Below are 124,442 nucleotides of genomic sequence, written 5' to 3' on the forward strand. Positions count from 1 at the left end.
TGGACCATTTCACCTTCACTCCTTTTTTGCCTCCCTTCTTCCCTCCTCCCCCCCCTCCCTCCCCCCTTTTCTCCCCCCCTCCCCTCCCCCCCCCCTCTTCCTTCTACCCGCCCCCCCCACTTTTCTCGTCACTCAACATCACGATTTCACCCATCACGAGGTTTTTCTTTTTTCCCCCCCTTCCCTTCCTTAATTCAAGAGATACCCCTATCTAATTGATAAATTATTATAATATCATTTATCCAGAGCCGGCGTTTACCAATCCCCCATGTTCACCGTGGGGGGACTTTGTGGATCTCCTTGCCTGCAGCCTGTTCCTTGAAGTAGGGTGAGCTGATCTCCTCTTTAAACATATGGGGAATTTGTATATGTAAAATCAATAACATTATGATAACTGTATTGCTTATATCTCTACATGTGTGTATTATTTAATGATTGTGATACTTTTATATAGATATCCTCCTGAAGAAGCGGGCCTTTTCCCGCGAAACTAGTCGAGGAAACTTATTGTGCACTCTCTACGGTTGAATGTTCCCTATGGAGAACCCGTCAGGAATACCTCAACTGTGATGTGCATATTATTGTACTCCAAGTGATATTTCATTATTGTTTTGTTTTATATCTTTATTAAACATTATATTGATTTTAAATCTTATTAGTGTTTTTCTATTACCAAGTACCGGTATAGTCCAATCTATTATATGGCTGAATGGAACTACATATGGGGTTGGTGTGAACGACTACCCGATATTTCCATTTAAGCCCCTTTTCCTTTAAAAACTACAAATTCTGGATGATGGTACGTTATATAATATTTATAATGATTTAGACCAGAGGCGATACTCATAATATGTGACTTAGGATAGGGTGGATAATACACCCATTTGTTCATTCACCTAATTGGGGAATTTAATTGGTGATTGACTGTTGGAGTGCCTCTATTATTTACTATATTTTCATGATAATTATTGTACTCTTTCTCTTTTTTCTGGGGGATTATATCTCCTGGTTATATACATACATATCTCTGTATACCAAAAATGATGTATATTATGTTATATTTTATGGATATGTTTTTTGTTCCCCATGTTATAATTTCCCTTATGTGTGGGGAGATATGCTTTAATCCCTAGAATTGAGGGACAATGTTTTGTGGGTAGTATGGAGTTTCCTTTAATTTCTTCCCCCCGGTGGACATGTGTTCCCCCTGGTCTGGACGATCTATTCGCCCGACTTGCAAGGGTTAACCTTTGGATCATCGATCCATTAGTGTTGCTTCCCTTGCGCACTGGCGCAGTAACAGTACAGTACTGCACCTGCGCAGTGTGGGGCAACAGACCACATGACGTTCGGACGCCGCCGGGACTTGGCGTACGTCTGACGTGGTGGTTGCTAGGCAATCTGTTCTGGCGCTCTACCAGACCGCCGAACAGACGCACCTGCGCAGTAGCGACTGATCAGTGCGCCTGCGCGGTGCGGAGAGGTAGACCACATGACGTCGGACGCCGCCGATTTCCGGCGGACGTCAGACGCTATGTGTGTTGGGGAGCCTATTTAACGGTCTGATTGACCGCTGAATGGACAGGTTCGCACGGGCTCCATCAGGGCTGTACTAGGATATTGTCCCCGCTGACAGGTAACCACCATATATGATGCTATTTATTTATGAATTTACCCAATTTTTCCCTTGACGCTTTGGCTTTATAATGCCTGTCGGCTTTTTACCCTTTCTATATTCAAATGCCTTATATACCTTTTTGCAGTATTGATGGCCATTAAGCTATTTAACAGTGGATCTGGTATCTGATACTCAGCGAATGGTACAATATCCTTACAAGCTTATTTAACCATCTCAACCTTGGTGTCCTGTTTTTATACGATTTCCTGATTGGCTTTTTGGTAAGCCGACTCGTTCTTATTGTAACCCCCTTTGGAATTAAGGATCCTTATTTGGGTGAAGGGTTTTTCTCTCTTTTTCTCTTTTCACATTGATTAATCCATATGGATACACTTGATTATTCACGTTTGGATTGCTAATAATTTTCACATATATGTATATTAAATATTATGGTTTAATCACCTCTTGACCTTATACCTTCCGAATTATATGTAGTCACTTGGACCATTTCACCTTCACTCCTTTTTTCCCTCCCTTCTTCCCTCCTCCCCCCCCTCCCTCCCCCCTTTTCTCCCCCCCTCCCCTCCCCCCCCCCTCTTCCTTCTACCCCCCCCCCCCCCACTTTTCTCGTCACTCAACATCACGATTTCACCCATCACGAGGTTTTTCTTTTTTCCCCCCCTTCCCTTCCTTAATTCAAGAGATACCCCTATCTAATTGATAAATTATTATAATATCATTTATCCAGAGCCGGCGTTTACCAATCCCCCATGTTCACCGTGGGGGGACTTTGTGGATCTCCTTGCCTGCAGCCTGTTCCTTGAAGTAGGGTGAGCTGATCTCCTCTTTAAACATATGGGGAATTTGTATATGTAAAATCAATAACATTATGATAACTGTATTGCTTATATCTCTACATGTGTGTATTATTTAATGATTGTGATACTTTTATATAGATATCCTCCTGAAGAAGCGGGCCTTTTCCCGCGAAACTAGTCGAGGAAACTTATTGTGCACTCTCTACGGTTGAATGTTCCCTATGGAGAACCCGTCAGGAATACCTCAACTGTGATGTGCATATTATTGTACTCCAAGTGATATTTCATTATTGTTTTGTTTTATATCTTTATTAAACATTATATTGATTTTAAATCTTATTAGTGTTTTTCTATTACCAAGTACCGGTATAGTCCAATCTATTATATGGCTGAATGGAACTACATATGGGGTTGGTGTGAGCGACTACCCGATATTTCCATTTAAGCCCCCTTTCCCTTTAAAAACTACAAATTCTGGATGATGGTACGTTATATAATATTTATAATGATTTAGACCAGAGGCGATACTCATAATATGTGACTCTTGCCTTTCTGAGGATCACTTTATTTAATGGGAAATTCACTAGGCAATGTACAATTTCTCTAGGCAGATCATTCTCACGGCCCCTTGGTCTAAGCACTCTGTGGATTCGTTACATCTCTATGAGGGAATCTGCAGGCCTGTCTAGCAAGTCATTAAACATTCCAGCAACTGTCTGTTCAATGTGCTGTTGTTCAACAGACTCTGGGATCCCTCTGATCCAAATGTTGCGACGGCGGCTCCGGTTATCAAGGTCCTCCAGATGTTTGTGGGTTCCTAGAATATGTGACAAGTTAGTGTCCGATAATCTTTGTACTTGCCTGATGGCGTCCATATGGCGGGTAACTGACTGTTCCATCACTCCGATCCGGGCAGCTATGGACTGAATGACAGTTTTTAGCTCAGTAATTGCCGCTGATAGTGCAGCCTTTATATCTGATGGTACCGCCTACATATCGGTAAGGCATAAGGGGTTTGTAGCAGCTGTGGATGAACTCCCGTTTGCACATTATGCTGACGAGTGGCTGGTGGCAGAGCAGGACTGCTCCATCTCGGAGGCCGCGTGGTCTTCTCCCGCAGCCATATGAAACATTCCTGTTTCCAGTGGATTGTGAGAGCAAGTCTTTGAGACTGTGGGATTCTGAGGGTTTATGGTCGGTTTTCCCCATATCTGCGGTGTCTCTGGTGCTTGTCTGGTCCTTGTAGTGCAAAATTACAGCTCTGGTTTGCAGGAGAGCTCTAATCAAGCGGCCATCACAGAGCAGAGCCAGACCACACCCCTGCCTCATTTCTTAGACATCCAACATCATCTAGTCCCTTTCCTTCCTGATCTGGCAGTCTCTGGCCTGCCCCCTTTCATGAATTGGATTTTGGTTCTTTCAATCATGGAGGCTTAGCATCACATGCAGGCTTTATCTATGCAAATGCTGCTTGCCTGGGAATGCCCGCTTCTCTGGGCTGACACCCTCTGTTTAGACATTTGCACAGCTCCTTCCAAGACCCATTCTATTGCTTGCATCAGGACCGAGTTCTTTTGAGAGAAGTACCAAGACAGGGTGCTGTGATGTTTTTAGGGAGCTTGTTGGTGGGTGCAGTTAGCTTGTCTGCCAGAGGATGGCCCCGCTGCCATTATGGCATGGTAAGGGGAAAGTTATAAGCAGGTGCTGGCTCCCCTTTTGGAGAAATCTTGGCTCTAGTTATGTGGCAGGTGGAGTTAATTCCCACATTGATGCCAGCTGTGGGTAGTGCCCATTGACTTTGGGATATGGGAACAGGACACCCTAGAGCTGCCAAGATGTAATGCTGTACTGAGATGATCTAAAGGGTCCTTTGTAGGGCTGAATTTCCTAGGTGGTACTGATTGTCTGAGGACTACCTGGAATGACCTTGTCTACCCCTGACCTGCCTCTGCAGGTCCTGTAGTGGGATCCGTATATTGTTTTTGGGACCTGTTTGAGTAATAGCTGGATCTTGAAAATAGACTGGCCTACTAATGGAGGAACCTTGTCTCCCCTGAACTTCCTCTGCAGGTCCTGCGACTCGGTGATGGATAGCCTAAGGCAGTGGACTTAGTATACTGTACATAGGGAAGTGGTTTCCGTTCCTTTATTCTGAACATTAAGGTCTTTGCCTGGCGATGTTGTGATCCGGCCTTTGGCCAGGAGACGTGTCCAAGAGGGTGGTTACAAAGGTAGATAGGTGAGTGCTCGATCCAAGAAGAAGTGGGGACAGGTACATTCTGACGTCAACATCTGACTATTCACAAGGCCCCTAACAAACTATGTACAACACCATGCCAACCACTCCAACCAGCTATGATTTTCCTGCATGGCATAAAGAAACACACATACCCAGTGATGACATCACCTGGTCTAAAATAAGAAATGTGGTGAAAACAGAAAGATATTTTTTATGATGTCATTGGCATGTTAATAAGGGGGGAGAGGGGACCCAGGGAAGGTAAAATATAAGCAGAATACACTTCACCTTTAAAGTAATATCCATATAAATCTAAGAATAAAACTGAAACTAAAACTTCCAACTTCCTCTCAATTTGACTCGGGTAACATGTTTGTATGATGCCGGTTCCAGTAAAATGATTTCTATCTATGAATTACTCAAGATCTTCCTTCCTCTTTAGTGCTCTTTACTGATAAGTGGAAACGTGTGCTCTGTGCTGTACACTTCATGAGGACCAGAGATGTTTTCTGATAGAGGCTTCTGATGAGGAGAGATTACCCCACACCACTTTGACCTTCTGAACTCCAACTGCAAACCAGATATGAAAGAAAGTCGACTTTTCTAACACGATAGACAGGAAAAATTGGTGCTTCAAGATTTCATTAATGGGCCAGTCCATTAAAAAGTGAGACTTTAAGTGGAGCCTGGCTGACTTCAATCCTCCAGCAGCGATATCTCTTTTTAATAATCCACAGCTCTGTTTTCACCCACCTAGGAGTTTTAAATATCCGCCACCGCCTTTGTGTGTTCCAGCTATACCTGTTACTTTCCCCATTGTATGGAATTAATAACAATTTTGGTGTACAGACCCAGGAACTCCGACGGGGTGTTGAGAACTCCTCATAATGGGCACATCAGGTGTACAGACCCAGGAACACAGCACAGAGATGGTAGGAACCCCTCATAATGGGCACAGCAGGTGTACAGACCTGGAAACTCAGGACAGAGATGATGGGAACCTCACATAAAGGGCACAGCAGGTGTACAGACCTGGGAACTCAGCACAGGGATGGTGGGAACCCCTCATAATGGGCACAGCAGGTGTACAGACCTGGGAACTCAGCACAGGGATGGTGGGAACCCCTCATAATGGGCACAGCAGTGTACAGACCTGGAAACTCAGTACAGAGATGATGGGAACCTCATATAAAGGGCACAGCAGGTGTAAAGACCCATAAACTAAGCAAATGGATGGTCAGAGCCCCTCATAATGGGCACAGCAGATGTATAGACTCATGAACTCAACACGGTGGTGACAGGAACCCCTCATAATGGGCACATCAGATATGTAGACACAGGAATTAAGCACAGGGAGAGAGGGAACCCCCCATAATTGGCAGAGCAGGTGGACAGACCCAAGAACTAAGCAAAGGGATAGAGGGAACCCCTCATAATGGGCACAACAGGTATACAGACCCATGAAATAAACACAGGGGTGTCAGAATCCCCTCATAAATGGGCACATCAGATATGTAGACACCGGAATTAAGCACAAGGATGGTGATAATCCCTCATAATGGGCACAGTAGGTGCACAGAGCTGGGGACCCAGAGTAATGATGGTCCTCATAAAGGCACTAAAAATGTATAATATTGCTATATGAGTATAGAGTAAATGTATTTCTATTTGAAGGAGAGGTTTGAATTAAGTCAAAGCAGGTGAGATTGATTTGCCCACACATACAGTAAATGTTTACTAATAATTATAATTATAATGCACTGGGATCTTATATTATCTATAGCCACTGATTGACTTCAATTATGGAAACCTGTTGTCTCCCAGTTACTAGATTGCTGGATCAGCACTGGAGGAAATTATGACATTACAGGGATACCCCCAAGCCTGTCTGTGGTCATCTGTCAGAGGAATCCACATCTCTTCCTCTAATCTGTGGTTAACCATCCTCATTAGTTATGTCAGAGTCCTGGCCATTTGCCATGATACTTCTATCTACTGCAATTGTGGAAGTATACCATTTAAATAGAATTGCATTAGAAGCCTGACAGAAAAAACAACATGTGATACATGCAGAATAAAGATCTGGGGCCCCGTGCATGTACAGACATTTTATGGCAGTTCAGCATCGCAGAGTGTTGGGCATTGTATATTATTGGTACAGATAGTAGTAGTTGGTCACATTCAACTGGACTTCTGTAATTTTGAAAACCTTTTGTGGCTTCTTCATGTCACTTCTTCAGTTCTAATGAGTATCAGGAAGATACCCCATTTATATGCACACATGTAGCATCAACATCTTTATCCAATCACCATGGAATGTGTAGATGTTGATTGCCCAAGAACATGATAGAAGAGGGGGCGTGGCTTGGACTCCGACGGGAATGGACGCTGCTTAGCTGAGCTCCGCCGGACCGTGACACAAGCTTCCCCTTCCAGCCACACCGAATGTGCGATGGGCAGACGAGACAGACTGCCTGATTGTCCCGGTTCACAGAGCTCCTACTCTACCCCCGGGGCTCGCCGTATAGCGGACATTTTCGATCTCCAGGCACAGAGGACCAGGGGCCGCTCTGCTAGCAAGATGGCGCTGAGAAGCCACGAGGCAGAGCATAGCGAGGACTCCATGTCGGCTTCAGAGAACAGGGTAAGGGAGCAGGACTGCTCAGATCACCCCCTCAAGCTTTAGGAAATGACAAAAATAGCAGCAGACATTAAAAGCACTTTGTTTTCTGCAATCACTGATTTGAAAGCTGATTTCATGGCTCTGTCGGATCGGCTGTCACACACAGAAAGAGCAGAGGCCAAAAGGGATAGAGCGGTGGAGAGGCTGTCTTCCACTGTCTCATCCCACACCACCCATCTTATTCAGATGAATAGGCACCTCGAGGACCTCGATAATCGGGGCCGCAGACAGAACATTAGAGTGAGGGGGATACCCGAGAAGATTGAACCTGCTCAGATTAAACAAGCTTTGCAGACAGTGTTTAATGGAGTGCTGGAGAGACATAAGGATACTGACATTGAGTTTATAAGAGCGCACAGAGCGTTGGCACCAAAGCCAAGTGATACAGCTCCTCCAAGGGATATCATATGTTGCCTGCAAAGCTTCCCATTGAAGGAAGAGATACTGGGGAAAGCAAGGAAGAATGACCAGATCCTTTTTAATGAGCATGCTGTGGCACTGTATCAGGATCTTTCCCATATCACATTACAGAACAGGCGAGCTCTGCGACCCATGACTAACGCTCTGAGAGAGAGGGGTATCCCTTATCGCTGGCGCTTTGCCTTTGCGCTGAACGCCACGTTTATGGGAAAACAATATCACCTGCGTATGCCTGAGGACATACCAAGCTTTTGTGCACAGCTACAAATCCCATTGATTGATGTGCCGAAATGGTACAGGGAATTTCGTTGTCCCCCGCTGGGGACCTCCCCACCACATACCCCACAGTCGTCCCCATTGAAGCCATCAGCCAACAAGAAATCTCGCCCGGACAGACTCCAGAGCTTGGACAGGGGCAGATCCCCACATCCTGTGACTGAGTACTGGCCACAGTCGCACGCTTCTTGAGTCTAGTGTGGGAGTCTGTCTTCCTCGGTTCCATTTTCTTTTGGGCCGGATAGCAACCGGCTTCACTTATTTCACACCTGGACACGGATATGCTGGACAGCCACTTTCCCAACTGATGATACCTGCTCGGGGTCTGCCGAGCTGTTTCTAGAGTCCCCCCCCTAAGAAAGCAATTCTGGTGGAAAGACACCCCCCTTTTTTTTTTTTTTTTTCATACTGACCTCATTGCAACTGAACATGTTTCTACCAGGGGAATAACCTTGGCGGCACAAGGACACACTGTTTTCTGCACATGCAATGATGGGGGATGGGGGCCGGGGGGTATTATTATTCTTATTATTGTTGTTATTGTTGTGTTTATACACTGGAGGGGGAGCGGGTACCTGGCCCTTTGTTGTGCGGGTGGGCGGGCGGGGAGTGGATGGGCCGGCCTCCCGTGTGGCCTAGACAGATGGGTCATGCGGGGGGTCGGCCCAGAGGGGGTCCCGGCCTCGTGCCAAATGGTGCAGGGTCGGGACATAGCTGTGATCCGATTGTTCACTCTTAGAGACTGCCACCCAGGGAGCGGTTCACAGACCGCCATAAGGGGATTGCGTGGGTGTCAAGTGCGGCAGCTGGGGGCATGTTGAGCTCCTGGACCTGCCAGAGTTATCCTGGGTGGTATGGCAGTTGCTGACTACAGCAGTTTTCATTTTAGTTGTTGTTTATTAGATGCGCCCATCGCGCAGTAGTAAAGCAATTTTCATGTTCATATTTTTGTTCATGATCTCATCCTTCTGGCTGGAAGGGTATATATGTGGCTTTAATATGTGTTTGATTTCTGAGTCACGGAAGGCTTGGAGCAGTTTTCTTTATATTCATTTAAATCGTAAAAGATAATCAACCGTTTTTGTACTTTGGGCTTTTTTTTTTTTTCTCCTTTTCCCGAAGGAAGGTCCTCCCACTGCTCCCACCTGTGCATCGCTGTCTGGCTTTAACCAGACGGGGATTCACAACGTTTTTTTTTTCTCCTCTCCTACAGTTGATAGGAGGAGACATTTTACCTATTCACTCCATTCGGGTGTCTATCCACCTAAGTGACTGATCTTTCCCTCCTGTTCTCTTCTAGTCTTTCTTTACCCCCCCCCCCCTTTTTCCCTTAGTCTGACAGCTCAGGTGCTCGTAATCAAGGTGCGAGGGTGGTGGCGAATAGTAGCTATTGTACTTACTATGGCGTACTCTATGTTAGATGAACATGCTTTCGTGATCTCCCATAATGTTAGGGGTCTAAATACGCCGGAGAAGCGAACGGCGTTACTTAGGGAACTCCACAAGCAGAAACCGGCAGTGGTGTTTCTTCAGGAGACCCACTTCCGGACTGGCAGGATTCCTAAATTGCATGATAAACATTACCCACATGCTTTCCACGCAACGAATCCCGAGGCCAAATCTAAGGGGGTGACCATCTTGCTACATAAAAATGCTGACTTCACTTTACAACAGCAGTTGGCGGACATTAACGGAAGGTATTTATTTTTGAAAGGGCTCTGGGCGGGAACCCCGGTTACCTTGGCTAACGTTTACCTCCCCAACACTGCACAGGTCACTTTTTGTCAACATGTGGTAGATGAATTGAAGGGCTTTGCATCTGGCTGTGTGGTGCTGGGGGGAGATTTCAATTTAGCGCTAAATCCTCTGCAGGATACATCGGATGGCAGGTCCAGCATCCCCTATAAAAAGCTGCGTAAAATCAAGACACTTTTAGCTTCCCTCACTTTAGTAGATACTTGGCATTTGACAAACCCTTCAGGTAGGGACTACACTTACTTTTCTTCCTTGCATAACAAATTTACACGCATAGATTACATTTTTGTCACTCAAAGGGATATATCCCGTATAAAATCTGCCAAAATAGGTGTGCAGACCCTCTCCGATCATGCCCCTATATCGCTGCAATTCCACAGAACGAACACACACCGTCGCCCCCACTCGTGGAGACTGAATCCCTCCCTACTTACGGACAAGGACAACATTGACAAAATAGCGGACGCAATTAAACTGTATTTCACAGAAAATGTCACCGAGGAATTGTCGCCTCTTACAATTTGGGCGGCCCATAAATGCGTGGTTCGGGGGGAGCTCATACGGTTGGGGGCGGCGAGAAAAAGGGTTGCGGAGAGGGAGACCAACGACCTTATACAGACCATTAGAGACCTAGAGGGGAAGCACAAACAATCCTTAGCAACTGATACAGCAGCAGTTTTATTAGATTTGAGGAAAAAACTACAAGCTCACCTGAACCTTAAAGCCCAGAAGATCCTTTTCTTTCGGAAGGGGTTCTTCTACGAACACAGTGATAAAACAGGCAAATTTTTAGCGAAGGCCCTTAAAGAAACACTTTTATCGACGAACATTGCTGCAATTAAAACAAGAACATGATAGAAAGCATGAAGGTGGGACAACCATCCTCCTCTAGTTACAGAATCTCATCCTTTGTGTCAGGAATAGGGGTGAGCCAAATATTCCTGGGTTTGGTTAACATTATTTCTTCTATACCAGGCCCTTATCCTAGATGAGGGTCTACTATAGATATTAATGAGGGACCCCTCACAGACAAAAGAAGGGAAAATGGAATCCAAAAGGATCAAAAGATCCAAGGGACCTCTAAAGAGGCAGGAGGAAAAAAAAATCAGACATGGAGTGTCCACCAGAGTCTGCTATATGACTGACTAAAGTCTTGCGGATGCGGTTGCAAGCAAAGAACATCCTCAGTTGTGTAGTAATGTTCGGCACACCCTTACCACCTTTGATGTGTTGCTTGAACATGACTGCCCACTTTACCCTGTCCACCTTGAAGCCCCAGGTGAAGTTCAACACCGCTCAGGCAGGGCTGGGACAATAAGTAGGCAGGAGGGGCGGCTGCCCTGGGCACTGTGGTATCATGCGAGGTGGGAGGGCACTGTTAGGAGTTTGAAAGGGAGGTTTTGGGGGCGGGGGCAGCAGGGGGTAAGAATTGTCCTAGGAGGGGAAATTAGGGTGTGTGTGTGCTAGGAGTGCTAATTCAGGGGGATATGTTTTGGGAAGGGGGATGGGGAAAGAGGATTTGTGCTCAGAGGGGGAATGGGGGGATTTTATGCTAGAAGAGGTGATATGGTGGAGGGGGGGTGGAATTGTGCAAGGAGGGGAAATTTTTTTCAGGGGGAGGATTTGTGCTAGTAGGGATGATTGTGGAGAATTTCTGCTAGGAGGGGGGATTTAAAGGAATTTGTGGGGGGATAGGAGTACTTGGAGGGGAAATTTTAGGGTTAGAGCATTTGTGCTAGGAGGGGTGTTTTTTTTTTGGGGGGGGGGATTTGTGCTGGGGGATTTGGAGGATTGAGGGCAAAGATTTGTACTGGGAGGGGAAATTTCAGCAGGGGGGTGGATTTCTACTGGGATGAGGGGAATTTGTGATTAGGGGCTAATCATGCAGAATCATGCTCAGTTTTGAGCAATTGTGGATTTTTGCTGACACATGTTCATGCATCTTGGGGGGGGGGCAGTTTGGCATGTTTGCCCTGGGCTCTGGGTGACCTTGTCTCGGCACTGGCACAGACATTGTCACAGGGGAGCCAGGCCTGGGCAAGGTGCTGCAACAGAGGGAGGATCTTGCTGCTGAGTACCAGTGTCTGTCCTTCAAAGGTGAGTTTTCTGAGTGCCTTGAATTCTGCCTCCCGATTGTCTCCATTTATGGCGAACCATGGTTTCCAACCTTCCATGTTGCCTGACTCATTTGTTCCGCAGAGTATTCCTGCGTTAGAGGAGCATCTCCGTGGTCTTCGTTCCACTTGGGCACAAGTCCAGGAGGCTTTGCATCATGCTTATGATAGGTACAGACTCCATGCTGACCACAGACGCCTAAATGCGCCTTCCTACTAGGTTGGGGACAGGGTTTGGCTGTCATCTCGCAACCTCCGGCTTCGTGTTCCCTCACTGAAGTTTGCACCTCGGTTTATTGGGCCTTTCTGTATCCTTCGCAGGATTAACCCAGTAGCTTATGTGTTGGACCTTCCTCCTAGTATGCGCATCTCAAATGTGTTTCATGTCTCCTTATTGAAACCGTTGGTCTGTAACCGATTTACCACCTCAGTGCCATGTCCTCACCCTATTTTGGTTGAGAACCATGAGGAGTATGAGATACAATCCATTGTTGACTCCCGTAGGTTCCCTGGGCGCATACAGTACCTGGTGCATTGGAAGGGGTAAGGTCCGGAGGAACGCTCCTGGGTTTCATCCTCTGACGTACATGCCCCTGTCCTCCTCTGCGAGTTCCATAGATGGTTTCCCCTCAAGCCCGGTGGCCCTCCGAGGAAGAGGGGTCATTGAGGGGGAGTACTGTCAGGACTGGCTTAGCCCTTCCTCCTCTGGGCTGGCCACTCAGCTGTCTGCTAATTGACAGCTCTCTTCTCTTTCCACAGTTACCAGCTGTTTCCGATGATGCTCGCCTGACCTGCCTATTTAAAGCCTTCCAGCTCACTTTTTCCTTTGCCTTCACGTTGGTCACATCACAAGGAACCATCTCCTGCTGTTTGTTTCAAGACCGGCTTGCTGACATCCCTCCTGGCTTCTTATCCTGCTTGCAGTTGCTCTCCTTGGATCCCTGACTTCTGGCCTGGCTGATTACCCGATGTGGTTAATGAACTTTGGACTGGCTGTCTACCCGATCTGGCTACTGGACTCTGGCTATGCTTGACTACGCTTTTTTCTTTTTACCTTTTTATTTTTATTAATAAACAAGTGTGATTTGATTGTACTTCTGTCTCAGTCTGTTTCATGGTTTCTGTCACTCTGCCCCTCCTAACAGGTGCTGTCAGTTCGGCTGTAACCTGTTCTCTACAAGCTGTTGGGACCCATGACTGTTCCCGGTTGGGCCCTCTTCCCACCCGGTTTATTGTGAACTCCCTTTGCATTGTCTCAATACAAATTCTTTTCATCGCACTTAAGACTGTGTGTGTTATTACCGTGGCACCATGCTGCACCCCATCTACATAATCAGTCCTGTATAAGCAGCAGCTAGTAAACCCCTGATGCTGATTTCACTGATTAAGTGCTTTCTGAATCTGGAATCTCTGAAAGACTGCCTAGGCTGCCTAGCTTTGTGGGTGTTAATGCCATCTGGAAGAATTTTTTTGGTGTAGATTTTATGGGCACAATTAACACCCAAGGACCAGTTTTTCCACACCTGTTTGATAGGTGCATGCCATTTAAATTTTTGACAGCAAGGCCAATTATTCATCTATAAGGGTTACCGTGTGAAGACACCACCAACACACCCATTGTTCCCTACCTGTTACTTCTATCCAAAGTCAGCAAAAGAGAAACCAGACTTAATCCAAAAAATCTCTAATCTTGTTCCGAGTGTACTACATTGTGGCCTCATCATACAGACTGGCTCCCCAAGCCGTTTCTTATAAAATAAAGAAAGCTAGCAGGTACAATTTAATTTTTTGGGCTTTATAAATGTCATTATTGCTGCAGCAGGATCTATACACGGTACAGATGTGCCACTTTACAGGCAGACTAAGGGGACTCCCCAGACACTATATTTAAAGGAATTTTGAATTTTTTTTTGATATTTCTCATTTTTGTGGTTTCACTTTAAGCCATAGAAAGTCACTGCTCATTTAAAAATTATGCTTTTTACAAACTTTGTGTTCATTGATACATGTCCCTCAGGACTTCAATGAGGTTCAGTATCCTGTTCCAAACTTTTTCGATGTTAGAAAGTTCTGCCGCAAACCAAATCGGGGGTCGTTTTCAGCCCATGTCTATACTGTGTTAAACAAGCTAAAATGCACTGAAATTTACTGCAGTAAACCTACAATAACGCGCTGATATAAACTGTGGTAAACGTGATATATATATATATATATATATATATATATATATATATATATATATATACATACACACAGTATATATATATTAGCAGAGACCCTAAAGAATAAAATGGTGGTTGTTGTAATTTGTTATGTCACATAGTGTTTGCGCAGCAATTTTCATTCACAATTAAAAAAAAACCACTTTAAATGCAATAAAAACACAATATTACTATTATTATTATTATACAGGAGTGTAGCCAATATGGAAACCAATTTTTGGTAAAATATAAAAGATGATGTGACGCTGAGTAAATAGATACGTAACATGTCACACTCGTGGTATGGTGACAAACTACCGTACTTAAAAATCCCCACAGGCTATGGTTTACAATTTCTTACAGGTTACATGTTTCGCAGTACAGAAGAGGTCTAGTGGTAGAATTATTGCTCTCATTCTAAAGTTCATGGCGATACCTCACATATGTGTGGTGCGAACGCCGTTTACATATGCAGCTGCAAACTACATATGTATTCGCTTCTGCATTCAAGCACAAGGGGACCGGGGTGCTTTATTTATATTTTTTGTTATTATTTATTTTATTTCTATGTTTTTCTTTTTATACTGTCCCTTTATTAAATTTTTTTATCACTTTTATTCCTATTACAAGAAATGTAAACATCCCTTGTAATATGAATAAGGCGGGACATATTCTCTTTATGGAGAAGTGGCAACATAACGTGTTTGGGACGCCACATTTCTGGTGAGTTTAACCCCAAAGAGGCGAGTTTCTTCTGATGCGGTGACAAGCCTGGGTGTGTGGTGCACAAATATAAGGAACTTTTATCACCTATAAGGAATTTGATTCACTCACATAAACTACTTCATTGGACTTTTTTTTCACTTATATGAGGAATTATATAAACGCGTGTCATATGTTGATGGATTGACATGAGCGCTACCTATTTTAGTATGACATTGTTCCCCTGTAGAACGAAAATAAAAAAAAGAGAAATATAACCAATAAAAAGGGGAAGGAAAGAGGGAAGAAATCATATTCTATATCAGTGTCACATGTTGTTATGTTTGTCAGAATTCTATTTCTTGCGGTAATCTCTGAACTTCCACAATTGAAGGTTTTAGAAGTATCACGGCAAAGTGCCAGAGCTCTGACATAACTGGCGAGGATGGTTAACCGCAGACCCAAGAAAGAGATGTGGCTTCTGCTGACCGAAGTCTACAGATGGGCTGGGTTTCCATAATGGAAGTCAATCATTGGCTGTTATTGGAAAGAATAATATAAGATCCTAATAAATTACTATCGTAATTAACTATTTACTGTATGTGCTGGAGATTCAATCTTATCTGCTTTGACTTGATAGAAACTTCTCCCAAAATGAATAATAATTATATAGCAATATTATACATTGTGTTCCCGGGTCTGTACACCTGCTGTGCCCATTATGAGAGTCCCCATCATCCCTGTGCTGAGTTTCTGGGCTTGCAAATCCCTTGTGCCCATTATGAGGGATTCATTTTGTTTATTGAAAAATCTTACAAACAACAACTTATATACAATAAAACCATAATAAATAAAACAAATTTACAAAATACTGTACAAAACAAAAAAAAAACAAAAAAAAAAACAAGAACGTAATAAATGGTGCGTACGACATAATCCCTGCGGGAGAGCCAGACTAAGGAACATCACCATCACCATGCATGTAGCCTTTTATCAACAATATATTTGATCTGAAAATCTAGGAGAGTGAAACTAGAATAGAAAGAAAGCCCACACACCCCGAGATCAACAGGTAGCAGCTACAGAGTCCTGATATTCCTCAACGCCCTTATCCAGGCCTCCTGCTGCCACCTGTCTTTCTCAGGACCCTGAATCTTCCCAACCTCACCTAGAATGTCCTGCATCACCACTTCGACAGGGAGGATTTTACTCTGTAAGGATACCTAACACCGTGCACTCCACGTAAAAAATTACTGACTACTAGACTAACTAAAGAAAGTGTTTCCAAATCATAATCCTGGAATGCCCCATACACCCACTCTGCATAACTCTCCACCCTCTCGTACACCTCTATTTTTAAAGGGCACGAAAGTAGAAACTGATCCATGGACTCCACCACTCCTCTACACTCCAGTCTCGGGCAGCCCTGATCACTCATACAAAGAAACTTCAAGTTACTGTCAGAAACCATCAATCAGACTGAGACAGAAGTACAGTTAAATCACACTTGTTTAATAATAATTAAAAAAAAGGTAAACAGAGTAAACTTAGTCACAACATAGCCAGAGTTCAGGAACTGGAACGGATAGTCAGACAAGCAAAAACATCAGGGAGCCAGAGATGAGCGTAGTAGAACAGCAAGCAGGATCTGGAGCCAGAAGGAATGTCAAACAAGAAAGTCTTTAACAGGAACACAGGAGAGTGTCTCTAGAGATGTGACCAAGGTGAAGGCAGAGATCATCTGGACTGGACGACTTGAGTAGGCAGGACTGACGAGCAGGATATCATCAACAGGTCAGTCAATGTGGAGAGATAGGAGCTGGCAATTAGCCAACAGCTGAGTGGCCGGCTTTGAGAAGGAAGGGCTGAGCCCAGCCCTGACAGTCCCCCCTCAGAGGACCACTAGACTTGAAGGGAAAACGTTTATGAAAATCATGGTGGAGGACAGGGGCATGTACGTCTGAGGATGAGACCCAAGAGCGTTCCTCCGGACCCTACCCTTTCTAATGCACCAGGTACTGCATGTATCCACAGAACCTACGAAAGTCAACAATGGACCGTACTTCATAATCCTCATGGTTCTCAACCTGTACAGGGTGAGGACGAGGCACTGAGGTGGTAAAGCAGTTGCAGACAAAAGATTTTAATAAGGAGACATGAAATACATTTAGAAATATGCATATTAGAAGGAAGGTCTAATGTGTAAGCCACTGGGTTAATCCTGCAAAGAATACGGAAAGGCCCAATAAACCGAGGTGCGAACTTCAGTGAGGGAACACAAAGTCGGAGGTTGCGAGATGACAGCCAGACCCTGTCCCCAACCTGGTAGGAAGGCGCAGGCAGGCGTCTGCGGTCAGCATGGAGTCTGTACCTATCATTAGCATGTTGCAAAGCCTCCTGAACTTGTGCCCAAGTGGAATTAAGACCACGGAGTAGCTCCTCTAACGCAGGAATACTGTGCGGAACAAATGAGTCAGGCAATATGGAAGGTTCGAAACCATGGTTCGCCATAAACGGGGACAATCGGGAAGCAGAATTCAAGGCACTATTGTGAGAAAACTCCTCCCATGGTAAGAGGTCTGACGAGTTGTTATGATGGTCAGAAATGTAGCAAGGTAGGAATTGCTCCAAGGACTGATTGGCTCGTACTGAGGCCCCATTAGACTGCGGGTGATACGCAGAGGAGAAAGCAAGCTGAATTCACAACTGTGAAAAAAAGACTCACCAGAACCCGGACACAAACTGACTATCCCTCTCCGAGGCAATCACCTTGGGTAGCCCATGTAAGTGAAAGATCTCCAGAGCAAAAATGGAAGCCAGTTCCTTAGAAGTGAGCAACTTCTTTTTTTTTGTTTCACAAAGGAGCAACTTCTTAAGTGGAATACAATGGGACATTTTTGAGAAAAGGTCAACCACCATAAGGATAACTGTGTTGCCCTGGGAGTTGGGTAACTCCATAATGAAATCCATAGACAGCTGGGTCAAGGGTCTCTCTCCATCGGGTATGAGTTGTAGGAGGCCCACTGGAAGGTGTCTTGGAGTCTTACTCTGAGCACACACGGAACAGGCAGCTACAAAGGCGATGACATCAGCACGTAGACTAGGCCACCAGAATTGATGGAAAATGGCCCAAAAGAGTTGATTCTTCCCAGGGTGACCAGAAGCCTTGGGAGAATGGTAGGTCTGAAGCACGGCAGTACGGAGACTCTCTGGGACAAAGCAGCAGTCCCAAGGTTTCTCAGGAGGAGCATGGACCTGAGCAACAAGAATTTTGTCACCCAAAGGAGAAGTGAGACTGGTGCGAACCATAGCCAGAATACGATCAGGGGGAATCACAGGAATGGGAACCCACTCCATCTTGGAAGTGGAGGAAAATTGTTGTGACAAAGCATCAGCCCTTATATTCTTAGTACCAGGTAAGAATGAGACAATGTAATTTAAATTAGACAAGAAAAGAGCCCATCGTTCCCTTCTGGGAGAGAGGCATTCTTATGGACAGTAAGAATGAGAACCAACACAGTGGTACCTTTGAGCAGATGTCTCCATTCTTCAGGGCTAAAATGATCACTAACAGCTCTCCATCACCAATCTCGTAATTACACTCTGCAGCTGACAATTTCTTGGAAAAGTAGCCACAAGGATGCATAGCGCTCTCAGAGGTAGGACGTTGAGACAGAAGGGTGCCAACTCCAATCTCAGAAGCAAGGATAAAAGTAGGATCAGCATGTGCCAAGACAGGAGCAGAAACAAAGGCCTCTCAAAGGCCTCCTGAGACCAACTCTGTGGGTTACCGGCCTTTCTGGTCATATCAGTCAGGGGCTTGCCCAGAGACAAGACATTACAAATAAACTTCCAATAATAGTTGGCAAAGATAACAAAACGCTACAGAGGACGTAAACCCATGGGTTGGGGCCACTGTTGGACTGCTGAAAGTTTCTCTGGGTCCATCGAAAAACCATCAGTGGAAATTACATAACCCTGGAATTTAACCTGTTCACGATGGAATTCACACTTCTCCAATTTACAATAGAGATTGCTCTCTCTTAGTTTCTGAAGCACATGACAGACATCTGTGTGGTGGCAAGGGACTTGGAAAATATGAGGATATCGTTGAGATAAACCACCACACATAACTGCAACAAATCTCGGAGGACATCGTTAATAAATTCCTGGAAAACTGACCGGGCGTTACAAAAGCCCTAAAGGCATTACGAGGTACTCATAATGGCCTGTTCTGGTATTAAATGCAGTTTTCCACTCGTCACCCTCCTTATTTCTCACGAGATTGTATGCCCCTCTCAAATCAAGCTTTGTGAAAACCATTGCTCCCTTGAGGCGGTCAAATAACTCTGTAATCAACAGAATCGGATAGGCATTCTTAAATGTGAAATGATCGAGTCCCCTATAATCAATACAAGGTCTCAGTTCACCACTCCTCTTTTTCACAAAGAAGAAACCAGCTCCAGCAGGAGACGAGGATTTGCGCATGAAACCGAGAAAGTGCGTTTGCAACATACTCCTCCATGGCCTTATCCTCCAAAACCGACAAAGGGTAAACCCGGCCACGAGGGGGTATGGCAACAGGTTGAAGGTCAATTGCGCAAACATACAACTGGTGTGGAGGCAAACGACCGCCTTGACCTTTGTCAAAGACATTACTAACATTGCGGTACTCCTCCAGCAGGGAGGAGAGTGAAGAGGTGCTCAGGACCTTGGCTAGCTTCTTGAAGAATGTCTTACTGCATCGTGGTGACCAGGAGAGAACCTCAGCATGGAGCCAATGAAAAGAGGGATTGTGCCTCTGTAACCAAGGATAACCAATAACCAGCAAAAACTTAGGTGAGGAAATAACTTGGAATTAGATTATGTCATGCTGAAGAGTCCCTATGGCTATGGACAATGGAACCGTCTCATGAGTCACATGGGCAGGCTGTAGAGGTCTTCCGTCAAGAACCTCAATGGCAAGTGGAGTGTCATGCAGCTGCAGCAGAATTGAGTGCTTCAATACAAAGGCAGCTTCAATGAACATGCCTTGGGCCCCAGAGTTGATTAAAGCCTGTATCTCGATGGATGACTCAGCCCTTATGGGTAGGACAAGTCTTTAAAAAGTGACCTGCCTGGTACACAATAAAGACACAATCTCTCCCTCCTCCTAAGGGTTCTCTTATCCGCAGAGAGACATGTGAAGCCCAAGTGCATTGGTTCATCTTCACAGACCGACTCGGTACCAGGAGGCATGGGAGGTGAGGGAGGCAAGGGTGGGACTGCAAAGTTCAGAAACAAATGTGCAGGAGGCTTCCACATGTGTCCTTAAAAGGGAGTCTTTCTCTGAGTCTGGAGTCAATGAGGATGGCAAACGTGATCAACCTCTTCAGCTCAGTGGGAATATCTCAGTCTGCTATCTCATCCTTGAAGGTATCCGAGAGACCTTGAGAAAAAGCAGCCACAAGAGTCTCATTGTTCCAAGCAACCTCTGCTGCCAGAATATGGAATTCAATGGTGTAATCAGCAACCGTTCTCATACTCTGATGGACATGAGGCACTTGGCAGCAAAAGCGGAGCATGTGGGAATGTCAAATACCCTTTTAAAAGAAGTCACAAACTCAGAGTAACTCAAGACAACAGGTTTTTGTGTCTCCCATAGAGGGTTTGCCCAGGCCAAGGCTCTCTCAGAAAGCAAAGATATTATGAAACCTACTTTGCTTCTATCCATGAGAAACACCTGGGGAACCATCTCAAAAAATATCTCAACCTGGTTGAGAATCCCTCATTGGACTGGATCACCCCCAAATTGCTGGGGGAGCGGAGCTGAACAAAACATACCTCTTATAGAGTTAATACTCGAGGCGGGAGCCTGCACAGAGACTGGAGCAGCAGCAGGGATGACCTGCAACTCAGATTGTACCAGAGCAGCCATAGTGGAAGATTCCAGGTGAGCCGCACAACTCAGGAGTGTTTGTAACGCCATGGCAAACTGATCCATGCAGTGATCCTGCTCATCCAATCTGGAAAAAATATTACCAACAAGTGGATTGACTAAATCTTCTGAATTCATGGCCTTTGCCTACTGTCAGAAGCCCTGAATCAGACTGAGACAGAAGTGCAATTAAATCACACTTGTTTAATAATAATAAAAAAAAGTTAAACAGAATAAATATAGTCAAAAGACAGCCAGAGTTCAAGAACCGGAACGGATAGTTAGACAAGCCAACATGTCAGGGAGCCAGAGATGAGCATAGTTGAAAAGCGAGCAGGATCTGGAGCCAAAAGGAATGTCAGCCAAGCAAGCCTTTAACAGGAACACAGGAAAGCGTTTCTAGAGACTTTGAGCCTGACTCCTCCTGTTCTCACTTTCAGGGGATTCTGGAATTTAGGGAAGCCCTCTCTCCATTGGCCTGTAGCACCAAGTACGTGATACCCACACTGCACTCCATAGGCTTAAAACGTGACAAACTACCGGTCACATGACCCACACTGTGCTACATAGGTAGAAAATATGACAGTCCACTGGTCACAAAAAAGGAACACCCAAGATCAGAGCAGATTAACAGCCAAACATCATATAAATAAACAAATTATACTAAAAGATAAAGCAAAAAAAAAAACTCCAGAAACAGCTTCATGAGTGTTTGGCTATAATTAAAGAACAGTAAGGCCTCATGCACACGGACGTTTTTACAGCCGCTTTTTTGAGCTTTTTTTGCAGCTTAAAAAGGCCTGTCCATGTTAGTCTATGGCTTCATGCCCACCTAGGCGTTTTTGAGCTGCAAATGGCATAGGCGTTTTTAAGCTGTAAAAAAAACCCAGGACCAGTGCGTTCCGTGGCGTGGAGCTAGAGCTGTAAAAACGCGAATCGCGGGAAAACGCGCAAAAGCGCGCACAAACGCGCAAAAACGCGCATAAACGCGCAACATATTTTCTTTGTTTTCTGAGTCCTATAGCCAAGAGATGTGTTTCTTAAAAACAGCTACTTAACGCTAACGCTAAAAAACGCGCAAAAACGCGCAAAAACGCCAATGCAAAACGCGGTAAAAATCATGTTTTTAACAACGATTTTTCCAGGCATCAGAGCTAGCTTTGCAGCCAGTTTTTTAAAACGTCCGTGTGCATGAGCACTTATAAACAATGAATTGTTTGAAGGCAGTGCCATCTTCTGGGGATATTGCAGACTGTAGAAAAATCAACTTTGCACCCGCATGTATCATTCAGTACATATAATTACATTAAAAACAGGAAGTTCATTAGAAACCACAAATTACATAAATAATAACTAATAACATAAAAAAAAAACACATAAAAGAAAAAAGAAAAGAATAGGAAAGAAGGAAAAATATATAAGTTTATTACTCATTGTTCAGGAAACAGTTCATGTCTTATTCGATATTCATGCCAACTGGGACATAAGTTTTGAGGTCATAAATCCAGCAGCTTTACAGCCCCCAAATTTCCCACCTGACATGACTCCCTCTCCAATGTGGAGAAAATGTATCTATCCTCAAAAAAAGGGAGCCCCCAGGATTCTTGCTATGGCAATGTGCATTAGATATGTGCATGATTAAAAAAAAAATGGTTTAGTTTTGTTTAGATTCGGTAATCCATTTTCGTTAAATTCAGTTGATTCGTTCAATTCGTATTCAGGCTTCATATTTGTATATCGTATTTGGAATTTGTCTTTTTTTTTAGTTTTCTTCGAATTTACCAATTTTTTTCGATTCAAAACTTTCAAATTGATACATTTTGAATTGGTCAAATTGAAATTTTTTTTTTTTTTTCAATTAGAATGCGGCAAAGTGAACAAGCAAAAGAAAAATCTTTATCAAATGATTCCAATGACTATTTAAAACACCTTTGGATTAAGAAAAACAGCGTTATTTCAAAATTGTACTCAAATAACACACACAGTCTTTGATTTCAGAAATATGTTTACACTTCAAATTTGAATGGAGTGCAATGTAAAATTCTATTAAAATTTCAATTTGAATCTTGGAAATTCAGACAAATTTGGTTTTGGTATTCAGATCATTTGCTAATCTTCATTTATGCTGTAATTTAGGTATTTGAATATATCCAAATCCGAATCCGAATAACAAAGAAAATGAAACAAAGAGGCGCCTCCAGGTTATTATTTTTTTTTATAATTTAAATTTTATTGTATTTTTTAAAAAAAATATCTCATACAATACAATACACATATATTCAACTTTAATCACTTTCAGCTTTTGTCCTAATTACCCTTCTATTTTCTTTTTACCCCTAACCTCCCTCCCCTCCTCCCCATAATCTGTTGGCCCTTTTTGAATCCATTCCCTATAATTCCGCTAGTGCCTTAATGAAATATTCCGTCTTTTTGAATGATCTCCACTTTTCCCAGATTACCCAGTATCTGTTCATTTTGTTTTCCTCCATTTTACTTAAATATTCCATATTATTAATGTATTCAATTCTCTGTATCCATTCTCTGATAGGGGACTTTTTGACTTGTAACCAGTTTTTAGGTATCAGGGCTTTAGCCGCGTTAAGCAAAAAAGGTACCAACGTATTTTTTAATTTTTTAAGTTGGTTACCAGTTTTTTATTTTACCCCATAGAACAGACACACCCAGGGACAGCATGGTATTCTTTCCCCAGTTATTATTTCTATGTAGGCTATTATGTTGTGCCAGTATTGTTTTATCTCTGGGCATTCCCACCATATATGGAATGTTGTTCTGGGTAATTTACATTCTCTCCAGCACTGTATGGATTTGGAGGGGTCTATTCTGTGTAATCTATCTGGTGTCAAATGCCATCTCATCAGGCACTTATAATTGGCTTCAATTGACATTGTATCCGATACATAACTGTGCACCGCGTTAATCATCTGAGTCTTGTCTACTTTAATACCCATATCCTGTTCCCATTTTGCTATAGCTGGTATGGCCCCTTGCCCCTCTATTTCTGAAAGGATATCATATACCCGTGACACACTATGTTTTACTGTTATTTTTACGTTACAAAGCTTTTCCATTGGTGTTAATGTATTTTCGTCCCTTATTGGTTTTGGGATTGAGTTAACAAAATGTTGAATCTGTAGGTATTCCCATTCCTTTAAAGTTTGCCAACTATGCTTCTTTATTAGATCTTGTTTTAACATTAACTCACCGCCCGACGTGATATCTTTTAATTGTAAATTTATCATTTGTTTCCCTAATTGCGTGCCATTTCATGGAATAAAAAAATTTGTGCCCTCAAGTGGAATTAATGGCGAATTGTATACCCATTTATTTCTCCGGTGTACTGCATCCCATATTTTAAGTGTCGTTAAGGTGATTTTGTGAACCCTATCACTGACTACTCTAAATTTTGGTGGGATCCAAATATTTTTTTTGTAATTGTGATCCAATAAGTGACTCCTCCATTTTTACCCATTTCTTCTTTGTGCCTAAATTTGTCCACTCCACCAATCTCGCCAAAGTAATTGCAATATAATATCTATAAGTGTCTGGCAATGCCATTCCCCCTCTATTTTTTTTTTTTTTTTTTTTTATAGTTAATATATTATAATTTATCCTTGATTTTTTATTTTGCCATATAGATTTTAAGAAAAGTGTTTTTATTACTTTAAAAAAACTATTTGGGATGTTGATCAGAAGCATTTGGAGTTTATAGGTAATTTATGGTAAGACCACCATCTTCAACATATTAATTCTACCCATCCATGTAATTGGTCCTTTTTTTATATTCTTTAATAGGGATGAGCTTTGTGTTCGAGTCTGTATGGTTAGTTTTTATTAATTTATTTACACAATTACTGATTTTTTTGGCACAAGTATTTATTGAGTATTAGCGCACTAATAATTTATATAGTTTTTTTACATTTGTACTAGTGAGGGATCACTGACATTTTGGTGCAGCTTTTATTATTATTTTTATTATAAATGTTTTGAGTATTTCTTACCACACCAGCACTTGAGTACTTTGCACTTTAATATATAGAGAGAGTCATGAGGAAAGACTCTTTGATCCTTGGCGCTGCTCCCGAGCCACAGTACATAACAGCTATTCCAGGATTGATTTTTTCCTCACAGATATGTATACTTTACAAAATGTGGTAAAATCTGACGTCCATAATATCACTTGGTCGGACCACGCTCCAGTGATAATTGAGATTAGGGACATCAACAAATCCTCCTGTAGACCTCTATGGCGTAACAACACTTTCCTCCTATCCCACCCCCACATTAGGAATCAAATAGAAGGGAAACTGAAAGAATTCTTTCACTTCAATGCTGATGGAGATTGTTCCCCAACAACGACATGGTGCGCTCCCAAGCGTTTGCTAGAGGGACCCTTGTTCAGATAGCCTCGAGAGAATGTAGGAAAAAAAAACACCGCATAACACAGCTCCATAAACCATTGCTAAGCTAGAGACCCAACACAAAAACCCAGGTACCTCCTCTCCTAGCATCCTAAAGCATCTTACTCAATGTCGGGAAGAAATGCGACAAGAGATTAAGGCAGACCACGACGTATATTTTGAAAAGGATGAAACTATCCTTCTATTCTCAAAATAATAGGGCGAGTAAACTTTTGGCCTACCAACTTAAAAAAAGGCAAGCTAAAACCAATCTTACCCACATCCAGCACCACAGCTCCCATACTGTATTCCACAACCTCAAGGACATAGCGAACACCTTCAAGGACTACTATGAATCCCTTTTCCAACCTTAGCAATGACTCAGCTACCCATCAACCCTCAGAAGAGGAAATTTACACGTTCCTCCAAGGTGTAAATCTACCTAAGGTAGATTCATCTACCCTGCACAAGCTAAACTCCCCCATCACCTGTGAGAAAGTGATTGCAGTCATTAAGTCCCTACCCATGCACAAATCACCGGGGGCAGACGGCTTCTCGGCCAAATATTATAAGGCAGTGATGGCGAACCTTGGCACCCCAGATGTTTTGGAACTACATTTCCCATGATGCTCAGCTACACTGCAGAGTGCACGAGGATCATGGGAAATGTAGTTCCAAAACATCTGGGGTGCCAAGGTTCGCCATCACTGTTATAAGGCCTTTACCACATTACTAGCTCCAAAACTGGTAGAGATCTTCAACTCGGCAACTGCTCCTTCCCAAAAGAAATGTTGCAGGCTATTATAGTTACAATCCCAAAACCAGGTAAAGACAGTACACATCCCCAGAATTTTAGGTCAATTTCACGATTGAATTTGTATCTAAAAATTTACGCTAAGGTGCTCACTAATAGATTAATGGAAGTCACCCCCTTCCTCATAGGATTGGGCCAAGTGGGCTTTGTAAAAGGCAGACAGGCACCGGATGGGACTAGAAGGATGCTTAATCTTTTACGGTACACTGAACTTAAACTCCCTAGTGCTTTCTTAGCATTGGATGCAGAGAAAGCTTTTGATAGGGTGCACTGGACTTACTTCTCCAAGACCCTGTGCAAATTTGGACTAACAGGCCATACGGCTATAATGTCTCTTTACTCCCAACCCTCAGCCAGAGTCTACCCCTCCAGTTTACTCTCTGACCCCTTCCAACTCACGGCCAATGGCACGCATCAAGGCTGCCCTCTATCCCCAATAATATTTTCACCCCTAGCAGAAAGCATCAGAACCTCTGAATTAATACATGGCATCAAGACAGGATCAGAGACCCATAAAATAGGACTATTTGCTGACGATGTAATCCTAACCATCACCAACCCAGAATCCTCAATCACATCCATACAAAAATTATTACATGACTTTGGGAAAGTGTCTTTCTACAAAGTCAACACCAATAAATGCTACGTACTAGCGCTTAACATACCATCCAGTATCCAAAACAAAATTGAACACATATTCCCATGAAATTGGAATCCCCCCTCCATCACCTATCTTGGGGTGCAGCTCTCCCCCTCCTGTGCTAACACTTATCTCCACAATTACCCTCCTCTATTGAATAGACTTGAAGAGGAAATGAACCACATAGCCAAAGTGCAACTATCGTGGGTGGGGAGGATAACTGCATACCAAATGCAGATACTACCTAAACTACTGTACCATTTTAGGACATTGCCTATACCGGTGCCCCAAAAAAATTTCAATCAACTAGCTAAAATGTTGAACGCTTTTATATGGGCAGGAAGAAAGCCTAGAATAGCCTTAGCACAACTATACAAACCCAAGCACTTAGGTGTGATGGGTCTCCCTAACGCACAGATATACTACCGAGCAGCAGTACTGGACCAAATGAAGTGCTGGTTCTCGCGCCAATCCGAAAATCGATGGTCAGACTAAGCCCTTGTACACACGGTCGGAGATTCCGACGGAATGTGTCCGATCGGACCGTGTTGTCGGACATTCCGACTGTGTGTGGTCTCCATCGGACTGTTTCCGTCGGAATATCCAACGGACCAAGTTTTCCAACTTGTTGGTAAAATTTTCAGACAAAATGCTCCGATCGGACATACTCCGATCATGTGTAGAGAATTCCGATCGGACAAAGTGCCACGCATGCTCAGATCAAATCCCTACACCAAAGCTATTGGCTACTAGCGTGAACGTAGTCCCGTCGTAACGAAATAACTGTATCACGTTCTGAACGATCGGATTTTCCGACAACTTTGTCCGACCGTGTGCATGCAACAGTTTTGGACAAAATACGTCAGACAAAATCCAACTGATAAAACCCGACCGATTTGGTTGTCGGAATGTCTGACCGTGTGTACAAGGGCTTAGAGTGCGCGTCACCCCGTTCTGAACGATTGGATTTTCCGACAACTTTGTCCGACCGTGTGTATGCAACAGTTTCGGACAAAATCCGTCGGACAAAATCCGACGGATTTGGTTGTCGGAATGTCCGACCGTGTGTACAAGGGCTTAGAGTGTGCATCACCCCCGGACACGACCTTCCAGCACTAGCTATGGCAGCCAGTATTCATCACAAACCAGAAATCCCACCATAGCCTACAGTACAAGCCACAATTACTGCATGGTCAGACCTAACACACCAGAAATTTACCGTCACACCTACGTGCACTTTACAAATCCCGCTAGCAACCTATCAATACCTAATACCTAACATATCGACCTAAACCTGGAAACAAAGAGGTACTCACTTCCTTATGTCCCTACTGGAGGACCAGGAGATGTCAGACACCTACAAACTTTCAGATAAAACACTATACCTTGGCCAACACACCTAGACCAGTGGCAGTACCTCAAGCACTATGGGACTTCTTTCTCAATAAAACACCCTAAAAATAAGAAAGTGATCTCCTTATTCCATAAACTTACTAACTCTCTCTACATGAATTCCAAACTATCTGGCATGATAAAGTGGGAGCAAGAATTAAAAAGAGAATACCCACTAAGTCAGTGGCATCTAGCAGTAAAATATAACAGTAAATCCTCAGCTTGCATAGACCACTGGGATAATGACCAAAAAATCCTGCACAGGTGGTAACCAACACCTCTACGCCTTCATAAAATGAATCCAAACATGACCCCACTCTGTTGGAGGAACTGCCAAAGCAATGGTGGCTTACTCCACACCTTGCGGAGCGGCAGGATAATAGAACTATACTGGAAAGAAGTATCATCCATAATTAAAGAAGTCACGCATACCACATCTACTCTCAATCAAGCATTAGCACTACTCAGCATTGGTATTGAACAGTTCCCCCTTGTATTGAGGAAAATTGTAGTGCATATCTTATTTGCTTCCCGCATCTCCCTGGCAAAAGAATGGCGCTCACCATCGCCTCCTCTCATAGAAATAGTAATATCCAGAGTTAACAACCAATTCCTCATGGAAAAACTTCCAGCACATAAAGAAAGAAGAGCCCTCATTTTCCACAAATATTGGGAAAAATGGAGAACTTCTAAATATGCCTCAACAACACTTGTGACCTCTAATTTCCTGATTTATGACTCATTGTTGAAATCTATTGATAACTGCCATATGTACCCATATGTCCATTAGGCGGAGTGAATAACAACAATCATAGAGGTGGTTGCACCAGTACGGTAACTCCCAGAATGTATAATGGCTACAACCATTTCTATACTAACTCATGTGTATTACCAAGCATTGAACACATAACATTGTTTATGGTATTAGTTTACAAATTTAAAAACCACGTATTGGTTATGTATGGAACGTGCCTAACGTATTATCTCCCGAGACCCTCAATAAGGTCTAAGGGAAGCTACTTTCAAACAACGTCTGACCTGAGCCTGCTCACAGTGTGTACCCAAAATGGGTGACCGGCTTTGCCTCCTGAGAGGCCAATTCCTTTTATACTTTAAGTAGCTCACCTATGAGCCTTGTTTCCAAGATTGCCACTCCAATGTTTGTTAATCAAGATATGTGCCTAACTGATAAATGCATTGTCTTCTTTATCACATGTAAAATGCACAACTCAATAAAGATCTATGGTTAAAAAATATATATAGAGAGAGAGAGAATCTTTAAAATAAAAATAAAAGTTTTTTGAGGATCGTGATCTTTATTCTAAGCAAAAGAATCGTTATTCTCATTTTTCCCAGAATCGTGCAGCTCTAGTGGGAGCCCCTCACAATGGGCAGAGCAGGTGTGCAGACCCAGGAACTAAGCAGAGGAATGGTGAGAACCCCTCGTAATGGGCACAGTGAATGTGCAGGCCCAGAAACTCAGCACAGGGATGATGGGGTCTCTCATAATGGGCACAACAGGTGTACAGACCTGGAAACTCAGCACAGGGATGGTGAGAATCCCTCATAATGGGCACAACGAATGTGCAGGCCCAGAAACTCAGCACAGGGATGATGGGGGGCACTCATAATGGGCACAGCGGGTGTACAGACCTGGAAACTCAGCACATGGATGATGAGAACCCCTCATAATGGGCACAGAAGGTGTATAGATATGGGAACTCAGCGCAGGGATGGTGGGAACCCCTCATAATGGGCACAGCAAGTGTACAAACCCGGGAACTCAGCACAGGGATGGTGGGAACCCCTCATAATGGGCACAGCAGGTGTACAGACCCGGGAACTCAGCACAGGGATGGTGGGAACCCCTCATAATGGGCACATCAGGTGTACAGACCCGGGAACTCAGCACATGGATGATGAGAACCCCTCATAATGGGCACAGCAGGTGTACAGACCCGGGAACACAATGTCTAATATTGCTATGTAATTATTATTCATTTTGGGAGAAGTTTCCATCAAGTCAAAGCAGATAAGATTGAATCTCCAGCACAGTAAATAGTTAATTATGATAGTAATTTATTAGGATCTTATATTATTCTTTCCAATAACAGCCAATGGTTGACTTCCATTATGGAAACCCAGCCCATCTGTAGACATCTGTCAGCAGAAGCCACATCTCTTTCTTGGGTCTGCGGTTAACCATCCTCGGCAGTTATGTCAGAGCTCTGGCACTTTGCCGTGATATTTCTACAACCTTCAATTGTGGAAGTTCAGAGATTACCGCAAGAAATAGAATTCTGACAAACATAACAACATGTGACACTGATATAGAATATGATTTCCTTCCCCTTTTTTTCTCTTTCCTTTCCCTTTTCATTGGTAATATTTCTCTTCTTTTTTTTTTTTGGTTCTTTAGGGGAACAATGTCATACTAAAATGGGTAGCGCTCAAGTCAATTCATCAACATATAACACACGTTTATATAATTCCTCATATAAGTGAAAAAAGTCCAATGAAGTGGTTTATGTGAGTGAATCAAATTCCTTATAGGTGATAAAGGTTCCTTATATTCGTGTACCACACACCCAGGCTTGTCACCGTGTGAGCAGAAATTCGCCCCTTTGGGGTTAAACTCAGCAATAATCTGAAAAAATCAAGCGTCACAAACACATCTTATGTCGCCACTTCTCCATAAAGAGAATATGTCACGCCTTATTCCTATTACAAGGGATGTTTATATTTCTTGTAATAGGAATAAAAGTGATACAAATTTTAAATAAATAAAGGGACAGTATAAAAAGAAAAACATACAAATAAAAAAAATAATAAAATAAATAAAAATAAAGCACCCCCGTCCCCTTGCGCTTGAATACAGAAGCAAACACATATGTAGTTTGCGGCTACATATGTAAACGGCGTTCGCACCACACATATGTGAGGTATCGACATGAACTTTTGAATGAGAGCAATAATTCTACTACTAGACCTCCTCTGTAATGCGAAACATGTAAACTGTAAGAAATTGTAAACCATAGCCTGTGGGGATTTTTAAGTACTGTAGTTTGTCACCATACAACGAGTGTGACATGTTAGGTATCTATTTACTCAGCGTCACATCATCTTTTATATTTTACCAAAAATTGGTTTACATATTGGCTACATTCCTCTATAATAATAATAATAATATTAATAATAATAATAATAATAATAATAATAACAATAGTAATATTGTGTTTTTAATGCATTTGAAGTGTTTTTTTTTAATTGCGATTGAAAAATTGCTGCGCAAACACTATGCGACATTACAAATTACAACAACCACCATTTTATTCTTTAGGGTCTCTGCTAATATATATATATATATATATATATATATATATATATATATATATATATATAGCACGTTTACCGCAGTTTATATCATTGCGTTATTGTAGGTTTACTGCAGTAAATTTCAGTGCATTTTTGCATGTTTAACACAGTACAGACATGGGCTGGACGACCCCCGGTTTGGTTTGCAGCAGAACATTCTAACATCAAGAAAGTTTGGAACAGGATACTGAACCCCATTGAAGTCCTGAGGGACATGTATCAATGAACACAAAGTTTGTAAAAAACATAATTTTTAAATGAGCAGTGATTTACTATGGCTTAAAGTGAAACCACAAAAATTAGAAATATCAATAAAAATGAAAAATTCCTTTAACCACTTGGGATCCGCGCTATTGCCAAATGACGGCATTAGCGCGGACCTACTTTTCCGGGACTACGTCTATTGACGTCATCCCGTGCACGAGCGGCCTGCGCAGCGCGCTCTGTGATCGGCGAGTCCATGAGACTCGCCTGATCCCCGATCCGTGCAAGGGGTCGATCCCGACCCCTTATCACGTGATCAGCTGTCAGGCAATGACAGCTGATCATGTGATAGAACGGAGCCAGTAATCGGCTATTATTCCTCCTCGCGCTGACAGCGCGAGGAGAAAAAAAAAAAGCAGATCACCGGTGGCCGTGATCGGGACATCAGTCCCGATCACGGCCAGCAATACAAGCGACCACCTGCCCCCTGCCAGTGCCCACCTGCCCCCTGCAGTGCCATCCTGAATAAAAGTAAGTGCCCCCCGTCAGTGCCACCCAGCAGTGCCCACAGTGCCACCCACAGTGCCACCCACAGTGCCACCCACAGTGCCCACAATCTGCCTCAAAGGTGCTGCATCCCAGTGCTGCCCATCAGTGCCCAGCAGTGCTGCCCATCAGTGCCCAGCAGTGCCACCTATCAGAGCCACCTATCAGTGCCACCTATCAGTGCCACCTATCAGTGCCCATCAGTCCCATCTATCAGTGGTACCTATCAGTGCCCATCCGTGCCACCCATCCGTGCCACTTATCCGTGCCACCCATCCGTGCCATCTTATCTGTGCCCATCTTTGCCCATCAGTGCCGCCTTATCTGTGCCCATCGGTGCCGCCTTATCTGTGCCTATTAGTGCCGCCTTAACTATGCCTATCAGTGCCCACCAGTGCAGCCTATCAGTGCCCACCAGTGCAGCCTATCAGTGCCCACCAATGCAGCCTATCAGTGCCCACCAATGCAGCCTATCAGTGCCGCCTAATCAGCGCACTTCAATGAAGGAGAAAAATTACCCGTTTGCAAAATTTTATAACAAACTATTAAAACATGTTTTTTTTTTTTTTTGCATCTTTTTTTGTTTGTTTAGCAAAAAATAAAACTCCGAGCTGTAACTAAATACCACCAAAAGAAAGCTCTATTTGTGGGAAAAAAATGATAAAAATTTCATTTGGGTACAGTGTTGTATGCCCGCGCAATTGTCATTCAAAGTGCATCAGCGCTGAAAGCTGAAAATTGGTCTGGGACTGAGGGGGGTTTAAGTGCCCAGTAAGCAAGTGGTTAACCACTTTCAGACCGGACCATTTTGCTGGTAAATGACCAGAGGTCTTTTTACACTTTGGCACTGCGCTGCTTTAACTGGTAATTGCGCGGTCATGCAATGTTGTACCCAAACAAAATTTGCGTCCTTTTCTTCCCACAAATGGAGCTTTCTTTTGATGGTATTTGATTGCCTCTGCGATTTTTATTTTTTGCGATATAAACGTAAAAAGACCGCAAATTTTGAAAAAAAATGATATTTTCTACTTTTTGTTATTAGAAAAATCCAATAAACTCAATTTTAGTCATACATTTAGGCCAAAATGTATTCAGCCACATGTCTTTGGTAAAAAAAAAGTCAATAATTGTATATTTATTGGTTTGCGCAAAAGTTGTCACATCTACAAACTAAGGTACGTTTTCTGGAATTTACGCAGCTTTTAGTTTACGACTGCCTATCTCATTTCTTGAGGTGCTAAAATGGCAGGGCAGTACAAAACCCCCCCAAATGACCCCATTTTGGAAAGTAGACCCCCTAAGGAAATTGATAAGAGGCATGTTGAGCCCATTGAATATTTTATTTTTTTGCCTCAAGCGATTGAATAATGACAAAAAAAAAAATTTTTTTTTTTTTTTACACAAAGTTGTCACTAAATGATATATTGCTCACACATGCTATGGGCGTATGTGAAATGACACCCCAAAATAAATTCTGCTGCTTCTCCTGAGTATGGGGATACCACATATGTGGGACTTTTTGGGAGCCTAGCCGCGTACGGGGCCCCGAAAACCAAGCACCGCCTTCAGGCTTTCTAAGGGCGTAAATTTTTGAGTTCACTTCTCACTACCTATTACAGTTTTGAAGGCCATAAAATGCCAAGATGGCACAAAACCCCCACAAATGACCCCATTTTAGAAAGTAGACACCCCAAGCTATTTGCTGAGAGGCATGTTGAGTTCATGGAATATTTTATATTTTGCCACAAGTTGCGGGAAAATTACAAACTTTTTTTTTTTTTTTTTTTTTTAACAAAGTTGTCACTAAATGATATATTGCTCATGCATGCCATGGGCATATGTGAAATGACACCCCAAAATAAATTCTGCTGCTTCTCCTGAGTACGGGGATACCACATATGTGGGACTTTTTGGGAGCCTAGCCGCGTACGGGGCCCCGAAAACCAAGCACCGCCTTCAGGCTTTCTAAGGGCGTAATTTTTTGATTTCACTCCTCACTACCTATTACAGTTTTGAAGGCCATAAAATGCCAAGATGGCACAAAACCCCCACAAATGACCCCATTTTAGAAAGTAGACACCCCAAGCTATTTGCTGAGAGGCATGTTGAGTCCATGGAATATTTTATATTTTGCCACAAGTTGCGGGAAAATTACAAACTTTTTTTTTTTTTTTTTTTTTTTCACAAAGTTGTCACTAAATGATATATTGCTCACGCATGCCATGGGCATATGTGAAATGACACCCCAAAATAAATTCTGCTGCTTCTCCTGAGTATGGGGATACCACATATGTGGGACTTTTTGGGAGCCTAGCCGCGTACGGGGCCCCGAAAACCAAGCACCGCCTTCAGGCTTTCTAAGGGCGTTACAGTTTTGAAGGCCATAAAATGCCAAGATGGCACAAACCCCCCCCAAATGACCCCATTTTGGAAAGTAGACACCCCTAAATTTAGGGGTACACTAGTGAGACTAGGTAATAAATGGCGGGTGCCCTGAAACTATAAAAAAATAACTAACCAACCAGCGTCACCTGTAACAGTTATATGGTGATCACTGGTGAAAGGGTTAACTAGGGGGCAATTAGGGGGCTTTATGCGGTAGTATATGGGGGTCCCTGGCGCTATAAAAAGCTGCAGCGAACCTAAATACCTACCTGCCTAACTAGCGTCACCTGTGACACTAATACAGCGATCAGAAAAACGATCGCTTATTAGGCTGGGTTCACACTGGAGCGATGCGGGAACGCCACGAATGCGCGGCGGGTTCCCGCATCGCATGCCTCCCGGCGGCAGTTCACACTGCCCTATGCGAACTGCTGGGAGTGTCAGTGAAATGTTACTGACACCCCCAGATCAGTTCGCATATCGCAGTGCGATCTGCAAACTCGGATCGCATGGTGTGAACACCCATGCGATCCGATTCTGCTGCGGGCCAAAAAAAGGGTCCCGTGCGAATTTGCGGCGGGTGCGGCGGGTGCGGCGAATGGCTGAACTCGAATCGCACAGAGATCGGATGTGATTTGCACTGCAGTGCGGTGCGAATCACATCCGTTCTCATAAACCGCTGCAATGTGAACCCAGCCTTAGTGACACTGGCGACGGGGGGTGATCACGGGGTTAAACCTTTATTGGGGGGGTTAGGGGGGTACCTTAGAACTAAAGGGGGCTAACCCTAACTGCCCTAACAGTTATTAGTCACAAATGACACCCGCCGGGTGATCAGGGGGTTAAACCTTTATTAGGTAATAAATGGCGGGTGCCCTGAAACTATAAAAAAATAACTAACCAACCAGCGTCACCTGTAACAGTTATATGGTGATCACTGGTGAAAGGGTTAACTAGGGGGCAATCAGGGGGCTTTATGCGGTAGTATATGGGGGTCCCTGGCGCTATAAAAAGCTGCGGCGAACCTAAATACCTACCTGCCTAACTAGCGTCACCTGTGACACTAATACGGCGATCAGAAAAATGATCGCTTATTAGGCTGGGTTCACACTGGAGCGATGCGGAAACGCCGCGAATCCGCGGCGGGTTCCCGCATCGCATGCCTCCCGGCGGCAGTTCACACTGCCCTATGCGAACTGCTGGGAGTGTCAGTGAAATGTTACTGACACCCCCAGATCAGTTCGCATATCGCAGTGCGATCTGCAAACTCGGATCGCATGGTGTGAACACCCATGCGATCCGATTCTGCTGCGGGCCAAAAAAAGGGTCCCGTGCGAATTTGCGGCGGGTGCGGCGGGTGTGGCGGGTGCGGCGAATGGCTGAACTCGAATCGCACAGAGATCGGATGTGATTTGCACTGCAGTGCGGTGCGAATCACATTCGTTCTCATAAACCGCTGCAATGTGAACCCAGCCTTAGTGACACTGGCGACGGGGGGTGATCACGGGGTTAAACCTTTATTGGGGGGGTTAGGGGGGTACATTAGAACTAAAGGGGGCTAACTCTAACTGCCCTAACAGTTATTACAGTCACAAATGACACCAATGCAAAAAAAAAAAAAAAAAAAAAAAAAATGACATTGGTGTCATTGTGACTGGGGGGCAGGGGTAATTGGGGGGGTGATCGGGGGGTAAAGGGGGGGTGTGAGTGTGCCTGGCATGTTCTACTGTGTGTGTGAGTGTTGGTGCAACTTACTGATCCGCTCTCCTCCGTGTCGGAACGAAAAATACCGACACGGAGGAGAGAATACATCACTTCCTCTCCTGTGTTTACATTACAGGAGAGGAAGTGATGTCACCGGGGATTTCTATTCGTCGGGAGCGATCGCGAGGGGGTGGCCATGAATGAATGGCCGTCCCCTCGTCCGGGATCGCTCCCGCACGAATACCGACCGCCGCAGGCACCGGGCGGGGGCCCGATCGGGCCCCCGACCCGCGGGAGGCAAGGGACGTACATGTATGTCCTTATGCCTGCCCGTGCCATTGTACCGACGTACATCGGCGTGCGGCGGTCGGCAACTGGTTAAATATAGTGTCTTGGGAGTCCCCTTAGTCTGCCTGTACAGTGGCACATCTGTACCGTGTATGGAACCTGCTGCAGCAATAATGACATTTATAAAGGCAAAAAAATGAAATTGTACTTGCCAGCTTTCTTTATGTTATAAGAAACAGGTTGGGGAGCCAGTCTGTATGATGAGGCCACAATGTAGTACACTCGGGAACAAGATTAGAGATTTTTTGGATTAAGTCTGGTGTCTCTTTTGCTGACTTTGGATAGAAGTAACAGGTAGGGAACAATGGGTGTGTTGGTGGTGCCTTCACACAGTAACCCTACAGAGGTACTCTTAATGAATAATTTACCTTGCTGTCATAAATTTAAATGACATGCACCTATCAAACAGGTGTGGAAAAATTGGTCCTTGGGTGTTAATTGTGCCCATAAAACCTACACCAAAAAAATTCTTCCAGGTGGCATTAACACCCACAAAGCTAGGCAGCCTAGGCAGTCTTTCAGAGATTCCAGATTCAGAAAGCACTTAATCAGTGTAATCGGCATCAGGGGTTTACTAGCTGCTGCTAATACCAGACTGAATGATTTTGATAAATGTCAGCTGGACCACAGAGTCTGTGGACAGACGAGAGCTCTCTTACCTGTCACAAAACCTCCAGCAGCACTGAATGCCTATTTGGAAAGCACGCTTGATGCAGGGCCTAGCCTAGCAGCATACTGGGCACGTTCTGACCAGTGGTCTATTCTCATGACCCAGTAACCCAGTGGATCATCAACTGGAAAGCTCTCCATGTCTGTTTTTGACCCTAAATAATCTCCCACCATATGATGCAGATGCTGCCGATGGGATGTGGAAGCTCACAGTGATGCATTTCAATTTTTTTAGTCCTCAACATCCAGGGCTGAGGCGGTCTCCTCTCTTGACCAACAGAAGCCTCAAAACTATGTTTTTCCACGAGACTGTAACCTACCAGAGTTTGGAAAGGTGTTACATAAGCTCCTCTTTAAATCTGGTGCAGCTGTGCATGGTAGCCAATCAGCTTCTAATGTTGGCTTGTTCAATTAAGCTTTGACAATAAAACCTAGAAGCAGAGATACATCAGATTTTGCACATCAGTTTTAGTAAATCAATCCCAGTGAGCCTTGTACTAGGGTGAGCACGCGTCTAGTTTGATCATCATGCCATGCCGTAAAGACGATGGACTCAGTGGTGAAAAAGTATTCTTGTTACATTTTCCAATATTACTAAATTTGTTACCTTTATCTGTATGTAGATGGGGTGCAGTATGGTGCCACGGTAATAACACACACAGTCTTAAGTGCGATGAAAAGAATTTGTATTGAGACAATGCAGAGACAGTTCACAATAAACCCGGTGGGAAGATGGCGCAACCGGGAACAGTCATGGGTCCCAACAGCTTGTAGAGAGCAGGTTACAGCCTTACTAACAGAACTTGTTAGGAGGGGCAGAGCCTCATGCCCAAGTGGGAAGATGTCCAGAGAAGTTGCGAGCCCCTACACTTTCCCTCCTCGCCTGGAACTTTTCCCTGCCGCTAGTTCTGTCCCTAACCTGTCCCATTGCTATCCACTCTCAAATGCACGCCAAACCTGGGAGTTGGAGCCTAAAATAGGCTCTGCCTGACCCATGATGGCTGCTGGAGTCACATAGGGCAGCAGCATCCAATCGGGTAGCTTCCCCAGTGACCCAGGAAACCATAGAGTAACCATGTCCCTCTTGACTTCCTCTCTAGCTGCAATGCCACTGCGGGGGAGCGCCACCTGCAGAGGAGAAAATAGACTGCTGCACCTGCCCACATTTACTGCGGTTCACAATAGTAAACACTGAATAAACAGATTTCATTTACAAAAAATGGTTGTTTATAACAGTAATATTCACTGTTATAAGCAATCATAGTGTGCTACGATCAGCTCCCAGAGTAGTATAATGTTACTATGGTAACACTGGGTTGTTCTGGTCACAGTATGTGTTGCTTTAACTGACAATTGTGCGGTCATGCGATGTTGTATTCAAACAAAGTTGACGTCCTTTTTTTCTCACAAATAGAGCTTTCTTTTGGTGGTATTTGATTGCCTCTGCGTTTTTTATTTTTTGCGCTATAAACAAAAAAAATAGCGTTAATTTAGAGAAAAAGGCATTATTTTTTACTTTTTGCAATAATAAATATCCCCCAAAAATATATAAAAACATATTTTTTTTTTCCTCAGTTTAGGCCGATATGTATTATTCTACATATTTTTGGTAAAATCAATAAGCATTTATTGATTGGTTTGCACAAAAGTTATAGCGTCTACAAAATAGGGGATAGATTTATAGCATTTTTATTTTATTTTATTTTATTTTTTATTTTTTACTAGTAATGGTGGCGATCTGCAATTTTTATCATGACTGCAACTTTATGGCAGACACATCGGACAGTTGTGATACATTTTTGGAACCATTGGCATTAATACAGCTATCAGTGCGTTTAAAAATGTATTGATTACTAAAAATGTCACTGGCAGCGGAGGGGTTAACTGTGTTCCCTGGGGGGTGATTCTAACTGAAGGGGGAGGGACTAACTACAGGAAGTGATGGATCGTGGTTCCTAGCTAATAGGAACACACGATCTGTCACTCCTCTCAGAAAAGAACACAGAAGTGTTTGTTTACATACACTTGTCCCTGTTCTGTGTCTCCTGGTCATGATCGCTCGTGGCCAGTGGTCATCTCTACTCTCGGCCACGAGCATTGGCACCCCCGCTGTGCAGTAGGTGCGCACATGCTCCTGCTGCCCGGTCCCCACGAGATCACGTACAGTAACGTAGTTTCACGCAGGGGAGCCAACTTAGCAATAAAACTGCTGTGGCTGGTCCGGAAATGGTTACGTTTTTATTTATTTTTTTACATACTTTCAACAGTCGGTGTCCCTGCTCACCGCCACTCCCGTTATATGATGTACTATTATACTGTAAAAAGTATATAAAAATAAAAATATTTTTTTTTTATATATATCTTCATTTTCCCAACAATTGTGATAAATTACAACTTCAAAAAACTTGCCATGCCTTTTACTAAATACCTTGGACTGTCTACTTTTCAAAAAGGGGTCCATTTGGGGGGTATTTGTAATGTCTTGAGGTTTTCGTGCCTCAAGAAATGCGATAGGCCGTCAGTACATCAGGATTGAACAATTTTCAGATTATATATATATATATTTTTTTTTATATATAAATATATATATGCCATAGTTTGCATAACTTACCTATAGACTAAATAATATACACTGATTTGGGTTATTTTCACCAAAGAAATGGAGCAGAATACATTTTGGCCTAAATTTATGAAAAACGATTATTTATTTGCAAAGTTTTATAACTGCAATGAAGAAAAACACATTATTTTCCAAAGTTTTCCATCTTTTTTTGTTTATTTAGCAAAAAGTAGAAAACCCAGTGGGGATAAAATACCCCCAAAAGAAAGCTTTATTTATGTGAAAAAAAAAAGATAAAAAGTTCATATGGGTACAGTGTTGCATAATCAAGCAATTGTCATTCAAAGTGTGCCAGCGCTGAAAGCTGAAAATTGGCCTGAGCAGGAAGGGGGTAAAGTGGCCGGTATTGAAGTGGATAAAGGCCTTGTCCCCTCTGGCAAGATAACCCCCCCATGTTGATAACATGTGAAGTCTCAAAAAGGTTGGTGACTCACGCGTTTGCATGCAGATCACCCTAGATAACACCCACATGTGATGCTGAGCCTCCATGTTTGAAAAAACTGAGATTCATTGAATGACTTATGGTGGGTCAGGGACACTCAGGCTGGGGAGGAGAGACCTAGGTGACACTGGACCTCCTCCAACCAAGAAATCAGGCAGGGCTCTATCTGACTCTTTGTAGCTTTTAATGCACATTGTGAGAAGCTCATAGCATGTGGTGAAATACAAGACCCTATACAACTGTGCAAGACTAAAGAAAAGGTTGGAGTTCAACTTGAAAACAGCAGATTGGACGCTCTGAGATACTCCAATTCTAGGAGAACAAGTCCCAGCATATCCTGCAGCATTATTTTATACAGTAGTAGATTCTATATGTCTATAGTATAATGGAGGAGTAGCAAAGATACAGTAGATAGAGATATCAGGTGTCCTCTGGTGTCCTTTAGTCCATATCAGAAGGTCATCTTCTTCTCACAGATGTAGTTTATGTTTTCAGAACAGTGGCGATCATTCCAGTCATATGTTTTCCTTAACGTAGCACAATCTTCCCCGTCTTCCCCTCCTTTGAAACCATGATCCTTCCAATCATCGGGCTGAGTCTCCCCCCAGAACCTGAAGGACAGAAGTGACAATAAGGGTTTAGACCAATACAGGAACTGAGCAGAACTGGGACCTCAGAAATGCTATAAAATGAGATTTAAAAGGTGTGAGCCCAACAACTGTGATCGGCTGCAAGAGAATTGACCACACATTACAATTTAATGGTACAATCTACTAAGGATAGATCAGTGGTGGCCAACCCCATACATACATAGCCCCTAGCTATGTGATGTGTTCTTCCTCCCACCTCTTTCCCCTTCTTCTTCCCCTTCATGCCTTTAACAATTGGTCTATGTGAGGAGTTCTTTACCTCATCTCCTTCCTACATTGTGAGGAGTAGGGATGAGCCAATGGTTTGGCTTAAACCTAGGCTGTTAGGGTGTTTGGAAGAAAGTAAGCCTGGAGCAAAGAAGAGACAGCATAGGCGCAGGGCGGCATGACAGGATTAACAAGGGACGTTCAGGAATCTGGAGAGGGCGGTACTGTCATATTACTGGGAGGGGAGGATCAGAGTTAATGTGCTGAGGGGGCGGCTCCTCCCCTCCGCAATCTGCTGATCTGGAGCGAGCTTGGTGGTCATAATGGCGGCGGTGGAGGAACTTTTTGCCAGGCTTAAAGCTGAATCGGCATCCAGGGGCCCTCGATGGCTGGAAGCTCGGCTGGCAGCGGCACTGGGTGAGTCTACCCCAGCGGCTGAGCGGACCGGGCGGGAGACGGCGCGAGCGCGGTGCTCGAGGCCGCCGGATCGGTTTTCGCCGGACCCCCCTTTATCCCCCCTCCTGGGACTAGCAGCACACGTGGCTAACAGACCCCCATCAGGCCCGCCCGCGAAGCGAGCGGTGGGGCCTTCGGCGGGGGGGCTCCAACAAGCAGCCTTATGGATCCAGCAGGGCGGTGGGGGGTGCTTGCAAGGCCAGGACTGGTACTGTGAGGGCTGGGAGGCCACAGGCTGTGTGGGAGGCCCCAGCTCCAGGCATGGCGGCGGCAGGCGATCGTGGCCGCGGAACCGGCGGCGCCTGCCACTTTGGTGGTGGGGTTGGCTGAACAGGGGGTGGATAATACGCCCGCGGGGGGGGGGGAGACCACTGTGCCCGCAAAAAAACAGGATTTGGTTCGCTTAGCGGATGCGGCAAAGTGTGAGGTTTATGTCTGCTTCGAGGGGCCCCTAGGGGCCCATCTGAAGCCAGACGTTAGGGAGAAGATATGGAAAGGCGACTACGTGGAGATTTTCGCACTCCTACCATTGGAGAAGTTTAATCTCAATAGGGTGAGGCCGGAGGACCACAAGAAGGAGGACGAGGAGAAGAGGAGATATATATTCCTCAGACATTTACAAATTGCTTACAGACGTTCGCCATCTTGGCTAGCGTGATAGGGGAGAGGAACCTGGAACACTGTTTGGCGCTGTTTTGCTACCTTGACGCCGTGGGAGAGGCCTACAGAGTCTATGGGGAAACGTCTTGGTTGCGTTATGACGAGCAATTTTGTCAGCGGAGGGCTATTCGCCCGTCCTTGAAATGGGATCATAAGGACATCAGCTTATGGATGCGCCTTATGACCTTGGCGAGGTCACCTAGCCAGTTTTTTCACGGGGGGGGGGGCGGTGGGTCCACTAACCCCGGACAATCGGCCACAAGAAAAAAAGGGGTGTGCTGGCAGTTTAACGAGGGCTCCTGCAAGTTCGGAGGGTCGTGCAAGTACAAGCATGAGTGCTCTGGATGTGGTGGGGGGGGGCACCCCTTGTCCCGCTGCTTTAAGCAGGGAAAGGGCAAGCCCGGCGATGCTGTTGGAAAGGGGGACCACGCCGGTGAGAGTGGAAAAGATGCTGCTTTTCCTCGCTAGGTATCCAGATCGGGAAGCTGCGCAGTTGTTGGCCCAGGGTATTGTAGAGGGCTTTTGGATTCCGGCGCAGCTGGGTGAAGCGCCCCCCTTGGCACGCAATCTGCGGTCGGCGCTACAACGCGCCGGGGTGGTATCGGACAAGTTGAAAAAAGAGGTGTGTCTGGTTTAATCGAAGGAGCACTCTAGCAGAGTGCACTTGGGTTAAATTGAGACCAGTGGTAAAAATGGTCGGTATGAAAACCTTCTCATGGGATTTGAGATGTGTTCTTTGTGTCTGTGGATGTTTGTTGGTTTGTAGGTACCAAGCGTAATGAGCTTTTTGCCTTCAAATGACTATGCGCATTAGAGAAGCGAAGTCCACATACAGTGGTGTGAAAAAGTGTTTGCCCCCTTCCTCATTTCCTGTTCCTTTGCATGTTTGTCACACTTAAGTGTTTCGGAACATCAAACCAATTTAAACAATAGTCAAGGACAACACAAGTAAACACAAAATGCAATTTGTAAATGAAGGTGTTTATTGAAAAAAAATCCAAACCATCATGGCCCTGTGTGAAAAAGTGATTGCCCCCTAAACCTAATAACTGGTTGGGCCACCCTTAGCAGCAACAACTGCAACCAAGCATTTGCGATAACGTGCAATGAGGCTTTTACAGCGTCCTGGAGGAATTTTGGCCCACTCATCTTTGCAGAATTGTCCTAATTCAGTTACATTAGAGGGTTTTCGAGCATGAACGGCCTTTTTAAGGTCATACCACAACATCTCAATAGGATTCAGGTCAGGACTTTGGCTAGGCCACTCCAAAGTCTTCATTTTGTTTTTCTTCAGCCATTTGGTGGTGGACTTGCTGGTGTGTTTAGGATCATTGTCCTGCTGCAGAACCCAAGTTCGTTTCAGCTTGAGTACACGAACAGATGGTCGGACATTCTCCTTCAGGATCTCTTGGTAGACAGCAGAATTCATAGTTCCTTTTATCACGGCAAGTCTTCCAGGTCCTGAAGCAGCAAAGCAGCCCCAGACCATCACACTACCACCACCATATTTTACTGTTGGTATAATGTTCTTTTTATGAAATGCAGTGTTCCTTCTACGCCAGATATACTTGGACACACACCTTCCAAAGAGTTCCACTTTTGTCTCATTGGTCCACAGAATGTTGTCCCAAAAGTCTTGGGGATCATCAAGATGTGTTGTGGAGAAATTGAGACGAGCTTTGATGTTCTTTTTGCTCAGCAGTGGTTTTCTCCTTGGAACTCTGCCATGCAGGCCATTTTTGCCTAGTCTTTTCCTGATGGTGGAGGCATGAACGCTGACCTTAACTGAGGCAAGTGAGGCCTGCAGTTCCTTGGACGTTGTTGTGGGGTCTTTTGTGACCTCTTGGATGAGTCGTCGCTGCGCTCTTGGGGTAATTTTGGGCGGCCGGCCACTCCTGGGAAGGTTCACCACTGTTCCATGTCTTCGCCATTTGTGGATAATGGCTCTCACTGTGGTTCGCTGGATTCCCAAAGCTTTGGAAATGGCTTTATAACCCTTTCCAGACTGATAGATCTCAATTACTTTCTTTCTCAATTGTTCCTGAATTTCTTTGGGTCTCGGCATGATGTGTAGCTTTAAAGGATCTTCTGGTGGACCTTACTGTGTCAAGCAGCTCCTATTTAAGTGATGCCTTGATTGTGAACAGGTGTGGCAATAATCAGGCCTGGGTGTGGCTATAGAAATTGAGCTCAGGTGTGGACAACCACAGTTATAGTATGTTTTAACAAGGGGGGCAATCACTTTTTCACACAGGGCCATGATGGTTTGGATTTTTTTTCACCTTTAATAATAAACACCTTCATTTAGAAATTGCATTTTGTGTTTACTTGTGTTGTCCTTGACTATTGTTTAAATTGGTTTGATGTTCCAAAACACTTAAGTGTGACAAACATGCAAAGGAACAGGAAATGAGGAAGGGGGCAAACACTTTTTCACACCACTGTAACGAGATAAACATATTATTTTATCTCTGTGTGGCTATGTTATCCCTTTTGGATACATATCTGCTTTAATAAGAGGACATTGGTATCTGCCTTGTTAATATACTCGTACCGTATATTTCCAACACCAGTAGCAATGTCCCCGCAGATTGTCTCAAGCCTGTAAGAACCAGTAGAATATTGTTTACTTTGAAACAGTATCTGCTGGGCTGCATGCTGACTAAAAGGGGGCATGTGCACTTCCTCTTGTGAGTGCCCTCCCCTTTAATGTATGTCATTTCCTGTGATGTCATTTTCTGTACTGAGGAAGTGCTTGCCTGTTGTGGGCAAAAACTTCCTGTTTGTCATTCTTTTGTGTCCAATTAATAAAAAGCCCAAGGATCTGGACCCCAAGGACAGATGCTCGAGATTCCAGCTTGAAGCAGCAATGTTCCTGATTCTACCTGGTGCTATGAAGTACTTCAATTTCCTTGTACCAAAGAGCTTGATACACATACGCTTTTAAGCGCGAAGGAATCGTTTTGTGCTTTGTGTGCATTTAGACCCTGGAAGTGCACATTTTGGCAAAGTGTGGATTTGCGTACATAGCCCAAGGGAATTTTCTACGACACCCTGTGCGATGGGAGCTGAGCATCATCTATAGAGGTGGTATTTCTACTGCTTCTATATATAGCAGCTTCCTGCTGTCAGTGGTTCCTACAGAAGCAGCAAGTGCTGGTGCCCGCTGCATCCCTAGCAACCATCTCTGGCACATTACTCACATGGGTAGGAATCTACAGTTACATTGGCAAAGGGACAGGGATAACAGCAACTGTCACTGGCCATATTTGGTCAATGATGTCACTACTTTCCCCTCCCCTTCCCTTATATAGCTGATGACTGCTCATGGAGCTGTCATTAAGCGAGCAGTACCATTGGGAATAGCCATGTACATGAGGTCAACCCAGTTTTTAATTCCTTTTTTATTTGTTTTTAAGCCCTTAAAACGGGCATGGACTTCACAAAAAACGCATCTACCACTGGGTCTAATCACTCCATGTCACAGAACATTACTGTTTTCTGGGTGACAAAGTATTGTACAGCACTGAGTGGAGTGAGTTAAAGTCTTAACAATGTGCTCAAGGATCCATCGGTGTGCCACCTTTTCAGATCATTTTGCCAGATCTTAGAGCTATGTGAGAAGGATTCCGGTATTTGAGGTTTCTGTGTCTTACTTTGGAGTTATGTCATAAGACGTTCCATCCACCCATCTCCAGGTTCCATCCTCCTCTGTTAGACCGATCCAAAAGGTTTGTTCGTTTGCAATCCCATGCAGAAATTTCTTAAAGACAAAATATAGAAGTTGTTAGAAGATGAATTATACACACAAAGGCTGATTAGGTCACATGACAGTTGCACTACCTTTATATTTTAGGGTTTGGGTAGGAAACTGGGGAACCAGGAGGAATTCCTCTAAAATGATGAGAACACGTCACACCCGAATACAAATGTGATCTTCCCCCGGAGACAAAGACATGGCACAACTTATCTCCAGGCTCGTGACACCCCTGAGGTCAGCCTTAGAAAATGGACAGCAAAGTCAAAGTTGAAAGAATTGAGGAGAGAGGAAATGTATTCTATAATAGCAATGTTTTGGCCGTGTGTCATTTCCTGTCATCGCGTTTGGAGAATCTACCTCTGAAACCACTATGTCCAGTACATGCTGTTTTAATCTTCTTTTCATGTAAATGCATTACCTTTATTAAATCCTGGTGAAAAAGGTTTACACTATTGTGGTGTTTGTCTCTCGTTTGGGGTATATGACCTGAGTTCACGGTTGGAGTAAAAGAAACCTGATGTTTTCCCCGGTGGTGGTTTGAAGTTTCTGTTGAGCGGACCTCCTTACAGACATGGAGTTTTTCCAGACATACAAGCCATACTATACTACAGCTTCTATGAATGGAACACCAACTATGAATGGATGGGGCAGACCTAACGATCATCCACCCATCCTCCATTCAGAGATCATTTCCCATTCATAGAATAAAGAGTTTTTTTTTTTTTTTTAATTACTCAGGTGTAATCCCAATCTCCAATGTCTTTATGGACCTTGCTTTGTGCACTGGTCCAAATCATTTGGTGGAGGGGGAATTATGGTGTGGGGTTGTTTTTCAGGGGTTGAGCTTGGCCCCTTAGTTCCAGTGAAGGGAATTCTTAAAGTGTCAGCATACCAAGACATTTTGGACAATTCCAGGCTCCCAGCTTTGCGAGAACAGTTTGGGGATTTCCTCTTCCTGTTCGAATATGACTGCGCACCAGCGCACAAAGCAAGGTCCATAAAGACATGGGTGAATGAGTTTGGGGTGGAGGAACTTGACTGGCCTACACAGAATCCTGACCTAAACCCGATAGAACATCTTTGGGATGAATTAGAATGGAGACTGAAAAACAGACCTTCGCATCCAACATCAGTGCCTGATCTCACAAATGCTCTGGAAGAATGGTCAAACATTCCCATAGACACTCTCCAAAAACTTCTGGACAGCGGGAGACTTTGAGCCAGGCCTTCTCGTTCAACATCAGTGCCTGACCTCACAAATGTGCTTCTAGAAGAAAGGTCAAACATTCCCATAGACACACTCCTAAACCTTGTGGACATCCTTCCCAGAAGAGTTGAAGCTGTTATACAATAGCTGGACTGGGATGCCATTGAAGTTAATTTTTTGTCTGTATATAATTCCTGCACCTTTTTTTGTTTCAATGTTTGATAATCATGCAGCTGATCGCTCTATTTAGAAATAACTTTGTCTCTGTGAAGAAGCTTCAGCAGTGTAAGCTCTGTTACATTCCTGTCTGGATGAGGCAGCAAGTGACACATTTTTTTTAAATGCCAGAATTTCACCAAGAGATTCTATAAAGGGTGCAGATTTCTGTTAAAACATGTAGTGTTGGCTACCATGTGTGTGCAAAGGGTTAACTATTCATTTGACCTGACTCAGTCATAATCTCTCCCAGTCTACCAGTGCTTAGATTGTTGCCCTGCAAACTGGGCAATCTCTTCCCAGGGTGAGGCTGGGAGCATAATAATCAAATACTGCCGGCAGTGATGTGATCAGACAATGGGACTAATACAATAGGAAGTGTATATCTGTGCATACCATCTCTGCCTCGCCATTAATGACCACCAGGTGGGCCTCCTTGTTCTCGCACTCTTTCTTGGAGGCGTTCCATGGTATTGAGTCTGAAGACAAGTAGTAACAGGTGAGTCCATAGTATCTCCATCCCTCACTGCATAATGTATTAGAGGAGTCTGAGGGAGCAAGAAAGAGGATTGGGTGGGTGACGCTGGATTGTTATGGTTATAGTCTTACAGTTTAGCCAAGACGGTAAAATTATAACAAAAATGGAAATCAGGCACAGCATGCAGACATTAATTTTGTGGGGGTAATGGGGGTACTCTACTGCATCCCTTTATTACTGAAAAAAATTAAAATTTCCCTTAATGGGATTTTAACCACTTTCAGACCAGACCACTTTTTGCAATTCGGCACTGCGTCACTTTAACTGACAATTGCGCAGTCGTGCGACGTGGCTCCCAAACAAAATTTATGTCCCTTTTTTCCCCATAAATAGAGCTTTCTTTTGGTGGTATTTGATCACCCATGCGGTTTTTATTTTTTGCGCTATAAACAAAAAGAGAGTCAATTTTGAAAAAAACACATTATTTTTTACTTTTTGCTATAATAAATATCCCCCAAAAATATATAAAAACATTTTTTTTCCTCAGTTTAGACCTATACATATTCTTCTATATATTTTTGGTTAAAAAAATCGCAAAAAGCGATTAATGATTGGTTTGCGCAAAATTTATAGCGTTTACAAAATAGGGGATATTTTTATGGTATTTTTGTTAATATTTATATTTTTTACTAGTAATGGTGGTGATCAGTGATTTTTATTGTGATTGCGACATTATGGCGGACACATCAGACATTTTTGACACATTTTTGGGACCATTGCCATTTATACAGAAATCAGTGCTATACAAATGCACTGATTCCTGTGTAAATGACACTGGCAGTGAAGGGGTTAAAAAGGAGGTAGCAGTGTAGGGGTTAAGTGTGTCCTAGGGGCATGTTACTAACTGTAGGGGGCGTGATTGTGTGTTAGTGAACACTGATCTCTGCTCCAATCACAGGGAGCAGAGATCAGTGTCACTTGTTGCTAGGCAGAACGGGGAGATGCTGTTTACTTCCACATCTCCCTGTTCAGCTTCCCGGTGAGACGATTGCGGGTATCCCCTCGTCGATCGAGTCAGAGGGACCCGCGACTGGACTCACGGGGCTCCCGACCGGTGCGCACGAGATGGCACGGTGGCATTCTTAAAGGCATGTACCTGTACGCCCATATGCCTGTCCGTGCCATTCTGCCAACGTACATCTTCATGCGCGGACTGGGAAAGAAGCACAGGCTGAGAGCTCCGTGATCCGCGGAGATGAAAAGCACTTTCCCTGAGCTAAAAAGTCAGCATTTTCTCCCGATTCATCTCTGTAACCCCGGCAGAACACTCAGTGCATGCCGGGACCAAAAAATTGCCGCAGCGCCATGGCCCAAAAGTCTCTTAACAACCTGTTTGCTGAGAGTAAGGGAACAGAGCAAGATGGCCAAAAATGGCACCCAGAAGAAACAGGTACAGACTCCTCCACACACTGCAGCCTCCTCTCCAGCTCACTTCCTGGGAGACTGAGTGTTCTCTGCAACTCACAAAAGCAGACTTAGATGACAGTCTCACATTAATGTATGACAAGATAGCTCAGAAATTCCAATCTGAGCTGCATAAAGCTACTAACACTCTCTCCATGGAGATGGCAGTCTTGGGCAGCAGAACTGATTTGCTTGAAATTAAACACGATGAGCTTGCTCTGGTCTGCTTAGACCTCAGAAAAGAGCAAGAGTCTCTACCTGAAACAGTCTTACAGCTCCAAGCCCATATTGAGGACCTGGACAACAGGAACAGACACAATAATCTCAGGGTATGGGGGTTCCCGAATCAGTGACTGATTTATTGCCTACAATCTAGAAACTGTTCCAGTCTCTCCTGTCTGACGCCCCGCTCTCAGCATTCTCCTATGACAGGATCTATAGAGCCCTGCACCTACCCCCCTCCTGAGAAGCCCCCTATGGACATTGTACTATGTCTTAAGGACTTCCAGATCAAAGAGGACATCCTTTGGGCCTCAAGAAATATATCATTCAAATATACCCAGATATTTCCCCCACCATGCTGGACAAGCACAGGAAAATGAAGGTCACCTCAATCCTCCAATCTGCCAATATCTTTAAGCTCCAGGTCTCCCACAATGGCACGACCTACACTGTTATCATGCTCATTGAGGGAAAGGAGCTTCTAGTGAAACTGGAGCTCTTGGATGCGGCTGCACTACCGAGAATGCCATCTACTCCACGTCACTCTACCATCTGGGCCACCCCACCTCCCAGGAGGGACCGCTTGAATTGACTTTGAAATTACGACTAACTCTGTTTTCTTCCCTCTCACCCAGTTGGTTTTATGTTTCTCCCTGGATGGAGTTCAAGAAGTACTCCCGCCATGCTTCTCAGCAATGGACATCTCCTGCCTTAGAGCTGAATAGGGATGAGCCGAACACCCCCCGGTTCGGTTCGCACCAGAACTTGCGAACGGCCCCCGCATTTGTTACGAACGTTAGAACCCCATTGAAGTCTATGGGACTCGAACGTTCGAAATGGAAAGTGCTAATTTTAACGGCTAATATGCAAGATACTGTCCTAAAAAGGGTTTGGGGACCTGACTCCTGCCTCAGGGGACATGGGTCAATGCAAAAAAAAGTTTTAAAAACGGCCGTTTTGGCGGGAGCACTGATTTTAATGACGATTAAAGTGAAAAAAAAAAAGTGAAATATTACTTTAAATATGGTGCCTGGGGGGTGTCTGTAGTATGCCTGTGAAATGCCACGTGTTTCCCGTGTTTAGAACAGTCCCTGCACAAAATGACATTTAACGGAAATAACACCATTTAAAACTGCTTGCGGTTTTAATGTTATATCTGGTTCCTGCAATATGGTTGAAAATCATTCAGAAAAATGGCATGGGTAGCCCTCCCTGCCCATTACCAGCCTATTTGGGTCTTGTACGCATATTAAGGGGAACCCTGTACCCATATTAAAAAAAGGAAATGCGTGTGGCCCCCAGGCCCTATATACTCAGAACAGCAGTATACAGGAGGTGCAAACAAGACAGGGACTGTGTAGGTTTGTTGTGTTAAGTTGAATCTGTTTGTAATTTTCAACTGGTACATTTTTAAAGTGTAGCTCCAGTCAAAAAAACTATTTTTAAGCTTTTTGGAAAACATAGGGAAGGGTTATCACCCCTGTATAATTTGTTTTGCCATCCGTCTTTTTTCATCTCACTTGCTGCTGTCTCCTTCCGTTTGCAAGTAGGAGATGTTTGTAAGTTGGATGTTTGAAAGTAGGGGCCTGCCCTATATTATAGCGGTATGTACTGGGTACAGAGCACGCAGACAGCACGCACATCTCCTAACACTACTGACTGCAAGCTCTATTATTAACCACTTGACCACTGGGCACTTAAACACCCTTAATAACCAGACCAATTTTCAGCTTTTGGTGCTCTCACATTTTGAATGACAATTACTCAGTCATGCAACACTGGACCTATATGAAATGTTTGTCCTTTTTTTCACACAAATAGAGCTTTCTTTTGGTGGTATTTAATCACCTCTCAGTTTTTTTTATTTTTTGTGCTATAAAAGAAAAAAGACCGGAAATTCTGCGAAATGAATTTTTCTTTGTTTCTGTTATAAAATTTTATAAAATTTTGCAGATTAGTAATTTTTTCTTTATAAATTTTTTTTTTACTGGTTACATGTTTTGAGTTGCAGAGGAGGTCTAGGACTAGAATTAGTACGTTCGACTCGAACACGAAGCTCATCCCTAGAGCTGAATCTCAGTTCCGTCTGCTGGTTTGTCCCCCTACTCCACACCTGTTGAGGTCTGGTGGCCTCTCCACAGCTCGACAATGATTGGTCTGGTAAACCCCTCGCAGGTACTAGTGAATAGAGACTTAAGTAATGTACTGAGCCTCTGGACTCACGAGTTTGGAGTTTTGGACAACAAAGTCCGCAATAATTTTGTTCTTTGGGTCAGTGGGAGGTTTTCCCCCCTGACCCCCCAGGAATATGCAATGCCACTTTTTGGCTCAGTTACGCAGTTGTTGATGTTTTTTTTATTTTTTTACCTTTTTCGTTGCTTCTTTTGAGCTCTCAACCTTGATGTATCTCGTTAGAAACAATACTCGTACAGATAATATACCAAATGTGTTTGCTAATTTGGGACTAATCCCATACACTCATGTTACGCTCAATGTATACCCTCCTGAAATGGTTGTCTGGTACATGGGTGCCCCTCTCGGCCTGGACTCTCCCCTAACCCACAGCTTTCTACTCCTACCTCACTATGGGTCTTAAGATTATTACCCATAACGTTAAGGGATTTAATTCCCCTCAAAAAAGAAAGCAGGCCTTTAACCACCCTTCATATTTTGATAAATCATACAATGTTACTTCACTACCTTTGAGTCCAGATCCAGAGGAGCGGCTATTTTAATAAAAAAAAAAATTCTATGTTGTTCCAGGCTCAGCAGACTTATATGGACCCACATAGTCGGTTTGTTATAGTGAAAGGCTCAATACAGGACAAATTAATAACGTTTGTCTCAATTTACGCCCAATGCATCTCAGGCTTCCTTCTTTAAAAGCTTCTTCCAGGTTCTTGAAAGATTTCATTCACCCCATATGCTTGTCGGGGGGGATTTTAACTTAGTGGCTCACTCCGTGTTGGACAGGTCCCTTAGGGGTCTCGATTCTAATGCCTTTCCTAAATCCCTCCAACACTCCCTTAAGTCCCAGCAACTGACTGACGTTTGGAGGGCCCACAATGTTGGCTCCCGAGAATACACCTTCTACTCCTACCCCCATGATAGCTACTCCCGTCTAGATTACATATTCTGTACAACCTCCCTGCTTGCAAACTCTACTTCAGAAAACATACATGTTTGCCCTTGGCCAGATCATCACATGGTATCCAGTCATCTCTCATGTATAGGTCTCCCTTACGGGAGAGGGAAACCTATACGAGATAATGGGAGTCTCTATTTTCAATTTTATATTTTGGAATGAATTTCACTTATGAATTTTGATTATTTATGCACGTATATGATTATTTATTATATTGCATATTAGATGAATTATACTCATTGTTCCATTGTTGCACATTTTATCACTTTAGTGAGACAGATTCACCTTTGCACTTTTAGTCTATAATTCATTTTAGTTATTGCACTTTAGTATATAAATTTTTTTAGGCAGCGCCGCATTTATTTATTTATTTTATCACCCTAACCAAATGTGCATTCTATATGCAGAACTCCCATACTCTCTTCTTTTTTTTATCCAGAAAAAAAGTTTATTGAAAAAGCACAAGGTAAACATACACCGAGGTTACATATACACTTCTACACCTTTACAGCCATCATAGACAGTCGGTATACACGGTCTGCATCTCGAATTTAACAATCCTTGACTACTTAATCTTACCCCATGTCTTACTTCAGCCAGAGGTGGCCCTACCTGAGTCATGATCATCTCTCCCATTGTGCTGATCCACTCTTTAAGAGTAGGGGGATCCTCCGAAATCCAGTGGGTCATTATTAGCTTACGTGCTATAAATAGAGATCTAATGACAGCCACCCGTGTGCATTCTTCCCATTCCAATTCCCCCATCACGTTGAGTAAGCGGTGTTTTGGGTCTGCGGGTAGCGAGACTTGAAATACCTTGTTTATAGTGTCGACCACCCCCGACCAGTAGGGGTGGAGTTTCGGGCACCTCCACAGAAGGTGGATCAAGTCGCCATGGTCTCTCTTACATCTAGTACACAGTGGGGTAGGTAGCATGCCCATGTCAAACAGTCTGTGGGGGGGGGGGGGGTATAGTACACTCTTAACAATAGATACAGTTGAGTCAATCTATGCGATGCATTTAGGGAGCATGTGAGTAACGCCTGCAGGGCCTCTTCCCATTGATCCTCGTCAAGCATGCCCACCTCTCCCTCCCACTTGGCTAGCATCCGAAGAGTGTGTTTATTCAAAAAATGTTGTAGTAACATGCTATCGCATGATAATATAAACCCTTTAGTGTTAGTGGCTCTTGCAATCAGATTGAACAGGGGCATTGGGCATGAAACCCACTCCTCCAAACTGCCTTGGGCCATTATAGCATGCTTTAATTGTACATAGTAAAATCTCATGGATTGTGGTAAACCGAAAAGACCCTGCAGGGTTTAAAATGGGAGCAATTTCCCATTGTGAAGTATCTGGCTAAGGTAGACCACCCCATACCTTTTCCATAGTGTACCATGTTGTAGTTTGGCCAGTTCTGGGTATGTGTCATTAGTCCAGATGGGACTGTATTCTGTGTATCCTGTCATGCCCTGTAGATATCTAGTTTTGTTCCAAATTTGTTGGATAAGGTTATAGGTTGGTAAAGTTTATTAGGTTTCCCAAATGCAAGTGCCTCCAGAGCCGTCGGTACTGAGTCCTTTTTTACAGTGTGTAACATCACTAGTTCGGAAGAGTCACGGGCATCTCCCTCTTTGTCCGAACTCGTGTGAAATGTGCCTATCAATTGCTGTAGCTGTGCAGCAATATAGTACCGCCAAGGATTTGGGAGGGTGAGCCCTCCCTCGTCCTTTGGGCGCTGGAGGTGTTTAAAGCTTGATTCTTCGTTTGCGATTTTTCCAGATTAGTGTATGGAACAAGGAGTTAACAATTCTGAACACATTTAGAGTCACTACCGTCGGGGCGTTGTGGAGCACATAGAGAAATTGGGGCATGAGGATCATTTTTATCAAGTTCACCCTGCCTGCTACCGTCAGGCAGAGTGAATTTCACTTTTGCAGTATTGGGCATATATTTAATTTTCCATAGTCACTGATCTTGGGCATCACCTGGATGCCCAAATACCTAAGTGTAGTTGTGGTGGGTACTGTGTTAGATGTTGGGGGCGTCCCCCCTTCATCAATTAACATCAGAGAAGACTTGGACCTATTCATACTCTCTTCAGTGCCATTCAATGGGCAATCGCACTGAACTGGAAGGGCCCCTCAGTACCGTGGTCACAGGTGCTCCTTCGTATGGAGTCCATTAGACTAATAGAAAGAATCTACCACACTCTCATAGACTCCATGCATACATTTGACCATAAATGGAACATATGGACTGCCCACCTGCTTAGCTCAGGACTTGAGAACCCCTAGATCCTTACAATGATGACCCGGATGGTCCGGATTGCTGGGTACAATGTGTAGGAAAAGTAAAGAGGTGGCTAAACTAGACAGTCTTACGAAGTTACAATTAAGTAAGGTACTATGTAATGGCATAGCCTGTGCTCGTACTGTATTGTGCTTACACTTAAAGAATTTTAGATCTCTTATTATCTTTATTTTCCTTTCATTTACTTTTACAGCTATCCCTTTTTGTTCCTTCTGTGGTTCATTTTTTTTTTTTTTTTTTCAATTTTTAAACAATTTTATTGTAATGTAACGCATTGACAAGCAAAGATAAGCAGAGATATCAACCATTGTACAAAATTTGTAGAGAGTTGATGAGCAAATAAGCAAGTAATGCCCGAGTACATAAAACAACTTAAATTACTAGTATAAACAACATGTGGACCTGGCATACGACTGCTGCATACTATGCATTCTTTATAGCTAGATCCAGTAGGTCCGGGGGCATCCCGTCCCCTCCCAACACTCCCATGGGCAGAGCCGAGAGGGGACGCCATGCCCAACCACAGTAGAATAAAAAGTGAATAGCACGTAGTCCCAAAGTAATAGTAAAGGAGAAAAAAAAAGAACAAACAGGGTAGGAAAAGAAGTCGGTTGAAATGACTGAGTCAGATAACAGAACTGCAGGAGAATCACAGCTAACTTACATATAATATATCAAGATTAGTACATTAAACCAGTGACTTTCACTGCCGGCTCTACCTGGTCTGAGGGTGTTAGATTATGTGTTACCCAAGCTTAACGCAGCTCGGGTGTGTTAACCAGGGAGACCACTGTTTGTTGAATCTAGATTCTGTCATGTTTACTCTAGAGAGGAGAAATTCCATGCGACAATGAGTATTGAGTGTGTTGAGAAGTTCAGGTAGTGTTGGTGGGAGAGGGTTTTTCCACGCACGTGCTATAAGCAGGCGCGCAGAGATTAGTACATGGTGCACCATAGGTAGACTGGTAGGAGGCCAATATTGGGTATCCAGACCAAATAGAGCCATACGTGAAGTCAGCTGGTAGTGAGATTTGGTCAGTGTTTGAACCAGAGAGGAAACTTGTAGCCAGAAGGACCCAATAACCGGGCAGCTCCACCAGATGTGTAATAAGTCTCCAGTGGAGTTGCAATTCCTCCAGCACTTTGGAGAGTGGGTGGGAAAAATGATCGCCAGCTTTTGCGGTGTGTAGTACCACCTATGGAACAGTTTCATGACCGTTTCCCAGTGCGTTATATTTTTGGAGACGACTGTTGGAGTTCGTAGTGCACGATGCCAGTCCTCCAAAGGGAAGGAGCAGTGTAACAGGGATTCCCAGTAAAGAATGTTTGAAGATTTTGAGGATGTAGCAGGATTGGAGAGGAGTTTGTAGATGAAGGATATGCCCTTTCGAGATAGCGAGAGGACGATTATAAAGGCGGAGAAGGTCCCTGGAGATAGGGTCTGTAGATGTCAAGCTTTGGGAGATTATATGCCTAAGCCTTAAGTAGATGTAAAAGTCCTTATGCGAAAGACTAAATTCCGAGATCAGTTGTTGAAAGCTTTTTAGATCTGTACCCAGCAACAGGGCTCCAATTGTTTTGATTCCTGCAGCATGCCAATGCTTAATTGGAAGGTCTGGAGAAAGAAGTTGTAGTGCTAGTAAGGGTAGATTTTTAAGTGCGTCTCTGTGTAGGCCACGATGATCTTTGCATATTGCACTCCATTGCACCAAACAGGCACGTACAGTTGGAAGGATGGAACGTTCGATAGGGAAAGACAGCCAAATTGCCGCTAGGGTCAGTTGTGGATCGGCCGGGAGAGTTGCAGCTTCGATTTGGTGCCACCTTGTGTTGGGATCTTGTGACCACAGTTGTCTCCCTTGGTCCAGAATGACTGCCTTATAGTATTTTCTAATATCTGGAGATCCCATCCCTCCTAAGGAAGAGGGAGTGCACAGGACAGTGGATTTTAGGCGAGGTTTACGACCTGCCCATATGAACGAGTCCATTGTACGCTGAAGTTTGGTTAGGTCTGCTGAGAGAATTGGAAGCGGAAGAGTTCGAAAGAAATAAAGTATATGCGGTAGAAGAAACATTTTGGCTAATGCTATCCTACCAACCCATGAAGCTTTCAAGGCGGACATGTTAGAAGTTAGGTTGTTCAGTTTCAGAAGTAAGGAGGCAAGGTTAGTTCTTAGTAACACCGAGGAGGGAGAGACTAGTTGAATACCCAAATATTGTAAAGAGGAGCCGGGGGCCCAGGAGAAGGGTGATATTTTAGTGATTTCTGCTTTGAGCGCTGGAGAAATCTCCATGCCAAGCATGGCAGATTTCGAGTGGTTCAATTTGTATAGGGATGCTTTACTAAAATTATGTAGAACGTCAGTCAGGATAGGCAGGGATTTAACAGGGTCCGAGACAGCTATGATAACATCATCCGCATAAAGACCTATCTTGTGACAGGTGTCTCTCACATTGATACCAGATATATGGGGATGTGTGCGGATGGATTGCGCCAAAGGCTCCATGACTAGTGCAAAGATCAAAGGTGACAGTGGGCAGCCCTGACGAGTACCATTAGTGATCCTAAGGGGATCTGAGAGAATGCCTGAAGTGCGGATTCTCGCAGTAGGGGAGGTATATAGACCTAGGATTGCTCTTAAAAACTCGCCCTTTATGCCAAATTTCTTCAGGACTGCCTCGAGGTAACCCCAATGAACCCTGTCGAACGCCTTCTCTGCATCTAGTGATATCAGCAGAGAAGGCGTTCGACTGTGCTCTGCCCAATGGATAAGATCTACAAACCTGTGAGTCCCATCAGAGGCCTGCCGGTGGGGAATGAAGCCCACCTGGTCCGGGTGTATGAGGGCAGTCATATGTTGCGAAAGTCGGGTGGCCAGAAGCTTGGCATACATTTTCAAGTCAGTGTTAAGTAATGAAATAGGGCGGTAATTCGCTGGGTCGTGTGGGTCCTTCCCAGGTTTGTGTATGGTAGTAATGGTCGCTTCCAGGGATTCTGTAGGGATCTCCCCTGTGGTCAGCATGTGGTTAAAGGAGCTGCATAAATGAGGGGTCAATGCCTCTATGAATGTCTTGTAATATTCATTTCCAAAACCGTCTGGTCCTGGGGCCTTGTGAAGGGGGAGACTTTTAATTGCGTTTTCAATTTCAGGGGGGGAGAAAGGTAAGGCCAGATCAGCAGCTTGAGAAGGGGACAGGGAAGGGAGATCAACACTAGAAAGGAACGTATTGATAGTCGCTTCAGTGGGCTGAGTCTCAGTCAGGGAGTCTTTCAAGTTGTACAGTCGGCGGTAGAATGCGCCGAAACAGTTAGCTATGTCCTTGGGGTTAGTCAGTCTATTGCCTTCAGGATCTATTAGATGAGAGATCGTGGATTGGACTATCCTGTTTTTGTATTGTTGGGCTAAAACTTTCCCAGATTTGTTACCCTGGGAATACCAAGTCATCTTGAGTTTACAGAGATAGAATTCATGTTTGTTCTGGAGATAAGTGCTCAGTTCTGATCTCAGTTTACTGAGATCTGCGTGAGTGGAGGCAGAGGGCGAAGTCATGTTGCTTTTCTCTAAGGCCTTGATTCTATCTAAATAATCATTAAGAGTCGCCAAACGCTTTTTCCTCTCCTGAGCCCCTAGCCTCAATAGAACTCCTCGTAGGACCGCCTTATGAGCGTTCCAGCATATAGTAGGGTTGGTAACAGAGTGTTGATTTAGAGTGAAATAATCATCTATAGCAGTCTTGACCTGTTCCCTGACATCCTTAGTACAAAGCAGGTTGGGATTCAGGCGCCAAATCGTAAATGGAGTGGTAGGAGGAGAGAGGTTGAGCACCATAGAGATGGGGGCATGATCCGACCAAGATATTACTCCTATACTAGTGGACGCAACAGCCTGTAATAGCACCTTGGACGTCAAGAACAGGTCAATCCTGGAATAAGATCTCTGGGCATTAGAATAAAACGTATAGTCTCTCTCAGTACCATGTTGACACCTCCATGGATCATAGAATTCTTCTAGATGTAGAAAGGAGGAGAGGGTAGAAGATCTCCTCCTTTGGGAAGATGAAGAGTCGAGTGCGTGGTCTGGTACCGCGTTGAAATCTCCGCATAAAATGATTTGGTCTTTCGGACAGTGTTGAATTTTGGCAAGAATGGACTTAAGGAAGGGCTTCAGGTGAGTGTTAGGGGCATAGACATTCACAATCACCAGGGGTTTGTTATTAAAACAGGCGGTCAAAATTAGATACCTTCCGTCTGGGTCTTGTTCTACATTGACACCCGTGAGCGCCACTGTAGAACGTACTGCGATCAGTACTCCCCTAACTTTCTTATCAGTGCGGGAGTGAAAGATATGTGGGAATCGTTTGTTGGTACAGTTCGGAGGGTTGCGGGAGGAAAGATGTGTCTCCTGCACGCATAGAATATCGGATCGGGAAGTCGCTGCTTCCCTCCATAAAAGGGAGCGCTTGAAAGGGCTATTTAAGCCCTTAACATTAAGGGATGTGATCGTAAGAGACATGTGCTGCTAAGTTGAGTTGTCAATATGGTACTGAGGTTGACGTACCCACAACCGAAAAACAAAACAGAAAACAAATTAGTAACCAAAACTCTGTATAGAAAGAGTGTACCCAACAGCCGTTGCAGTTAGGTATGTACAATCAGGTACTGAGATAGTAATACAGGTAAATATGAGAACAGCAACAACAAAAAAAAAAAAGAAAAAAAAAGGAGAACAATAATGAGAATGCAATATATAGAGCAATCGATCAATATGGAAGTCTCTAAATCTGTGACCGGAAGATATAGAGGCGAAGCCAAATATTCAGATGGCTTCCGAGAAAATAATACTGTAATAGCTAAAAGTTAGATGTGGTATCAAAGTAGGGGTACGGGGGTGGTTAATGCCGTGTGCGTGGCACACAGTGGCAGTTCGGCGTGGAGGGTTTCAAAAAGAAAAGAAGTGGACATCCACTTCATTCTAGAAAGTCAGGCACCTGTTAAGAGGGGGGTTGCCCGGTAGGGCGGCCCCCCAGTTCTCCGGAGGTTCAGGATTTAGGTTTTGTAGCCCATTTAGGAGGGATCCTTGCAGATCTAGTGTTCAGGGGCGGAGCCGGGGGTGCATGAGGGGCTATGCCCCAATTGTGCAGTTGCTTGAAACCATCTTTGGGGGTCAGAAATGCGACTTGTTGTTGCTGGTAGTTTACCAGAAGCTTGGTGGGAAATCCCCATTTGTATGCGATTTTGTGTTCTATCAGTAGCGCAGTAATTTGGGAGAAGGCCTTGCGAGCCTGTGAGGTGGCGGCTGAGATATCATTATATAGTTGAATCTTAGCAAAAGGATCAGGGAGGTTCCGCATGGTTCTAGCTGCCCTCATGATCTGTTCCTTAGTGTTAAAGAAGTGTATCCTGGCCAGGATATCTCTGGGCATTGAGTCAGGCAGATGCTGTGGTTTATGGATCCTATGCGCTCTGTCAATGAGAAGATCTTGTGGTGTGAGGGCCGGGATGAGCTTGTGAAACAGTTGGTGCAGGTAGGGGACGATATCTGGGGCTGACACAGTCTCTGGGACTCCCCTGAATTTGATATTATTTTGCCTCGAGCGGTCCTCGAGGTCTGCGATTTTAAGACGCAGTTGGCGGATAGCTGAGGTGTGTTCATCTTGGATATCTACTACAGTATTATGGGAGCTGGTAGCAGCAGAGAGATGGAGCTCAATATGCTCAATGCGGTCTTCCATATCATCCACTCTGTCCAGCAGATGGTTAATAGAGGTTCTGAGCTCTTTCTGCATGTCTGCCTGCAATGAGAGTAGCATGGCTTTCAGTGTATGCTCAGAAGCAGGACTATCTGAGGTGTTGTATGCAGCCAGCGATGAGTTGGAGTCACCAAGTGATCCTGTGGGACTACAGGTGCCAGCGCCATGTTGTCTCTTCACTAGGGGAGGCTTAGAGGGAGAGTGTGCTGGTGAGATGGCTGCCCTCTTACCTCTATCAGCCGGCGATATGGCAGGTGAGTGCTGTGGATCTCCGGCTTCCTCCATGTCAGAGAGGGTATCTTCCACTGCTGCTGAACCCGCCGAGGCCGCAGGCGTCTGCCGCGCTGTGAGGCCTTCATCCCGGTCGGCGCCATCTTGGGCCTGCTCGGCTGACGGCTTCGCATAAAAGTCCGTGAGTTTCCTTGCTCCGTGGGCGGCGGATCTACCTTGGGTCATGTCCCCGGTGATGCGGGGAGATCCCTGGAGCTCCGTGGGACAAAATGTAATGTCGGATGGCGCTGGATGCTTAGCGATGCTGCGTGGATGTGCAGAGCTCAGCGCTTATGCGGCCATTCCGGTCAGCGGCCAAGCCACGCTCATTTTTTATTTTTATTCTCCCTAATTACTGGGTTGACCGCTTGTTAAATTATCTGGTTCACAGATAATACAAGAGATGTACATGCCAGTTGACCTATCTCTATGTACAACTATACAGAATGTTCTTTTGATGCTTGTACACTCTGGAATTTTCATGTTATGCTGCGTACACACGATCGGAATTCTCCTCGGAAAAAGCTCTGATGGTTTTCTCGACGGAATTCCGACGGAATTTGGCTCAAGCTGTCTTGCCTACACACGGTCACATCAAATTCCGATCATTTATAACGCGGTGACGTACAACACGTACGACGTGACAAGAAAAAGGAAGTTCAATGGTCAGTAGCCAATAGCTTCTGTCTCGTAGTTGAATCTGAGCATGCGTGATTTTTGGCGTGTCGGAATTGCATACACACGATCGGAATTACCGATAGAAAGTTTTTCCGTTGGGAAAATTGAGAACATGCTATCAATTTTTGGCTGGCGGAAATTCGGTCAGCTAAATTCCGATGGAGCATACACACGGTCGCATTTTCCGATAAAAAGCTCTCATCTGTATTTTTCTGGCCGGAATTCCGATCGCATGAACGCGGCATTAAGTCTAAATGAAAACGTTTGTAAACAAAAATGATGTAATACTTTTATTGGTACAACGTCATACAACGGTTTTAAAAAATATAAGTATGGCATAAAATATTACTTTGGAAATTTCCTAGATCACTGATGGTGAACCTTTTTGAACCTTTTTTAGTTCCAGTGAAGGGAACTCCTAAGGCATCAGCATACCAAAACAGTTTGGACAATTTCATGTTCTCAACTTTGTGGGAACAGTTTGGGGATGGCCCCTTCCTGTTACAACATGACTGCTCACCATGTAGAGCAAAAGAATAGGATAGGCTGCACACCCACACAAATGCATTGGTTCAATCAGTTTATTAAAGCATCATAATACCACTGGATGGGTAGAGGAACGAGGTTGGCGCGTTTCACGTGATTTTGGTTTTGGCAAAGCACGTAAATTGTATGAAATACGTCAACCTCGTTCCTCTACCTCTGCCTGTACCATGCAAGAAGTTAGGGGGCTGTGCTAGTGAATTGGCTAGTCATTTTTTTCTAGTAAGTTCAAAGGCACATTTCAAGTAAATAAAAAATGTTTGTGGAAAAGAAACTTCCCAAAAATCCGGTGGACCTAGAAATAAGACTGGCTTCAAATTTGTCTGCCGGACTCGGCTTTTAGTGGACAATCCATTCGTCTGTGTGCTAGTGCAATGGACCAAAACCGACGCTATTGGCTACTGGCTATGAACTTCCTTATTCTACGTCATCACATTCGAATCTGTCAGACTTTTGGAGTGATCGTGTGTGGCCAAGTCCGTTTTGTTTGAAAGTCCGGTGGACCTCAGCTGTAAAGTCCGTCGGATTGTCCGCCAGACCAAGTCTGTCAAAAGTCCGGTCGTGTGTACGCGGCAGAACTCCCACTTAGAGGAGGCTCAGCTTCTCTTTACACTGGAGTTACAGCATTGGGATGGAATTGTTGCAAGGTGAGGATCACCCCACACAACCCCCCTGATACAGGGTTCCACATATCATTTTGAGGTGAAATGTTTTTGAAATTTTTTTCTGATCCTTTTTGTGATGTAAAACGTACAATTATAACTATAATATAAATTATTGAGGTTTTTATCTTTATCTGGACTTACAAAGATGCGGCCATCAGTAGATGCATTGTGGATCCTTGGAGAATTTTTGGACGAAATAATTTAAGATAAACTTACTTTTCATTTTCTGGAGCTCTTCTGTCACTTTCTCCAAAAATCCCCAAATCTTCTGAATGTCGCTGGAAAAGGAAGCTGAAATACACAGAAGAGAGCGTCAGGAGAGAGCTGGCCTCCTTTTATACCAGAGGTCTCCAAACTACAGACCACTGCAAGATTTTATCTGGCCCGCAGCTCGGGGTTAGTGGTCCTTCTCATTCCTACAGTCTTCATTTCTATTCATCCTTACTGATTATATCAAGGCTTGTGATTTTTCTATTGCTGGTGGCTATATAAATCCTGTATAATAATAATAATAATAATAATAATAATAATAATAATAATAAATTGTATCTATCTATCCATTCTAATATACATTACATTGAGCAGTACATAATTACCAGTGACTTCATCTGTTAAATTATACTTCACGTCGGAATCTGAGAAAGGGAGGAAAACCAACATCAATTAGTATAATCAGGTTTATCATTATACACCTCTCTTACTCTACATATATTTGTTTAAGACACTCCCACTAACGTGTCCATCTCTTTAGGGTTCACATGGTTTCTGCTAAACAGAAAAATCCACCAGTCTGAACTTTGATCCTAGGCATTTAGTATGGTGGCCATACTGGGATTCTGGAGAAGCGGTTTCTACACGTAATACAATGTTTCAGGACTGTTACCATTTATGATCACCATGGAACATGGTGGACCAGGCAGTAGAAATCCTATTTGATAAAAGGTCTGCTTTCAAGCCCAATTCTAGTTTAATACCAAAAATAAAATAAAATAAAAAGCATCTCTGGATATGTCCCTTGTAGTAATTATAGTTTGACAGTTTTCCAGATTGAATGATGTCCAGTGTCGCTTAACCCACTTCCTGTGAACTCAGGGTGTCAAAGACCTACCCCTTGTGTGTATGCCATCCATTGATTAACAGGAGCATGCTGCTGAGTGCAACACCTTGTCATTATAAGGTCTGCTCTCTGCAGCATTCAAGATTCACCCAATGCTGAGGACAGGAGAGGAACCCTGAGCAGGGCTGATCCTAGGCAGGGTTCGTGGGGTGCTCCGCACCCAGACGCTGCAGAGGTGGGAGCGCTGAAGCTCCAGAGTGCTGCGCCCCTCCCTCTTCCTCATCTGTGTCCAGAGACGGAGGTGGAGCACATGTAGCGGGTGCTGCAGGTTCCCCATCCAGCCGGCAACTGACAAGAACACATACCGCTCTCACTGTCCCCAGAATCCGTGCTGTCTGAGTACCTCTGTGGAGCCTATTACTGTAACACATTCCAGTACTAGACTCCACTAATCTTTATGTCCGGTGCGTGTGGAGCAGTCTCCTGTCTGTCCCGCCTCCTCTGCGTGTGTCGGCTCTTCTCTTCTGGGTTGGCCGGAGCTGCTGCCAATCATCCAGTGCCCTCCCAGAAATGCTGTTCGAGTGCCACCCTCCTAGTAACCAAAGATGCCACAGATGCCCCGCCCCCCTGCAACGTGCACGGTGCTTCTGCTCCAAACGCGCCCAAGCTACAAGGATCTTATGGGCAGGTACTGATCTATGGGGACACCTGCTGTTGGGGGGCTCTGATGGGGGACACCTGCTGTGGGGGGCTTAGATGGGGGACACCTGCTGTGGGGGGCTTAGATGGGGGACACCTGCTGTGGGGGGGCTCTGATGGGGGACACCTGTTGTGGGGGGGCTCTGATGGGAACTTTGATATAAGCTGGGCGTGCTGCAGGTCACTCTCTCCCCAGAATTCCCTCATTCTCAACTTTAAAAGTTGGGAGGTATACAGGAGCAGATCAGGGGAGGAGAGACTGTGCCACCACCGTCCCTGTTATCAATGGGAAGAGGGCTCTCTGTGTTTACTGCCCATCCCCCTCCCTCCTCCTGTCAGAGGAGAAGAGCAAAGCAGCCGGATATTGGAGAGCCCGTGTCTGAGTGGAGAGAGAGCAGCTGTGGGCTCTAAAAGCCCCCCTCCCTCTCCTCCTCGCACTGCTGTACTAGTAAGTGGCACTTGCCAGGTCAGTTGCCCGCTATGTTTCTTCTCCTTCCTTCATATTGGCCAGGGAAGAAATACAATAAATAAGGGAGCAGAGAAGAGGATTGTGGGACATGTAGTCCCAAGGACTGGTGACCCCATTGTGACCCGGAAACTGCAACCCACACAGCATGCTCAGCTGAATAAGAGAGGCTGGGGGGAGAGGGAGAGAGAGAGCGACAGGAGCCCGGGAAAGCTTTCGGGGAAGTGCACCCAGGACTCCAGGGAGAGGACACAGGGAGAGGACAGTGCTGAGGGGACGCCATCAGAAAGAGAACCCCGCTGCCCTGTGCCACCAGAGGGAAAGCCGCACAGCCTGGCGCCATCCCCGGTGAAGAAAGGAATGGAGTCATTGCCAGAATACAGTATTGAGCACCACCCAGCAGAGTCGCCACGGGCAACCCAGAGTGAGCTGCTTCCTGATCAGAAGAACTGATGTTGCTGTATCGCCGGGTCTGGTGAGAGGGCTGGTCGGCCATTATCTACTTCCATCCTTAGGAACTGCAGTCTCTGACCATCTCTTGTAGTGTGTTTACAGTCTCTGATCATCTTCTGTACTATGTCTGCAGTCTCTGATCATCTCCTATACTATGTCTGCAGTCTCTGATCATCTCCTATACTATGTCTGTAGTCTCTGATCATCTCCTATACTATGTCTGCAGTCTCTGACCATCTTCTTTACCATGTCTGTAGTCTCTGACCATCTCCTTTACCATGTCTGCAGTCTCTGACCATCTCCTGTAGTATGTCTGCAGTCTCTAACCATCTCTTGCAGTATGTCTGCAGTCTCTGACCATCTCTTGCAGTATGTCTGCAGTCTCTGACCATCTCTTGTAGTATGTCTGTAGTCTCTGACCATCTCTTGCAGTATGTCTGCAGTCTCTGACCATCTCTTGTAGTATGTCTGTAGTCTCTGACCATCTCTTGCAGTATGTCTGCAGTCTCTGACCATCTCCTGTATCATGTCTGCAGTTTGTCTGGGGGCTCTTTCTAACAGACTCTCTAGTGGAAGCCCTATCTGTGTGCATTATAGAGACCCCCCTCCAGGTACCATTAGTGTACTCATTTTCTTTATTGTTAAAAGATCATGGGAGGATCCCAGGGTAATAAAGACTTCTTAGGGGAGCATCTCTGTGTTTGCGTTGAAGCCATAGAAACATTTGTAAAGGGGAGGAGTTAGTATGATGACCACGCCCATGTGGGGGCGCCAGAAACATTTCTGAACCCAGGCGTCTGTGACCCTAGGATCGGCCCTGACCATGAGGTCAGAACCTACCCACTGCTGAGGAATGAAGAGGAACCATGAGGTTAGAACCCGCTCTCTGCTAAGGAAAAAAGAGGAACCATAAGATCAAAACCTATTCCCTGCTGAGGATAGAAGAGAACCCATGAGGTTAGGACTCACCCACTGCTAAGGACAGAAGAGAACCCACGAGGTCAGGGCCCAGCCACTGCTAAGGACAGAAGAGAAACCACCATGTAATGAACCCACCCACTGCTTAGTACAGAATAGGAACCATGATGTCAGGACCCACCCACTGCTGAGGATAGAAGAGGATCCATCATGTCATGAGTCTGTGACGTCAGGACCCACCTATTGCTGAGGACAGAAGATAACCCATGAGGTCAGAAACCACCCACATTTGAGGACAGAAGAGAACCCATGAGGTCAGGACCCACCCACTGCTGATGACAGAAGAGAACCCACAAGGTCAGGTCCCAGCTACTGTTGAGGGCAGAAAAGGACCCATCATGTCACAGACCCATCACATCCGGATCCACCCTTTGCTGAGGACAGAAGAGGACCTTATCATGTCACAGACCCATGATGTCAGGACCCAGCCACTGCTGAGGATAGAAGTGGATCCCTGAGGTCAGAATTCACCACTGCTAAGGACAGAAGAGGACCCATGAGGTCAGGACACACCCACTGCTAAGTACAGAAGAGGATTCATGAGGTCAGGAGCCACCCACTGCCGAGGACAGAAAAGGACCAATGAGGTCAGGGCCCCCCCCCCCCCCACTGCTGATGACTAGGGATGAGCTTCGAGTTCGAGTCAAACTCATGTTCGACTCGAACATTGTCTGTTCGCCTGTTCAGCGAACAGTGAACAATTTGGGCTGTTCGCGGCAAATTCGAAAAGCCGGAACACCCTGTACAAGTCTATGGGAGAAATCTAAAGTGCTAATTTTAAAGGCTAATATGCAAGTTACTGTCCTAAAAAGTGTTTGGGGACCTGGGTCCTGCCCCAGGGGACATGGATCAATGCAAAAAAAAGTTTAAAAAACTTCAGTTTTTTCGGGAGCAGTGATATTAATAATGCTTAATGTGAAAAAATAAAAGTGTAATATTCCTTTAAATTTCGTACCTGAGGGGTGTCTATAGTATGCCTGTGAAGGGGCGCATGTTTCCCGTGCTTATAACTGTCCCTGCACATTTCTACAGGAAAAAAAGTATTTTAAAATCACTCGCGGCTATAATGAATTGTTGGCTCCTGTAATACAGAGAACACTCAATGAGTGTTCTCTGTATTACGGAGCCAACAATTCATTCATTGATGAAAAAAAAAAAGCGTGGGGTTCCCTTAAATTCAATTACCAGGCCCTTCAGGTCTGGTATGGATATTAAGGGGAACCCCACGTCAAATTTAAAAAAAAATTGACGTGGGGGTCCCCCTAAAAATCCATACCAGACCCTTTATCCGAGCATGCAACCTGGCAGGCCACAGGAAAAGAGGGGATGGGGCAAGAGAGTGCCCCCCCTCCTGAACCATACCAGGCCACATGCACTCAACATTGGGAGGATGCTTTGGGGGTCTGTGACCCCTCAAAGCACCATGTCCCCATGTTGATGGGTACAATGGCCTCATCCCCCCAACCCCGGCCAGTGGTTGTGGGGGTCTGCGGGCAGGGGGCTTATCAGAATCTGAAAGCCCCCTTTAACAAGGGGACCCCCAGATCTCCCCCCCTGTTTGAAATGGTAAGGGGATACAAAAGTACCCCTACCATTTCACAAAGAAAGTGTAAAAAATGGTTAAATAAGACAAACACACTTTTGAAAAATTCCTTTATTAAAAATAAAAAAAATAAAAAAAAGATTCCAGGTGGTAATCCACTCTTGATATCCAGCGACGGATGATCATCTCTCCGGGGTCCAGCGATGGCTGATCTGATCCAGCGACGGGTGATTTTCAGTCCAGCGCAGTCCATCCATGCATCCATCTTCTGTCTCCACTGAGGAGACACTGCGGGGATCCCAGCGCCTGACGTTTCTTATATTAGGAGGGCGGGGCCACCCGTCACCTGACCCCACCCCCTCTGACGCTAGTGAGGGAAGCCAGGGGTTCACCAATGAGGTATGGGTGACCCCGCCTCCTCTGATGTAACGCAGGTTTCCGTTACCATTACAGATGGGGGGGCCAGGATCTGGGGATCCCCTTGTTAAAGGGGGCTTCCAGATTCTGATAAGCCCCCTGCCCGCAGACCCCAACAACCACCGGCCATGGTTGTGGGGATGAGGCCCTTGTCCCCATCAACATAGGGACATGGTGCTTTGAGGGGTCACAGACCCCCAAAGCATCCCCCCAATGTTGAGGGCATGTGGCCTGGTACGGTTCAGGAGGGGGGGACGAGACAGCGTCTGCCAGGTTGCATTCTCGGATAAAGTGTCTGGTATGGATTTTTAGGGGGAACCCACATCAATTTTTTTTAAATTTGATGCGGGGTTCCCCTTAATATCCATACCAGACCTGAAGGGCCTGGTAAATGAATTTGGAATTTGGAATTTGAACACCACGCTTTTTTTTTATCAATGAATGAATTGTCGGCTCCCGTAATACAGAGAACACTCATTGAGTGTTCTCTGTATTACGGGGAGCCGACAATTCATTATAGCCGCAAGTGATTTTAAAAGACTTTTTTTTCTGCAGAAATGACACTTTGTGCAGGGACAGTTATAAGCACCAGAAACATGCGCCCCTTCACAGGCATACTATAGACACCCCCCAGGTACGAAATTTAAAGGAATATTACACTTTTATTGTTTCACTTTAATCATTATTAAAATCACTGCTCCTGAAAAAACGTCCGTTTATAAAACTTTTTTTTGCATTGATCCATGTCCCCTGGGGCAGGACCCGGGTCCCCAAACACTTTTTAGGACAGTAACTTGCATATTAGCCTTTAAAATTAGCACTTTAGATTTTGAACGTTCGAGTCCCATAGACTTTAATAGGGTTCTAAAGTTCACACGAAGTTTAGGTCTGTTCGCAGGTTCTGGTGCGAACCAAACAGAGGGGTGTTCGGCTCATCCTTACTGACGACAAAAGAGGAACTGTAATGTCACAGAGCCATGATGTCAAGACTCATGAACCACCCACTGCAGAGGACAGAAGAGGACCCATTATGTCATGGGCCTGTAATGTCAGTTTTTTTGTTATTAAAATTCACCTAATTTGTTATCTATATCTGGATACATCGTTCTACAAACAGACAGAGAGAGGCTTTGTGATATCTACATCCCGTTTGTACACTGTGGTGAAAGGTGGTTTGATGGGTAAGTGTTCCAGTGATTGGAATAAGATAATCTTACTGATTGCTGTCTGGACTTTCTCCAGGTTTTTCACAGATGCTTGAATGCTCTGAACTTCACTGGAAAGAGAACCTGTAATGATAACAATGGTGATTCAGATTACTGCGGATCTACACTCCAATACACACACAGAACATTAACGAAAACGTCATAGGTGCCTGATAATATACAGTTAACTGCTGATAAAATGATACAAATGTATTCACAAAAATGTTTAAAGTACAGCGCATGAGAACCACACCTGGCCTATTTACAGAATCCAAAATGTATAAGCAATAAAAAAATCACTTGTTCACAGTATAACGTTGGCTTTCCCACCCTAGAATAGGTACCCCCTTTGTTGTAGGCACTAGGGATGAGCCAAACACCCCCGGATCGGTTCACACCAGAACCTGCGAATGGAACGAAAATTTGCACGAACCTTAGAACCCCGTTAAAGTCTATGGGACTCGAACGTTTGAAATCAAAAGTGCTCATTTTAAAGGCTAATATGCAAGTTATTGTTCTAAAAGGGGTTTGGGGACCTGGGTCCTGCCCCAGGGGACATGTATCAATGCAAAAAAAAGTTTTAAAAACAGTAGTTTTTTCAGGAGCACTGATTTTAAAGAGGAAGTAAACCCTGATGAGTTTACTTCCTCTTTCATTCCCTGTAAAGGCAAAGCATAATGGACTACAATGCATCGCATAGTAGCCCATTATGTGTCACTTACCTGACACAGGAGCCAGCGAAGTCCCCGCTGTCCCCTGTAGTTCCGAGCGTCCATCTTCTTGGTGGGTCACCGTGGGTCTCGCTGCTCCGGCGCTGTGATTCGCCGGAGCAGCGATGACGTCACTCCCGCGCATGCACACGGGAGCCGAGACTCGCGGCATTGCCATCATCGACGATGCCCCGCTCAGTGCACCTGCGCGCCGCTGTCTACGGCGGATGCGCCGTAGATAGCGGTGCCCGTCTTTGGGCAAATATCTCCTAAACCATATAGGTTTAGGAGATATTTCTTGGACCTACAGGTAAGCCTTAATCTAGGCTTACCTGTAGGTCAAAGTGGTTTATAAGGGTTTACAACCACTTTAATGATGCTTAAAGTGAAAAAAAAGTGAAATATTCCTTTAAATATCGTGCCTGGGGGGTGTCTATAGTGTGCCTGTGAAGTGGCACGTGTTTCCCGTGTTTAGAACAGTCCCTGCACAAAATGACATTTCTAACGGAAAAAAAAGTCATTTAAAACTGCTTGCGGTTTTAATGTAATGTCTGGTCCCGGCAATATGGATGAAAATCAGTGAGAAAAATGGCATGGGTAGCCCCCCCCCAGCCCATTATCAGCCCCTTTTGGGTCTTGTATGGATATTAAGGGGAACCCCGTACCAAAATTAAAAAATGTAAAGGCGTGGTGCCCCCAGGCCCTATATACTCCGAACAGCAGTATACAGGCAGTGCAAACAAGACAGGGACTGTATAGGTTTGTTGTTAAGTTGAATCTGTTTGTAATTTTGAACTGGTACATTTTTAAAGTGTAGCTCCAGTCAAAAAATCTATTTTTAAGCTTTTTGGAAAACATTTTTTGCTGTCTGTGCACGTCTTCAGAAGATTTCACCTCACTTTCTGTCCCAATAAAAAATGTTTTTTGAAAATTTGGGGTTTTTAGTAAAACAAGGACAGGATAAAGCATCAGTGGAGAGGAGACATATTTTTCCCATATCAACTCTTAAAGGTGAGAATTTCCCTTCCTAGGGATAGATTTCATCTCACTTCCTATTGTCTACTTCTGTTTGCAAGTAGGAGACGTTTGTAAGTTGGATGTTTGAAAGTAGGGGTCTCCCCTATATTAGGGTGACCAGACATCCCGATTTCCGGGGACTGTCCCCGGACTGAGGACACTGTCCCTGGGCCAAGTCTGTCCCCGGTTTTGTCCCCGGATTGGATTTGAACAGGGACTGGGGCAATTTCAAAGACAGTCAGTGCAGAATAAAAAATACAAAATCAGTATTACACACCTCCGCTCTGCCACTCCTACTAGCTTAGGGGGTGTATTTTTTTCCATTATCTGTGCCCCTTTCTGATGATCATGTGCTGGTCGGAGCGGAGGGAATATTTCTTCAGTTTTGGGCGCATGCCCATTCAGCTCTGCTCGCATGTTCTTCTGCCTTGGCTCAAGTCCCAGCCAGCCACCTGTCTGCTTATCTCCTTGCCTTCCCTGGCGGAGTGATCTTCCTCTGCTCCCCATCCAGTAGTAGCCAGGGCCTGGAGAGTAAGACTTGACATGATGTGAGGTGGGCGGCGGTGGTGATGGGCAGAGAGTCGCTAATTGGCGCCATTACCAGTATAAAAAAAAAATGTCCCCGGATTTAATTTTAAAAATCTGGTCAGCTTACCCTATATGCTCTGCAGAAATTTGGGTCTAAGGTGTTGGTGTTGCCACAACACTGCCCTCAAAGTAACTCTTGGTGGGCGCTGGAATGCCCTGCTGTGAACTATTATATTAATAATTGTAATTCCATGCCATTGTTGAACAATGGTAGAAAAATTGAGCCTTTGGTGGTGGTGCTGGTGCCATAACATTGTAAGTCCTCACAGTTACTCTTGATGGGCACTGGAACGGGCCCTGCTGTGAATTATATCAAAAATTGTAATCACATGTACCTGGGGCACACAAATTGGGTCTTAGGCACTGGTGCCACAACACTGCAACACCTCACAGAAACCCTAGTTGGAGAGCAGGAATGAGCCCTGCTGCAAAGTATTAGATCAAAAATTTTAATTACACGCCCCTGTTAAACAGGCTGAAAAATTGGGGCCTAGGCACTGGTGCTGGTGCCACAACACTGCAACCACTCATAAATATTGTATTTGAGCACAGCAATGAACCCTCCTGCAAAATATTGCATCAAAAATTGTAATTACACACCAATGTTAAACAGGGGCTGAAAAATTGGGCCTTGGTGCCACAACACTGCTGGTGCCACAACACTGCAACCACTCACAAATATTGTAGTTGAGCGCAGCAGCGAACCCTCCGGCAAAATATTGCATCAAAAAAGTTAAACAGGGACTGAAAAATTGGGCTTTAGGCACTGGTGCTAGTGCCACAACACTGCAACGCCTCACAGATACTCTAGTTGGAGCGCAGGAACGAGCCCTGCTGCAAAGTATGGCATCAAAAATTGTAGGGGCTGAAATATTGGGCCTTAGCCACTGGTGGCAACGCCCAGAACCAAAAATGTTCTTACAAGCTATCAGCATGATCACTGAGGAGGAAGAGGATAGTCACTCGGCATTACAGGACAGTCACTCAACATCAGCATAGGCAGTCTTGAAGGGATCTGACATTTCAAAAAAAATAATTCGGTTACATCAGCATCAGGTGCTTGGTAGCTGGTGGTGATCCAAGACTGATTCATTTTTATGAAGGTCAGTCGATCAACCGAGTCGGTGGACAGGCGCACCCTGTGATCGGTTACAAAGCCTCCAGCAGCACTGAAGGTGCGTTCCGAAAGAACGCTGGATGCAGGACAGGCCAGTAGCTCAATTGCATACTGTGCAAGCTCTGGCCAGTGATCCATTCTCAAGACTCAGTAACCCAGATGATTTTCGAGGGGAAAGGTATCCAAATCTGATCTTGCCCCTAGGTATTCCTGCACCATGTAAATCAGACGCTGGTTGCAGGAACCGATCATACCTTGGGGCTGTGGACTAAAAAATTGTCTGAACGCATCTGTCATAAGGCCACCTTCTCCACCGCTCCTTCTGTGACTGACCAAAGACTCAGGAACACGTTGTCCAGGGCCAGGAATTTGTAACCTCCCAGTCTCTGGGAACGCATTGCACAGACCTTTCTGCAAGGCCTCCCGAAGATATTTCATCCTCTGCTCCCTCTGCGATGTCAAGATAAGGTCCGCAACCTTACTCTTGTAACGTGGATAAAGGAGGGTTGCTAGCCAGTAATGATCCCTCTCCTTGATCTGACGAATACGAGGATCCTTCCGCAGGCTTTGCAGGATCAGTGAGGCCATGCAGCATAGGTTAGCTGAGGCATTCGGTCCAGAGTCCTCTTGGTCACTAAGGACGACATGTTCTGCAACCACCTCCTCCCAGCCACATACAAGTCCACGGGTTTCTTGGGACTGTAAATCATCCCTAAAAGACTGCTGCTGATGCTGTGTGCCAGGCTCCACTTCCATGCTGACATAATCATCCTCCTCCTCCTCTTCCTGTGTGATCGGCGGGCCAGCAGGAACACTGTCTGGATAAGGAGGCCTTGAGAGGTAAGGAGGTCCTCTTCTTCCTGCCTTTGTTCTGCCTCAAGTGCCCTGTCCATTATTCCACGCAGCGTATGCTCCAACAGGTGGACAAGAGGGACAGTGTCACTGATGCATGCACTCACTGCTCACCATCCTTGTGGCCTTCTAAAATTTTGACAGGACAGTGCATGCATCCCTGATCATAGCCTACTGGCATGGGGGAAAAAAACAAGCTCCCCTGACCCTGTCCTGGGGCCGTAGTTACACAGGTACTCATTGATGGCCCTCTGCTGCATGTGCAGCCACTGCAGCATGGCCAACATTTAGTTCCACCTGGTGGGCATGTCACAGATTAGGCGGTTCTTGGGCAGGTTAAATTCCTTTTGGAGGTCAGCCGAGCACTGGCATTATATGACTTACGGAAATGCACACAGACTTTCCTGGCCTGCTTCAGGACATCCTGTAAGGCCGGATACCTGCCCAAGAACCGCTGCACCACCAAGTTAAGGACGTGAGCCACACAGGGCACATAGGTCAGTTGTCCATGTGAGAGGGCGGAGAGGAGGTTGGTGCCATTGCCGCAAACCACCATTCCTGGTTTAAGCTGGTATGGCATCAACCACCTTTCAGCCTGCCCCTGCAGAGCTGACAGAATCTCTGGCCCAGTGTGGCTCCTGTCCCCCAAGCACACCAGCTCAAGCACCGCATGGCATCTTTTTGCCTGCGTACTTGCGTAGCCCCTTAAACGCCTATGAAGCACTGCTGGTTCTGAGGACAAAGCACAGGAAGAGGCCATGGAGGAAGAAGAAGGGGAGGGGGTGGAGGAGAGAGGTGTGTCAGAATCACCAGTAGTAGCATTTTGGAGGCCTGGTGGCGGAACAACCTCCAACACTATTGCACCTTGTCCTGCATCCTTACCAGCTGCCAGAAGAGTCACCCAATGCGCCATGAAAGATAGGTAATGTCCCTGTCCATGCCTGCTGGACCATGAGTCAGCAGTAATATGCACCTTACCGCTGACCTCCCTGTCCAGCGAGGCCAAGACATTGCCTTCCACATGCTGCTAGAGAGCCGGAATCACCTTCCGTGCGAAAAAGTGTCATTTGGGAACCTGCCACTGAGGAACCACACATTCCACAAACTCACGGAATGGGGCAGAGTCTACCAACTGAAAATGCAGCAGTTGAAGTGCTAGCAATTTAGCCAAGCTAGCATTCAACCGCTGGGCATGTGGCTGGCTAGGAGTGAACTTCTTTTGATGGTGCAGAAGCTGGGGCAGGGAAGTTTGCCTGGTACAATCGGATGTCTGTGTACCGATAGCAGATTGCCCTCAAGTACTTGGCTGTGACACACCTAATTCTACACCTTCATTCCTCTTAGTGCAGGTTTCAGAGAGAACTGAAGGTCTAGTGGGGTTGGAGATCCCAGCTGATGAGGAGCAAGAAGAGGTCTGCACTGTTCTTTGGTGTGGGACCTTTAAGTACGCTTGCCAACAAACTGCATGGCAGGTCAACATATGTCTGGTCAAGCATGTGCTGTCCAAGCGGCTGATGTTTTGGCCACGCGAAATATGCTTGAGACATATATTGCAAATAGCAGCGGTGCGATCTGATGCACTCGTCTCAAAAAAGGCCCACACCAAAGAACTTTTGGAATAACGCGCAGAGGCAGAGCCCTGCACATGCGGAGCTCTGCGGTGTGATGCAGTTGGTGTGGTGCTGCCCTTAAGCTGACCCCTGGAGGGCATCTTGCCTCGTTGGCAATAGAAGAGGGCTAATAGAATAGTATCCTCTTTTATGTTAACCACTTCAATACAGGGCACTTAAACACCTTCCTGCCCAGACCAATTTTGAGCTTTCAGTGCTGTCGCACTTTGAATGACAATTGCGCGGTCATGCTACACTGTACCCAAATGAAATTTGTATAATTTTTTCCCCATAAATAGAGCTTTCTTTTGGTGGTATTTGATCACCTCTACGGTTTTTATTTTTTGCGCTACAAATAAAAAAATACCGAAAATTTTGAAAAAAAAATGTTTTTTTTTTTGTTTCAGTTTCAAAACTTTGTAAATAAGTGTTTTCTCCTTCACTGATGGGGCTACACTGATGGGCACCAATGTGGCACCAATGAAGTGGCACTGATGAGGTGGCATTGATGGACACTGATAGACGGCACTGATAGGCGACACGGATGGGCGACACGGATGGGCGACACGGATGGGCGACATGGATGGGCGACACGGACGGACACTGATAGGTGGCACAAATTGGCACTGATAGCTGGCACGGATTGGCATGGATAGGCGGCACAGATGGGCATGGATAGGCGGCACAGATGGGCATGGGTGAGCATGGATAGGCGGCACAGGTGGGCACTGATAGGCGGCACAGGTGGGCACTGATAGGCGACACAGGTGGGCACTCATAGGCGGCACAGGTGGGCACTCATAGGCGGCATTGGTGTTATACTATAGTAATGGATGCCAATCATTGCCAAACAATAATGCATGCCAATCAGTGATGCCCATTGTGGGCACTGATTGGCATCCATTATGGGCACTGATTGGCATCCATTGTGCTGACTGGCATTCCTGGTGGTCTAGGGAGGATTGCCTTTTCCCTGGTGGTCTGGTGGCGTCCCTGGTGGTCCAGTGTGGGCATCCTCGGGGGGGCTGTGCTGATAATCAATCAGCACAGACCCCCCCTGTCAGAGGAGCAGCCAATCGGCTCTCCTCTACTCGCGTCTGACAGACGCGAGTGAGGGAAAGCCGATCACTGGCTCTTCCCATTTACACTGTGATCAGCCGTGATTGGACACGGCTGATCACGTGGTAAAGAGTCTCCGACGGAGACTCTTTACCGAGATCGTAGTTGCCGGGTGTCAGACTGACACCCCGCAACAACGATCGCCGCAATGCGCGCCCCCGGGGGCGCGCAGCGGCTCATAATCCTGATCATGTCATATGACGTCCGGTCAGGATTATGCAACCACTTTGCAGCCGTCAATTGCCTATAGGGCGGGCGGCAAGTGGTTAAAGAATACTATAGAAGTTTTCCCCTTAGAAAAGGCGGGACTTTTTGTCATGTCATGGAGGAAGTAATGTGTCCCTTTCTCCCTTTGGAAATGTATGTCAATATATAATCTGTCTTTTTTTTTTATGTTTAAATAAATTTATCTTTTTACATTTGTACTAAACCATAAATGGTGTCACAGTCTATGCCTAAAAAGTCCCGCCTTTTCTAAGAGGAAAACTTCTATAGTATTCTATTTTGGGATGTTGGCTATAACAAGCGGATTTCAATATATACCTCGCACAATCCTGATTTTTATCTCTTTTATGTTAAAGGGATAATCCCTGAGACCCCTCCAAGTGTTTCACAGATCCTGAGGAAGTGGAATATGTGGAACCCATTAAATGCATTGTGACATGACCATTGAGACCATTATACACTCACCATTCCTCATCTGTGACATTTCCTCACCAACACGTTTATCTGATGGGGAAATAGAAAACAATGATAAGATAAGGTTCTTCAATGTTGGAGAACTCACATCAGCAAATACAGTTTAAAAAAATAAAAATAAACATATGGTCCTTAGATTGCACAGACATGATCTGGGCATTGTCGATTTTCACAGTGGTCATTATAAGGCCCCATCGAATCCCATTTAATCTTTTTGGAATTATGAAGATGACCGGTCATATATACTGTATATTGTGTATATTTCCATGGTAGGTGCACCATTCTACTAATTTGTCAGTGTAACCCCTCCAGGTATTTAAGACCTCTCACAGATAACACAATACTTCCCCCGATAATGTCCTCATCAGCTTCAGAAGGATAGAGCCATCTTTGTTCAGACATCATCCAGGGTCACCATCTATGTCTTGGACCAACTAAGATGCTGGCTCAGAGATGACACAGTAATTACATTTCTGGATTTGTTCACAAATGTCTGCCATTAATCAGTCAAAGTCATAAACTGGAGCTCAAAAGTGGAGCCTTTCTGAAATAATTATACTACTCCTGTATATTTACGATAAGTTAGGAATTTATTCATGGAGACTTACACTTTATATCTTCGAGTTCTTCAATATCTCTGCTAGGCAGTGTTGGCCCATCCATAGGGGGCGCATGGGCACCACCCCCCCATCCATGCATCTGGTCCCCCTAATCTAAATGCGGGGTCAGGACGCATGAATTTCAATGGGCCTGAGGCTATAATTGGCTTAAAAAAAGGGTGGGCTCAGGGCGTAAAGCACTGCGCCCCAAACACACCAACTTGTGTGACAATAGCAAAATGTATTTATTTTCATACATCAGGGGACACAGAGCCATAGTAGTTACCATGTGGGTTAATAGGCCACCAATAGGTGATGGACACTGGCACACCCTAAGACCAGAAGTGCACTCCCTATATAACCCCTCCGATTACCGGGAGTACCTCAGTTTTTCACCAGTGTTTAAGGTGTTGGTCACGAGTAAAGATGTGCTGTGCTGAACTCCACTGGACGCAATCCTTGCTGGGGCTAGCCATGCTGACCAGATCCATTTAGAGTGTCCTTTTAATGGGCCTAAGGAATGGTACCCAGGCCTCGTGTCCGAAGAAATTCGGTTTTGCTTGCAAATGCTTCACTTTTTAGAGATCTGGACCCTGGGATCCAGTACCTTTTGGTAGTAAGGCCATAAAGTTTTTACTGGCAGGTCCAGGATTGTGGGTAACCTCTAGGTTCCCCTGTTCCTGAAGGTTTTGGAGCCCACCGTGAAGGGTGAAGATTGGATTTATCTCAGATAACCCTGCAGCGGGAAGGTAAGTGGAGATTTCTAAGAAATAGCTTTGGATTTTCTTATGAATTTCCTCCTTTAAGTTTATAATGCTGTCATGCCTATGTGTCACCACCGCCTTATACTGGAAACAGCGCTGTGTCAGTAGCCATCATTTCCTCCTTCTCCTCTGGCCAAAATCAGGCAGATCCTCTGGTAAGAAAGGGGGGGACTGGTTTCTCCTCCTGCACCCCCCATGTTGAAATTAACCCCTTCAGGGGAATTGTATGCCGAAAGCATTCTTTTCTTGGAAAAAAAAAAACAACAACCCACGCGGCCGCTCAGCCCCGCCGCAATGTCAGCTGTTTGCTAGGCACCTGGAGTCCACTGCTCATGTGATAAACGCTTTCTTTTGAAAACGGGGGGGGGGGGCATAATCAGCGCAGGGGGGCCAGGGCTAACAGTGCCAGACGCCGGATGCACGTGGAGGAAGTTTTTAAAGCACTGTGTGTGTGGCTGCTGGCTGTGGAGGGACACATGAGCAGAAGTGTCTTACTTCAGGTTTGGTGACACAGGCATTTCCCTTTGACACATTATTACTTTACCAGGCTAGGTATTACTAGCATCTTATAGCACTGGACTATAACCTAGCAGTGTACATTATTTTTGGTAGTGCCTCTGCTTTTGTGCTTCAGGCTATGAGTGGAAGAGGGACCAGGAACTCCTCTAAGAGTTCTAAGGGGTCAATAGTTTCACAACAAACGAAATACATTTCCAAAAGAATGTCATCTTCCTCTGAGAGTGATATGGCCGGTCAGATTGAGCCGTCAGGGGAGACTGTTGTTGCAACTGCGCTGGACACCAGTCCCTATATATATCACACAGGAGGTTTTCTCTTCTACCATTTCTAATTTGGAAAAGAAGATTGATGCTATGATCACTCTCCATAGTGGGTCTAAACATAGCAGATCCCCATCTAGTGCTCAGGACCCTCTTATTGAAGTACAAGGGGCAGTCGATCAGGAAGATCTTGCAAGAGATTGGAAAGATACTAATTTATCCTCTTCTGAGGATCCTAATATAGAGGGAGTAGCATCACAAGACAGGTTGCTTGTACACTCTCTTACTAAATTGGTTCGTCCAACCCTTTTGCTGCCCCCCCCCCCCCCATCTGGGGATGCCTTTCCTATTCATTCATGGATAAAAAATCTTATATATTCTGAATGGGAACATCTGGATAAACAATATTATCCTCCCCAAATTTTTTCCACACTTTATCCTATGGAGGAGGATTTCTATAAGAAATGGGGGGTTCCAGCAATTGATGCTGCAATCGCCTCAGTGAATAAGAGTCTCACATGTCCGGTGGATAATGCGCTAATGTTAAAGGATCCAACAGATAAAAAGTTGGAACTTCTTTCTAAAAGCAATATGTCTTTAGCAAGTTCAGTGGTGCAGCCGGTTCTTGCAGCAATTGGTGTATCTCAGTCCATTAAGGAAAAGTTTGTGGAGATAATTAAGATTCTGCCTGATCAGCAGGCCCAGCAATGGGCTGGCATATCAGACGCACTATGTTTCACAGTAGATGTTATCATTCAGGCCTCACGGCTTATGCTAGGACTAGTGCATTCTCGCAGAGTTCTGTGGCTGAAAAATTGGTCAGTAGAAGCACTGTGTAAGAAACTGTAAGTCTTGGCCAGTTTTCCCTTTCATGGTGAATGGCTATTTGGGGACGATCTGGATAAATACATCCAAAGGAGCTCTAATGGGAAAAGCTCTCTTTTACCAGTAAAGAAGAAGTTTAAACATTTCTCCTTTAAGTGTTCTTCCTCACCTGTGCCAGGGGCATCAGCCTCTAGGCAGTCTCGACGGCCTCCACCATCAGGTTAAAGGGGAAGATCCCAAGGGCAGCACCAGGGTCAAAAGAGGTCTTGGGGCAGAAAGCCCGCAAAGCAGAATGCTAAAGCCAGCTTATGAAGGGGTACAGCCGCTCAATCGGGTGGTGGGAAGGCTCCTGCAATTTTCAAATGTCTGGCAGGAACAATGTCAAGACAGATGGGTGGCTTCCTCGGTTTCTCTAGCTTACAAACTAGAGTTCCGAGAGTTTCCGTCTCCTCGTTTTCTAAGATAAAATGTTCCCAAGGATCCAGGGAAAAAGAAGTCTCTCTTTCTAGCTCAGGATCATCTCTTATCCCAGCTGGTGATATCGGAGGTTCCCTTAGAGGAACAGGGCACAGGTTTTTTATTTAAACCTTTTCACGGTTCCAAAACCAAACGGAGAGGTAAGACCCATTCTAGATCTCAAAGATCTGAATCGGCACTTAAATATCCGTTCCTTTCCCATGGAATCGATCCGATCGGTTGTTTCCATCCTGCAAGGAGGGGAGTTTTTGGCATCAACCAATAACAAGGATGCATATCTCCACGTGGCAATATTTCCCGCTCACCAGAAAATTTCTACACTTTGAGATAGAAAATCATAATTTTCAGCCTGTGGCCCTGCCATTCGGTCTAGCCACAGCACCGCAGGTGTTCTCAAAAATTCAGGGCATAAAGGTCCTAACCTATTTAGATAATCTACTTTTAATAGATAATTGAGTCTCTGGTCTAAACCAAAGTCTAGTCACAGCTGTAAACTACCTGGAATCTCTGGGTTGGATACTCAACTGAGAAAAATCCTCCTTAAAACCATCAAGGAGATTAGAGTACTTGGGGCTGGTCATAGATACTGTACAGAAGAAGGTATTCTTATCGCAGACAAGAATCAGTTCCATTGTAGGACTAATTCAACTTGTCTAAGCAAAAAAAAATCCTTCCATTCGGCTGTGCATGAGATTGTTAGGAAAAATGGTGGCCTCCTTCGAGGCTGTCACTTACACGCAGTTTCACTCAAGACTGCTACAAAACACCATCCTGTCAGTCTGGAACAAGAAGGTTCATTTCCAATGCGCTTATCTCCGATGTACAACAGAGGCTAAGTTGGTGGTTAATATCCAGCAACTTCCAAAATGGGATATCCTTTCTGCCAGTATCCTAGAAAGTGGTGACAACTGATGACAGCCTTCTAGGCTGAGGAGCAGCCCTAGAAGAAGATTGTGTCCAGGGGAGATAGTCCAAATCAGAAAGGACCTTGCCTATCAACATTCTAGAGATTTGGGTAGTACGTCTGGCCCTAGACTCCAGGACACTAAGGCTACGGGATTGTCCTGTCACAATGACAATGCCACAGCTGTGGCTTACATCAATCACCAGGGGGGCACGAGAAGTCGTGCAGCCCAAAAAGAGGTGAATCATGTTCTAGATTAGGCAGAAAACAACATTCCTTGCCTATCGGCAATTTTCATTCCAGGAATAGAAAATTGGCAGGCGGACTACTTGAGTCGCCAACAGTTATTTCCAGGGGAATGGTCTCTTCCCCCCGACATCTTCCTAGCGATATGTCAGAGATGGGGTATTCCGGACGTGGACCTGTTCGTGTCCAGATTCAACAACAAAGTCGACAACTTTGTGTCAAGAACGAGGGATCTGCTAGCATGCGGGAACAGATACATTAGTCTTCCCATGGGATCAGTTTTCACTGATCTATGCATTTCCTCCAGTTCTGCTACTTCCGTGCATTCTCCGTGCAAGGTCCGGTATTCCATCCTACCTTATGGATGCCAAATTTAACGGTTTAGCTATTGAAACCCACATTTTAAAGGACCGTGGGTTATCTCTCTCAGTAGTGTCTACTTTGGTTAATGCCAGGAAGCCGGCTTTCAGCATCATTTACTATAGAGTCTGGAAGGCATATGTTTCTTGGTGTGGATCCATGGGTTGGCACTCCAGGAAGTATGTCATAGGTAGGATCCTTGATTTCCTGCAAATGGGATTAGAAATTGAGCTGGCCTTGAGTACTATCAAGGGCCAGATCTCGGCCTTGTCAGTATTTTTTCAATGGCCTCTTGCTTCTCACTCTCTGGTGCGTAGTTTTATTAACGGGGTAACATGGATTAATTCCCCTATCAAAGCACCTCTAAATCCTTGGGATTAAATTTGGTCTTGTCGGCTTTACAGAATCAGCCTTTTGAGCCTTTATGGGAAATTCCCTTGGTTCTTTTGACAAGAAAAATTGTATTTTTTTGTTGCCATTGCTTCTGCTAGAAGAGTATCGGAACTAGCGGCTCTGTCTGGTAAAGAGCCATATTTGATCATGCATAAGGATAAGGTGGTTGTGCATCCTCATCCAAAATGCCTACCAAAAGTGGTGACAGGTTTTCATTTAAACCAAGATATTATTTTTCCCAGAGCCTCAATCTAGGGAAGAGAAGTGTCAGGATGGGCTAGCCAATATCCAAGATGGCGGCCGAAGAATACGAACACCTCCGGTGCATCTGCGCGCACGTGTGCGTACACGCGCATATGCATGCACACGTGCACATGAGAATCCAAGACCTGTCAGATAAACCAAAGCACATAAAATCCCCCCTAAACATTTTGAGCTCCCCCCCCACACACACATATACACACATATGAATGTAAGCGCACACATATATTGCGTTTGTTTGCCCTAAGATTAACTTTATTGTGTTTTTGAGGGTTTGCTTTTTTTTTTTTTTTTTACTGAAATCTACAATAATATCATGTGACATAAAAAAAATGGAACTACCACTATTTTATTCTCTAGGGTGTCTGCTTTCAGAAAATATAAAATATATCATGTATGGGGGGGGGGGGGTTATGCAATCTTCAGGCCTAAAATGTGTGCAAACAATGCTAAACTGTTTCTTTTCTTTTATTTATTCTTTTACTTTGGATCTGCAAACGGTACACTTGTTGTTGAAACAAGCAAAGCAGTCCTTTGTTTCCAATGTGACACCGCGTACTTGTGTAGTAAAATAGTGGGCGGCAAAACATCACATATATTAGTCCTGATTGCCATAGCTGCCATTAAATTTAAGCAATCCTTTTTTGTTTTTTAAATGTCAGACAGGTCTACATTAAGAGGCAGAGATTCTGCGCAGGAAGGTAGTAGTCACCTTAGCCCATAGGCAAATATTACAAAGTCTGCCCCCTGTGGGAAGGGCAACCAGTAATGAATACATAGGGAGAAATCATCTCTGGTAGAATACTATGACCATAAGCAACTCACTCTTCCTCAAATGTTCCTTCAATAGGCAAATGACCAGAGGAAGTCTGGATCTGGAATTTTGCTGTTATAAATTAGAGGTTGTCTGGTTGTGGCAGGTATGTTCTCTTTTTAAACTTTTTTATTTATTTATTTATGAATAAAAAAAAAAGATTTATACACTACATTAGGCAAAAAAGAAGTCCTAGGCCTCAGCACCACCTTGTCTCTTTCTAAAACCAGAAATGGTTCTTTGCAAAATAAGGACAAATGTTCGGAGACACAACTCAAGGAAGTGATGGGTGCAAGGATTACCTTGTAGGTGAGATACAGATATAAATAGGAAGATATAGGAATGTAGAGAGACATAGAGAGGAGGGTCTCGAAAGATTAGAGGAAAAACAGAATGGGCCTCAACCCAGGAGTAAAAGGCCAATGGTCTCTTGAAGTTAAAAAGGGCAAAAACCAGACAATTTTTCACTCAACATTTTTTTTTTTTTTAACTATTTACAGATTTACATTTTTTATATTTGCCTTTTATATATATTTTTTTTTTTCTGTTAGTTAGTGGTGTGGTAGACATCCCAGGTATTGATTAAAGGGTAAGTTCATGAACATAATCAAAGTTCAGATGCCAAATCCAAACCCCAATATCCCAATATAATAGAGATACTCACAGGAAATGAACAGGAGAGTCGTGAGGATGACCAAAGTAATGAAGGCCAACATTAGGAGGACCCCCAGGATCGGTATCACCCGGTATTGTGTATTCTTGGTAGCCGGAATCTCTACAGACAGAGAGGATAGTGAATAATGGTGCGTGTATCAGCCGGTATAATAATCCTACAGAATTCTTATCTCATGTAAAGACATTTTATATTAATTTCGGATGATCTGTGTGCTCGTTCCCTGCATACAAATCCGTAATCTTCTACTGTAACTGTACATATCTATATTTATATCACATCTATCATATAATAATCTTCCACTATAACTGTATATGTACACATCACATCATGTTATTTCATTATCATGATATAGCCAAATGAGAGTGTAGGTTCTGGTTCATACCCTAATACTGTATGTCTACTACATGTCCTACTACTGCATGTCTACCACATGTCCTACTACCGTATGTCTACTACATGTCCTACTACCATATGTCTACCAAATGCCTTACTACCTTATGTCTACTACATGTCCTACCACCATATGTCTACTACATGTCCTACTACTGCATGTCTACCACATGTCCTACTACCGTATGTCTACTACATGCCCTACTGCTGTATGTCTCCCACATGCCTTACTACCTTATGTCTACTACATGCCTTACTACCTTATGTCTACTACATGTCCTACTACCTTATGTCTACTACATGTCCTACTACCTTATGTCTACTACATGTCCTACTACCTTATGTCTACTACATGTCCTACTACCGTATGTCTACTACATGTCCTACTACTGTATGTCCAACATATATTGTCTTACGATGTCTAAAAAATATTGTCCCATAATGTCCAAAAATGTATGTCCCGTAATTTTCAAAAATAATATCCTACCATGTCCAAAAACAATGTCCCACTATGTCCAAAAAAAAAAAAAAAAATGTCCTATAATGCCAAAAAATAATATGCCTTGATGTCCAAAAAAATTATCTCCCTTGATGTCCAAAAAGATAATATCCCACAATGTCCAAATCAAGATGTCTAAAAAATAATGTCCTATCATGCCCAAAAATAATGTCCAACAAAGTAAATGTCCCACAATAATTTTTTTTTCCCACTGATCCTCTTACCAGGAATGACAGCAACGCTTCAATGATAGCAAAGTGGTTCTTGGATGCTGGCGACCCCCCGTGTCCTAGCAAACAATGATGCATCCCTATTCAGAATGGAAACAGTGACGCAGAGGATGCTTTCTGACATCACTGAGCAAATATGACCATGTGGTGATATTTGGTCAATGACATCTGTTAACATCCCCAGTCCAACTATCTACATTCAGATGAATGGGGGCAGGGATGCTCCATTGGTTGCTCAACCTCTGACAGCCACAGTGTCCTGGCAACCACAGACCTGAATGGGAAGCTGTCACTCATTAGTGGCAGTAGTAATACTGCTACTAATGAACACCTTCCTTGTGAATCAGGAGGTTCACTGCAGTGGGTGTGTGAACAAGTCACTTAGTTGACCTGTTAACTGAAATGCAAGCAGCTAGAGTTTGGGGCAAAACCTGCATTGCTACAAACTTGAACCCTTATCTCTAATTGTGAGTTTCAGCATTAAGGTCTCCCACAAGTCTGTCATTTGTAGGTGGTAGCAGCCTGGATATTAGTGTATGCGTTTATTGTGGAAACTTTGGGATTGCCATTGGGCTGGTCAATTTCCAAGGAGGAGCAATGGATGGCAATGCTTCATGCATCATTTTGTACCTCCATCAACTAAGTATCCCTCAGGACCTACGTTCTGTATATATATATATATATATATATATATATATATATATATATAGTAATAGTACAACACTCTATCACAGTGTTTACTCTGTGATTAGAAAAACCCTCTTTGGGTCCTGGAGCCGGGGACTTTGTAGAGACTTATGAGGGATGAACTCTCCAATCCTAGCCATTTTGTGAGAGACTGGTCTTCCCTAAGGAGTCCATATGAATGCAAGGGGGCAGCCGGAAACACGTGTCCAGTTTTAGAGGGTACTGTCTGGAGGAACAGATAAGAGTCTATGTTTGAGGCCAGAGCAACAGATCTGCAAAAACAAACCAGGAATCTGCTAATAAGTGTTTGTGTGCTGAACAATTCTGAATACCCCCTACTAGGGTAACCCCTGTGTTTTTAATAATAGTGGTCGGGAAGAGGCCTTATAAGAAGGTTTTGTGAGTGGACCGAGTCCTTATGATCTCTACACTTGATATCTTTTACCACAAAATATGTAGGTATACTGTATATCACCATGTATATCGTATTTAAGTATAAAATGTATACTAAATCAGGGCAACCAATGAGGTTCTGTTTTTTATTACCTCAATACAGATATAGTAAAAGGTGATTTCTGATTGGTAGATCCAGTATAGCACTATTAGTATTAAAAGACATGTGTCATATAAATGAAGACGCGGGTCCTCAGCTGTCCATAATAGATTAAGAGGATACCCCCTCATTATAATTAACTTACCTTCGGCTGTTGATGGATTCTTCATCCTTTTTAATTCAAGATCACCCATATTTCCATACATATTTTCCTCATAAAAGCGCCCTGAAGAAGAACACAGACCTTAATATAGATATTGTAGGTACCAGGGAGGATTTTCAGGTGATGTACTACAGATATAATGGCACTCTATACAGCATTTTATCAATAAGAGATGGAACTTTTTCTGAAATATGATGCTATTGACATTTATTGTGATCTATCGGGAATTTATTCTTGGAGAATTGTAAAAGTTACTGACGCCAATGATACATTCTATAATATATCGACTTACATAACAATGTATAATTGAGCATTTTAAGCATTTAACAGAACAACTTTGGGATCATTAGAATTTAATTGTATTATTACTATCACAACTTAAGACTCCTCTTCCATGAGGGTCGGAGTAGATGACCAGGACTGGTTGAGGCAGCGGTGCAGATGGGCCAAAGTCACAGAGCTGACACAGAATGTTTGGAGAATCTGCTTGCCTCACAAACAGCGAGAGCCCTGAAAAGGGCCAGGTCTTCACCTGAACATCTAGGAGGTAGAGAGATCGTTTCTACAGGTGATACTCAGGCTGTGGTCCTCTGACTCATACAAGCAGAGCGCAACTGCATTGCCGAAACTCCCTGGCAGTGTTGGAGCACAGGTATCACATGGCAGCAGATAAAGCTGAAGGAAATATCAAGGCTTACTAGGGCATACTGGAAACACATGGCTGAACGCAGTTAGGGACTCACTGGGATCAAGCAACTGGAAGCCAATAGGGACACACTGGGAAAACAAGTCTGGAAGCAGGTAGGGAATCACTGGGATCAAGCAGCTGGAAGCCGGTAGGGACACACTGGGAACACAACGTGGAATGCATGCTAGGACACACTGGGAATACAAGGTTCAAATCAGGTAGGGAGACTCTGAGAGCACAAGACTGAAAGCAAGCCGGGACACAGTGAGGACACAAGGCTGGCCAAAGGCTGGGAAACACTAAGAGAACATGGGGCTGGAAGCAGGCTGGGACACACTGGAAACACAAGGCTTCAAGCAGAATGGGACACAATGGGAGCACAAGGCTGGAAGCCGGTAGGGACACACTGGGAACACAATGTGGAAAGCATGCTAGGACACACTGTAAATACAAGGTTCGAATCAGGTAGGGAGACTCTGGGAATACAAGGCTGGAAGCAGTCTGGAACACACTGGGAGCACAAGACTGGGAGCAAGCCGGGACACACTGGGGACACAAGGCTGGCTGAAGGCTGGGACACACTAAGCCCTTGTACACACGGTCGGACATTCCAACAACCAAATCTGTCGGATTTTGTCCGACAGATCTTGTCCGAAACTGTTGCATACACACGGTCGGACAAAGTTGTGGGAAAATCCGATCGTTCAGAACGTGATGACGTAATTTCGTTACGATGGGACTACGTTCAGACTAGTAGCCAATAGCTTTGATGTAGGCATTTAATCTGAGCATGCATGGCACTTTGTCCGATCGGAAATTCTCTACACATGATCGGAGTATGTCCGATCGGAGCAGTTTGTCGGAAAATATTTCCGGCAAGTTGGAAAAAATTTGGTCCGACGGATATTCCCACAGAAACAGTCCAATGCATACCACACACAGTCGGAATATCTGACAAAACGCTCCGATCGGACACATTCCGACGGAATCTCCGACCGTGTGTACAAGGGCTAAGAAAACATGGGGCTGGAAGCAGGCTGGGACACACTGGGATCACAAGGCTGGAAGCAGGCTGGGAAACAATGGGAACACAAAACTGGAAACAGGCTGGGACATACTGGGAATACAAGGCTGGAAGCAGGCTATGACACACTAAGAACACAAGGCTGGAAGCAGGTTATGACACACTAAGAACACAAGACTGAGTGAGTGGCTTCAATATGTTCAACTACGCAATTTTTATAAAGAGAGGAGTAGGTGAAGTCTCTGTGGAGACTTAACTCAGTTTGAGGAGTTGTACCTCTCTGACACAAAATGCCCCCATGCTTTATCTAAAACATAGGGCATTTTATAATTGCACATATTTCCTGACCGCCCCTTCTATATCTGGGACTGGGAGCTAGGTAAAAATGTGGCCCTTGAAGACTGGGATAAAGTGTTCTCTCTCAAACCCAGCCCCCAAATGGTCAGAGATGGTTAACCCGGCAGCCAGAACAAGCACGCCAGCAGCATGCTTCCGGCGCCGGATAAGTGACGCCTTTCTGGCGTGTTTGTTCTGGCTGACGGGTTAACCATCTCTGACCATTTGGGGGCTGGGTTTGGTGCGTGCGGCTGTCTAGCTCTGTCGGTATGGCTGGCGACTGTGTGACTCCTTCCTAGCCCCCTTGAATTTCAGATGCATAACGTTGGGAGCGGGTCTCTGGAGGCTCCATCCGCATGGGCTTTCCCCTGTTTTTCCTCTTCTCCCACTTTCGTTTTTTAACTTCTCACACACATTTTAACACACATTAACACTAATTGCTTATTCTCCATAGGTCCCCCCATGAGGGCCACCCCACTTTTAACACCAAATTCCAGCCACATCCCCCACATCAACCTGCCGGGGGTGTTGTTTGTGCGTTTTTGTTGTCGCCCGGGCGTGCTCCCTCAGCCCAGGTCCGTGGCATTTTTGGGCTGGCCCGACTCTCGGTGTGCTGTGCCGCCTCTGCGCAGATATATATGTAAGTCTGTGGGTTCGAATGTGCATTTGTGGGAGGGTTCTCCATGTCTGTACATTTGTTTATCTCTCCCTTTTTTCTTTTTTTTAATTAAAATATGGTTGTTTACTCTATCCATAGGCTACCACTACGGTGTTGCTCCTGACGAGTGGCTATAAGGTCACGAAACGCGTAGAGTTTTCAACTGCCGTTTTGTGTATACAATTTTCAACAAAGCATGAACGTTCCTTCTTGATTTTTGTCCTCTTATTTTTGTGTTTTTTTCTTCTTTAAATTACGCTTCAATGTGTCATGTATTCATATACAATTTGTGTTTATTGAACACTCAACTCTTCATATGTTTACTATTAAGTCCTTGTTGGAATGTGTATATATTGATGAAATAGAAAATACTAATTTATGACTGTGCAAAAACATGTAAATATATGATTACCTGTATTTATTAAAAACTAGTTTTTTTACCAATTTTATGCTTCTGCCCCCGTGTGCCTCATATAAAGTCCCGCCTGTTGCTCTTTTCTCTTTTAAATACCAAATCGGGATGGAGGAGGGGATGTGAACGGCCCCTATCACCTCATTTAAAGTCCCAAACTATTTTCTTTTTCTCTCCTTCTGTCAAACTATGAAACTGTTTTTCAAAAAGTATTTTTTTCGTTTTTTTTTTTTTGCCAAAAAAATAAAAAACTTAGCAGTGAATATTGGTCTGGACAGGAAGGGGGTTTAAGTGCCCAGTAGGCAAGTGGTTAAAATAACTTTATAATCTTATTCACAGGAAGGCAACTATAGGATTTAGACAAGACGGTATAGTTGCCCGGTCCTGTTAAACAAAATGAATCCAGCTATGTCTGACCTATGTTGGAGATGTTGTGAATCGAGGGGCACATTATTGCACTTGTGGTGGTCTTGCCCGAATATAAAACCATTTTGGTCGGCTATATTTAAACAAAGTCATGTGGTCACCGGCTAAACGTGGCAGGATTCTCTGGAGGTAGCGCTCCTTTCTCTGATCCCGGGATCAATTAAATCAATTATAAAGGGAATATTTTCTTTTTTTTTTGATGGCGGCAAGAGCTTTAATTCCAAGACATTGGAAATCTCCAATAACACCAACAATATTGGAATGGATAGTAGAGATGAACCACATAATGCAGATGGAAGAGCTAATATCCACAGCAAATAATAACGACTTAAGTTTAAGGGAAGTCTGGGCACCATGGGTGAAGTTTCTGGAATCACCTCAGCTGTCATCTTGTGATTGTTAGGAGGCTATAATTTTTCCTAATTTTACTTCATTCATCTATTTATTTATTTTATTTTTGTCTCTTATTTCTCTCCTTTTTTTTATTATGTAAAAATTGGCATTGATAGCAAATATTTCAGCCTGTTTCATTTGTGCAGTCTCTTGTTTCTCAGTTGCCGAAGCACAAGAGGGCATGTGGTAATACAAAATTCGGATGGCCACTGTATATTCAGGTCACGGTTAATAAGTATTGTTATTTCCTTTTTTTTCTTTCTACAATGCCATTCTTCTCAATAAAATATATTAAACCGAAGAACACAAGACTAGAAGCAGACTGTGGCACACAGGGAACTCAAGGCTGGAAGCAGGTTGGGACACATTGGAAACACAAAGCTGGAAGCAGGCTGGGAAACACTGGGAGAACAGGGCTGGAAGGTGGCTAGGACACACAGGGAACTTAAGGCTGGAAGAAGGATGGGACACATTGGGAGAAAACTAGAAGATGGTGGGAATTACTTAAAGCACAGAAAAACTCTAGATGAGAAAACAGAGGTCCAGCAACTAGCATGTCAACATGGACATGTTGCTCAAACACTGTGCAACTCTCTGGCCAACTGCATCAAAGTGATCTTTCTCTGGTCAACTGAATAAAGTTATCCTTCCCTGGCCAACTGAATAAAGTTATCCCTTTCTAGCCAACTGAATCAAAATTATCCCTCTCTGGCCAACTGCTTCAAAGTGATCCCTCTCTGGCCAACTGAATCAAAGTGATCCCTCTTTGGCCAACCGCATCAAAGTGATCCCTCACTGGTCAACTGCATCAAAGTTATTCCTTTCTGGTCAACTATGTCAAAGTGAGCCCTTCCTGGTCAACTGAATGAAAGTAATCCCTCACTGGTCAACTGCATCAAAGTAAACCCTTTGCTGGCCAACTATGTCAAAATGCCCCCTCTCTCTTGTCAACTGAATCAAGGTGATGCCTCTGTGGTCAGTTGCATCAAAGTGATCCCTCTCTGGCCAACTGCGTTAAAGTGATCCCTCTCTGGCCAACGGCTTCAAAGTGATCCCTCTCTGGCCAACTGCGTCAAAGTAAACCCTTTGCTGGCCAACTATGTCAAAATGCCCCCTCTCTCGTGTCAACTGAATCAAAGTGATGCCTCTGTGGTCAGCTGCATCAAAGTGATCCCTCTCTGGCCAACGGCATCAAAGTGATCCCTTTCTGGCCAGCTGCGTGGAATTTATTCCTTTATGGTCAACTGAATCAAAGTTATCCCTTTCTGGTCAAATGAATCAAATGAATCCCTCTCTAGTCAACTGTGTTAAAGTGATCCATCTCTTGTCAACTGCATCAAAGTGGGCCCTTTCTGGTCAACTGTGTCAAATGTATTCCGTTCTGGTCAACTGCATCAAAGTGTGCCCTTTCTGGTCAAATGTATCAACGTGACTCCTCTCTGGCCAACAGTGTCATAATGATTCCTCTCTGGTCAACTGAATGAAATAGATCCCTCTCTGGCCAACTAAATCAAATGAAGCCCTCTCTGGCCAACTGTGTCAAAGGAATCCTTCTATGGTCAACTGCATCAAAGTGATACCTTATGGTCTTCTGAATCAAAGTGATCCCTCTCTGATCAACTGAGTCAAAGTGATCCCTTGCTGGAAACTGCATCAATGGGATTCCTCTCTGGTCAAAAGCGTCAAAGTGATCCCTACCTGGCCAAATGAATGAAAGTGATCGCTCTCTGGTCAACTGCATCAAAGTTATGCCTTCCTGGTCAACTGTGTTAAAGTGAGCCCTTTCTGGTCAACTACATCAAAGTGATCCCTTACTAGCCAAATGCATCCAATTAATCCCTTTTCTGGCCAACTATGTCAAAGTGACCCCTTTCCTATCCCCCTCCCCCCTCACTATTAATCAATGATCACATCTACAACCTACCTGATTCCCTCTGCAGACAAACCCGATTCTGTGTGCTGCTCAGTCTGCCTCTTCGATCCCTGTTGATTTTATATTTGGGAACTTCCTAAAATAAGTTGTTGCCACATACTGCATTTCAGTTTTTCACAATAAACAGGAAATGTATGTATTTCTGTATTATTCTGTAGAAACGTGTGCCCGCTCATAAACTTGTTGTTATTGAATCACAGTGATTTATGGACTATAATTGGTTTATAATACATTTGTTTGCACTACTAATCTACTACTCTGGAGGATGGGGGAAACAGTTCAATCTCTGTATTTGTGGACAATACTAAGCTAAGCAGGGCAATGACTTCTCCGCAGGATGTGGAAACCTTACAAAAAGATCTGAACAAATAAATGGGGTGGGCAACTACATGGCAAAAGAGGTTCAATGTAGAAAAATGTAAAGTAAGGCATTTGGGTGGCAAAAAATATGAATGCAATCTATAGGCTGGGGGGAGAACCTCTGGGGGAATCTAGGATGGAGAAGGACCTGGGGGTCCTAGTAGATGATAGGCTCAGCAATGGCATGCAATGCCAAGCTGATGCTAACAAAGCAAACAGAATATTGGCATTCAAAAAGGCATCAACTCTTATAAAACGATTATTCTCCCGCTCTACAAGACTCTGGTCTGGCCGCACCTGGAGTATGCTGTCCAGTTATGGTCACCAGTCCTCAGGAAGGATGTACTGGAAATGGAGCGACTACAAAGAAGGGCAACTAAGCTAATAAAAGGTCTGGAGGATATTAGTTCTAACATTTGACCTGGAAAATAATTAGACCAGGCCTATTTTAGACACTTATTGCTTATAGGTTAAAATCAGTATTTTTTGCTAGAAAATTACTTGGAACCCCCAAACAGTATGTATAGATTTTTAGCAGAGACAATAGAGAATAAAAAGGGCAGTCGTTGCAACACTTTATGTCACGTCATATTTGTGCATCGATCTTTCAAACACAATTTATTTGGAAAAAATACACTTCAGTTAATTAAAAAAAAAAGTAAATGTTAGCCTGATTTTTTTGTATAATGTGAAAGATGATCTTATACAGAGTAAATAGATACCTAACATGTCATGCTTTAAAATTGAGCACACTCGTGGAATAGCAACAAACTATGGTACCTAAAAAGTTCCATAGACAACACTTTCAATTTTACTAGAGATCTGACCATCGGCCTCTAAATAATGGTACTGGGGTGATACCTCATCGGTTGTTATTACTAGAGATCTGACCATCGGCCTCTAAAGAATGGTACCGGGGTGATACCTCATCGGTTGTTATTACTAGAGATCTGACCATCGGCCTCTAAAGAATGGTACCGGGGTGATACCTCATCAGTTGTTATTACTAGAGATCTGACCATCGGCCTCTAAATAATGGTACTGGGGTGATACCCCATCGGTTGTTATTACTAGAGATCTGACCATCGGCCTCTAAAGAATGGTACCGGGGTGATACCTAATTGGTTATTATTACTAGAGATCTGACCATCGGCCTCTAAATAATGGTACTGGGGTGATACCTCATCGGTTGTTATTACTAGAGATCTGACCATCGGCCTCTAAAGAATGGTACCGGGGTGAAACCTCATCGGTTGTTATTACTAGAGATCTGACCATCGGCCTCTAAAGAATGGTACCGGGGTGATACCTCATCGGTTGTTTTTACTAGAGATCTGACCATCGGCCTCTAAAGAATGGTACCGGGGTGATACCTCATCGGTTGTTATTACTAGAGATCTGACCATCGACCTCTAAAGAATGGTACCGGGGTGATACCTCATCGGTTGTTATTACTAGAGATCTGACCATCGACCTCTAAAGAATGGTACCGGGGTGATACCTCATCGGTTGTTATTACTAGAGATCTGACCATCGGCCTCTAAAGAATGGTACCGGGGTGAAACCTCATTGGTTGTTATTACTAGAGAGCTGACCATCGGCCTCTAAATAATGGTACCGGGGTGAAACCTCATCGGTTGTTATTATTAGAGATCTGACCATCGACCTCTAAAGAATGGTACTGGGGCGATATCTGAAGTTGAATACCATCACTCCGATACAACCACTTGAAGCCCATAACGTACAGGTATGTAATTTGGTAGCAAGCAGTTAAGTGTGGACCATCACCTATACCAGTCACGTGAGGGAGGGGTGAGAGAATCTTCTCAGGGTGAGGAGCAGAGCAGACACTGATCATCATGATGGATGATGGAGTGGAGAGAGGAGGGGTAAATGGTCACCGAGAACAAGGAGAGAGTGTAACTACACTGGACATTTAATGGAAAAGGGAAAAGTCCCGGAAGTCGCACATCTTTGAAAAACCCCATAAGAAGGTGTATAACAGCCTCAGCTCTGGGGTCCAACCAGGCCATGCCCCCAACGCATTTCACTCCATCCAAAGAGCTTAGTCATGTCCCCATCTCTTTTTTTTGAGGCCTTAAATTGTCAGGAGAGTGTAGATACCCCCCAAATGACCCCTTTTTGGAAAATAGACAGCCAAAGGTATTAGGTAAGAGTCATGGGGAGTTTTTTGAAGTTGTAATTTTTTGGGGACAATTTTTTGGAAAATAAAGAAATTAAGTAAAATATGTTTTTTTTTTTTTCTAAATCATTGTATTTTATTGAAGTTTTCATGTTACAGAAAAAAGAAAGGGCATGGAATAAAACAAATTGGGAAGAAAGAAAAAAAAACAAAGGCAAGATGTAACTACAGAAACGGTTACATTAGCACACACTGCTGCACAAATCAAGTCTTAAAATAGTCTAAAAATAAAACAGAGAACGAGTTGTCAACAGAACTTAAAACCTCCGGTATTTAGCACTCCAGATACTCCAGATTGCATCAAATTGCTTGCATTTTAAAGTATTAACAGCTAATGCTCGCTCTAGGGTGTAGTGCTGGTGGACTACTTTGGTCAGGTCTGTGATGTTTATGGTCAGGGCAGTTTTCCAATGTTGCAAAACCAAGGATCTGGCCGCCAGGAGAATGTTGGAAACTACCACCCTCATATTGTAAGGAAATTTTTCAATACCTATGTGTAAGATCGCTAAAGCTGGGTTAGGAAGAGTATTGATATCCGTGAGGGATGTTATGAGTTGGAATACTTGGTTCCAAAAACTTATTAGGTTGGGGCATTCCCAAAACATATGGAGTAAGTGGCCTGATTGCCCGCAGTTCCTCCAGCATAGTTTTGAGGTGTGTGCAAAGACTTTCGACAATCTACAAGGGGTGTATTGCCATCTATTGATAATTCTAATAGTCATTGCCCAGTAACTGATAGAGCGTGAGGCTTTTTGGATGTCGCAACAAGCTGACGTCCATTGATCATCTGGAAATGTATTTCCTAAGTCAGCTTCCCAAGAATTGATCTGTTTAGTCTCCGTGAAGGACTTCTTATCCTGCAGAAGAGCATAAAAGATCGATATGCCTTTGATCGTCGAGGGCTCGCAGGTAAGGAAGTGTCATGCAGTGGGTGGTAGTTTAACCACTTAACAACCGGCCCATAGCCGAATGACGGCTACAGGGCGGTTGTTTAACTCTGGGAGACCGTCATATAACGTCCTCCCAGACTTCCGCTCTCGCGTTCCCCCTGGGGCGCGCACTCGAGAGCATCAGTGACCGCCGGGCCCATAGGACCCGGCGCATCATGGATCACGGTAAACAGCCACTCATCGCGGTCGTTTACCACGTGATCGCTCCATCAAATGACGGAGTGATCACTTGTAAACAAACCGGCATCATGTTATGACGCCGGTTCCTCCCTCCCCCTCTCTGTACCGATCGGTACAGCGGAGGGGAAAGAGATCAGTGTCAGCAGCGCTGTGGGCTGCATCTGTAGTGCCCACATCGCTGCTCACCGAAATTTAACCCCTCAATTCCCTGAAATTACTCTGAAATACCCTGCAATACTCTGCAGTACCAGCAAATACTCTGCAAATACTCTGCAATTACTCTGCAATTACTCTGCAAATACTCTGCAATTACTCTGCAATTACTCTGCAAATACTCTGCAAATACTCTGCAATTACTCTGTAAATACTCTGCAACACCCGCCAATACTCTGCAACACCAGCTAATACTCTGCAATACCAGCTAATACTCTGCACTACCCTCCAATACTCTGCACTAAAATTCCAGCCAATACTCTGCAATACCCTGCCAGAAATTGCCATACTTGGAGATACCCAGCCATACTCGGAGATGCCCTGCAATACCCAGCCATAGACATTACCCCCTCCCGCCGCCCTCCGGTGCTTCTACCGACTCGCCAATACGATCAAAGCCAGAATCTTTTTTAATTTTTTTATTTCAGGCTTTCCAGCCTAGAGGTGAGATGTAGGGTCTTATTGACCCCATATCTCACTGTGAAGAGGACCTGTCATGCCATATTCCTATTACAAGGGATGTTTACATTCCTTGTAATAGGAATAAAAGTGATCAAAAAATTTATTTTTGGGGAAAAAAATTTCAAACTAAAATAAAGTAAAGTAAAATGAAAAAAAAAATAAAAAAAATAAATAAATTTAAAGCGCCCCTGTCCCCATGTGCTTGCATGCAGAAGCGAACGCATACGTAAGTCCCGCCCACATATGAAAACGGTGTTCAAACCACACATGTGAGGTATCACTGCGAACGTTAGAGTGAGAGCAATAATTCTAGCCCTAGACCTCCTCTGTAACTCAAAACATATAACCAGTAAAAAAATAATTAAAGCGTCGCCTATGGGGATTTTTAAGTAGCGACGTTTGGCGCCATTCCACGAGCGTGTGCAATTTTTAAGAGTGACATGGTAGGTATCTATTTACTCGGTGTAACTTCATCTTTCACATGCAAAAATTTGGCTAACTTTACTGTGTTTTTTTTTTTAAGCACAAAACTGTTTTTTTTCCCCAAAAAAAGCATTAAAAAAATTGCTGCGCAAATACCGTGCCAGATAAAAAGTTGCAACGACCACCATTTTATTCTTCAGGGTGTTTGCTAAAAAAAAAACATATATAATATTTTGGGATTCTATGTAATTTTCTAGCAAATAAATGATGATTTTTACACGTAGGAGAGAAATGTCAGAATTGTCCTGGGTGCTCCAGAACGCCTGATGGTGTGCCCTGCATGTTGGGCCTCTGTATGTGGCCACGCTGTGTAAAAGTCTCATACATGTGGTATCGCCATACTCGGGAGTAATAGCAGAATGTGTTTTGGGGTGTAATTTGTGGTATGCATATGCTGTGTGTGAGGCCGCGTACACACGCGGGGACTGTTCGCTCGACTTTGTTCTTCAAACTGTTTCTGCGGACAGTCCTCTCAAAATTAGCATGGACGGACTTGCCCACACACGACGAACGAACAGTCCGCTGAAACCGTGCACGATGACGTGAATGGCACGTACGACGGGACTAGAAAACGACGTCCTATACACTGCAATGCAACCTTCGGCGTGTAAATTCTTTCTGAGCATGCGCGAGACTTAGTTTGACGAACAAGCCTACACACGGGCGGACTGTCCGCTCAAACCAAGTTTCAGCGGACAGTTTTTCGGAATTTCCGAAAAACTTTGTTCGTCAGACTGTCCGCTGAAACTGTCCGCTGAAAGCCCACACACGAGCGAACTGTCCGCCGAAACACTGTTCAGCGGACAAAGTTGAGCGAACAGTCCCCGCGTGTGTACGCGGCCTGAGAAATAAACTGATAATATGACAATTTTGTTAAAAAAAAAAAAAAAGTTAAAAAAATCTTGATTTTGAAAAGAATTGTGGGAAAAAATGACAACTTCAAAAAACTCATCATGCCTCTTACTAAATACCTTGGAATGTCTTCTTTCCAAAAAGGGGTCATTTGGGGGTATTTGTACTTTTCTGGCATGTTAGGGTCTCAAGAATTGAAATAGGCCGTCAGTACTTCAGGTGTGATGAATTTTCAGATATTGACACCATAGCTTGTGGACTCTATAACTTTCACAAAGACCAAATAATATCCACCAAATGAAAAATTACTAATCTGCTAAATTTTATAACAGAAACAAAGAAAAATATTTTTTTTTACAGAATTTTCGGTATTTTTTCTTTTATAGCACAAAAAATAAAAAAAGAGCGGTGATTAAATACCACCAAAAGAAAGCTCTATTTGTGTGAAAAAAAGGACAAACATTTCATATAGGTCCAGTGTTGCATGACTGAGTAATTGTCATTCAAAATGTGAGAGCACCGAAAGCTGAAAATTGGTCTGGTTATTAAGGGTGTTTAAGTGCCCAGTGGTCAAGTGGTTAATTGTAGGGAGAGGATTTTTTACCAGAAAATGTGCAACTCGGATACATGTGAAGAAAAGATGGCTAGGGAGACCAAATTTGTCTATTATCTGATCACCAGAGAGGGCTTTGTCGTCAACGTATACGTTTTGGATGTTATGTACACTCATATCTAGGTTTAAGAGACAGCATCGGGATTCGGGCTTCTAGTAAACTTAGGGGAAATTGATAATTGATAGTGCGGAGGATGCGGTGGTCTTGATTTAGGAGGAACCTCCATGCTAGCAAAGAGGTTTGTATTGTGGGGGAGATCTGACGCAAATCCCAAGACTTCCAAATGTCTCCCATGAGTAGTGCGACTAGATCAAGAACTGGCGTCATGGCTTGTTCCAGCTCAACCCATAGAGGAGTATTGGTGGTTCAAAACCACTGTCGGAGTTGATCCAATCTAGTGGACCACATGTAGTCGTAGATGTCTATAAGCCTTGCCCTCCTGCGCGCCTGTGTGGAATTAGGTTACGGGGGGAGCATTGTGCCTTCTTCCCTTTCCACAAGAAACTCCACAAAAGCGCGGAGATAGCTTTAAGAAAAAGGTTTGGAATGTGGATTGGGATAGTCCTAAACATGTACAGTATATGAGGAAGCACCAGCATCTTACACGCAGCCAATTTGCCCATCCACGCGAGTTCAGTCTTAGCTATGTGTTTAAGGGTTTCTTCAATTTTGGCAAGCAAGGGTCTAAAGTTTGAGGCGACCATTGTGTGAATGGAGTTAGTTATTGTAATACCTAGGTATGGTATACCATCCTCCTGCCATTTGTACGGGAGGTCTTGTTGAAGTTGGTCTCTTGTACGCCTGTCTATGCCCAAGTCTAATATCAGTGATTTAGTAAAGTTGACTTTGTAATAGGAGATATCTCCAAAATTTAACAAAATTTCATGGATTAACGGTAGAGATCGGGATGGGTTTGTTAGCATCAGAATGATGTCATCCGCAAAGATTAACAACATGGTTGCGAGAACCTATTTTGAAGCCAGAGATGTCAACTCTTGATCGGATGGTCTCCGCCAGGGGTTCTATCATGAGGTTGAAAATAGTAGGGGATAGTGAGCACCCCTGGCGGGTACCATTCGAGATATAGAAAGTATTGGATAGCATATTGGCGGGTCAACACTTGAGCAGAAGGACAGGAGTACAAGGCCAACATCGCATTGAATATAGTACCACGAAAACCAAACTTACAGAGCACCTCTTTCATATAACACCAGTCTACACTATCAAACGCCTTCTCTGCGTCTATGGAGTGTAGCAGAGAAGGCGTCTTAGAAAGCATAGCGTAATGAACAATATTAATAATACGTCTCGTTGCATCAGAAGTTTGTCTCCCCCGTATGAAACCCATCTGGTCGCTTTTGATTAAGGACGGTATGAATTCCTCTAGACATTTGGCTAATAGTTTGGCGTAAATTTTAATGTCAGTATTTAGTAGAGAAATAGGTCTAAAGTTACTTGGGGTGGTGGGGTCTTTTTCTGGTTTGGGGATGGTGGTTACGTATGCTTTCAGCATCTCTTGGGGAAATGACGCACACTCCTCTGTTTGTGTAAAGACCTTTTGTAAGTATGGGGAGAGAACGTTGGGGAATGTTTTGAAATATTCGTTGGAGAACCCGTTGGGGCCAGGGGATTTTCCATTTGGGAGTGTAGCAATAATAGATTCTATTTCAGGGGTAGTAAATGGGGAGTTCATGGAGGCTAACTGTACATCTGATAGCAGTGGGAGGTTCAAGTCTTTTAAGAAGTGTTGTATGTTAGGTAGGGTGGGCTGTGCAGTATGCGGATCAGTATTGAGATTGTACAGCTCACCGTAGTATTGAGCGAATTGGTTAGCAATATCTTGAGGGTTAAGAATTTTGTGGTGGGATATGGGGTGAATTAAGTGTGAGATTTTGGTTTTGGAGCGTATTGTCCTAATCCTGTTGGTGAGATATTTACCTGCTCTATTCGCGTTGGAGTAAGAGGTCAGCTGTAGACAACGAAAGTACATGTCATACTTTTGGGTGAGGTGCTCCCTCAGCTTCTCTCTAAGTGCAGAGAGCTGATCAGTTACAGATTTGGAGGGCAACGCCATGTTCAGTGATTCTAATTTATGGATGTCGGGCGTGATAGAGTCTAGGGTCCCTGTGTATCGCTTTCTGCCTCTAGCTCCCAGTTGAATTAGTATTCCTCTTACAAATGCCTTATGGGCATTCCATAGTGTAAAATGGCTCTCTACAGAGTTTCCATTATTCTTGAAGTAGTCTTGTATGTGTTGAGATATCAGTTTCGTAGTGCAAGGGTCCTGTAATAATCTAACATTACTGCGCCAGATAGGTGGAGAGGGGGAGACACCCTTCTCATGGATGGATAATGAAATAACAGCGTGGTCTGACCACATAATGTCATAGATGCATGTGGAGGAGACATTCTGCAAAGTACACTTATCAGTTAAAAACATGTTGATTCTTGAATAAGAACTATGTCTGTGAGAAAAAAAGGTATAAGTTCTTTCGCTACCGTGAGTGCATCTCCACACATCGTACAAGTCCGTAGCGTGGAGGATTCTGTTCAGATAAGTTTTGCCATTTTGGGCGGTGGTAGAGGTGTCCAATTTGGGGTCAACAATGAGGTTGAAGTCCCCACCCACAATAAGGTTCCCATATTGGACGGATTTCACTTTGCGGAGTAGTCTGCTAAAGAATCTGACCTGGTGGGTATTAGGGGCATATACTGATACAATGGTGTAGGGTTTAGAATTAATGTCACCTTGGACAATGATATAACGACCATTGTCGGCTGACCAGGAGTTGCGGAGGCTAAAAGAGACGGTATCACGAATTGCCAGGAAAGCTCCACCTTTTTTCTTTTCCGGGTTAGGTGCCAGAAATACATGTGAGTAGTTTCTGTGTGTACAAGGAGGGTAGTTGTTGAGTTGGAAATGAGTTTCCTGCACGCACAGGATATCAGCTTTCAGCTTTTTGGGCTTCTGACCACAGAGAGTGTCTCTTGGCAGGGTGGTTGAGACCTCTGGCGTTAATGGACACACATGTGATGGTCATTTAACATGAGTATGGTACGTTGTGAAGGATCGTACTCACTGTGTCCTCCGAGGAATGGTTGGAGCAAGGCAGGTTCAGGATGTATTTCCAACATATCTTTGGATGCTTTAAGCTAGGAGGCATCTGGTGAAGGTATGCAGAACTGGTGCTAAGTGGAAAGAAACTGAAAATGTAACGGTAAACAAAAATAAAGAAAACATTAGGAAAAGAATCTTGAAAACGATTCATATGCAGATGTAACTGCATAGGTAGGATGATCCAGGGGAAATAACAAGGGATGCAAGGAAACGTTCAGCCCTTGTGTCCGAGGAGAGAACCGGATATACTATAATATGGTTTATGTGGTACCATCGTTGACTTTTTTGGTAGCCCATTTGCGGGAGACCACTTGCTACTCATCAGGAGTGGAGCCAAGTTGTGTGACTTGTGGTTCAAGTAGGCCTTGCGGGGGTATTATGCCCCATTGGCGCAAGAGTGCGATCCCCTCCGCCAAGGTAGAGATTATATGGGTAGCCCCTTCATGGGAAATGGACAATGTGCCGCCATTTGTGGGGGACATTGTGGTTTCTCAAGGCCTTCGTTATGGTGGCTAAGTTGCGACGTTGTTGGAAGGTATGCCGTGACAGGTCAGGAAGGAGAATTAATTCTGCATATTGTGGATGTTTATTTTCAGATTTGCTCGACGCTGCCAGGATTTGTTCTTTGACATGGTAGTAGTGCATCTTTAGTAGCACATCTCTAGGAGAGCTATCAGGTAAGAATGGAGGCTTGGGGATCCCGTGAATCCTGTCAATGGTTAAGTCTTGAGGGGATAACGTAGGTATAATGGTGGAGAACAATGTAAAAAACATACTGTAACAATTGGGTGGAAGGTATGGCCTCGGAGATACCTCTGATTTTTATTTTAGACCTTCTGGAACGGTCCTCGAGGTCAGCTACCTTGTTTTTCAACCAGGCTATTTCTTCTCCATGCGATTTGTAGGCTTCCACTAAGGTATTAAAGGAAGTGGTGTATTCCCCCATTGTATTTTCAACTTGATCCACTCTGTTGCCCAGAGCTAAAACTTCCCTATGGCAGTTAGTGAGTTCAGCAGAGATATCTGCTTGTATGGAGGCTTTGAGGGATAACAGCATCTCCTTCAATACTGTATCAGATACGGGCCGGTCTGAGGTGGGATAGGCCGCAATGGGGTCAGCATTGTGTGACTGTGGAGCGAGGCCTATAGCAGGGGACCCACTTACCTCCATGTCGCGGCCTTCCGGTGAGGAGATCCTCAGCTTCTGCTTAACCGGGCTCCTTGTGGATGGGCTAGAAGTCCCCGAGGAGGTGTCGCTAAAAGAGGCAGCTCTGGGATGTATTTGATCCGAAGGGGCCTGCTCGAAGGTCGCAGCCTGGTGAGCGGAGCTATCCTCTCGTGCTCTGGCGCCGAGAGGAGGTCCGCCAGTTCCAAAGAAGTTTGGGAGTTTCTGCGGAGTTTGCGGATGTTTTTTATTTTTTGGCATGACCGGCGGAGGATTCGGTGTCAGCGCTAACTAACGAGTGAGGCTGCTCCGTCGAAAGTCACCGATGGGTGTGTGGGTGGTCGGTTCTCTCCGGCGGTTGAGCTGAGCTCTCTGATCACACGTCCATCTTGGAGATCGGACGCCACACCCCCCTCAAGTAAAATATGTTTTTTTTTTTCATTTTTTTTTTTACATACTGTCACCAGTGCAGTTCAGCGTCATCATATGACGGGTGTGGCAGTGATCAGAGATACTAACTGGCGACTGTATGCAAAAAAATGTATATATATAATTTTTTTTAACACACATATATATATATATATATATATATATATATATATATATATATATATATATATACTTCCATTAGAGTAGTTCAATGTCCCCATAGTGACGTTGTACTACTCTGGGGGAGTGATCATGATTTTTTATTTTTATTTTGATAATCACTGTAACAGTAATCATTTGAACTCTCATGAATGGGTTTTCCATTAATGCCAGCTTGCTTTATGTTGAGATTCTGCGATTGGCTACAGATAATCACATGGTACAGGGTGCTGTGATTGGCTGAGGTACCATGTGATGGCTGTGGGCCAATCACAACACCTGTTGAAATGCTGTGATTGGCTACAGCTAATCACATGATACAGGGTGCTGGGATTGGCCCAGGTACCATGTGATAGCTGTGGGCCAATCACAACACCTCTACAGGAAGCACAGCTGTTATGAATGAAACCCATTCATAATAGTTGTGTATACATTGGGATCATGGGATCTCCCAGTTGCTCAAAGCTGCCAGGTACAGGGAACTGTAATCTGGTGGACACAGTAGTTACTGGAGTGCTTCACTGCATGTCCCAGGGGCTGCACAAGTGCACATGTGCGAACCAACAAATTTATACATTGCCGAGCCTGCCCATGGTGCCCACCACCCACAGTAAAAGTATTGTGGGCAATCTTAAGGTGGTTTTAAGGACCAGTAAAGTAAAAATCAGTATTTTTTGCTAGAAAATTACTTAGATTCCCCCAAACATTACTCTTTTTTTAGGGAATAAAATGGTGTTTGTTGCAATTTTTTAAGTTACACTGTATTTGGACAGCGGTTTTCCAAACGCAATGATTTAGGAAAAAATACAATTTAACCACTTGCAGACCACTCGCCGTCATTATACATTGGTACTTTGAAGAGGAGCATTGTTGTTACGGCAGCAGCTAGCTACCATAACCTTCTTCTTCAGCGGGTGGTCCACTTCAAGATAAAAGATATAAGATTTGCCGCAAGATCACTTTTATCGGCGGCAGGAGAGGGCCCCCCCGCCATATTTCATGCCCTCAGCCGCTTACCGGAGCCGTTGGAAGCAGGGGAGGTGATCGTGTCCCCTCCCTGGCTTGGTATGGAGACGAGTGAGTGAGGGGAAGATGGCCCCCACCCAGCTCCATACCAATGCAGGGCGGAAGCAGCGTCAAAACATCACTTCCACCAATAGCTCTTACAGGCAACATTTATCTTTTTTTTTCAAATTTTATTTATTGCCTTTTAGTATAAATATGAGATGTGAGGTCTTTTTGACCCCCCATATATTATATTTAAGAGGTCCTGTCATGCTTTTTTTCTATTACAAGGGATGTTTACATTCCTTGTAATAGAAATAAAAATGATAAGAACACTCTAAAAATAAAAAAAATAAAATGTAAAATAAATAAGAACAAAAAAAATGTAAATTCTTCCCAACCCACCAAGCTTGGGTGCAGAAGGGAACTCATATGTCAGATGTTTTCTGATTAAGACTTCTGAAGAAGAGAGATTTCATCATACTGGCATTTTCTGTATCTTCAACCACAGACCACAGCGGAAAGAAACGTGATGATTAGGAAAGTAACATATCACTAAGAAACAAAAAACAATATGTTGTCAGCCATAAAGAGTTTCAATAATGGGTCAGTCCTACCAAAAGTGGGTCTTTATTACAGGAGGAGCCTGGCTGGCTTCTTTTATGGTCCATTCGCCAGCAGTGAGATCGCTCAGTCATAATCCCAGCTCTGTTCTCACCCAGCTTTGTATGAAATAAATATAAATCATGAAGGGATTGTGGGAACCCCTCATAATGGGCCCAGCAGGTGTACAGAACCAGAAACTCAACACATGGATGGTGGGAACCCCTTATAATGGGCACAGCAGGTGTACAGACCTGGGAACTCAGCACAGAGATGGTGAGAACCCCTCATAATGGGCACAGCAGATGTACAGACCCAGGAACTTAGCACAGGGATGGTTGGGGCCCCTCATAATGGGCACAGCAGGTGTACAGACCTGGGTACTTAGCACAGAGATGGTGAGAACCCCTCATAATGGGCACAGCAGATGTACAGACCCAAGAACTTAGCACAGGGATTGTTGGGGCCCCTCATAATGGGCACAGCAGGTGTACAGATCCGGGAACTCAGCACAGGGATGGTTGGGGCCCCTCATAATGGGCACAGCAGGTGTACAGACCCGGGAACTCAGCACAAGGATGGTGGGAGCTGCTCATAATGGGCACAGCAGGTGTACAGACCAAGGAACTCAGCATAAGGATATGGGAACCCCTCATAATGGACACAGAAGGTGCAAAGACCCTGGAATGCACATACTCTGATCAGGGATGGAGGGAACCCCTTATAATGTGTGCAGACCCGGGGACTCGGTTCAGAGATGGTCCACATAAAAGCCTGGCTCCCAGCCACATTGCCAGCATTGCTGCGGCATAGTAGGTGAGAATTTATGTATTAGGTCTGGGGTTCTGTACCAGCATGTTCTCAATTTATAGCCATTTTCCTGTACTGGAACTTTTGTGGAGATACAAATTGATCCTGTCCCAACCTCCCTCCTCTATCTCTATACCCAGCACCGATTCCCAATAGGCATGTTTCGAGTGTAAGCTTGTTGGCGTTTTCTCAAATAATGAGGCACAGAGTGCTGAGATAACATGCTTCTGGGGGGGTGAGCATGAGCATAGAGATTCCAGTACTGTAGGGTTCTTGGTAAAGCCTTCTCTATGTGCTGGATCATCTAAAAAGTGTTTGAGCTGGATATAGGGCAAAAACTGAAACAAGCAAGTTCACAAGTTCGGTTTGGCGTAAGAAGCGGCATCTACGGAAAAAATGTTTGGCTAGCATTTCTGCGTACGGCCATTCTGTCTTTACAAAGGTTCTTGTTAAGCCCAGAGGAAAATCCGGGTTGTTTTGAACTGGGGTAATGGGGCAAAATTTTGCAGGGACATTATTATCAGTACAGATAGTAGTAGTCGTCACATTTATCTGAACTTCTTCTGTAATATGGAAGACCTCTGGTAGCTTCTCCAAGTCACTTCTGAGTGTCAGGAACATCCCTCAACATTTCTCTCCACACAGGGAGCGCCAACACCTCCATCCAATCATCATGGGAAGGTAGATGTTGATTGTCCAAAAACAATGATGGGAGTTGTGAAGGTTATAATCCCATTCTTGGTGTCAGGAATAGCGATGACCTAAATGAACTTGGGTTTGGTTCCAGCAGCACACATGAGAAAAGTTCAGGTGTTGAACCAAACCCCACTGAAGTCAATGGCAGCCGAATGCTAATAAAAGGTTCTGTACATTTTCTAGGCAAGGGATTGTCAAACAACTGACTAGGGGGCCGGGGCGGTTGGGAACATACACCAGAGCAATCTTTTTTTTTTTAAATCAGTCTGGCAGAAGCAGCAATTTTACAACTGCTTAAAGTAAAGCATTAAAAGTCCAATAGTCCTTTAAAAGAAAAACTGTGGGGGGGGGGGGGCTTACTCTGCCTGACATCTAGAAAGAATAACGTATAAATAAATTGCTGGAAAAATGACAGCTCCCAGCATCCAGAGATTCCATTCATCTGTACCAGAACCTTATCCTAAAAGAGGGTGTTCTATAGGTGATAATGGGGACCTCACAAGAAAATTTTAAAAAAGGATGTGAGGTTCCCCCCATACTTCATGCAAAGTCCCTCGGGTCTGGCTTAGAGGGTCCCCTCAGGCAACCTCACGGGAACCCACTGACCCATTTGAAATGTACAAAAAAAAATTCAGCCAACACATGTTAGTTCCACAAGCTTCCTTCAGCTGAATGACAGCACTGGTACCCACCACTGAAATGAAAACAAAAGGCGGGGTCTACTGGGTGACATCATTGGCCAAAGTACTTGACCATACTTGATCATGGGATCCCCGTGAGATTATTGACCAAATATGGTTTTGTCCATATTTGGCCACCTGATACCTGTTAGACCTCACCCCTTTGTTTACATTTTAGTGGTGGGGATCAGAGGTGTTCAACTGACGTAAGCATCATGTGCATCATCATCATCATCAGCATCATCATCATCAATATGGGGGCACAGATGAAGACAATGCTGGAACATATAGCACAAGTAGTTATAGACTAGGACAGTCTATGAGTGCACTGTTCAAGACCATGCAGGAACATATAGCACAAGTTGTTGTAGACTAGGATAGTCCATGGGTGCACAGCTGAAGACCATGTAAGAAAATTTATCATAAGTAATTCCAAGTAATTGTAGACTAGGACAGTCAATGGGTGCACATATGAAGACCATGCAAGAACATATAGCATGTGTAATTGTAGACAATTACAGTTTATGGGTGCACAGATGAAGACCATGGAGAAACATATAGCACAAGTAGTTGTAGACTAGGACAGTCTATGGGTGCACAGATGAAGAACATGCAGAAACATATAGCACAAGTAGTTGTAGACTAGGGCCGTCTATGGGTGTACAGATGAAGAACATGCCGAAACATATAATACAAGTAGTTGTAGACTAGGACAGTCTATGGGTGCACAGATGAAGACCATGCAGGAACATATAGCACAAGTAGTTGTAGACTAGGACAGTCTATGGTGCACAGATGAAGAACATGCAGGAACATATAGCACAAGTAGTTGTAGACTAAAAAAGTCTATGGGTGTATGGATGAAGACCATGCAGGAACATATAGCACAAGTAGTTGTAGACTAGGACAGTCTATGGGTGTACAACTGAAGACTATGCAGGAACATACTGTATAGCACATGTAGCAGTACCCCCGTAAGTAACAGACTCTGTACCCCACTGATTACCTCGACTTTGTGAATCCTCTCTTACCTCTGACACCCGGGGTCCCATCATGGCACCAGCTGTGCTAGACTCCACCCCCTTTGTCCTGCCCATGTATACCCCACCTTTTTAATGAATTGCCCATCAAACACAGCCCACCAGGGCCCATCAAATGCAGCCTCACCAGTGCCAATCAAACGCAGCCTCACCTGTGCCCATCAAATACAGTCTCACCTGAGCCCATCCATGCCACCTCACCTGTGGCCATCAAAATTTGATGGGCATAGGTGAGGCGGCTTGGATGAGCAGAGCTGAGACTGAATTTGATGATCATCAAAATGCAGCCTCAGCTGTGCCCATCCATTCCACCTCACCTGTGCCCATCAAATACAGTCTCAGCTGTGCCCATCAATGCTTCCCCACTGCCAATCAATGCAGCCTCGTGGAGTGGGGGGGGGGGGGGAGCCTCGGTACATACTTGACATTTGGGATTTGGCACAGCAATAAAATCAGGATTCATTTCTTGTACGCTTATTGCCGTGCCTCTCCACCCTCCTGGCGCCCTTTTGGGAACACTCTGCACCCTGGGGGGTGTGTGCACATAAGATTAGTATTTTCCTATAATTATTACCTCTTTATGATCCGAGCTAGGTAATTCGAATTGTATTATACTGAGCTGGTGTTATATTCCATCTCTGTGTATGATTATTAGTATAAGAAGAGGTGGAGTAAAAACAGCTTTTGATTAGGGAAAGATATAAAATTAAGATATATGGGGGTTACAGAAACTAAGTATGGGATTGGGATGTGGCAGCCCCTTTTTGTGGTGTATGTGTACATTTATAATGTGGTTGTCAGATCACCTGAGACCAGGTAACAGATGCACTCCGTAGGAGTCGGAAGTGCACAGCTAAGGTAGTGGACCTTAGGACTGTTGTGAATTTATGAAGAAATACATTTAATATTCAATGGCAGAGATGAGAGATTTCAGTAGGCCTTAAAAAGTGGATGAACTATAATATTATTGAACTGTTACCCTTTTGGAGACTTTTAAAACAAAATATATGACCTCACACTTTTTTGTTTTTCCAAATGTGCAGGGGATTAGTTATCTGTAACTTTTACAAACCCTGTGTTGAAACAAGAGACTGGAACAATGGTAGCTTTTGTCACCAAACAAAAAGATGTGTACTTATCTTTGTTGGTTAGATTGAGAAGACCAAACTTGCATAGGGAATGATCACATGGAAATAACCCTTAACTAGAAAACCCCGTTGTGCTCAAGTGAAGACTTTTTGGACAATATACAGTGGTGTGAAAAAGTGTTTGCCCCCTTCCTCATTTCCTGTTCCTTTGCATGTTTGTCACACTTAAGTGTTTCGGAACATCAAACCAATTTAAACAATAGTCAAGGACAACACACGTAAACACAAAATGCAATTTGTAAATGAAGGTGTTTATTATTAAAGGTGAAAAAAAATCCAAACCATCATGGCCCTGTGTGAAAAAGTGATTGCCCCCTAAACCTAATAACTGGTTGGGCCACCCTTAGCAGCAACAACTGCAACCAAGCGTTTGCGATAACGTGCAATAAGGCTTTTACAGCGTCCTGGAGGAATTTTGGCCCACTCATCTTTGCAGAATTGTCCTAATTCAGTTACATTAGAGGGTTTTCGAGCATGAACGGCCTTTTTAAGGTCATACCACAACATCTCAATAGGATTCAGGTCAGGACTTTGGCTAGGCCACTCCAAAGTCTTCATTTTGTTTTTCTTCAGCCATTCGGTGGTGGACTTGCTGGTGTGTTTAGGATCATTGTCCTGCTGCAGAACCCAAGTTCGTTTCAGCTTGAGTACACGAACAGATGGTCGGACATTCTCCTTCAGGATCTCTTGGTAGACAGCAGAATTCATAGTTCCTTTTATCACGGCAAGTCTTCCAGGTCCTGAAGCAGCAAAACAGCCCCAGACCATCACACTACCACCACCATATTTTACTGTTGGTATAATGTTCTTTTTATGAAATGCAGTGTTCCTTCTACGCCAGATATACTTGGACACACACCTTCCAAAGAGTTCCACTTTTGTCTCATCGGTCCACAGAATGTTGTCCCAAAAGTCTTGGGGATCATCAAGATGTGTTGTGGAGAAATTGAGACGAGCTTTGATGTTCTTTTTGCTCAGCAGTGGTTTTCTCCTTGGAACTCTGCCATGCAGGCCATTTCTGCCCAGTCTTTTCCTGATGGTGGAGGCATGAACGCTGACCTTAACTGAGGCAAGTGAGGCCTGCAGTTCCTTGGACGTTGTTGTGGGGTCTTTTGTGACCTCTTGGATGAGTCGTCGCTGTGCTCTTGGGGTAATTTTGGGCGGCCGGCCACTCCTGGGAAGGTTCACCACTGTTCCATGTCTTCGCCATTTGTGGATAATGGCTCTCACTGTGGTTCGCTGGATTCCCAAAGCTTTGGAAATGGCTTTATAACCCTTTCCAGACTGATAGATCTCAATTACTTTCTTTCTCAATTGTTCCTGAATTTCTTTGGGTCTCGGCATGATGTGTAGCTTTTAAGGATCTTCTGGTGGACCTTACTGTGTCAAGCAGCTCCTATTTAAGTGATGCCTTGATTGTGAACAGGTGTGGCAATTATCAGGCCTGGGTGTGGCTAGAGAAATTGAACTCAGGTGTGGACAACCACAGTTATAGTATGTTTTAACAAGGGGGGCAATCACTTTTTCACACAGGGCCATGATGGTTTGGATTTTTTTTCACCTTTAATAATAAACACCTTCATTTACAAATTGCATTTTGTGTTTACTTGTGTTGTCCTTGACTATTGTTTAAATTGGTTTGATGTTCCGAAACACTTAAGTGTGACAAACATGCAAAGGAACAGGAAATGAGGAAGGGGGCAAACACTTTTTCACACCACTGTACATATATATAACCATTTTATACAATGGGGATTATTCAAAATTATGTTAAGCGTATTTTCTATTATATTGATTACTATGATACCTGAACAATAGAGATATATTCGTTAGAAAATATATAAAAATGAATGCATATTAAAAAAAAATAAAAAAATATATTAACTTAAAGAGATAAACACCAAACACATGTGAGACACCTGGTGGTTGAAGGTGCTATTACCTTAAAATCATTAGACTCCTGGGAAAGTTAACCATTACATGTTGCCTGCCAATGAGGAGGGAACACCTACCTTTTGGGCAGAACTTATTATAATTTTATGATCTTATTGTTCAAGAGGATATTTAAGAAACAAAAAAGATGCCAAGGTGAGAGCTCAGGGGATCCACCCTGAAAAAAAAGGAGAACTCAGGGACACACCCTGGGGGGGGGGGCACTGGGAGACCCCCAGACAAACTGACACCCATGCACCATGCATGAATCCATATTTTTACATTCACAAAGATCCCTGCTCCTTGGAACTCAGAGGTCACACAAAGTAATTCCTCTGTAAGAGAATCCATGTTGAAAGCCATGGCAGCCATCTTAAAAATCCTGGCAACCAACAATCCAGACTAGTAGCCATTTGGAATGGGTAAATATTTTGTTGATAATATCTTCTATGTTCTCTTAAATATTGATGTTTTGAATATTCTATTATTGAAAATCATTCTCCCGAATCAATAACCGCCTTTTAGACTTTTTTTCTCTAAATTACGTTTTTCATTATAAATTTATTTTTGCATAGATGCCAATTTTATTGACAAACAAAAGTCTAATTTATTTCACCTTACTTACCTGCAGTATAGTAATGGTTGGACGTGTTAAATACAGACGTTCTGTTTACTTGTCAATTATCAATAGGTTATTGATTCTACCGAGAAGTGATAATGGTGATAATTAAGTCCAAAGTACGACACTCCCATTTTACGGGTGTTTCCATTAATTGTCAAGGTGTTCATGTGACTCAATCGATATTTTAATTTCATGTAAATATTTGTCTTTTGTCAACCAATAAATGTAACTATTTTGTATGATCACTTGTCTCCGTGAATAAGTTTCACATGTATAGACTGTGTCATATAGATTGATTTTGTATCTTAAAAATATCTTCGTTAAAAATTACTTAATAAATACTGTGCAGGAAACTGTCCTTAAAAAGCACAACAGGACTGACTGCTGCGGATTGTACCCAGGGAGATTCAGGAAGCAGGTCTACTGGATCACTAACACAGATCCCAGTAGGAGCTAGAGCATAGAGTCCCCAGGGTGCGGAGTCTAAGAGCTAGCAGGTGTTCACCAGAGCCTCCAGTGGTGAGGATGGACTTCGCTGCCGTCTGGCTAGAGGTCGCGGCCCCTAGGGTCTCACAGCTCACGCTCACGGTAGACTACAGGAGAAGGAAACAGCAGGCTGGAACGACAAGGATAGTAAAGGGATAAGGCAGAGGTCAAGGCAACTAGCAGACAGGAACAACAGCGTACACACGCTTGCGTTCCGGTCAGGACCCCAGTGATTCGGGTCGCGGGTCACGCGGACTCGATCGCCACGGGCATACCCGCGATCGTCTCACGGGGCGGCTGAACTGGGAGATGCCTTTGTAAACAGCTTCTCCCCCTTCTGCCTAGCAACAAGTGATGCTGATCTCTGCTCCATGTGATTGGATCAGAGATCAGCATTCACTAAAGGAAAGCCCAGTCCCCCCAACAGTTAGTAACACACCCCTAGGACACACTTCACTGCCAGTGTCATTTACACAGGAATCACTGCATTTGTATAGCAGTAATTGCTGTATAAATGACAATGGTCCCAAAAATGTGTCAAAAATGTCCGATGTATCCGCCATAATGACGCAGTCACAATAAAAATCGCTGATCGCCGCCATTACTAGTAAAAAAAAAAAAAATATTATTAATAAAAATGCCATAAAACTATCCCCTATTTTGTAAACGCTATAACTTTTGCGCAAACCAATCAATAATCGTTATTGTTGTTTTTTTTTTTACCAAAAATATGTAGAATACGTATCGGCCTAAACTGAGGGAAAAAAAATGTTTTTTTATATATTTTTGGCGGACATTTATTATAACAAAAAGTTAAAAATAATGCGTTTTTTTTTCAAAATTGTCGCTCTATTTTTGTTTATAGCGCAAAAAATAAAAACCGCAGGGGTGATCAAATACCACCAAAAGAAATCTCTATTTGTGGGAAAAAAAGGACGTCAATTTTGCTTGGGAGCCACGTCGCACGGCCGCGCAATTGTCAGTTAAAGCGATGCAGTGCCGAATCGCAAAAAGTGGTCTGGTCTTAAGCCAGCAAAATGGTCCGGTCTGTAAGTGGTTAAACAAGATACCTAAATGATAAAGCTGCAACCAATATATAAGTGCTCTCACACTCAAGAGATAAGTGATAAATGTAAACAATAAATTGTGAACAATTGGTGCGCTCTTACCAACCTTAATTAAATGTACAGTTATCTTTCGACGATGAATATATGCAATGTGCTCCTTAAAACTCAATACAATGTGCTTCTTGAAAATGTGAAAATACGTGCAAATAGGCAATGTGCAAAAACAATGTATAAATATGTGCAAATGGCAATGCAGCATAAATAAATAAATATTAGCAGCTCAATTGCATCCTGGGCACGTTCTGACCAGTGGTCTATTCTCATGACCCAGTAACCCAGTGGATCATCTACTGGAAAGCTCTCCATGTCTGTTTTCACCCCTAGATAATCTCCCACCATATGATGCAGACGCTGCCGATGGGATGTGGAAGCTCACAACCCTGGGTGTTGAGGACTAAAAAAATTGAAATGCATCACTTCTCTACCGCTTCTCTTTTGACCAACAGAAGCCTCAAAACTATGTTTTTCCACGAGACTGTAACCTACCAGAGTCTGGAAAAGTGTTACATAAACTCCTCTTTAAATCTGGTGCAGTGCATGGTAGCCAATCAGCTTCTAATGTTGGCTTGTTCAGTTAAGCTTTGACAATAAAACCTAGAAGCAGAGATACATCAGGTTTAGTAAATCAATCCCAGTGGGCCTTGTACTAGGGCGAGCACGCGTCTAGCTTGATCATCGTGCCATGCCATAAAGATATGGGACTCCATGGTGAAAAACCATCTATAACTAAGTATTCTTGTTACATTTTCCAATATTACTAAATTTGTTATCTTTATCTGTATGTAGATGGGGTGCAGTGTGGTGCCTCGGTAATAACACACACAGTCTTAAGTGCGATGAAAAGAATTTGTATTGAGACAATGCAGAGACAGTTTACAATAAACCCGGTGGGAAGACGGCCCAACCGGGAACAGTCATGGGTCCCAACAGCATGTAGAGAGCAGGTTACAGCCGAACTGACAGCACCTGTTAGGAGGGGCAGAGCCTCGTGCCCAAGTGGAAAGATGTCCAGAGAAGTTGCAAGTTACACTTTCCCTCCTCGCCTGGAGCTTTTTCCTGCCACTAGTTCTGTCCCTAACCTGTCCCCACGCTATCCACTCTCAAATGCACACCAAACCTGGGAGTAGGGATGAGCTTGGTGTTCCAGTCGATTGCATGTTCAGCTTGAACACCGGCTGTTCACTGAAGCCAGAACTTTGTGGGCCATACACGCCAAATTCGTGTGGCGCTCATGGCCCACAATGCACTACGTCATCGCAGTGCATTGCTGGCTCATGATTGGCCAAGCATGCACTGTGACCCCACATGCTTGGCCAATCACAGTGCTGGCAGCGAGTTCAGGCTGTGTAGTACACGCCCCACACTATATAAGGCCGCCAGCGCGGCGGCCTTGTGTAGTCTGCAGCAGTTAGTGGCTGTGTACCTTCAGCACAGTATACACCTGTATCTACCTATTTTGCTTTATTGCTCTTCTGTAATTGAGCTACCAGCCATCTGCAGGAGTTGCTGGGTGTTGTCTGTGTGCCCTGAGTGCAGTACACACCTGTATCTACCTATATAGCTATATTGCTCTTCTGTAATTGAGCTACCAGCCATCTGCAGGAGTTTCTGGGTGTTGTCTGTGTGCCCTGAGTGCAGTATACACCTGTATCTACCTTTATTGCTCTTCTCTAATTGAACCATCTGCCATCTGTGTGGAGTTAGTTGGTGTTGTGTGCCACCAGCACAGCACAGTATACACCGGTATCTACCCTTTAATTCCTGTTGTTCTATAATAAAGGCATCTGCAGGAGTTAGTGGGTGTTTTGTGCCTCCAGCAGAATATACACTACCCAATTGCTGGTTTTCCCATTTCCTTTCAGGCCATTACCATTTCTGGAAGGCCAACAAGGAGAGACAGACAGGCACGAGCTGATAAAAGAGGGCAAGCAGGCTCTGTGTCTAGAGACAACAGTGCTGGTCGTGGACGCGGTGCATCATCATCAGCACGTGGCCATGGGACACGCTTGTCCTTATTTTCGGGAGCTGGACGTGCTGAGCCGCATCATGCCGAAGACTTGGTAGAGTGTATGACCAAGCCCTCTTCATCCTCCTCATCTTCTCTCACCCAGGCTCAGGGTACTAGCAAAGCAGCTGAAAATGCATCCTCATCCCTTGTCTCAATGTCATCATCAGTGACTCCTTCCCTAGACCCACCACGTCCTCCTGAGGAGTCCCCTGATCTCTTTGAGCACAGTGTTGGGTACATGCTCCAGGAGGATGCCCAGTGTTTTGTAGGCTCTGATGATGATACTCAGCTAGATTAAGGCTGTAGCATGAGCGCAGAGAGAGGGGATGCTCAAGAAGGACAGCAATCTAGCATTCAGTCTAACACGTTCCACAAGCTGCAGCATACTGCCAGGTTTGCTCCAGCAATGAAGAGGTAGGGGATGATGAGGACACTGACTCCACGTGGGTGCCTGGTAGGAGAGAGGAGAGGAGAGGAGAGAGGAGGAGGAGGCACATCTCCAATGTGGCCGGATCCCCCCCCGGGGGCCAGCATAGGGGCAGCACACCAACTGAATCACACGCACCACATGCTTGACCTGACATATGTTGTCCTGCCATGCAGCTCGTTGGCAAGCGTACCTCAAAGACCCACACTAAAGAACAAAGCGGACCTCTCCTTGCTCCTCATCAGCTGGGATCTCCAACCCCACTAGACCTTCAGTCCTCTCTGAAACCGCTCTGAGGGGAATGAAGGTGTAGAATTAGGTGTGTCACAGCCAAATGCTTGTGGGCACTCTGCTAGAAGTACACCCACGTCCGATTGTAGTAGGCAAATTTCCCTGCCCCAGCTGCTGGACAGTAGAAAGAAGTTCACTCCCAGCCATCCACATGCCCAGTGGTTGAATGCTAGCTTGGCTAAATTGCTAGCACTTCAACTGCTACCTTTTCAGTTGGTAGACTCGGCCCCCTTCCGTGAGTTTGTGCAATGTGCAGTTCCTCAGTGGCAGGTCCCCAAACGCCACTTTTTCTCACGGAAGGCAAATCCGGCTCTCTACCGACATGTGGAAAGCAATGTCCTTGCCTCGCTGGACACACCTCTCTCCTCCACCCCCTCCTCTTCTTCTTCCCCCATGGCCTCTTCTAGTGCTCTGTCCTCTTCCAGTGCTCTGTCCTCTTCCAGTGCTCTGTCCTCGGAACTAGCGGTGCTCCGTAGGCGTTCAAGGGGCTACGCAAGTATGCAGGCAAAGCGATGCCATGCCATGCTTGCGCTGGTTTGTTTGGGGGGACAGGAGCCACACTGGGGCAGATATTTTGTCTGCAGGGGCAGGCAGAGAGGTGGTTGACGCCACGCCAGCTTAAGCCAGGATTGGTGGTTTGCGACAATGGCACCAACCTCCTCTCCGCCCTCCGACAGGGACAACTGACCCATGTGCCCTGTGTGGCTCATGTCCTAACCTGGTGGTGCAGTGGTTGTTGGGCAGGTACCCGGGCTTACAGGATGTCCTGAAGCAGGCCAGGAAAGTCTGTGTGCATTTCTGCCGATCATTTAATGCCTGTGCTCGGCTGGCTGAGCTCCAAAAGGAGTTGAACCTGCCCAAGAATAGCCTTATATGTGACATGCCCACCAGGTGAAACTCAACGTTGGCCATGCTGCAGTGGCTGCACATGCAGCAGAGGGCCATCAATGAGTACGTGTGCGACTACGGCACCAGGACAGGGTCAGGGGAGCTCAGTTTTTTCTCACCACGCCAGTGGGGCATGATCAGGGATGCATGCACTGTCCTGTCACCGTTTGAGGAGGCCACAAGGATGGTGAGCCGTGACAGTGCATGTATCAGTGACACTGTACCTCTTGCCCACCTGTTGGAGCATACGCTGCGTGGAATAATGGACAGGGCACTTAAGGCAGAACAGAGGCAGGAAAAGGAGGCCCCCTTTATCCAGACAGTGTTCCTGCTGTCCCACCCATCACACAGGAAGAGGACGAGGAGTAGGATGATTGTGTGTCATGGTTATGCAGTGATCTTCCTGTGTTTGCTTACCTTCCCTCATGTCTTCAGACTAAGAAGCCAGCTACTTCCACCTGGTGGTTTTTATAACCTCTCCTCTAAGCATGGCTCCACCCCAGGCCCTATATAAACCTGTGCACTGCAGGGCTCAGTGCTGATCAACCATTGTGTAGCCTTTGTGTATTAGCTTCCTGTTTCCTGTCGTGTGCTCTGCTACTGATTTCCATTACCGACTCTGGCGTGTTCTGACTATCCCTGCTTGCCTATGACCCTGACCTTTTGGCGTGTACCCGACTATTCTGTTCTGCTTGTGGCCCCGACCTTGGCTTTGTCCCTCACCATCCCTATCCTCCTGTTGCCTACTGTGGGTGTGAGCTGGGGGACCCTGGGGGTCGCGACCTGGAGCCAGTTGCAGCCAAGACCATCCTCACCACTCGAGGCTCTGGTGAACACCAGCTGGCTCTTAGACTCCGCACCCCGGGGAATCTTACGCTCTTACCCCAGTGGGATCTGTCCCCCATCTGCAGCAGTCAGCCGTAGGGTCCACAGCCTTGCGGTGCACCCCTAACCCTACGGTGTGCATCTGTCACCTCGCCTCAAGGTGACCTGACAGTTTGATCAGCCATGGACCCGGCTGATGTGCCGCTTCCTGCAGATGATCCATTGCAGAGCTTAGTTCGGCGACTTGAGACCCAAGAATCGCATCAGACCCAGGTGATGCAATTCCTTCAGGATTTGGCATCCCGTTTTGATCAGGTTCAGGCCTCATTAGGGCCCCCGGTTCAACAACCTCAACCGCTATCTGCCGCTGCACCTATCGCATCAGTCGCAGCCACACATTCATTACAACTACCAGCTCCAGTCCGTTTCTCTTGGGACTCCAAGGCTTGCAGGGGGTTCCTTAGCCAGTGCACAATTCATTTTGAACTTCTGCCCCAAAACTTCCTGTCCGATCGGGCAAAAGTCGCATATATCATATCCCTCCTGTCCGGCGAGGCGTTAGCCTGGGCCACTCCTCTGTGGGAACTGAATGATCCAGTGGTTTCTAACCTGTCTGATTTCTTGAAACTTTTTCGGAATATCTTCGAGGAACCGGGTCGTGTCTCCTCAGCGGCTAGCGCTCTTTTACGTCTCCGTCAAGAGTCCGCTTCTGTGGGACAGTATGCTCTTCAGTTCCGTATCCTCACAGCTGAATTGAGCTGGAATAATGAGGCCCTAGTTGCAACCTTTTTACATGGCCTCTCTGATAGAGTGAAGGATGAATTAGCAGGAAGATCCCTTCCTGCTGATCTGGACAGTGTCATCACCTTGTGTAACCAGATCGATATTCGCTTTCAGGAGAGGGCCCTGGAAAAAAGACGCCAGCACTCCCCGTTCTTTAGGCAGCCTGAGTCCCCAGTCCCTTCTCCTCGATCCGAGGAGCACCCCCTGCCTACCGAGGAACCTATGCAGTTGGGCTGGACTAAGTTATCTCCCGAAGAACGCGCTAGGCGCAGAATTCTGGGCCTATGCCTCTATTGTGGGGCCAAAGGTCATTTCCGTGACTCTTGTTCTCTTCGTCCGGAAAAACGCTCAGGGCTAATACATCTGGAAGGTGGAGTATTAGACCCTGAAATATCACCTTCACCTTCTCGTCTTCTCCTTTCTGTGTTGCTTCATGTCAGTGCTTCCTCTCGTTCGGTCTCAGCACATCTGGATTCCGGAGCCGCTGCCAATTTCATGGATTGGGAAACTGCATCCTCCATGAGACTTACCCTTTTGCCCCTTACAACACCATTGGTGGTCTTGGCGATTGATGGCACGGTCCTCCCAGAGGGCCCTATCCGCTTCCAGACTATTCCTGTTAAGATGTCAGTAGGGACACTCCACCAGGAGTGGATTTCCTTCCTTGTTTTACCTAAGGCTTCATCTCCTATCATATTAGGTCTTCCTTGGTTTCGGCTCCATTCTCCACACGTTGACTGGTCTGCTGGACAGATCCTGGCTTGGGGTTCCTCCTGTTCCTCTTCCTGCCTACTCAAGGGTACCCCAAAGGAGAAACTTCCTGTTTCCACCATCCCAGTATCTTCTGCTTTTCCTGCTGTATATAGCGATCCCTGCGATACGTTCTGCAATAGTCGGACTGGTGCAGTCTCTGGGTCATGTGGTACTCTGGATGAGGAGCCCACCTATGAACCTGAGTCGATCATTCACTCCAGTTCGCATAACCATTTACCCTTACCTGTCCCGAATCTCCCTTGGACACACAGCCAGGTTAACTTGTCTGCAAGTTCCAGAGTCGCTATGCCTTGTGATGCGATGGTCGCTACATCTGACTATACTATTCAGTCGGCCTCTGCACCACTTATGCCAGTCCAGCCCATGCCCAATGAGCTTCCTGCTTCTTGTTCAGGACCTTCTGTGATCCAGCCTCACCCTACTGCTACTATGTCCGTTCAAAACCATTTAAGAGGCTCAATCCCTCCTTTGAATAGAATACCTCATTCGGCCAGGAGGGGTTTTCAATCTTTTTCTCAGGGTTCTCTGAATTCTGTTTCTGTTTCAGCTACCCAGCTTGACTCTTGTGACATGTCACTTCCTAACCAACCTGACCTCAGGGATCCACTGACCTCTGCCCAGTCTGGTGGTCCGGTTATGGATGCCCAACTCATCTTTAAGGGTCTGGGGGACCCTGCTCAGACTCCTGATCTTCTCATGCCCCTACCCATTCCTAAAAAGCCTTTAGTCCTCAAGTCCCCTCGTCCTCTCCCTACCTCTGTTTCGGTCTCTGAGGATAATCTAAAATACGAGGTTAGTCAAGTTTTGGATTCCCGACTCCGTAAAGGCTTTCTTCAATACCTCGTACTTTGGAAAGGGTTGGGTCCTGAGGAGAGGTCTTGGATCACTGCATCTGAGGTCTTTGCTCCCTGTCTGTTAAGGAGGTTCCATCTGGAGTTTCCCTTTAAGCCTGGACCCAGGCAGGGAAGGGGGAGGCCTCGTAAGAGGGAGGGTACTGTCATGGTTATGCAGTGATCTTCCTGTGTTTGCTTACCTTCCCTCATGTCTTCAGACTAAGAAGCCAGCTACTTACACCTGGTGGTTTTTATAACCTCTCCTCTAAGCATGGCTCCACCCCAGGCCCTATATAAACCTGTGCACTGCAGGGCTCAGTGCTGATCAACCATTGTGTAGCCTTTGTGTATTAGCTTCCTGTTTCCTGTCGTGTGCTCTGCTACTGATTTCCGTTACCGACTCTGGCGTGTTCTGACTATCCCTGCTTGCCTGTGACCCTGACCTTTTGGCGTGTACCCGACTATTCTGTTCTGCTTGTGGCCCCGACCTTGGCTTTGTCCCTCACCATCCCTATCCTCCTGTTGACTACTGTGGGTGTGAGCTGGGGGACCCTGGGGGTCGCGACCTGGAGCCAGTTGCAGCCAAGACCATCCTCACCACTCGAGGCTCTGGTGAACACCAGCTGGCTCTTAGACTCTGCGCCCCGGGGAATCTTACGCTCTTACCCCAGTGGGATCTGTCCCCCGTCTGCAGCAGTCAGCCGTAGGGTCCACAGCCTTGCGGTGCACCCCTAACCCAGTAAGCATCTGTCACCTTGCCTCAAGGTGACCTGACATTGTGTCAGCATGGAGGTGGAGCCTGGCACTCAGCATCTGCAGCAGCAGTCTTGTAGGGATGATTTCCAGTCCCAAGAAACCCGTGGACTTGTACGTGGCTGGGAGGAGGTAGTTGCGGATCATGTTGTCCCTAGTGACCCAGAGAATTCCGGACCGAATGCCTCAGCTAACCTACGCTGCATGGCCTCCCTGATCCTGCAAACCCTGCAGAAGGATCCTCGTATTCTTCGGATCAAGGAGAGGGATCATTTCTGGCTGGCCACTCTCCTTGATCCACGGTACAAGGGTAAGGTTGAGGACCTTATCTTGCTGTCGCAGAGGGAGCAGAGGATGAGACATCTCCAGGAGGCCTTGCAGAAAGGTCTGTACAATGCGTTCCCAGAGACTGTGAGGTTACAAACTCCTGGTCCTGGACAACTTGTTGCTGAAGCATTGGTCAGAAGGAGCGGTGGAGAAGGTGGCTGTCTGACCGATGCGTTCAGACAATTTTTTAGTCCGCAGCCCCAAGGTATGATCAGTTCCAGCAACCATCGCCAGTGTCTGATTTACATGGTGCAGGAATACCTAGGGGCAAGGTCAGACTTGGACACCTTTCCTACTGAAAATCCTCTGGCTTACTGGGTCTTGAGGATGGATCACTGGCCAGAGCTTGCACAGTATGCAATTGAGCTACTGGCCTGTCCTGCATCCAGCGTTCTTTCGGAACGCACCTTCAGTGCTGCTGGTGGCTTTGTTACTGATCACAGGGTGCGCCTGTCCACCGACTCGGTTGATCGACTGACCTTCATAAAGATGAATCAGTCTTGGATCACCCACAGCTACCAATCGCCTGAAGCTTATGCAACCGAATCATTTTTTTTTAAATATTACATCCCTTCAAGACTGCCTATTCCGATGCTGAGTGACTGTCCTGTTATGTTGACTGTCTATCCTTTTCCTCCTCCGCTGATATCTTGGAAGAACATTTTTGGTTCTGGGTGATGCCACCAGTCCATTTTTCAGCCCCTGTTTAACAGGGGCGTGTAATTACAATTTTTGATGCAATGCTTTGCAGCAGGGCTCATTCCTGCACTAAAACTAGAGTATATGGGAGAGGTTGCAGTGTCGTGGGACCAGCACCAAGTGCCTAAGGCCCAATTTTTCAGGCCCTGTTTAACAGGGGCGTGTAATTACAATTTTTGATGCAATGCTTTGTAGCAGGGCTAATTCCTACACTCCAACTAGAGTATCTGGGAGAGGTTGCAGTGTCGTGGCACCAGCAAGCAGTGCCTAAGGCCCAATTTTTCAGCCCCTGTTTAACAGGGGCATGTAATTACAATTCTTGATATAATATTTCACAGCAGGGCCCGTTCCTGTGCCCACCGAGAGTAACTGTGAGGACTTATAGTGTTGTGGCACCAGCACCACCACCACAACCACCAAAGGCCCCGTTTTTCTACCACTGTTCAACAATGGCATGCAATTACAATTCTTGATATAATCATTCACAGCAGGGCGCTCCAGCGCCCACCAAGAGTCACTTTCAGGGCTTACAATGTTGTGGCAACACCAACACCTTGTTCTGCCATTTCTGCAGAGCATATAGTGCAGGCCCCTACTTTCAAACATCCAACTTATAAACGTCTCCTACTTGCAAATGGAAGGAGACAACAGGAAGTGAGATGAAAAAAGACGCACGGCAAAAAAAATTATACAGGGGTGATAACCCTTCCCTATGTTTTCCAAAAAGCTTAAAAATAGATTTTTTTAACTGGAGCTACACTTTAAAAATGTACCAGTTCAAAATTACAAACAGATTTTACTTAACACAACAAACCTACACAGTCCCTGTCTTGCTTGCACCGCCTGTATACTGCTGTTCTGAGTATATAGGGCCTGGGGGCCCCACGTCTTTCCTTTTTTTTATTTGGGTACGGGGTTCCCCTTAATATCTGTACAAGACCCAAAGGGGCTGGTAATGGGCAGGGGGGGTACCCATGCCATTTTTCTCAATGATTTTCATCCATATTGTCGGAACCAAATATTACATTAAAACCGCAAGCAGTTTTAAATTACTTGTTTTCAGTTAAATGTCATTTTGTGCAGGGACTGTTCTAAACACGGGAAACATGTGCCACTTCACAGGCATACTATAGACACCCCCCAGGCATGATATTTAAAGGGATATTTCACTTTTTTTCCTTCACTTTAATCATCATTAAAATCAGTGCTCCCAAAAAAAGAACGTCAGTTTTTAAAAACATTTTAGGCATTGACCCATGTCCCCTGGGGCAGGAGCCAGGTCCCCAAACCCTTTTTAGGACAATATCTTGCATATTAGCCATTAAAATTAGCACTTTTTATTTCAAACGTTCAAGCCCCATAGACTTCAATGGGGTTCTAAAGTTCGCACAAATTTTCGGTCCGTTCGAAAGTTCTGGTGCGAACCGGGGGGGGTGTTCGGCTCATCCCTACCTGGGAGCCAGGGCCTAAAATAGGCTCTGCCTGACACATG

General features: G+C 44.6%; 1 protein-coding gene across 1 annotated transcript; it reads right to left on the reverse strand.

Moving 5' to 3' along the window:
- Window positions 1-39,924: 39,924 nt before the first annotated feature.
- On the reverse strand, window positions 39,925-103,611 carry LOC143962527 (C-type lectin domain family 10 member A-like). Its single transcript, XM_077471800.1, has 11 exons — window positions 103,606-103,611; window positions 92,997-93,081; window positions 87,118-87,198; window positions 84,602-84,712; window positions 77,507-77,545; window positions 69,816-69,887; window positions 63,582-63,620; window positions 63,202-63,276; window positions 47,853-48,004; window positions 45,930-46,036; window positions 39,925-40,911 (listed from the first exon to the last, which is right to left on the reverse strand). The coding sequence occupies exons 1-11, from the start codon at window positions 103,609-103,611 to the stop codon at window positions 40,752-40,754; spliced, it is 927 nt and encodes a 308-aa protein (XP_077327926.1). The 3' UTR covers window positions 39,925-40,751.
- Between the last annotated feature and the right edge of the window lie 20,831 nt (window positions 103,612-124,442).

Source organism: Lithobates pipiens, unplaced genomic scaffold (genome assembly GCF_037356315.1).
Source record: "Lithobates pipiens isolate NorthernLeopardFrog02 unplaced genomic scaffold, aLitPip1_a1.2 Scaffold_8, whole genome shotgun sequence".
NCBI lineage: Eukaryota > Metazoa > Chordata > Amphibia > Anura > Ranidae > Lithobates > Lithobates pipiens.

Bases quoted from the DNA above. Each gene is read 5' to 3' on its own strand.
- LOC143962527 (XM_077471800.1), bottom strand. The intron at 63,277-63,581 runs GTAATTATGTAC...TGTGTATTTCAG, and splicing joins TTTAACAGATGAAGTCACTG to CTTCCTTTTCCAGCGACATT. The intron at 40,912-45,929 runs GTAAGACACAGA...TCTGTCCTTCAG, and splicing joins TCTTATGACATAACTCCAAA to GTTCTGGGGGGAGACTCAGC.